Source organism: Schistocerca gregaria, chromosome 4 (genome assembly GCF_023897955.1).
Source record: "Schistocerca gregaria isolate iqSchGreg1 chromosome 4, iqSchGreg1.2, whole genome shotgun sequence".
NCBI classification, from domain to species: Eukaryota; Metazoa; Arthropoda; class Insecta; order Orthoptera; family Acrididae; genus Schistocerca; species Schistocerca gregaria.
The window spans coordinates 780,190,551-780,334,729 of NC_064923.1; the positions used below are offsets into that span (position 1 = coordinate 780,190,551).

A 144,179-nucleotide genomic window follows, 5' to 3' on the forward strand; every position below is an offset into this window, starting at 1 on the left:
TCAAGATGAAATAAAATGTCTGACACACAGTAGTAATAATCTAAAAAATAAATTGAGGTCAAATCTGCTTGACAACTCCTATATCATGGATGAATTCTTGTATAGCAATTAATAAATGTATAGGTATAATAAATACTTTTTGAGCGATTTAAGGAAGGGGGTAGGTAACAAATATTTAAGCTTATAAAAAAAAAGAACCTTGATTGATTTGTGCATTTCTTATGCACTTGACATGTTACACTTCATAAAGGTCACCGTGAGATTAATCAACGAAACACGTAACTAACTAGCTAACTAGTGATTCTAGATAAGAATTCTGAAATATTTACTGTGTGTTCTTTGGTGAATGAATTCTGGAAGGCTGTTTTTAGTAAATCTGCTTTAGAAACGCTGTCTTCGATAGTATTTCCATTGATATCGCTCAGAGAAGGCATTGATTGTGTCTTGTAGCTAACATACTTTACATACGACCAGAATCTCTTTGGATTTATTACCAGGTCTTGGGACGAAGTTTCACTGTGGAAACTACTGTAAACACTTCGCATCATACTGTGGCAGTGTACCATTTTAAGCCGTTCACTTCCGCTCGCCTGTCGGAGATGCAGGCGTGAGGGAGCAAACTACTGCCGCCGGCCCATTTCTCGAGGCTGCCGGCCCCGCTGGTCACTTTATGGAACATTACTCAGAAGGAGCAGTTAGCAGTACGTTTCGGCAAGCGCTCGCTGCTTTCTGGTACAATTTCCTGCCGCTAACGACCTGTTGGCACCCCACTCTGGAGGGGGAGGGGGGGTCGTGGTACCCACTGCGGACCCGTCGCTAGGTCGATCCACTTTAAAACACATGCAGCGCCGGAAATCGAGACGCTGCGCCACGACTATCGACCTCGCGTCCACTGCCCCCTCCAACGGCCGTTCCCCAGAGCCCCTTGTGCACACGAATTCGTCTCCTGGAGTACTTGAATGCCTGAACACAGCAATGACGAATGTTTCGCTTTTTCACTAAAAGTTAAAAAGTCGCTTTTTACGTGCAATATTTTATATCAGTTGCTGTTTGTTTGTTTGTGTGTGTGTGTGTGTGTGTGTGTGTGTGTGTGTGTGTGTGTTCTTGTTTCTTGGGATCAGACGTAGCTGATGCTGTAGCTGTGGAATAATCCAGTATGAGCACCAGAAACCTACAGTTTCAAGTAGTTACATTGACAGAATTCTTTTCGAATTTGTCTCACTATTCTGGTTTTAATTAGATGCTGTTAAATATAATGCATGAACGTGGGTTTTAATTATTAGATACACGTTTATATGAAATCCTAATTCCCTGTACTTCCATTCTGACTTATGCGTAATGCACGTGTATTACACTGAAGAGCCAAAGAAACTGGCGCTCCCGCCTAATATCGTGTAGGGCCTTCACGAGCACTTAGTAGTGCCGCAACACGACGTGGCATAGACTCGACTAATGTCTGAAGTAGTGCTGGAGGCAACTGCCGCCAAGAATACTGCAGCGTTGTCATAAATCCGTAAGAGTACGAGGGGGTGTATCTCTCTTCTGAACAGCACGACGCAAGACATCCCAGATATGCTCAATAATATTCATTTCTAGGGAGTTTGGTAGGTAGTGGAAGCGTTTAAACTCAGAAGAGTGTTCCTGGATCCACTCTGCAGCAATTTTGGACATGTGGGGTTTCGTGTTGTCCTCCTGGAATTGCCCAAATAAGTCGGAATAAAGAATGGACATCAATGGTTGCAGGTGATCAGACAGGATGCTTACGTACGTGTCACATGTCAGAGTCGTATCCAGACGGATCAGCGGCCCCATATCACTCCAACTGCACACGCCCCACGTCATTACAGAGCCTCCACTAGCTTGAACAATGCCCTACTGACATGCATGGATTCATTAGATAGTCTCCATACCCGTGCACGTCCGTCGTCTCCACAGAATTTGAAACGAGACTCGTCCGATCAGGCAACATGTTTTCAGTCATCAACAGCCGAATATCGGTATTGATGGAACCAGGCGAGGCGTAAAGCTTTGTCTCGTGCACTCATCAAGGGTGCATGAGTGGGTCTTCAACTCCGAAAGCCTATATCGATGATGTTTCGTTGAATAGTTCGCACGCTAGTTCTCGATGGCCCAGCACTGAAATTTTCAGCAGTTTCCGGAAGGGTAACACTTCTGTCACGTTGAACGATTCTCTTCAGTCGTCGTTGGTCCCCTTCTTGCAGGGTCTTTTTCCCATCCGTAGCGACGTCGGAGATTTGATGTTTTACCTGATTCCTGGTATTCACGGTACACTCGTGAAATGGTTGTATGGGAAAATCCCCACTTCATCGCTATCTTGGAGACGCTGTGTTCCACGCTTGTGCGCCGACTATAACACAACATTCAAACTCACTTAAATCTTGATAACCGGTCGTTGTAGCAGCAGTAAGCGATCTAACAACTGCGCCAGACACTTGTTGCCTTATATAGGCGATCCCGACCGCAGCGCCTTATCCTGGCTGTTTATATACCTCTGCATTTGAAAACGCAAGCCAATACCAGTTTCTTTGGAGCTTCAGTGTATACTTAGTAAAATATCATGTGTGGAAGTAGTGTGAGCAGCAAGCATGCTTCGAGAGCCTTGATGTTACACCAAGTACAGTGGTGGCGTGCTTAAGGTCTGTACTCTAATTTTAAACTCATGGATCTGATTTCCCGCCACATACAGTTTTTTTCTAATTATTTTTAAACTTGTGGTATTCCTTTAAAAGTAAGATATCTTCCTTCCTTAATGATGCAGTGGATGTTGTCAAGTGATGGGTTCCCGCTCCGGCCCAGACGGACCAGTAAGTACCAATCGCTGCCGCGTCCTCCACTGCGAGTGGCATCATTTGGTTGTGGTACGGAGGGTCCTCTGGTGAACACGCAGCTCTCTCAGCCGGTGTCAGATTCCGCAGCCATTGAGCTTCTAATTCTCATTCAAGTAGCTCGTCAGCTGACCGTGTAGACACCGTCGCAGTCCACCCACTAAGGAAAAAAGAAATCATATTACTGCTGCCGGGAATCAACCACGGCAGTGAAACATACAGGTCGTTTTTCTTTTGTGTCCATCCTCTCCTCGAAGCCCATCCTTCGGCTCGCCATCCGTCGCCTTCCATGACGCGCGAGCCTTATTATTTTCCCCGTCAATGCTGTCGTGCCATCTATTACGTCGTCGTATTTATTTGGTATCGCTAAATATTTAAAAGCACAATGTCTCCCAAAATACTTCAGTACTCTTGGAAAACTCAAGGCTCTGTTTGAAAAGATAATACAACAATGTAAATAAATAGAAGTTCTTGAGTAACTAAGATACTCGAAGTTCACGTTGCAATCTTCACTCGACATCTGCGAGTTGTCGTCACAGGTTCTACCTTTAATCGTCAAAAATAAAAAAATGAACTCAGTGTGGCACCATAAAATGTGGTGAGAGTATTGGTTCTTATCACAGTTAAATTTCAATGTGACGAAGTTTCTCCAACTACGGATGACTTGGCGGAGATATGGGATGCTTTTGGCGGATCAATAAACATTCCACCTTAAAAACCGGCTCGTCGAATTCTGGAAACTCTTGACGCGAAATAGTTTCTTCATCCGAGATAAGAAAAAGTTGATGGGTGGCTCGTCACGTTGATACCGGAGAGGGATGTAAGGGGGAGGGGGGAGTGTTTTAGGCAAAACTTTTTGTAGTACTGTACGTAGTGAGTTCCTCCCCCCATGAACCAAGGACCTTGTCGTTGGTGGGGAGGCTTGCGTGCCTCAGCGATACAGATAGCCGCACCGTCGGTTCAACCAAATCGGAGGGGTATCTGTTGAGAGGTCAGACAAACGTGTGGTTCCTGAAGAGGGGCAGCAGCCTTTTCAGTAGTTGCAGGGGCAACAGTCTGGATGATTGACTGATCTGGCCTTGTAACAATAACCCAAACGGCCTTGCTGTTCTGGTACTGCGAACGGCTGAAAGTAAGGGGAAACTACGGCAGTAATTTCTCCCGAGGGCATGCAGCTTTACTGTATGATTAAATGATGATGGCGTCCTCTTGGGTAAAATATTCCGGAGGTAAAATAGTCCCCCATTCGGATCTCCGGGCGGGGACTACTCAAGAGGATGCCGTTATCAGGAGAAAGAAAACTGGCGTTCTGCGGATCGGAGCGTGGAATGTCAGATGTCTTAATCGGGCAGGTAGGTCAGAAAATTTAAAAAGGGAAATGGATAGGTTAAAGTTAAATATAGTGGGAATTAGTGAAGTTCGGTGGCAGGAGGAACAAGACTTCTGGTCAGGTGACTACAGGGTTATAAACACAAAATCAAATAAGGGTAATGCACGAGTAGGTTTAATAATGAATAGGAAAACAGGAATGCGGGTAGGCTACTACAAACAGCATAGTGAACGCATTACTGTGGCGAAGATAGATACGAAGCCCACACCTACTACAGCAGTACAAGTTTATATGCCAACTAGCTCTGCAGATGACGAAGAAATTGAAGAAATGTATGATGAAATAAAAGAAATTATTCAGATAGTGAAGGGAGACGAAAATTTAATAGTGATGGGTGACTGGAATTCGAGTGTAGGAAAAGGGAGAGAAGGAAACATAGTAGGTGAATATGGATTGGGGCTAAGAAATGCAAGAGGAAGCGCCTGGTAGAATTTTGCACAGAGCACAACTTAATCATAGCTAACACTTGGTTTCAGAATAATGAAAGGAGGTTGTATACATGGAAGAACCCTGGAGATACTAAAAGATATCAGATAGATTATATAATGGTAAGACAGAGATTTAGGAACCAGGTTTTAAATTGTAAGACATTTCCAGGGGCAGATGTGGACTCTGACCACAATTTATTGGTTATGAACTGTAGATTAAAACTGTTTAAACTGCAAAAAGGTGGGAATTTAAGGAGATGGGACCTGGATAAACTGAAAGAACCAGAGGTTGTACAGAGTTTCAGGGAGAGCATAAGGGAACAATTGACAGAAATAGGGGAAAGAAATACAGTAGGAGAAGAATGGGTAGCTTTGAAGGATGAAATAGTGAAGGCAGCAGAGGATCAATTAGCTAAAAAGTCGAGAGCTAGTATAAATCCTTGGGTAACTGAAGAAATATTGAATTTAATTGGTGAAAGCAGAAAATATAAAAAATGCGTTAATGAAGCATGAAAAAGGAATACAAACGTCTCAAAAATGAGGTCGACAGGAAGTGCAAAATGGCTAAGCAGAGATGGCTAGAATGCAGATGTAAGGATCTAGAGGCATATTTCACTAGGGGTAAGATAGATACTGCCTATAGGAAAGTTAAAAAGACTTTTGGGGAAAAGAGTACCACTTGTGCGAATATCAAGAGCTCAGATGGAAACCCAGTTCGAAGCAAAGAAGGGAAAGCAGAAAGGTGGAAAGAGGGTCTATACAAGGACGATGTTCTTGAGGACAAATTATAGAAATGGAAGAGAATGTAGATGAAGATGAAATAGAAGATATGATACTGTGTGAAGAATTTGACAGAGCACAGAAAGACGTAAGTCGAAACACGGCCCCGGGAAAAGACAATATTCTATTAGAACTCCGGACAGCCTTGGGAGAGCCAGCCCTGACAAAACTCTACCACCTAGTGAGCAAGATGTATGAGACAGGCCAAATATCCTCAGACTTCAAGAAGAATGTAATCATTCCAATCCCAAAGGAAGCAGGTGTTGACAGATGTGAAAATTACCGAACAATCAGTTTAATAAGACACCGCTTCAAAATACTAACTCGAATTCTTTACAGACGAATGGAAAAACTAGTAGAAGCCGACCTCGGGGAAGATCAGTTTCGATTCCGTAGAAATAATGGAACACGTGAGGCAATACTGACCTTACGACTTATCTTAGAAGAAAGATTAAGGAAAGGCAAACCTACGTTTCTAGCATTTGTAGTTTTAGAGAAAGCTTTTGACAATGTTGACTGGAATACTCTCTTTCAAATTCTGAAGGTGGCAGGGGTAAAATACAGGGAGCGAAAGGCTATTTACAATTTGTACAGAAACCAGATGGCAGTTATAAGAGTCGAGGGACATGAATTAGAAGCAGTGGTTGGGAAGGGAGTAAGACAGGGTTGTAGCCTCTCCCCGATGTTATTCAATCTGTATATTGAGCAAGCAGTAAAGGAAACAAAAGAAAAATTCGGAGTAGGTAATAAAATCCATGGAGAAGAAATAAAAACTTTAAGGTTCGCCGATGATATTCTAATTCTTTCAGAGACAGCAAAGGACTTGGAAGAGCAGTTGAACGGAATGGACAGTGTCTTGAAAGGAGGATATAAGATGAACATCAACAAAAGCAAAACGAGGATAATGGAATGTAGTCGAATTAAGTCGGGTGATGCTGAGGGAATAAGATTAGGAAATGAGACACTTAAAGTAGTAAAGGAGTTTTGCTATTTGGGGAGCAAAGTAACTGATGATGGTCGAAGTAGAGAGGATATAAAATGTAGACTGGCAATGGCAAAGAAAACGTTTGTGAATAAGAGAAATTTGTTAACATCGAGTATAGATTTAAGTTTCAGGAAGTCATTTCTGAAAGTATTTGTATGGAGTGTAGCCATGTATGGAAGTCAAACATGGACGATAAATAGTTTGGACAAGAAGAGAATAGAAGCTTTCGACATGTGGTGCTACAGAAGAATTCTGAAGATTAGATGGGTAGATCACGTAACTAATGAGGAAGTATTGAATAGGATTGGGGAGAAGAGAAGTTTGTGGCACTACTTGAGTATTGGAGGGCAGCGTGGAGGGTAAAAATCGTAGAGGGAGACCAAGAGATGAATGCACTAGCAGGTTCAGAAGGATGTAGGTTGCAGTAGGTACTGGGAGATGAAGAAGCTTGCACAGGATAGAGTAGCATGGAGAGCTGCATCAAACCAGTCTCAGGACTGAAGACCACAACACAACAACACAGTGAGTTGAGGTCTTGTCGTCGAACAGAAACAGTCTCATGGACAAATTACCACGAGCTTTCGTCTTGAGAAGTCTCCTACAAACTAAACTGTGGAAAATTGACTTGGCACTTGAAGCACTCAAGCGAATGCCGAATCTTGCATTTCATTCAACTCTCTCCATTTTGCAAACTATGCAGTGTACAGGTATGGAAACGCCACAGATGTGTTCTGGAAGGGATCTACCGTGGTTACAGTCTAGATGAGTTTGGAGCAAGAAAGTATTATGACAATATACGGAAAGTCTAGGAAACTTTACTTCCATAAGACGATGCCAAATTTTTGATACTTGAGAAACTTATTCATTAATGAAAATGGGGGGGGGGGGGTGACAAATGATGCGAGCAAAATCTTAAAAATGCAATTCTTCTTATGTGTTCCAAAGTGGTATTCAGATACTGTGAACTAACGTCCTATATCGTATTTAAAATGTCTGAGCGGGTCAAGACGTCTATCCAGTGACTCCTTGACCAGTCTGGTTTGGCACTAGAAGGTAGCAATAGGAAGGCCGAAGTTTTAAATTCCACATTTAAGAAATCGGTTACACAAGAGAACTGCACAAACATACCATCTTCTGACCATCAAACAGGGTAATGTGTGGCCGACATAGTAATAAGCATCCCTGGCCTAGAGAAACAAAGATTTCCCGCAGCTCGTGGCCGTGCGGTAGCGTTCTCGCTTCCCACGCCCGGGTTCCCGAGTTCGGCTCCCGGCGAGGTCAGGGATTTTCTCTGCCTCGTGATGGCTGGGTGTTGTGTGATGTCCTTAGGTTAGTTAGGTTTAAGTAGTTCTAAGTTCTAGGGGACTGATGACCATAGCTGTTAAGTCCCATAGTGCTCAGAGCCATTTGAACCATTTGAAGAAACAAAGAGTTGAAAAAACATAAGTCACTCGGCACGGATGTAATCGCATTTCGGTTTTACGAAGAATACTCTGCCTCCTCTGTCCCCTACTCAGTTTGCATTTATTGCGAATCTCTCGACTAGTGCAAAGTGCCAAGGCACTGGAAAAAATCGCTGGTGAGTCCTGTATATAAGAGGTGTAAAAGAAAGGACCCGCAAAATTAGAGACCAATATTCTTAACATTAGTTTACTGCAAAATTATAGAGCATATTCTGAGTTCGAATATAATAAATTTCCTAGAGACCGAAAAGCTCATGCACACAAATCAGCGCTGCTTTAGAAAACACGCAGCTTGCCTTTTCTCAACTCATATACTGCGAACTTTCGATAAAGGCAAAAGACAATTTCCATGCATCTAGATTTCCGAAAAGCATTCGATACCGTACCCAACTGCAGACTGTTGACGAAGATACGTGCATACGGAATAGGCTCTCAGATATGTGACTGGTTCGAAATCTTAAGTAATAGGACCCAGTATGTTGTCCTCGACGGCGTGTGTTTATGTACATGCATAAATGGTCTGTCAGACCGGCCGGGCAGCGATCTGCGACTGTTCGCTGATGATGATGTGGTGTACAGCAAGGTGTAGGTGTCGATGATATGTGACTGTAGGTTGATACAAGATGATCTAGACTAAATTTTTCGTTGGTGTGACGAATCTCAGCTTGGTCTTAATGTAGAAAAATATAAGTTAATGCGGATGAGTAGGAAAAACAAACCCGTGAAGTTCGGATACAGCATTAGTAGTATCCCGCTTGACACAATCACGTCGTATAAATAACTGGGCGTAACGATTTGAAGCGATATGATATGTAATGAGCATGTGAGGATTGTGGTAGGGATCGCGAATGCTCGACTTCAGTTTACTGGGAGAATCTGAGGAAAGTGTGGGTCATCTGTAGAGGAGATCGCATACTGGACGCTAGCGAGACCTATTCTCGAGTACTGCTCGAGTGTTTGGAATTCGCACAAGGTTGGATTGAAAGAAGACATCGAAGCAATTCAGAGGCGACCTGCTAGATTTGTTACCGGTAGGTTCGATCAGTAGGCAAGTGTTACGGATATGCTCCGGGAGCTCAAGTGGCAATCCCTGGAGGGAGGAAGACATTCATTTCGAAGAACACTACCGAGAAAATTTAGAGAACTGGCATTTGAAGCCGACTGCAGAACGACCCTATTGCCGCCAACATACATTTCACCGGGGATGGCAAAGATAAGATACGAGAAACTAAGGCTCAACGGAGACATATTGAGAGTCGTTTTTCAATCGCTCTACCTAAGAGTGGAACAGGAAAGAAAGCGACTACATGTGATAAAGAGTACCCTCTGTCATGGGGAGTGTGTAAGTGGATGTAGATGTAACGTGACCTACAATGCCCCACTGGCGTGACAAGAGTCAAGCTATTATCGATTATGTTTCATTGCGAAAACAAAATCGTTAGGTTAGGTTGTGCTCCCTGCCGCCGTTGGATAAGCAGCTGCAGCAGCAAGTCGTATAACCCTAGCTTACTTATTTGTTAGGTAGTTTAATTAATTTCTTCGCGTGTTTTTGGGTACTTGCATTGTTTAATTCATATATTTCGGGCGTATTATAGTATTTGACAGTTGTAGCATCGCGCTTTAGTGTTTACTTGGTAGATTCTTATTTAAATTGCGTGTGAGTTTCGTATAGGAGGCGCAATTTCGAGTTTTAGTTACTGTAATCGTAAATTCAGCAGATTGCAGCGCAGTCGTTAGGCATTTGTACAGGTTAGTTGATACATTCTTTGCTTGTTTCGCTTGCGTTATCTAGGTACAGACTCGTGTTTCAGTAACTGTTGTTCAACATCGATTAGAATGGACAGGGACTGCGATTGCTGTGTTCGGAAGAGGGCTGACTTGGCATCCCTTCGCTCACAGCTGCAATCGGCGCTGACTTCGGTCGCGCAGCTTGAGGCTGTTGCCAATGGACACCACTGTGGGGAGCCGGACTTGGGTATCACGGGGATGTCAACCTCGTCCCGTCTGTCCCCAGACCGGTCTGCCGCTGTGGTTGCCCCGGTTGCTGCCCGCAGTGGGGCTGAGCCCTCGCCTGTGGTTGTTTGGGAGGTCGTTCCAAGGCGTGGCAGGCAGCGAAAGGCGTCTCCGGAGGCTGATCAGAAAGCCTCCCCGGTGCGTCTGACAAACCGGTTTCAGGTACTGTCTCAGGCTGAGCCAGATGCAGCTGCCTGCCCTGTTTCAGAGGATCATTCTCAGCCTTCAAGGTCCGGGCAATCGCAGAGGGTGGGCTTACTGGTAGTTGGGAGCTCCAATGTTAGGCGCGTTATGGGGCCCCTTAGGGATACGGCGGCTAAGGAGAAGAAATCCAGTGTGCACTCCGTGTGCATTCCGGAAGGAGTCATTCCTGATGTAGAAAGAGTCCTTCCGGATGCCATGAAGAGCACAGAGTGCAGCCAGCTGCAGGTGGTGGCACATGTCGGCACTAATGACGTGTGTCGCTTTGGATCTGAGGAAATTCTCTCTGGATTCCAGCGGCTATCTGATTTGGTGAAGGCTGCCGGTCTTGCTTACGAGATGAAGGCAGAGCTCACCATCTGCAGCATCGTTCACAGAACCGACTGCGGACCTTGGTGCAGCGCCGGGTGGAGTGTCTGAATCAGAAGCTCAGACGGTTTTGCGACCGTGTTGGCTGCAGATTCCTTGACTTGCGCCATAGGGTGGTGGGGTTTCGGGTTCCGCTGAATAGGTCAGGAGTTCACTACACTCAGCTGGCGGCTACACGGGTAGCGGAGGCTGTGTGGCGTGGACTAGGCGGTTTTTTTAGGTTAGAAGGCCTCGGGAAAGTACGAGGTGGACTGCAATGTCAAAGGGTGCATGGCAATTACACGACGTGCTTGGATCAAGAAACAGTCGGAATTATAGTTGTAAATTGTTGTAGTTGCGCTGGAAAAGTCCATGAGCTTCAAGCGCTAATACACTCCTGGAAATGGAAAAAAGAACACATTGACACCGGTGTGTCAGACCCACCATACTTGCTCCGGACACTGCGAGAGGGCTGTACAAGCAATGATCACACGCACGGCACAGCGGACACACCAGGAACCGCGGTGTTGGCCGTCGAATGGCGCTGGCTGCGCAGCATTTGTGCACCGCCGCCGTCAGTGTCAGCCAGTTTGCCGTGGCATACGGATCTCCATCGCAGTCTTTAACACTGGTAGCATGCCGCGACAGCGTGGGCGTGAACCGTATGTGCAGTTGACGGACTTTGAGCGAGGGCGTATAGTGGGCATGCGGGAGGCCGGGTGGACGTACCGCCGAATTGCTCAACACGTGGGGCGTGAGGTCTCCACAGTACATCGATGTTGTCGCCAGTGGTCAGCGGAAGGTGCACGTGCCCGTCGACCTGGGACCGGACCGCAGCGACGCACGGATGCACGCCAAGGCCGTAGGATCCTACGCAGTGCCGTAGGGGACCGCACCGCCACTTCCCAGCCAATTAGGGACACTGTTGCTCCAGGGGTAACGGCGAGGACTATTCGCAACCGTCTCCGTGAAGCTGGGCTGCGGTCCCGCACACCGTTAGGCCGTCTTCCGCTCACGCCCCAACATCGTGCAGCCCGCCTCCAGTGGTGTCGCGACAGGCGTGAATGGAGGGACGAATGGAGACGTGTCGTCTTCAGCGATGAGAGTCGCTTCTGCCTTGATTGCCAATGATGGTCGTATGCGTGTTTGGCGCCGTGCAGGTGAGCGCCACAATCAGGACTGCATACGACCGAGGCACACAGGGCCAACACCCGGCATCATGGTGTGGGGAGCGATCTCCTACACTGGCCGTACACCTCTGGTGATCGTCGAGGGGACACTGAACAGTGCACTGTACATCCAAACCGTCATCGGACCCATCGTTCTACCTTTCCTAGACCGGCAAGGGAACTTGCTGTTCCAACAGGACAATGCACGTCCGCATGTATCCCGTGCCACCCAACGTGCTCTAGAAGGTGTAAGTCAACTACCTTGGCCCGCAAGATCTCCGGATCTGTCCCCCATTGAACATGTTTGGGACTGGATGAAGCGTCGTCTCACGCGGTCTGCACGTCCAGCACGAACGCTGGTCCAACTGAGGCGCCAGGTGGAAATGGCATGGCAAGCCGTTCCACAGGACTACATCCAGCATCTCTATGATTGTCTCCATGGAAGAACAGCAGCCTGCATTGCTGCGAAAGGTGGATATACACTGTACTAGTGCCGACATTGTGCATGCACTGTTGCCTGTGTCTATGTGCCTGTGGTTCTGTCAGTGTGATCATGTGATGTATCTGACCTCAGGAATGTGTCAATAAAGTTTCCCCTTCCTGGGACAATGAATTCACGGTGTTCTTATTTCAGTTTCCAGGAGTGTAGAAAGCACAGAAGCTGATATCGTTATAGGTACAGAAAGCTGGCTAAAGCCTGAAATAAGTTCTGCAGAAATTTTTACAAAGTCTCAGACGGTGTTCAGGAAAGATAGGTTAGGCAGAATTGGTGGTGGAGTGTTTGTGTCTGTCAGTAGTGGTTTATCTTGTAGGGAAGTCGAAGTAGATACTCCGTGCGAATTGGTGTGGGTGGAGGTTATACTTAACAGCTGAATGAAGTTAATAATTGGCTCCTTATACCGACCCCCAGACTCCGATGATACAGTTGCGGAACAGTTCAGAGAAAGTTTGAGTCTCGTAACAAATAAATACCCCACTCATACGGTTATAGTTGGTGGGGACTTCAACCTACCCTCGGTATGTTGGCAAAAATACTTGTTCAAAACCGGTGGTAGGCAGAAAACGTCTTCCGAGATTGTCCTAAATGCTTTCTCCGAAAATTATTTCGAGCAGTTAGTCCACGAACCCACGCGAATTGTAAATGGTTGCGAAAACACACTTGACCTCTTAGCCGCAAACAATCCAGAGCTGATAGAGAGCATCATGACTGACACAGGGATTAGTGATCACAAGGTCGTTGTAGCTAGGTTCAATACAGTTTCTTCCAAATCCATCAGAAACAAACGCAGAATAATTTTATTTAAAAAAGCGGATAAAGTGTCACTAGAAGCCTTCCTAAAAGACAATTTCCATTCCTTCCGAACTGACTATGCGAATGTAGACGAGATGTGACTCAAATTCAAAGATATAGTAGCAACAGCAATTGAGATATTCATACCTCATAAATTGGTAAGAGATGGAACGCATCCCCCGTGGTACACAAAAAAGGTCCGAACGCTGTTGCAGAGGCAACGGAAAAAGCATGCGAAGTTCAGAAGAACGCGAAATCCCGAACATGGGATAAAATTTACAGACGCGCGAAATTTGGCACGTACTTCGATGCGAGATGCCTTTAATAGGTTCCACAACGAAACATTCTCTCGAAATTTGGTAGAAAATCCGAAGAAATTCTGGCCGTATGTAAAGTACACAAGCGGCAAGACGTAGTCAATACCTTCGCTGCGCAGTGCCGATGGTACTGTTACCGATGACTGTGCCGCTAAAGCGGAGTTATTGAACGCAGTTTTCCGAAATTCCTTCACCAGGGAAGACGAATGGAATATTCCAGAATTTGAAACACGAACATCTGCTAGCATGAGTTTCTTAGAAGTAGATACCTTAGGGGTTGCGAAGCTACTCAAATAGCTCGATACGGGCAAGTCTTCAGGTCCAGATAGTATACGGATTAGGTTCCTTTCAGATTACGCTGATACTATAGCTCCCTACTTAGCACTCATATACAACCGCTCGCTCACCGATAGTGGCCGCTATAGACAGGGGATCTCAAGTTGATTCCGTATTTCTAGATTTCCGGAAAGCTTTTGACACCGTTCCTCACAAGCGACTTCTAATCAAGCTGCGGAGCTATGGGGTATCGTCTCAGTTGTGCGACTGGATTTGTGATTTCCTGTCAGGAAGGTCGCAGTTCGTAGTAATAGACGGCAAATCATCGAGTAAAACTGAAGTGATATCAGGTGTTCCCCAGGAAAGCGTCCTGGGACCTCTGCTGTTCCTGATCTATATAAATGACATGGGTGACAATCTGAGCAGTTCTCTTAGATTGTTCGCAAATGATGCTGTAATTTACCGTCTAGTAAGGTCATCCGAAGACCAGTATCAGTTGCAAAGCGATTTAGAAAATATTGCTGTATGGTGTGTCAGGTGGCAGTTGACGCTAAATAACGAAAAGTGTGAGATGATCCACATGAGTTCCAAAAGAAATCCGTTGGAATTCGATTACTCGATAAATAGTACAATTCTCAAGGCTGTCAATTCAACTAAGTACCTGGGTGTTAAAATTACAAACAACTTCAGTTGGAATGTCCACATAGATAATATTGTCGGGAAGGCGAGCCAAAGGTTGCGTTTCATTGGCAGGACACTTAGAAGATGCAACAAGTCCGCTAAAGAGACAGCTTACGCTACACTTGTTCGTCCTCTGTTAGAATATTGCTGCGCGGTGTGGGATCCTTACCAGGTGGGATTGACGGAGGACATCGAAAGGGTGCAAAAAAGGGCAGCTCGTTTTGTATTATCACGTTATAGGGGAGAGAGTGTGGCAGATATGATACACGAGTTGGGATAGAAGTCATTACAGCATAGACGTTTTTCGTTGCGGCGAGACCTTTTTACGAAATTTCAGTCACCAACTTTCTCTTCCGAATGCGAAATATTTTGTTGAGCCCAACCTACATAGGTAGGAATGATCATCAAAATAAAATAAGAGAAATCAGAGCTCGAACAGAAAGGTTTAGGTGTTCGTTTTTCCCGCTCGCTGTTCGGGAGTGGAATAGTAGAGAGATAGTATGATTGTGGTTCGATGAACCCTCTGCCAAGCACTTAAATGTGAATTGCAGAGTAGTCATGTAGATGTAGATGTAGATGTTTACAGTTAACCTATTATTACGTTTTCTTATTGAGTAACTCTGTATCTCCTGTATCTGTCAATAGATTGTGGCCACACAGCTTTCCATAACTCAATGTATATAGAATCGCTCTCAACAGCCTTGAGATAAACATGAAGACGTTATGTGCTAATTTCCACAAAGTTTCACCCTCAGTTTCCCGCTTCCCATTCTCTCCCGAGTATTTCCTAGCCACTTATTAGAAAACATGTGTTGTTCGTATTCATAGAATTTCATCGTTTACCGCCAAGAGATCGTAATAAAATTTATTTATAGAACAACGGGTTTCGGTCCATGGACCATCATCAGACGCGTTTACAGCATCATACAAAGAGATATAAAACCAGCGGCATCAAATAAGACGAGTAAGACACGTGAGTTCGTTTCTGTTACGTAATAAAACTGAAATATAAATAGAGATCAGTTGTCGGCAGAATGTAGAATGCCTCCATTCGTTCCATTCATGCTAACTGTGGATATAGCATGAATGAGTTCTCTGTTTGTCATATATATGATTGACGATGTAATTTATGTCATCAAGTGCAGCCCGCCTATGTATGTAATCGATAACGTTTTACCCTTTCATTATTTTGTGGGGTTTGTCAGTGAGTATAGTTTGGTAAACATTTAAAATTTTGAGAAAGTTTGTTTCAAGGCCTGAGTCCTGTCACTTTCAAATACTGGATAAACAAATTCTGGTTATTCGCTTGTCGTGGGATGCACTACTTTTTTCCCTCTCCCCTGCTCCTTTGATAGGTATATGGTTTTTGCCCTACGACTTTCCACACAGTAAGTGATATGCGTACCAAGTTTGGTTGAAACTGGTTTAGTGGATTACGAGTGGATGTTGAACATTCATACACGCATTTTCATAGTATGAATGGATGTAACAACATTGAGGAATTAATGGATTTGTTATCCAACGCCACTGATTTTATATCGCCTATTATGAGGTTGTAAATGCCTTAGGGAACCTGATAATGATACGTGAACCGAAGCTAGTCGTTCAGTAAAGAAATTTTATCAGCAGCTCTTGTCGGTAAAATGAGACGATCTCCTTCAAATATTTACGAGCTGTGGGGCACGACTTTCTGAAAGTTATCTTCAAAGCACCTAAGATCCTTTTCAACACCATCAAGTATTTTTTTTTCTCGAAGTAGGCACGCTATGTGGAAACTTTGTCTCTCGACTAAGTTCGTACGCGAATGCCACGATCAAGAGAGCGATGTAGATATTTTCCACTTATAGCATTCCACGAGCATATTTTCTAACGTTCTTCTGTACCACACATAAGCAACTGTAACCAGAAGTAAAATATTATCCGCCTTAGAAATGAAAAAAAACACACGACAGCATGGTGCCTCGAACTTCGGCGTAGTAAAATGCTTCGTAGTGATGGGGGCTGCTACATATACAGGTCTTGTGAGGTTTCTGAACGAGTGCCGTGCCTCCTGTGTGACTCTTACTCCACTACATCCATCGCAGCTCAGTGTCTTAAAGTAATTCTGAATAATCAGTAACATCTTCCTGTGATTGTTCGCCCCTTTGAAAAGTTATCTACGCACGCCACACATTTCTCCACTACCTCGCCTCGCGGTCGCAGTCAGAAACTTATGACTCATTGTCGGTGATAAGACGGCTAAAGGACTAATCTCATCAGGCTTTAGGTGACTGTAGCTTGTCAACTGTTTTCTCAGTTTGGCGGGCACTTTGAATGGGTGTGAGCAGTCACAGACCACAGCTGCTAACGACGTTTGTCATGCTCAAAACGTCGTGCAAGATGTTGGAAACTGATGATTTTCACTTTCTCCAACGTTCTCTCTAGTGCGATTCACCGGTTTTCCAGCCCCAGGGATGACACACCACTTGCGATTCCGAATTATTTACTGAAAGTTTGTCTGCCACGGCCTTAAGAATAGTTGATAAACTTAATGATCCGTATCGTGAAGTTATTTTTGAGGATGATACACAGGAGAATATGTAGATTAGGTGAGGAACAGGTAGTTCCTAATCAGTTTGGGTTTGTTAATGCCGTGGGTACGAGAGAAGCCTTGTTCAGTGTATGAGTATTGTTTTAGAGATGTAAATAAAAGTGTATTTGCTTGCGTAATAGGTTACCAAAAGGCTTTTGATAGAATAAAGCATAACAAACTGATGGAGATTTTGAAAAACATTAGAATGGAGGAAAGATATCAGAGAATCGTGAAGAATCTGTGCTCAAATCCAACAGCGGTGTTGGGCGTTGATGAAGTACCCGCCGAAGCAGTCAAAACTCTCAGGAGAATAAGACAGGGATGTATCCCATACTACTTACTATATACCCTGGACGAAGTAGAAGAAGGAATTCTGATAAATGGAATAAGATTAAACAAAATTTGATTTGTAACTCTTCAGGCTTTCCTGGCGTGATCTTGACATGTGGAATAATTGGGTCTACTGCCGGATGTTTGTGTCGCTCTGGCACAATATTCCGGCCACGTAACTCGTTGCCTTCTTCGGGTGCTACCTGAGACTACCGTATTGGAGAATCTTGTCCAGTATTTATGCCCAGAAGGCGCTGGGCGCTCAGTTTGCCGTACGTGCCCGCCTGGCGCTGTTTTTAAGGTGTTGTCTCTTCCCCCGTGCTTCCTCAGACTTCCGTGTCCGACTTGTTCGCCGTCTGTGGCAGTTCTCTGAGGCCCGTCCTCTGTCGGCCGCGGACAGCGAACGGAACGCCAAACGCGCGTCCGGCCCCAGACAGCTGCCACGACCACAGATGGTGGACGAGCCGGGCACGGACGTCTGTGGGAGCACCAGGGGAGCGCCAAAACCTCAGGAGCACCACCAGGCGGGCGCGGACCGCGAACGGAACGCCCGACACAGGACGGGTCTCAGAGAGCTGTCACAGGTGGTGGCCAAGTCGGGCGCGGACGTCCGAGGGAGCACCGGGGAAGAGGCAACACCTTACAAGCAGCGCCAGGCGGGCGCGGACGGCAAACAGAGCACCCAGCGCCCTCTGGGCATAAATACTGGACAAGATCCTCCAATGCAGCAGACGCACGCACGCATGGGACTACGGGATGTCGTCGCAGACGAACGCGACGAACGACTGCGCGACTGTGGCGGCTGCCCCTGCAGCCTCAGGCGACGATTCCGGGACGGGCGGCCGTCGTTCGATGGGGCAAGCAACATCGACGGCCTCGCTCTCTGCTCCACAGACAACGACCCAGCAAAGTCAACGGACAGAAGCAATGTTCCACGAGACGGATACAGCAAGTGAAGACATCGAACTAGACGATGAAGTGCGCAACGCAGTTCGACGAAAACGCGCTACGCAGCAGACGTCGACAGACGCACAAACAGTCGTCGGAAACTGCCGACGGCGGCTTCCTGAAACCACTGCGCAGGAAGGCCACGGAACTGACAGGCGCCTCCACCTGCGCCAGTGCCGAGGAGCAACGCATATAGCGCTCTAGAAGCAGCACCAGAAATGGATCCTGCACCACAACACCACGACGCCAACACGCCACAACGAGAGAAAATCCCGCCTATTGTTCTCCAGTATCCGGGGAGCTACAAGGAACTAGAGAATTGGTTGAAGACTAACTGCCACTTGCCCTTCACAGTGAAGCAGGCAGGTGGCGATAAATTGAAACTCCAACTATGCGCCATCGTCGACTACACGAAGATTATGAACATGGTTGGAGTATCGGGCATACCATGTTACTTCCCGACAGTACTACCTAAAATGCTCAAGGTCGCCATACATGGAGTACCGGCGTCAGTCACTGATGCGGAGCACAAAGAAGATTTGGAAGATGCTGGTTTGTCACTACTGTTGTGACAAGACACAAACCACCAGGAGCGACCAAACCAATACCGATGGTTGTTGCCATCTTGCAAGATACGGAAGAACACCGAAAAAACTAGCAGATGAAGAGACTAGGGCGGCTAGTCATCACCGCAGAGAAACTTGGAGGCACCACAGGCCCGACGCAGTGTTTCAACTGCCAAGAGTTCTCCCACGTTGCCCGTCACTGCACAATGCCGCCGAAGTGCGTGAAATGCGGCGAGGGTCATGACTACCGGAAATGCCCACATCCAAGGGAGCACACAGCACGCTGCTGCAACCGTGGTGGGCCACACCCTGCCAACTACAGGTCGTGCCCACAGTTCAAGAATGCCAGCAGACGAATGAGAGGCCTACCACCACTGGAGGTAGAGAAGAAGAGGGCAGCTGCGGCAACTCGACGGCGCCCAACAAATACCACCGCGAGGACGGCCTTGGTGACGGCCACCAGAACAGCACAGTAAACTACGACGTACCGAAGCGGCGTCACGGTGGCAGACGTCGTCAGTGGAAGGTACCCAGACGCCATACCGACGGACAACCCCTGCCTTACGCCCATGCAGCAGAGACTACTGCAACAAACTTTCACAGCCAGGGACTCACAGCCAGCGATGGATACCCCGCCACAGCAGCCTCCATCACAGCAAGCACCTGTGGCATCTGCAGACATCATGACGATATGTCAGACAATGATGACGATGATCACCGAGCTCACCCAAGCAATACGATCACTCCTGCAGGCGATCAACGCAGCCGCACAAGCAGCCATTGACTGCCGCCTACAAACCCCAGCCGGACCTACTGCTAAACATGGCCAGGCCTAGACTACTAGAAACAATCAAAATAGCGACGCGGAATGCGGCATCGCTCTACCCCAGCATCCTTGAATTCCGTAACTTTTTAAAGGAGCACGACATAGACGTATGCCTGCTTAACGAAACGCATCTCAAGCCAGTCATCCGAGCCAGTGTGGCCAATTACGCATGCCACAGAAATGACAGACCTACGGCAGGCAGAGGCACGGCAACATACGTGCGATCCACGTTGCAGCACTGTGCAGCTCCCCTACCTCCGCTACGACACATAGAATCCACAGCAGTGGAAGAGACAACTGTGCAGGGTCCCATCACGTTTTACTCAGTCTACAAGATGCTACTACCTGAGGACGCCGACGCACTATTTCGTGGACCAAGACGAATCTTCGCTGCAGGGAATTCTCGAACTGCCAACATCAATGGCAAACGACTTCACCATGCCGCAGAGAGAGCCGGAATGCAAATCACTGCTCCCAATTAGCGGACACACTATCAGCGCAACAATAACCAGCCAGACGTCCTCGACATCGGCTTTGCAAATGGACTCCAAGCCTTCATCACTGCAGAAGTTATCCACGAACTGCCTTCTGACCACCTGCTGGTGATCTTTACGCTGTCCGAGGAGCCGACTCGGCGACCTGGACACACCAACTACCGCAAAACCAACTGGCAACTATACCAGGCTGAAGTAGTGAACACCCTGATGACCAACCACCCTGCCGAAGCTGTAGATGTGGACGCCATGGCTGACCATCTTCACGCATCTATCAAGGATGCCCTCACAACAGCCACACCACCCCCTCGATCTCGCGATCGCCAAATACCCGTCCTACCACAAAACATACTGGACGACAATAAATCGGCTCCTTAAAGACTGGCGCCTTGCCAGAGACCCGGTACTTAAAAGACAGGCCAACCTACTCAGAAGACGGATCCAGGAGGCACTGAAGGAACACCGCAACAGAAGGTGGCAAGACGAAATACTGGCCCTACCACCCGACTTTTCGATGTGGGACATGACCCCTGCTCTCAGGATCTCTCCTCCCACCGCTACAGACGCCGGCGGGCACTGTCTACCGTCTACAAGAAAAGGCCAACGCCCTCGCCGATGTCTCTGAGGGGAACTTCCGTCCTATGGAAGCATCCGCTGCACAAACAACACGAGCAGCTTATGGAAGAACGGCTGGCCACATACCTCGCTGCAGTGACGGAAGAAGAAGAAGCATCAGAAGAAGACATCCCGGAGGTGACAGCTCGTGAAGCCCGAGCCTGCTTTAAGGTGCTGCGTACAACCGAAGCTCTGGTACACAATGTCATCCCAGCCCTGGCGCTCAAAGCACTACCACCTGAAGCTGATAAAGTATTAGCCGACATCTTCAATAAGATCTTCCGCAGCAGGACCTACCCCAAGACATGGAAGCATGCTCTGGTCGTAGCTGTCCCAAAACCAGGCAAAAGTCGGGTGGACCCTAAAAGCTACCGGCCCATAAGCCTTCTGCCGTTTATTAGCAAGATCTTTGAAAGGATAGTCCTCCGCACACTACAAAGGACGATCACCGATGGAGACCTGGTGCCACTGGAACAATTTGGATTCAGGGCAGGCCACCCCACCACACTACAACTACTCCGAATGGTTGAGGAAGCCACAGACGCATCTAACTACAAGGACTTCGGAGCTCTCTTCCCGGACATCAGCAGAGCCTTCGCCAGCGTATGGAACACCGGAATCCTGTACAAACTCTTTGTGCTGGGATTCCAAGGAGCCTACGTTCAGCTGCGCTCAGCGTACCTACAGAACAGAACGTTTGCGGTATGAGCCGAAGACACCACATGCACCATACGACCAGTGCGAGAGGGAGTACCACAGGGGTCGGTTCTCGGACCGGTCCTCTACTCCCTCCACACGTACGACCTCCCCAAGAGGCCGCAGGTCACCAGGGCTATGTACGCAGGCGACACCGCACTCATCACTCACAGCAGATGGCCGCACATCGTACATCGGCGCCTACAGGATGCCTGCAATGACCTACAAGAATGGGCAGCAAAATGGACAATCGGATTCAATGCCACGAAGAGCCAGCCACTACTGCTCACCAAGTGACGAAGGCCAGCGTTACCCCAACTGCAGCTCCTGGGGGAGTTCATCCCCTGGACAGATAAGGCCAAGGAGTAATCCTAGACCCAAAGCTCACATGCGGCAAGCACATTGCTAAGTACGAAAGAAGGCACAGGCCTGTCTTGGTGCTCTGTACCCTCTTATCAACGAGAACTCCTCTCTCCCGATGGACTTGGGACTCACCTTATACAAGTCCGGTGTGAGGCCGATCATGGAATATGCCTGCAAAGTCTGGGGCAATGCAGCCGACTGCCACATCGAAAAGTTGCAGCGACTGCAGAACATCGCCCTACGAAGGATACTCCATGTCCCGAGTTCATTCCCTGCGCAGCACCTACATGAAGCAGCCCAGGTGCCGGCAATGATGCAGCTCATCAAGCAGCTTGCCACGGGGACATACGGGAACCTCAGAGCAGCACCGTCACCACCCGTTCGCCGGCTCGGCCGACGAAATGAAGAGAGAGATCGCTATAAGCGGCCCGTGGCCCTACTGCACAGACACTAGAGCCACCTGCCGATAACCAGCACATTCATACGCACCCAGACGGCACACTACAACGAGACGACTAACCCTCCAACAAGAAGTCAAGAAGAAACAGTCAATGCCCACAAATGCTGCGTTGCACCCATCGCCGGGTACAGAAAATGCGAGCGTGCAATACCGCAGTCTCAGGTAGCACCTGAGGAAGCAAGAGTTACGTGCCAGAGCGACACAAACATCCGGCAGCAGACCCGATTATTCCACACAACATTCGATTTGCTGATTATACTATTACATATGCGTTACAATTATTAATGAACAGAGTTATAGAGTTAGCAATCAGTATGGGTTTGAAATAAACAATACAAAGGTAAATCTCATGGTCGTAAGTACGGAAAATATTACAGAAGTAAACTTAGTCATACACCAGAGAACTGTAGAAAGGGTAAAACAACGTACATACCTGGGAACCATAATAAATGAAAATTGGGATACGTTGCAAGAAATCAAGATTCCCATAACTCTGAGAACAAAAATCAAACTTCAGCATTGCCACGAATATTTTATCATCCTATATGGGGCAGAGACATGGACCTTAAGTAAAAATATGGGGAAGAAGCAGGATGTCTTTGAATAGTGGCCTTATAGACGCACCCTGAGAACACCTGGGACCCACAGAGTGACAAACTTAGATATTATGCGATGAATGAACACGACATCTAAATTAATCAAGATAGTGAAATGTCGATAGTGCAATATGTAGAACGTATCATGCGGGATAAAATAGATACAATTTGCTACAAAAAATACTTCAAGCGAAAATCAACAGCAAAATAGGTCCTGGAAGAAGACGAATATCTGGGTTTGACAACCTTGAGGTCACGGTGTGAAGGAATTCTGCTATCTTGAAAACAAAATAATACCTAAAAGACGAAGGTAGAAGGACTGCTGCTACGAAAATATCGGACATAATTTCAGGAGAAAATCCCCGACGCGGCCGCGAATCGAACCCCCTGTACGGTACAGGATGCATGGACTGCAAATCCGTGGAAAACATTATAAGACGGCTTCGGTTCGATTCGAGTTTTCTTTAACCTGAAAATGATATAATTGTTTGAATCACGTTCCTTTGTTGCACGATTATTAACAGTTTATGTTTATTTTACTACGTTGGGTGTTCATGTCATGCTGGCTTGTTTTCTTCTATGTGTTATTTATTTACTTGTGAAAATTTTACTGAACGAACTGGTGTGGCTGCAGAACAGCGTCGGGGCGCTGTGCCTCCTGCATTTTCTCTGCTTGTGCAGAGCGTCCGGAACGGAAAGTCGCCGACTTGAGAACGTTGGAACTCGTTCCTCACGCAGCGATGTCAACCACACACACCAGGTGGAGGACTCTTCGCGAAAAATACGCAGGCTCTGCTTCAGCCGCAGCAGAAGTTTTATTATTCTGCAGAGGTTTCAAGCGATAAAGAATCGTATCTCTCAGGGCCTCATGGTCGTGAAGTAGCCAAGCTGTCCCAGATCCCTGGTACCGCATCAGCAGAACACACTTCCGCGCTGAACTTACAGACGAGCTGGATAAAGTAACACAAAACGTAAACTACTCGGTGGAGATGAATGAAAGTGCAGAAGAATATGGCAAGAGGTCTTTCTATCGTTCGCTAGGAGTTTGACGTCACATGGCGTGAGGTCCGGGTGAGTGTAGCGCCAAAATGGAACTGCCCACGCAAGGAACGGTAAAAGAGAATGTGTGTCAATCAGGGAAACATCTAGATGACGTCCCAAGGCGAAGAATCATCAGACACCAGAAAAAGGATGAAGTGTGACGAGTGTGACACAGGAGTACGGTATAACTCACAGTATTCTTTCATTTGCACGGGGAGCGTCCTGGACCGCATCCACAAATGCCCAACGGAAAGGACAACGCTTAACTACAACAGCAGATGACCGCTAGATTGTGCAACTATAAAGAATGGACCCAAGTCAAACAGCGGGCGCAGTAGCAACCGTATTTAACAGGAGTGCAAGGCCCACAATCTCACACTCCGCAGTGGCGGGGAGACTGCACTGGGGTGATCTCTTTGCCCGACGACCAGTACGTTGTATTCAGCTGAAAAGCATACGTCCAAACCACCGTTTGCTATGTTTCAAGGAGCATAGGGACTGGACGAACGTGGAGTACGGTACTGAGCTCTACTCCGATAAGAGCAGATTCAGTCTGAGGAATGATTCTGAATGCACTCACATACGTCGAGATGTGGGATCGTATAAATCAAGGAACATTATCGAACGTGATCGTTTAGTTGGTCCATCTGTTACGGTGTGGGAAGGCCTACAGCACTGCCCCCCCCCCCTCCCCAAGGGCGTCTTTTCAGGGGTGCATTCGGCTCTGACTTAATTATTGTGACTAATTGCATCGAGCGGCGCAGGTGGATGAGCTTCTGGAATGAGAGGATATTTGGCTAGAGGACTGGACTGCTATTTCCACCCAACTTAAATACCATAGAGGTCGTGTAGAATACGTTGAGCACCACGTTGCAGAGCATGCGTAGCTATACGTAGTGATCAAAACGATATAAATGTTACCTGACAGTTACATTACATGTGAAAGTTACTTTCGTCCGTAAGTCTTGCACGCCGGTGTACATTAAATTATAAACACGCTTACCTGAAAGGTTTACCAGTCGGTACGTCAGTCTTGTAAATTACAAGAAGCAGGACAGTTGGTGATCTGAAAGGAAACTGATGTTGCGGTAACTACTAGCTGGAAAAACCATATTCCATACTTACTTTAAGAAATACAACAACCAATGATTTATGCAATATAGTTTGTACCAATGAGCGTTCCAGGCATTCAGCACGCTTCTGTTAGCGTAATATATATTAGTTTATGTCTTCATCAATACAAGGTGTTCGTAAATCGACGTTACGAACTTCTGGAACTTCTAAATGGGAGTGCAAACACATTATTTTGACTATATATTGTTCCCATTCTACTGCGATTTCAACTCAGATGTCTAATTCACCCATTTCTGCTTGAGGAATTAAGTTGGATGTGACGTACAATTATTCGGTAACAAACACAACGAAGCATCCATTTACCACTTAAACACATTAATTTGTATTAATACTTAAACGTTACGTTCTATAAGTATTGTATATAGGGTTCTTTTTTATTTTGGAATAATATAAAAACGTAGTACTTAGCTGTTAATACATTGATGTTTCGTTAAAGTTCGTTTCGAATTGTTACGTAATAACTGTATTGTGTAACGGGTAATTCAATCTCTAAGTTCCTCAACCAGAAGAGCATGAGTTAAACATCTGAACTGAAACCGTCGTAGAACGGAAACCGCTTGTTTCCAGACGTGGCTTCTTATTCAGAGTATTATGTACACACTCCCCTCAACAAGCCGTAGAAGTTTGTAACGGCAATTTCTGGCGTGATCGACAAACTCGGAACACAGGTGCACAGGTAAGAAGGTTGGATGTTTCCTTTACAGAAATACTAGGCTGACTTTAACCATAAACGATTTAGAGAAACCACCGAAAAGCTAAATGTGGATATCGAAACTCTTGTTTATTCGCACCATCCGCTGTTGTATAAATGTGAATGCTGGTCGGAACTTTGAACACTGATCAGACGGGTGGGTTGATTTTGGAGAAGGGACTAAATGGCTAGGTCATCGGTCCGAACACCATTCAGAATCATCGTTAATCCTATATGCAAGCCACTGCGTCACTCCCCACTTCACTCAACATTTTGTCTTCATAACGCTTCTTTCGAACCTGCTTTCTTCTCTGCGAATGTTTGTCATGATCTTGCTTTAGCAGCTGCTCGTTCTTGTCCAGTGGATTAAATACAATGACTTTCCTTGTTTTAAAAATCATAAATTGTAAAGGAGAGTAATGTACCTCGGACCACGTTTCAGACGCTGCTATGACAAATCTTTTATAATGTCTGATTTTTGTCCCTGTGCTAACTTTTGTCCACAGCTTGGATTCAATTTAAAATGAATACTTTCTGCAACGAAAAGATTTTTAAGACATGAAGATGACAGCAATGTCTGGCGAAACCGGTTGCTTTAAATAACGAAATATTTTGTGCGATCCAGGCTGCTGAATGTTTTTTAGCAAGTAAACGAGGTCGCTCCCTCAGTATTCTCAAAATGAGAAAATTCAGTCATCGCAGAAGTGAGCCTCGAGCCAGCCTCTGATAAAAGTCTACTATGTTTCGTTATTTCATTTTTAAATGACAGCTTTCAATCATTGTGTGATGCATTCTTTTTCTGAAACAGTAAACATTACACATTTTCTAACTGTGAAAATGTTAAAAGGTACAATATTTTCTTGTACCTAGGAAGACATAGACCAATGAAACTGAAAAGCGCTGCAGTCGAGAAAATCTCTTCAATTTTGCATTTAATGGTCCATCAGAAACACAGTTACTCTACTATACAGCAACAATCATACACCGCGTGGTCTAGGGCGCCTTACCACGGTTCGCGCGGCTCCCGCCGTCGGAGGGTCGAGACCTCCCTCTGGCATGGGTGTGTGCCCTGTCCTTTCCCTAGTTACTTTATGTTAGATTAAGTATTGTGTAAGCCTAGGGACCTATGACCTCAGCAGTGTGGTCCCACAGGAACGTACCACAAATTTCGAAATAAGTGGCCACATATTCAGTACAAAACTTATCAAAAAGCAGTTACAAGTTACGTACATTTTGAAAAAGAAGTTATTTGTAACTGGCACAAATTTTCAGTTGAAAGACAGGTAACAGTGTTAAAAGGTTAAAGAAACTCAGTTCATTTGCAAATATTATTTGTACCATTGTAAAATATCTTATTCCGTTTCAAGGAAAAAGACAGTGAATGACCGACGGAGACTGCTTTACCGTCCTCTGGTAATATAACTAGTAGTAAGAGTATATAGAATTTCAGTTGCCATAAAATTATGTAACTGAAGAATTAACCACCTTCCAAGTAGCTTTGATGTATTATACAGCACTTAAATGTATATAATACAAATATTTATAAATGCTCCACAAAACACAACATCATGTCTTAACGACGACAAAAGCAATGAAAAATGTTAGAAAATGTCAGGGGGTCTGTAATGCATACTCTCTTGTACAACTTGAAACGTCCCCTTAGAAAAATTATACAAAACTGTGCTTAAACTGACACACAATATTTTTAGCGCAACGCAATCTGACTTTCAAAAATCCCTACACAAAAATGGCCCTGACTAACATTAACCTATACGTTTTACAAATCGCTTACCTCACAAAAATCTTCGTTACTCGAACTACTGCAATACAGGGAGCGCCACTACTGCCAGCTAAATAAAAGATTCAAACTACGAAAGGCACTAATAACTAATAGGTATAGTTAGCAAATGAAAGATTGTAATAGAGAACAAACAATGTATTTACCTTAATAGTCATAATATATATAGCAGTTCATGACATCCATTCTTACAAATTTCAAAACTCCACCATCTCTGTCCCCACACCCACCACTGCTGGCGGCTCACCTTCAACTGCGCAACGCTACGCGCTGTTAACAGCCAACTGCCGAACACTACAATAGCGAGTATTACAACAGTGCCAACCAGCCACTGACTGCACACAGCACAGCCAGTGATTTTCATACAGAGCGCTATGTGGTGTTACCAATAAGAAAACCTAAACAGCCTACTTACATAGTCCTTTCCTTTTGTACTATCCCACTATGTGCTTATCTACCCTCGTGTATTTGTTTTCTTCCTGTCTGTGCGTACTCTTTCATAGAATTTTTTATCTTCTAATACTAAGCTACATTCACTATGATGAGGAATACTGTTCTCCTCAAATATAATTTGTATTAATAATATGTTATTTACTTCGTAAAGATGTTTAGCCATTATTAGTTCTGTTTTGTTGCTCATATGTGAAGTTGATGTTTCAAAAGTTATTCTGATTTTTATGTATGTACTTATGTGATATTTCTTGTAACACTGATGTGCATATTTATTTCTATTCTTTTGTAAAGCCTGTTTTACTACAAATGTTATCTGTATTGTTATGTTCTTTAATGATGTATTTTGTGCCTTTGTCATTGTATTGTCATGTTATAAAATTGTAATTGACACCAGTTCATCAAATTAAGTACCTTGTAAATTACATTTCACTTCACACGTTTCTGTTGGTCATAGTATATGGAGAATATGTGAGAAGTAGGGACTGTTAGTGTTTGGACGTGTGTTAATAAATCAGCAAGGGACTGATTAACATCATTGCTGGTTCTAAGGACATTTAAAAAAAATTGGTGGTTTATGGACTTGCTATATTGTCCACAAGACTCTTCGCTGGTGATTGTGCACCTGCACAGTCGCAACAGTTGGCTGCTAGCCATCTCTACAAGGACTGAAGTGGGTCTACACCTTTGATGACTCACCAATACCATTATTTCTACAAGGACTGCAGTGGGTCTGCACCTCTGGTGGCCCATCAATACCATAAGCTTTACTAGGACTACAGTGGGTCTGCTCTGTGATTACCAACCTACCAATATTCTTCAAAACTTCGACTAACTCTGCTATGGGTTTGGTCTGTTGTGGACCATTACCTGTCTACATGTCAAGAGTCAGCACTGTCTTTCCATTGAAAGGACAACACTACTTCAAGACTGCATGGAAATCCACTACTTCCGTGTGCATTTTCTTTTACTGCTCAGGCTTTGAGAAAAAAACTGCAATTTTACTGTGATGAACGAGCAGGACTGTCTTTATGGACTGTGAGAAAATTTTAGCTTTTGACCAACATTGTATCAATAAGTGTGTGCATTTAATTTCTTTGTTATTGTAATTATAATTATGAAAAAAAATTTAAATCTGTTTTGGTCAGTGCCCAAAACAATTTGTAAATTTTTTTGTGGGGAGCATGGGGGGTATGTAAGTAGGCTGTTTAGATTTTCTTATTGGTAACTCCACATAGCGCTCTGTATGAAAATCACTGGCTGTGCTGTGTCCAGTCAGTGGCTGGTTGGCATTGTTGTAATACTCGCCATTATGGTGTTGGGCAGCTGGATGTTAACAGCGCGTAGCGTTGCGCAGTTGGAGGTGAGCCGCCAGCAATGGTGGGTGTGGGGAGAGAGATAGCGGAGTTTTGTAATTTGTAAGAATGGATGTTATGAACTGCTACATATATTATGATTATTAAGGTAAATACATTGTTTGTTCCCTATTACAATCTTTCATTTGCTAACTATACCTATCAGTAGTTAGTGCCTTCAGTAGTTTGAATCTTTTATTTAGCAGTAGTTCGAGTAACGAAGATTTTTGTGAGGTAAGTGATTCATGAAAGGTATAGGTTATTGTTAGTCAGGGCCATTTTTGTGTAGGGATTTTTGAAAGTCAGATTGTCTTGCGCTAAAAATATTGTGTGTCAGTTTAAGCACAGTTTTGTATAATTTTTCTAAGGGGACGTTTCAAACTATAAAATCGGTCAGTTGACTGAAACACCGGCCACGAAATATAGTATTTCGCTAGGTACACTATGTCCTATGTAACAACACTCTCGCTTACTCGTGCGTTATTTGGCGTTATTATGAAAGAGAGACTGGTTCGCAATTCACACATTTGGCTTTATAGTCGCTATATATTCACGTGATATTTAGACTTAAAGCAAGGTACCGGTACCTTCTAGAAGACTTCTGTCTACAATAAAGTGACTCCACAGGAGGATAACTCGATGTTGCTCATTTGACTTGAAATCGATTAAAACTTACCAGACTTTTCTTGTAACGATAATACACTTTTTGTGTCTGACGGCCATTCTCTGCAAGATGTTAGAATCATTACGCTTCTTTTACACACGTATTAGACGAGCTTCCTAGGGCGTGCTGAAGAGTAATGTCTCCGAATTTTTCATGTGAAAACTCTTAAAGCTCTTTAAATAAAACAAACATTATTAACAGTCTACATATCTTTATTCAGGTTCTCATATTTGTAGCCCTCTGCCTTTAGATGTCTCCGAACTGTAGCTTGTAACACGGCGGTGTGTAACGAAACTGTATTGGTGCGTCGAAAGCAGCGCGCTGTAATCGATTTTCGAATTCGTTAGTTAGTCCACACATGGATCACCCTCCACTTCAGCCCGACAATTCCAAACTACGCACGAATGCTCAGACATCTGCAACAGTCCAACGCCTTGGGTTCACAGTTATCCGTCATCCACCATACGGTCCCGACAAGGCCCCTTCGGATTTTCAGCTGTTTCCAAAACTTAAAAAACTCCTTCGAGGACTTCACTTTCATAGTGATGAATCCACAAGCAGGGATGTGCTTGTGGTTCCGTCAAGAACGTTAAACATTGTACTTTGATGGTATCAACAAATTCGTTGGGAGAGTAAAGAATTTTGACATGAAATTTTCGGAGGTATTACTTTTCTGCTTGCCCTCGTGAGTATTCTTCCCGTTCTTTCCCACATGCTGTTCAGAATCATTACACACCTTGAAAGACTAGCAACAAATGTCAAGTCTTATTCCCCGGCAGCCGGAGTGGCCGAGCTGTTCTAGGCGCTACAGTCTGGAACCACGCTACCGCTACGGTCGCAGATTCGAATCCTGCCTCGGGCATGGATGTGTGCGATGTCCTTAAGTTAGTTAGGTTTAAGTAGTTGTAAGTTCTAGGGGACTGATGACCTCAGATGTTAAGTCCCATAGTGCCCAGAGCCATTTGAACCATCTTATTCCCAGCTACACTGTCGAAATACTCTCAACTCAGCAATAATTCACTGTATAATAAATCGAGCTCTTAAATGCACAAGTGCTATTAATAGTGTTGGTGAGCGCGAAGTGAAGTAAACAAGGATAAAGGGCGTGATTAAAAAAAATTGTAAAGATATCTAATCAATTATTACGAAATGGTTTCAGAAAATGGGAGTAGGGTGGACATCAGCTTTATATATTATTAGTGACGCATGAAACTTTGTGCACGCCCTCGACTCGAACCCGAATTTGTCGCTGGTCGGGAGTGGTCGCCTTAACCACTTCAGCAAGCCATACATGTCTTCTGGACCGACCCACACTTCCATATGTCCTATATTGTCCTTATACCCTATGCTCATACTTCGTGATTCCGGCAGAGGAGGCAATTTTTTACCATCGTCGTTTTAGCACGTCGATGCAGCGACATCAATGATTTGCACAGTGCCTGTGTTTATAAAGCGTTTGTGGGTTACATTGAAATACATCCGTGTCTGAAGGAACAGATACCGTTTGACGATTCACAGCTGTTGTAAATATTACAAAATGGTTTCATAAATTGCGAATACGGCTTGCTTTGATCTGTACATGTTATTAGAGAGATATGAAAATTTGTGCCTGACAGAGACTCGACTCTGGATTTCCATTTATGGCGAGAGATCACTTTAAACACTTCGGCTATCTGTGGACACCTCCTGGGCCGAGCCAAGTCTCCATATGCCACACTTGTCCATATCTCCTAATGCTAACATACATCTTAGTATCTAAGAGGGACGTTAAATGTGGCCGTCGTTTTAACCCGTCGAGGCAAGTAATATTTATTTTTTTATTGTACAATGTCTGTGTTTAGACTTCACATTTTAGACACTCAAAATGAAGTCAGCGTCTACATTATTCTTAAAAAGAACAAACAGTCCTTCCCTGTACGGAAATACTTACATAGAATTAATAGAAAGTGTCGTGGGTGTAATTATTTTGATCACTGTATGTTTGGCATGTTACAAATGTAGGTATTGTGTAAGATTACTGTATGTTTGGCATGTTACAAATGTAGGTATTGTGTAAGTTAAAGTTTTGCATTGGTATCTCTTAGTCGTTCGTTTCTTTCTCCGTTAAATTTGTTCTTAGGTAATGGATAGAGCTGACTTTCTAAAAGTCAATAAATCAATAAATTTGTTGCTAACGTACCTATATTCCTAGTGTCATGCTGCACATAATTACTTTCGTAGCCGCAGCGAGCTGTTTCGTCCGACCAGGGTAACATACGCATCTCCTCGTTCGTTAATTTGACTTATCTGAATCTGTTATTAGTTCTTCCTGTTGTCCAGCTGTATCACACCTCTGTCCTACCTACATTTGTGTGCGTGTGCGTGTGCGTGTGTGCGTGTGTGTGTGAGAGAGAGAGGGAGGATATTGGATTTGACTGAGTTACAAATGTGCTCACTCCTATGCCTGTTGTATTTGTGTCTTTGCTTCTTTTTACATTCGAAGTTCAATTCATTTGACTTGACAGAACAAATTCACATTCACAGTGCTTTCTATTTTGCCTGATCTGGGTCGTGTTGTTTTAAATTATTTCCATTTTTCCAGTGATTTGTAACATGCATGATATTCATATACCGCTGCGATAGAATATTCCACTAACAATATTGATGCACATTTCGTCACCGACTCCACACGAGAATCAGAGTGTACCCACTGGCTTCTAATTTCAGACTTTCATTTGAATTTCCATTTCTGTGCCACTGATACGAATCTTATATATATTAATTATTCTCTCCCTGTTCCTCCCCCTATTCTTCTCCTCTCTCTTTCTCTACCCTTAGACGTACTATCTAAGGTTTTGTTTAACTGAGCAGTTAAAATGTTTCCAAATATGTTATCTGGTGATCTTTAACTTTACGTTTTTTGTTACACGTAATTTTTTTGGCAGCCATGATTTAGATTTATAATAGTATCAATTGTTATGTACTTATCAACGGGTTTTTGAATTGTTTAGTGTCATTCTTTTCTTACAATATTTCTCCGAAGGAAATCGGAACATCCGTCCTTACAAAAATACATGTTGCCTATTTCTTCGGCGCAAATCGTTTCTTCTTGAATAAGAGCTCTTTCACCTTGAAGGAAAATATCAGAGTAAATACTAACAAAGAAAGCCATTTTCTGGATTATTTTGGCACCGGTGATAGCTGACGATGTAATGGCAGCCTCGAAGGAGACTCTGCTGGAGAGAACACCCATCATTATAGAGTTCGTAGAAAGGTTTCGGTTCTGAAAATACGTAACTACGTGGCAAATACTGTTAGCTGGTCTTAGCTTTTCACTTTTGTAGTTTAACTGGAATACCGTTAAGAAACTTCATAGACAATGACACCCTAGTAAATGAAGTAATAGGCTAATTTCAAAATCTTCCCCTTTCCTCTCAGATTAGTAGCGAATAGTTGCTTCTTTTTTCGGTTTAAGACATCAGAAGATGGCAATATGTTAACGAACTCTTTGTACCAAAAAACCGTCTGCTGCACTGAAATGTATTACGTCTGAAAATCAGAAAGATAATATAATTTTTTTCTACTATTCGCCACCAAATACAAGCGGTAGATGTGGTATGGTGTTGGAAATACTCCCATGGAAAGCTTACAGCTAAGAATTTCGCAACGTAAATATTTAGAAAGTGAAGAAACAGTAGTATTAAATTCCATGGCATGACGTTTGGAAGCAATGAATTTAATGCTAAAGGATACTGGAACTACATATCACCATAATAGTGTAACCTTTGCTACTTATCACGAGGACCTGCTATTGTAATGAGGCTACATTGAAGTGGACAATGATCCACGGACATTTTTCGGGTTCTCTGAAAAGTCGTCGTTAGCGGCAAACAATTTCACTTTCTCTTTTGACTATATTGTAAATACTAAAGGAACAGAACGCTCCAGCGGTTTAAGGCTTTTAATGGTGTATCATTCCCTCACATGTTGGAGTAAATATGCTCATGTTGAAACGTGCCTCTTTGTTATAGGAAATTACACACAGGAAAAGACCCTGCATCAAAACGACAATGTTAAATTCCGAACAATTTATAAGCTTCTCGCGCATATTTAGCAGCGTGATGAAAGCACATTCCGACAGCGAGGGATTATTTTGCCCATTCTTATATGGTTGTCATTATTTTAAAATATTCACTAACTCTGTGCCATCATAAAAATAAGTATACACCATTAACTTTATGACTGAATGTATTACAAGAAATGTATGATATGAACAAACTAATAGTCGAGTTTCCAATTGTTCACGCATCACACGAAGTCTTCCACCTAGTGATCACTACTTTAATGTGCAATTTATGCATTATATGATAATTATGTTAAGGGTCATGAACCACATACCCGGTAGACATTTAATTGAAATACACAAGGATAGATGCTCAAACAATTGTTTCTATTGTAAGAAGGTTCAATACGTGAATTCTTGCAATAAAATTTTCTCAAATTATTCCTCTTTTCTATTGCCTTTGCTTTATTTTATCACTTTTATTTTGTCAGTTTATTATGAGTTTCCGAATGCAGCTTGTCTCGACAGCTGACGGAAAACAAGAAGACAGAATTTGTGTTCACGCAACAGAAAAATTTTATTTATAATTTAATAATATTATAAAAAGAATGCGTCCTGGAAACAGGTCGCCATTTGACGTGTTTACTTTCGTGCTACTCGTTTATTTTTAACGTATTGGAAAATTTTATAGAATTCATAGAAACAATTCAACTCAACATTGATGGAATAAATTTTCTTACCTTCAACATTTATTTAGCATTCTAAGTTATAATTCCTTTTTTTAAGTAGTCTTGTAAATTATTGTGAATACATTCTTGGTTTCAAAGATAAAATACAGGCCAAAGATCGATACTGGTTGCAGATATGATTGATGAGATGCCACCTTGTAAGTAAGTTAATATTTTCACGCACAAAATTGTATGATAAAGGATTATCAGACTTTGTATTGAAAATAGACTTTTAAGTAATTTTTAAGTAAATGAATACCTCGTGATAGAGCACTAACGGCACTCCATCGTTGCATCATCAAACGAACGATCTCAAACTCAGCTAAAACGATCACAAAAACTATTTCCATCAATCCTTTAAATGAGGGCAAAAATACATCACTCAGCTGCTGAGATAAAAACGGTTTTAAATTGTCACAACATTACATTAAGCTGACACAAGTCATGAGATACCGCCTAATATCGTGCCGGACTTCCTTTTGACCGGCGTAGAGTGCAATACGTAGGTACGGACTGCCCTCAACAATTCGTTGAAACTCCTCTGCAGAAATGTTAAGCCATGCTGCGTCTAAAGCCGCCTGTAATGTCGAAAACATTGCCGGTGCTAGATTTTGTGCTCAAACTGACCTCTACAATACGCCCCATAAATGTCCAACGGAATTAAAGTAGGGTGATGTCTGTGGCCAAGTCATTCGCTCAAATTGTTCAGAATGTTCTTCAAACTAATCGTGAACAATTATGGACCGCTGACATGGCGCATTTTCATCCATAAAAATTCCGTCACCATTTCGGAACATGACGTCCATGAATGACTGCAAATGGTATCCATGTAGCCGAACACAGCCATTTCCCGTCAATGTTTGGTTGGTCGACAAAAACTCAGCCACGTCGACAGCATTCGGTGTCGCCGTTACCAGATGTCAATGATTGTATGTAGCTGGAACTCTGTAGTAGATTGTTTTTAATCTGCACAAAACTACACTTCAAAAAAAAAAAGCACAAGAGACAAAAGGGAAAGACTCTATAGCCAGTTGGTCTCGCACCTCGTAGTACTACTTAAACATGTCCGATGGCAGTCATTAACAGCTACTTCTGGGAGTTGCTTAAAAGGTAAACACTGAACTTGGTACATTGTGAAAGAAACCTAACTGCACAGCTTCGCTTACACGATAAATCACACAACTGTAAAGGCTCTCAATTCAGCCGATTATTTAGGGAACGAGCATAGACATATACTTTGAGGAAAGGCGTCAGAAGACTCTGGCGTTACTTTGGCAGAAAACTTTGGTGATGCAAAAGTCTATTAAAGAGACTAAGACATATTTTGAGAAAAGGGGTCCAAAGACTGTGGTGTTATGTTGGCAGAAAACTCTGGTGATGCAAAAGTCTACTAAAGAGACTACAGACTAGCTGTACTACGTCTAATCGTTCTCTTCTGGAGTACTGCTGCACGATGAGGAATCTGTATCACTTCCGATTGCCGGAGGGCATGGAAAAATTTCAGTAAAGGGCAGCTCGTTTTTTAACATAGCAAAATAGAGGACAGATTGTTACGAATACGATACACAAGCCAAACAAAGGCATCTTTCATTGCGACGAGGACATTCAAACACCAACTTTCTCCACCGAACGCATCATTATTATCGACATACGGAGAGATGATAATGGTAATAAAGTAAGAGATTGAGCTGTTGATCTTCTCAGCCCGCTGATCGAGAGTGGAACTGCAGAGTGTCGATGTAGGTGGACTTGTAGCTGAGGTGAAAAAAAGAGACCTGGTATCGAATGTAAGCATGAAAGTCACGAAAGATCTATGGAATCAACAAGTGGTATTTGTGGACCACTTGCCCCATACTGAAGGGGGCTACAGACATTTCTTCTACTCCCAAGCACTTGTGCCAACCACATGAAACTGCGTGTACACTTTCAACGCTTTGTTATTGACCTCTTCGTCTTCTTCAGCTCTTCCATTATCACCGACAGGGTGAGGTTAGTACGGTAGGAGGAATTTTGTGCCTCGCTGGTTGTATTCAGTTCAAAACATAGTTTATATTATGATTAATTTAGGTGCGTTTCGATAATTCCATTTACATTCGGGATTGCGCCAATCCTGGTCAGTAGAAATGTTAGTTGCTGAAGAAAAATCGTTGGGGTAGTAGTAGTAATAGGATCTTCTTACAATTGTAATAGTTACACTCCTGGAAATGGAAAAAAGAACACATTGACACCGGTGTGTCAGACCCACCATACTTGCTCCGGACACTGCGAGAGGGCTGTACAAGCAATTATCACATCCACGGCACAGCGGACACACCAGGAACCGCGGTGTTGCCCGTCGAATGGCGCTAGCTGCGCAGCATTTGTGCACCGCCGCCGTCAGTGTCAGCCAGTTTGCCGTGGCATACGGAGCTCCATCGCAGTCTTTAACACTGGTAGCATGCCGCGACAGGGTGGACGTGAACCGTATGTGCAGTTGACGGACTTTGAGCGAGGGCGTATAGTGGGCATGCGGGAGGCCGGGTGGACGTACCGCCAAATTGCTCAACACGTGGGGCGTGAAGTCTCCACAGTACATCGATGTTGTCGCCAGTGGTTGGCGGAAGGTGCACGTGCCAGTCGACCTGGGGCCGGGCCGCAGCGACGCACGGATGCACGCCAAGACCGTAGGATCCTACGCACCGCCACTTCCCAGCAAATTAGGGACACTGTTGCTCCTGGGGTATCGGCGAGGACCATTCGCAACCGTCTCCATGAAGCTGGGCTACGGTCCCGCACACCGTTAGGCCGTCTTCCGCTCACGCCCCAACATCGTGCAGCCCGCCTCCAGTGGTGTCGCGACAGGCGTGAATGGAGGGACGACTGGAGACGTGTCGTCTTCAGCGATGAGAGTCGCTTCTGCCTTGCTGCCAATGATGGTCGTATGCGTGTTTGGCGCCGTGCAGGTGAGCGCCACAATCAGGACTGCATACGACCGAGGCACACAGGGCCAACACCCGGCATCATGGTGTGGGGAGCGATCTCCTACACTGGCCGTACACCTCTGGTGATCGTCGAGGGGACACTGAATAGTGCACGGTACATCCAAACCGTCATCGAACCCATCGTTCTACCATTCCTAGACCGGCAAGGGAACTTGCTGTTCTAACAGGACAATGCACGTCCGCATGTATCCCGTGCCACCCAACGTGCTCTAGAAGGTGTAAGTTAACTACCCTGGCCAGCAAGATCTCCGGATCTGTCCCCCATTGAGCATGTTTGGGACTGGATGAAGCGTCGTCTCACGCGGTCTGCACGTCCAGCACGAACGCTGGTCCAACTGAGGCGCCAGGTGGAAATGGCATGGCAAGCCGTTCCACAGGACTACATCCAGCATCTCTACGATCGTCTCCATGGGAGAATAGCAGCCTGCATTGCTGCGAAAGTTGGATATACACTGTACTAGTGCCGACATTGTGCATGCTCTGTTGCCTGTGTCTATGTGCCTGTGGTTCTGTCAGTGTGATCATGTGATGTATCTGACCCCAGGAATGTGTCAATAAAGTTTCCCCTTCCTGGGACAATGAATTCACGGTGTTCTTATTTCAATTTCCAGGAGTGTATATTTCTTGTTACGGTTGTATTAGCAGCAGTTTCTAATGCTCTTGTAACAGTGCTAATAGCAGTAGATGTCCGGATAACTCTAAAATGAGTCAAGATAATTTGGAGTAACGCAAACCTACGGCTTTTTCTTCTGTCACATTAATGGGAGACGCGGCTAAGCCTGGGAAGTGATACCGCAGGCAAACTACCTGTAGAGTAGCGTACATCAGAGCGATCGTAGAAGTAAATAAGAGAGATAAGGACAGAATCCTATTATATACATTGTGTCCCAGTTCCGGCAGGATTCGTCGTGTGAAATTCCAAATTGCGATGCTATCTCGCAGCGAGGTGTTTCTTCATGATCCTTGAAGTTTCAAGAACAGCTGCGAAGAAATTCAAAACGCTATCATTGCAGCAACAGGCATCCCCGCTGCGAATTTTCCTAGTACGCGTCTGACGCTCGTCGGAAATTGGCAGTGGAGCAGTGAGGCAACATCAAGGTTTCTGAGCCCTCCAGCATTTGTGGGCGAGAATTCGTCGAATTCGACCAAAATACTGGGAGACAGGTTGCTGGTAGCTCCTCCATGACGACACCTAATTCCACAGAGCGAAGACTGTCCACAAGTTTTCGCCATCAAATGGATCGCAGTCCTGGATCGCCCACCGTATTTGTCATATTTGGCCCAGACGGCTTCGGGTTGTTCCCCACACCGAAGTTAACAAAGAAGGGACACCACTATGATGCAGGTAAGGATATAAGTGGTACTCAAAATAAAGACTACAGTAACTGTGTCAGTTGTGTTTTGATTGAAGGAGAGATTGTTCTGAATAAACACAGTGATTTAGTAAAGCTAATCCAAAACTTTATCACGGTATAAGTGTATATTTTTTATTTTTATAATTATATATTTTATGATTTTGTTTGGGGTGGCTTTAAATATTGTGGGCTAGCATGAGACTTTTAATTAACTTATACCGCGATAACACTCGCACGGACCTCGGCTGTTCCGAAGTACGTACGATATAATATTTTTTAAACAGAGAGCCTTCTAATAAATAATTTGGGTGAGCGCTGGTATTTAGAAAAGAAAATATGCGTATTCTTTCGCAAACTGTAATTATTAATATGGGTCTCAGGGGCTACTGGTTATTTATGTACCAAATAACATAAATATTAACTGAGATATTGCGTAATGTAGTGATTTTCAATATTTCTTTTTCATGATTTTTAAGGCAAATCTGGAGAGAATCTCGTCTGCTGTTAGGCGGACAAAATGAAACATACTGAACTGACTCAGTATTCTAAATATTAATAAACGAAATGTCGTTTGATTCTTTTTAACTTTGAAATTAATGAAAGATCAAAATTGAGAACTCTCTCGCATTTACATTTAATATTATGACATGAAATTTTTATTAAATAATACAGCTGACTGAATCCTGCTAGGGGAGATGAGTTCCCTGCACTACAAAGTTCTGTAAACATTTTGTTAATTATAATTAATGGTTGCGATCATGAGAGGTGACAGCTAAGTCAATAATACACACTTTCTAATAACTATTACTATTATTTTTTTAAATACAGAACAAATTTACGTTAATTATCAGACAGCACTACAATGGCGGCCTACCGCTAGACGAAACAAAACAGGAGAGCTAGTTCAATCAAAGCTTTGTCTCCGATCTTCATGGCCTATGTTACACAGAGATTGCACAAAGAAAACTGTTTTGTTAGTTACATCAATATTTGTGTTTTGATAATAATAAGTTACTTTCTTTACTATTTGTTATACATCGCGCAAACGTACACAGTCTTGAAATAATTTATAATTCACAGGTGTCATAACAAAAACTTCCTTTCCCTTTCTCCAAATGTCCATTTATGTGACGTACCGTCACAACTTCTATTTTTCATAGCCAAAGTCCTAGAGGAACTGGGACGTATTGTGTAGACACCCTGAATTTATTTCAATGTTCACAATAGAAAAAAGAGGAATAATAGTTAAGAGATTATATTGAGCGTTGACTTTCATGTAATTCTAGATGTAATAGTCCGTTGTAGTCATCCAGAAAGGGGACTATGGTAAGGAAATAAATTAAAGTCCCTTAGTCGTGGAGGAGCAAGCAATATGTAAGAGGAGAAAGCAAGGATCGTGCAATTAGCATAGTAGAACTGACGCAAAGTCCATAAAGGATATTCCTTTTGAGTCCTTTTGATTGAATACAGCTTCCTGCCGACCTGGTGCGTCATCAACGAATGAAAAATCGAACCCGCCAATGAATTCTCGCCTCTCAGCGGCCGGCGGCCGTATGACGCGGAATCACCGCCACCGCCGGGCCCTTTCTGAGTTTTGTTTCCTTTGCGGCTGCAACGTGAATGGCGGGCGCTGCAGCGTGTATAATGACGCGCCTGCGGCGCATAACGAAGTCTGCGCGGGCGAGACACGCGCCCGAGCGACAAGTGTCCCATTCAGAGCTGGCGCGCCAGCCAGTCCGCCACTGGCGCCAGCCCGGCACTCCAGAGGTCGCCCCACTCGAGAGGTCGCGCCATCCGCTCGCTGATGGAGAGCGCCCCCCCCCCCCCCCCCCCCCCACCCTGCCTCCGACTCGCTGCGCTCAATAGCAGCACTCCTTTCGCGTCTTTTATGCGCGCGTTCCTGCTGCGCAAATGCCGCTTTCCGATGTAGCACGACCACCTCTGAAAGGCCCGGCACCTTTGGCCGAATGTTGCAGGAACGGAAGCAAGAGAAGAGGCGATCCACAGACTCTAGCGTCTTTCCTTTCAGAACTGAACACGTCTCACGAAAGGCACGCACACTAAATAAAAGGTGCTCCGTTCGAGAGTATTGTGGGAGTAATTCCGGTATTACATCACGTAAAAACTCATACGATTAAAAGTACCTCCACACCTGTATCTCTTTATTCTGTTACACGACTAGTTTCTGCGGCTCATCAACGCCATCCTCTGGCTCCTGTATGACCACCTTTTTAGAGATGGTTGCAGGAGTCGGCTGTTCGATAGAGGATATCAAATTAAACACCTTTCAGCTGTCCATTTTTTACTTCACTTTATTTGGCAACAAGTTTCAGCGTTTTACTACGCCATATTCAGGCCCCTGACCGACGTGCAGGACTAATCTATCTCGGCTGTGATCAAAACAGGGGCCAGCTATACTGGTATTAATAGATATTTACTACAGTGAACACTTGAACCATCACCTGACTGAGGCAGGTTCACTGTAGCAAATATCTACACTATAGCAAATATCTATTTTTGGCCCATATTCTGACCACAACCGAGGTAGATTCTTCCTGCATGTCTCTGAAGCTGTTTGCCAAATAAAATAAGGTTGAAAATTGACGACTGAGTTTAATTTCAGATCCATCCTCAGGCCCTGTTTACTAAAGAACAATACCACAACGCCAGTATTTGAAAACCAAACAATTATAAAACAATGAATACATAAAAATATGGTACTCTGAGGTATTAGTTGAAGTAACCTTAAGGTAATATTTTATAAAGTACCAATAGAGCACATATGTCAAAACCTCCATTTTTTCCTGGTCTAGTCCAGAAATGCATAATATTATAGAACAGAAATACAGAATAAACCTGAGTCACAGTCACAAAATATGCGGTGGTCGCCATATCTAAAAACAGTTGACTTCTAGACAGCCAACTTCCGCACCTCACGAACCAAATCATTAAAACAACACAATGTACCACGGTAATAAATTTAGCAAGGGGTCCATAATATCATATATGATCCAACTAAAAATGTTCATTAGTGTTTACAGACGAATGCCAAAGGTATAAACGTAATGCAAGAACCTAATGATAGAAGTGGAACTAACAGGATACAGGGTAGCCACAAACCCATTTCAACTGTACATGAACCACATAATTTTGTGACAACGTACCGCCAAGTACTGAAAAGGCCCTTGTAACGTCACATCCTCCTCCAGTATTACTTTTTCTCAATAGTAGTTGCCGATACCAGTCTTATATTTCGAATTTTGGACAGGTCAGTCTTCTCTCAGTTGCTTTTTTGAAAACTTTCGTATATAATTTTATACACAGTATGTTAAATTTCAAGCTAAAGTGTATGAAAAGGAATTAATTAGCAAAATGCTTTAGTTTCGATGTTATAATCGATAAATACTAGTTTTGAACCTGCAGCTCAATTATCTTTTTATCTTTTTTTCTTTTGAAAAATTTGATATTATGAATTTTTTATACTTAAAATTTCTATTATTAATTGGCCAATCCTGGACTGTTTGCTATATCTATTTCTGGACTCACCTATAAAACAATAATCGAAATTAATAATGTAACGAAAACTAATAGCAGTTCATTTGTTAAGAAAAACTGTAAACCCTTTGGAACATTGTTATTTTCTCAGATGTGTCCGGACCTATTTTTGTACATAGCTGCGGCAATGTAACTTCGGCTTCGTTAATGTGAAAAATCAAAATTATGTATGATATACTAAAATGTGAGAAAGTAGGTGCAAAAATATTTACGTAAAAATTTCTGCACCAACAATCTTCCAATTTATTTAGTTCAAACCAACCGTGAGGACCTAATTTTAGATTATGAGCTTCAAGAATCAGACCCGAAGACAAGAAGAACTGGATCCATCTGAGCATGACAACCTAATTAAACTTGAAACTTTATTGTTATCTTCGTTTCTCTCAAATTTTCATAAAATATTTTGCTTATTAATTACTTTGTTTAACGAGTTTGTTTGCATTGTTTAACGAGTGCAATAGATATAAGAAGGAAAGAGGGGTAGATTACACCCCTCTCTAGAAACCCTTGATACCTGTGTACCTTTAAATAACCAGATACACAAGGCCTCAAATGTTACGTTCACTATTACACCCTTGTGTGATAGCCACAAACATCGTCGAAAATAATCGTGTAATAGAATAAAGGCATTCTCAAGATACAGCTGTGGTAATACTTTTTCTCATACATATATTATCAGCTGAAGTCCCTCATCCATGCAGTAAGATGGACATCCATAGATATAAACTTGTTTCAGCGACTCCATAGTGGTTTCACTGTATAACTACATAAAACAAAAAATAAGGAAAATGTGTGGTACTATATTATTTCTTAAGTATTTTGCTTCATGGGAGACAGTAGATATATTGTCTAGTGGAATCAGTTTCCTATATGAAGCATAAAACTGTTTTATGTATAACTATCAATGACGAAGTTTTACAGAAGCTGGAAATTTAGCACGGACTTTAACACGAGATTCTGTTAATAGTTTCCACAACAATACCCTCTCTCTAAATCTGGCAGAAAACTCAATGACAATCTGTACGTATGTAAAGTACACCAGTGGTAAGACGTAATCATTACCTTTGCTGCACGATACCAATGATGATGATATTAATGACAGGGACACTAAAGCAGAGTTAATAAAAACCTTTTTCGAAATTCCTTCACAAACGAAGACAAAGTAAATGTTTTAGAACTCGAATCGGGAACAACTGCTAACATGGGTGACTTGATGTCCTCGGTGTAGCGAAGCTCCTTAAAACGCTTGGCAAGGGCAGGGCTTCAGGTCGAGACTGGATAGCAGTCAGGTTACTTTCAAAGTATGCTGATACAATAGCCCCATATTTATCTCTCATATAAAATCATTCGTTCGTAAAAAGATCCGTAACTAGAGACTGGAAAGTTGCACAAATCAGAAGAATACTCAAGAAAGGAAATAGGAGTAATCCGCTGAATTGGAGATACGTATCACTAACATCGATTTGCAGTAGGATTTTGGATCGTATACTGTGTTCGAAGATTATGAATCACCTAGAAGGAAATTATTTATTGACCAAGAGGCAACGGGGATTGAGAGAATTTCCTTCTTGTGAAAGACAACTAGCTTTCTATTCTCACGCAGTAACGACTTCTAATGACGGGAGACTGATTTCCAATTGAATTTCGTGCCTATGGAATATGTTCTCAGTTGAGCAACTGGATTCGTGATTACCTGACCTCTTGGTGACAGTTCGTAATAACTGACGGAAAACCATCGAGTAAAACAGAAGTAATAGCTGACGTTCCACAAGGAAGTGTTATAGGCCCTCTGCTGTTCCAAATCCATGTAAACGATTTAGCAGACAATCTGAGCAGCCCTCTTACAATATCATGGTTAGCCATCATATCAGAGAAACAAACTACATATTATTTTGACAAGACGTGGCAATTAACTCTGAACTATGAAAAGTATGAAGTTGTGGACGTGAGCACTAAAAAGAATCCTCTAAATTTCAGTTGCACTATAAATCACACAAATCTAAAGGCTGTAAACTCAACTGTATACATAGGGATTGCAGTTACGAGTAACCTAAATTGGAATAGTCACGTAGATAACGTAGTGGTGGAAACAAATCAAAGACTGCGATTTATTGGGAGAACGACTAAAATATGTAGCAAGTCTACTAAGGGCACTGCTTACACTACGCTTGTCCTTTCTCTTCTGGAGTACTGATGTCAGTGTGGAATTTGCATCAGATTGGATTGACGGAGGACATAGAAAAAGTTCAAAGAAGAAGAGCTCGTTTTGTATCATTGCGGTGTAAGGGGACATTGCCACGAATATGATACACGAATTCGGGTGGTAACCACAAAAACGAAGGCGTTTTGTCGCTGCAGCAGGACTTTCTCGTGAAATTTCAATCACCAACTACCTTTTCAAAGTGTGAAAATATTTTATTGGCTCCAAACTACATAGGGAGAAATGATCAGAAAAATTAAATAAGAAGAATCAGAACTCACACTGGAAGACAGAAGTGTTCGTTTCTCCCTTGCTCTGTGCGGGAGTGGAACGGTAGAGAAATAACTTAAAGGTGATTCGATGAATCCTCTGGCAGGCACTCAACTGAGAATTGAAGTGTAATCAGGTACATGTAGATGTCTGTATATCGGTGTGAAAATATTATTAAAGTCTGAATACTACTAAAGGTTTTCATATTTTTTCTCACATGGCATTAGGAAAGTCATTGTCTTTTGTGCGTAGCAGCTCCATTCCAAACTAAAGTTAGAGCAACCTCGGCTCATGGGATTGTTCGCTAATTGTCAGTGAAGTCAACCAAAGGTTTCTTCAACGATAGCTTCCACATGAACCATGGACCTTGCCTTTTAGTGCAACCAAAATGGAGGGTTGTATGTTGAGAGACCAGACCAGCAACATCAGTTTCAATTGCCTTCAGCGACTTATACACAGGAACACTGCGCCGCCATCGGCGACGAGAAACACGTCCCACGGGCATTGCAGAGGTGGTGGTGTGGTTGTTGGGATGTTTAAGAGGGACTAAACAGCTAAGGTTATCAGTCCCCCCATTGCAGAGGTACGTGTGGTTTCTGAACAGGGTCAGAAGCCTTTTTAGTAGTTGCATGGGCAACAGTATGGACGATTCTGCCCTTGGAACATCAACCTAAAGGGCCTTTGTGCTGGTACTGCGAATGGCGAAAATCAAGGTGAAACATAGCCATAATTTTTCCCGAGGCAATACCCTCTACGATATGGTTAAGTGCAATAAATGAAACAGGAAAAAGAAGAACAAACGTCAAAATTGAAATTTACAGGAAGAGCCAGATGACTGAACAGGACCAGCCAGAGGACAAATGTAAAGACTTAGAAGCATGTTTCTCTAGGGGAAAGATAGATAAGGCGTACAGGAAGATTAAAGAGGCCTTCGGGGAAAAGAGAAGCGGCTGTATAGGTATCAAGAGCTAAGATGGAAGATCAATCCTAAGCTAAGAAGGGAAATCTGAAAGGTAGGAGTATATAGAGGGTGTATACAAAGGAGATGAACGTGAAGGGAATATTACAGAAAGGAAAGTGGAATTAGATGAAGATAAGATGGGAGATATGATACTGCGAGAAGAATTTGACAGAGTTCTCCAAGAGCTAAGTCGAAAAAATACCCCGGGAGTATACGGTATTCCGTCATAACTACTGGCCGGCCGCGGTGGCCGTGCGGTTCTGGCGCTGCAGTCTAGGGGACTTATGACCTAAGATGTTGAGTCCCATAGTGCTCAGAGCCATTTGAACCATCATAACTACTGATAGCCTCGGGAGAGCCAGACTGGACAACACTTCTCCATCTGCTGTGCAGGTCGTATGAGACAAGCGAAATAACCTCAGAGTTCAAGAAGAATGTAATAATTTAAATTCTAAAGAAAGCAACTGCGACAGGCGAAAAAATTACCGAGATACCTGTTTACTAAGTCATGGTTGCAAAATACAAACACCAATTCTTCACAGAAGAACGAAAAACTGGGAGAAGCCGACCTTGGGGAAGATCAGTATGGACTCCGGAGAAATATAGGAATACGTAAGGCAATACTGATCCTTGGGCTTATCTTAGAAGATACTTTAAGGGAGGCAAGCCTACATTTATAGCATTTGTAGACTTAGCGAAAGGGTTCGACAATTTTCAGTGGAATACTCACTTTGAAATTCTGAAGGTAATGGGGATAAAATGTTGGAGTCTAAAAGGATATTTGCAACTTGTACAGAAAACAGACGGTAGTTATAAAAGATCGAGATACATGAAAGAAATGCAGTGCTTCAAAAGACAGTGAGACAGAGTTTCAGCATATCCCCGATGCTATTGAATTTGTACACTCAAAGTTCAGCGAGAAGAAATAAAACGCCGATGTTTGTCGACGATATTGTAATTCTGTCAGTGGCACCCAAAGACTTGGAACTGCAGTTTATCGGAATGGACAGTGTCTCGAATGGAGAATATAAGATCAACATCAACAAAAGTAAAATAAGAGTAATGTAATATAATCGAATTAAATCAGGTGATGTTTAGGGAATCTGATAAGGAAATGACACAATTAAAGAAGTAGACGAGTTTTGCTATTTGGGCAGCAAAATAATTGATAATGGCCGAAGTACGCTACAAAATGTAGACTGGAAATGTCAAGAAAAGCAGTCTGGAGAGGAAAAATTTATTAACATCGAATATAGATTTAAGTGTTAGTACGTCTTTTCTGAAAGTATTTGTCTGGAGTGTAGGCACGTATGGAAGTTAAACATGGAAAATAAACAGTTTAGATAAGAAGACAATAAAAGCTTTCAATCTGTGGTGCTACAGCAGAATCCTGAAAATTAGATGGGCAGACCATACTAAATAGAATGGGAGACCAAAAAACCTTTGGCACAAACTGCCTTGCAGAACGAATCAGGCATAGGACAGATTCTGTGACATCAAGGGATCACCGACGTAGTACTGAAGAGAAGTGTGGGGTGTAAATATCGTAGACGGAGTCCAAGAGGCGAATACAGTAAGCAGATTAAAATGGCTGTAGATGGCAGTAATTAGTCGGCGAATAGAGTACCGAGGTGAGCACCATCAAACCAGTCTCTGGACTGAAGACCACAACAGCAACAGCTTGAGTTATTAGGGCGCTGAAGGCTACTTTCACTAATTATTTGAAAGTGGAACATTGCTCAAGAGCTCAGAGTAACGCACATTTCTTTATGTAATACTTGTCTTTGAAATCATGTTTTCAACTATAATACACTTACGTGAATCAACAACGAACAATAAGAGTAGCACTCTAAATAGGAATCGCTAGCGGAGAAGTGGGTGATTTTGTATTGTTTCGCCACACTGATGCTTTTACAAAACAAACCATTTAAGCACATTATGACGTATTGTGCGTCATGTCTCTGGTTACATTAAAGTTCTTTTGTCCGGTATTTTGTTATGTTACGCACAATGTGTCTTTATTATTTATAATGGATTATTCTTAAGAAAAGAAACATAAATAGAAATACCAAAAATAGTCTAAATCTAGAAAAGAGGCGCCACATATGGCAACGGAAGATACAGGGCAGAGTGTTGTACGCTGGAACACTACTCACACTTTCTGTTCCAGTCAGCCCTATAATTGAAGTTTAATATATTTTCGTCGCCATTTCTAAATCATGGCATGTTTTTGCTTGTGCTGCAGTCTCTCTCTAAAAATAAGGAAATTACTCCGGAAAGTTAAAGCTTTTTCAATCTCGAAAAACTGTTCAAAGGTTAAACGTTCTCATGTCCCTAGGAACTAATATTCTATTCAGCCTTAAACTCGTTGCAGTTAAGAAAATCTGTCAATACTGTACTTAGCATTTTATCCGTTACATTATTTCACCACGGTTACATTATAGCTCTGTTACACGTTAATAATCGGTACGATAAAGTTTGGCAGCATCCCGGTTCCCAGAACTCCTGACTGTGGGTATTGTCCCTCTGATTGTTCAGAGAAGTCACTAAACCCGACCAAAGATGTAAACAACCATGCATGACCAGCGCCTATTAGACGGAGGGGGTCCGACAGCCGATCAGTTCCAGTTATTCCATAAGGAAAGAGGTACAAAGCTCGTGTTATTTGTAATTGAAACATGCCTAGACGGTCAATACCGCGGTTCGATCGCGTCCGGATTGTTGCTTTGTGGGGGGAAGGGCTCTCAACAAGGTAAGTGTGCGGGCGTCTCGGAGTGAGCCGAAGCGATGTTGTTCGGACATGGAGGAGATACGACAGGAACCGTCGATGACATGCCTCGCTCAGGCCGCCCAAGGGCTATTACTGCAGTTGGATGACCGCTACCTAAGAATTATGTCTCGGAGGAACCCTAACAGCAAAGCCACCATGTTGAATTTGCTTTTCGTGCAGCCACAGGACGTCGTGTTACGACCCAAACTGTGCACTGTAGGATACATGATGCGCAACTTCACTACCAACGCCCATGGCGAGATTCATCTTTGCAACCACGACCCCATGCAGCGCGGTGCAGATCGGCCCAACAACATGCCGAATGGACGGCTTAGGATTGGCATAACGTTGTCTTCACCGATGAGTGTCGGATATGCCTTCAACAAGTCAATCGCGGGAGATGTGTTTGGAGGCAACCCGGCCAGGCTGAACGACTTAGACACACTGTCCAGCGAGTGTAGCAAGACGGAGGTTGTGGGATGGCATTATGTGGGGCCGAAATACGCCGCTGGCGGTCATGGAAGGCGCCGTAACTTCTGTAAGTGAATGTCATCCTCCGTCCGATAGTGCAACAACCATTGAGCATTATGTAAGGTGTCAGGCAAATCCAACACCTTCAATGAAAACCCTGACATGATAAGCAAATCCAGTAGTATGTCACATAGCTCCTAATAAATCGTGACATTAAATTAACCAAAGTAATACGAGTAACGAGTGAGCAAATGGAATACCACAGACTAACACAAGAATGCCTAAATGCATGTCGTACCTTCCCAACCGCACGTTTTAGCGTGAGGCTTTTTCGCGTCTCTGTTACGTCAAGGACCACCCCCAGCCCTTGTTAAAAGCTAGAGCCCTCCAGAAAAACAGTATAGATCTTACGATAACACAAAAAGGGCCACTACCACCCGCAAGTTTTAGCGTGAGACTTTTTCGCGTCTCAGGTACGTCAAGGACCACCCCCAGCCCATGTTAAAAGATAGAGCCCTCCAGAAGAACAGTAAAGATCTTACGATAACGCTAAAAGGACCACACCAGCTGCAGGTTTTAGCTTGAGACTTTTTAGCGTCTCTGTTACGTTGCAAACTTTAAAAACGTTGCCCCACCGCGAAAAGTTTAACGTTTCTCATTGGATAGACAGAATTTTTGTAGGCGGAGCTTAAGGTTAACATTGAGACCCTGATTGGTCAGATGAAAACACAGGCAGATAGGTTTTTTTTTAAACCAACTTCGGTGAATTGTAGTAAGGAGAAGTTAAGAGGGTTAGTTCCGAGACGGCGAGCTGGATGGCTGCTGCGCCGGCCGCTGTCGCCCTGACGCTGCCTAAACCCCGACAAGGTAATGAACGCACGCGATGCCGCATTTTTGAGCGCATAAGGCTTCACTCAGAACTGCAGAAGTCTCATCTGTTCCACCCCTTCTTGCGTAATACTAGTGTCGATCGTTAATTAAAACTCATGGTGTTCACATTTGCCACTTGAAGAACAGATCTGAAACGCGATGATTTTTCTTTTATATAGTTATTGAGAAGCCACATCAGCCACTGTAATTTACGACAAGTTAGATAAGTTATTAAAGATAATTGAGGGTCACTGTAGACCATTTTGATAGTTTTCTCTTTTGTGAAATTTAAATTAGACCTAGATTATAGATGTGATATGGCATAGGCCATCGATCCATTGTAGAACTTGGAAACCCATTCAGGGAACATTCGTTCACATTTTTGTTGAACGCAGTTGGTTTTTACCATCCTGTATTAAAACATTTCCTTTTATCAATAGTGCAATTTATAAACGATGTTTTGTGAGTAGAATAAAACTTCCAATGGTAAACTTAACTGCTTTTTCGACGTTATTTTACCAGCTAACTAAAAATAGGAAAGCCTTGAACCCTTTCCACTAACTTTAGTTAGTATTAAGATTCTTTTACAGGGAGTGCAGTGGAGCTGACGCTGAGATCATTAAGTATTTGGTTATATCATCGCTAGTCTCACTGAACTCTTCTGAATTCTACATGTCATGTGTGGTCTGGCGTCTCCTTACCAGCAACAGGTCCCAGGTTCAAACTAGTTAATTCCCTAAAAAACACGCTCAGAGCGTCGTTGCGCGAAAGTGATAGGGAGACACGATATAGTACAAACAGACACCACCATGAATGTTTAGAATTATACTGGCGAGGAATTCGACTTCGTGGAAGAGAATTAGAGCTATCACGGTGCACTTCTTGTGAATGACTTCCTTCAGGATAACGACATCGCTCGACTAGAGCGACCAGCACATTCCCCAGACATGAACAATGTCGAACATGCCTGGGATAGATTGAAAAGGGATGTTTATGGACTACGTGACCCACCAACCACTCTGAGGGACCTACAGCGAATCACCGTTGAGGAATGGATCAATCTGGACCAACAGTGCCTTCATGAACCTGTGGATAGTATAGCATGACGAATACATGCATGCATAAATGCAAGAGGACGTCCTACTCGGTATTAGAGGTCTTGGTGTGTACAGCAATCCGGGCCACCACCTCTGAAGGTCTCGCTCTATGGTGGTACAACGTGTAATGAGTGGTTTTCATGAGCAATAAAAAGGGCGGAAATGATGGTTATGTTGATCTCTATTCCAGTTTTCTGCACAGGTTCCGGAACTCTCGGAGACGAGTTGGTGCAAACATTTTTGATGCCCATATAACAAAGTCTGGCAAAATAAGATACGTATGTTTCTTGTTACTGCCACGAAAGGAAGCATTTTATGGTACAAGGTTACGTTAATGTGTTGGCGACGCTGCTTCGCCAGAAATGGGGAGACAGTTTGCATAGACGATAACATGTTATGCGAAAAAATAGAGCACACTGGGTTTCAGATGTTCTGACAATCCTTCTTCTGTAGCATACTTAGTCCCTATCACTTGATTTGTAACTTCCTGTACACAGAAGGTGAGTAAACACTCCCTTTGGCAAACGGGAGAATATGACCACTGTTTATACTGTTTGTGGAAGTGTAACATGTACAATGAGTTGCCATAAGTCATGGGATAGCGATATGCACATATGTGAAAAGGTTTCAGGCATGATCGTGGCATCACGACGGGAATTAAAAGACTTAAAACGCTGACTGGTAGTTGGAGATAGACGCATGAAACATTTTATTTCGGAATTCGTTAGGGAATCCTTCATTCGGAGATCCACTGTGTCAAGAGTGTCGAGAATACGAAATTTCGGGCACTACGGTGCACCAGGGAGAAAGCAGCTGCCGATGGCCTTCACTTAACGACAGAGGGCAGTGGCGTTTGCTTAGAGTGTTCAGTGTCAACAAACAACCAACAGTGCGCTCCATAACGAAGAAATCAACATGAGACGTGCGACGAACGTATACGTTAGGACAGTGTGGCGAAATTTGCCGTTAATGTGCTATGGCAGCAGACGACCGATGCGAATGCCTTAGCTAACAGCACGATATCAGCTGCAGTGCTTCTGCTGGGTTCGTGGCCACATCCGTTGGACCCTACACGACTGGAAAACCGCGGCCTGCTCAGACGAGTCCCGATTTCAGTTGAAAAAAGAGCCGGGCGGTAGACTGCCATCGTGGTGCAGACCCCACAAAGCCATGGACCCCACTTTTCAAGGGCCTGTGCAACCAGTGGTGGCTCCATTATGGCGAGGACTGTGTTTACGACCACCTCTGGCCCAACTGAATCAAACATCGACTGAAAATGGCTGTCTTCGGCTGCTAGGAGACCATTTGCAATCATTCCTCCACCTCACGTTCCCAAACGACGATGGAATCTATAGATAATAGAGCGCAGCAATCAGTCATCCTTTTTTTTTGATGTTTTGTGAAGCAAATCCAGATTTCGGTTAGTGCTTAGCCATTATCAATGCACAGTGACAATTGAGACAGACGCAGAACAACAGGGAACTAACATGCATCGAGATTAAAAAATAGTGCATTGATAATGACTAGGCATTAGGAGAAATCTGGTTTTGCCTAATAAAACCTTCAAAAAAAGAAAGGACGACTGATTGCTGCGATCAGTCATTTATAAATTACACAACAGTCGCTGAGTGTACCCACTTTCCTAATGGAAAATAACCTGACGACGATGGAACTTTTATGGATGACAGTGCCCGGCGTTCTCGCTTCCCACGCCCGGATTTCCGGGTTCGATTCCCGGCGAGGTCAGGGATTTTCTCTGCCTCGTGATGACTGGGTGTTGTGTGATGTCCTTAGGTTAGTTAGGTATAAGTAGTTCTAAGTTCTAGGGGACCATAGCTGTTAAGTCCCATAGTGCTCAGAGCCAACTGAACCAACTGAACAGTGCCAGGTGTCAACGGGACATGTCCCGATTTCAGTTGTTAAGAGCCGATCGTAGGGGTCTAAGTCTAGTACAGACACCATGAAGCCATGGAGCCAAGTCGTCAACAAGGCACTGCTTATGCTGATGGTGGCTCCATGATGGTGTGGGATGTGTTCAGATAGAATGGACCAAGCTCTCTTGTCCAACTGAACCGACCAGTCACTGGGTCCAGGTTATGCTCGGCTACATGGATATTATTTACTGCCATTCATGCACATCATGTTCCTATACAACGATAGAATTTTTATGGTTGATAGTGCATCATGCCACGGGATCACAGTTGTTTCGCGATTGCTTTGAAGAACATTCTGGACAATTTAAGCGAATACTTGTCCACCCATACCGCCCTTCATGCGTCCCATAGAACATTTATGTTACATAATGGAGGGGTCAGTTCATGCACAAAATTCTACACCGGCAGCACTTTCGTAGCTGTGGACGGCTATCAGTGCAGCCCGGCTCAGTGTTTCTGCAGAAGACTCCCAAAGACTTTTTGACTCCTTGCTACGTCGAACTGCCGCGTTACTCCGGGCGTGAGGAAGCCTTACACGACATCGGGAGGCGTCCCAAGACTTTTGACACCTCAGTGTAGCTCATTGTTATTATCGTAATTATTATTTCAGTAATAATGGTTGGGAATTATAAGGGAATCAGTAATCGGCATTTACGGGATTCAGAAAGCGTATAGAAGGCTAAGAGTGCAGATGCTATTAGTTGTTGTTGTTTTCAGTCCTGAGACTGGTTTGATGCAGCTCTCCATTCTACTCTATCCTGCGGAAGCTTCTTAATCTCCCAGTACCTACTGCAACCTACATCCTTCTGAATCTGCTTAGTGTATTCATCTCTTGGTCTCCCTGTACGATTTTTACCCTCCACGCTGCCCTCCAATACTAAATTGGTGATCCCTTGATGCCTCAGAACATGTCCTACCAACCGATCCCTCCTTCTGCTCAAGTTATGCCACAAACTTCTCTTCTCCCCAATCCTACTAAATACTTCCTCATTAGTTATGTGATCTACCCATCTAATCTTCAGCATTCTTCTGTAGCACCACATTTCGAAAGCTTCTATACTGTTCTTGTCCAAACTATTTATCGTCCATGTTTCACTTCCATACATGGCTACACTCCATACAAATACTTTCAGAAATGACTTCCTGACACTTACATCTATACTCGATGTTAACAAATTTCTCTTCTTCATAAACGCTTTCCTTGACATTGCCAGTCGACATTTTATATCCTCTCTACTTCGATCACCATCAGTTATTTTGCTCCGCAAATAGCAAAACTCATTTACAACTTTAAGCGTCTCATTTCCTAATGTAATTCCCTCGGCCTCACCTGAGTTAATTCGACTACATTTCATTAGCCTTGTTTCGTTTTTGTTGACGTTCATCTTATATCCTCCTTTCAAGACACTGTCCATTCCGTTCAACTACTCTTCCAAGTCCTTTGCTGTCTCTGACAGAATTACAATGTCATCGGCGAACCTCAACGTTTTTATTCCTTCTCCATTGACTTTAATACCTACTCCTAATTTTTCTTTTCTTTCATTTACTGCTTGCTCAATATACAGATTGAATAACATCGGGGAGAGGCTACAACCCTGTCTTACTCCCTTCCCAACCACTGCTTCCCTTTCATGTCCCTTGACTCTTACAACTGCCATCTGGCTTCTGTACAAATTGCAAGCAGCCCTTCGCTCCCTGTATTTTACCCCTGCCACCTTTAGAATTTGAAAGAGAGTATTCCAGTCAACATTGTCAAAACCTTTCTCTAAGTCTACAAGCTATTAGTAACAAGTACAATTTGCTGCAGCGTGCCTCAAAACTTTCAACTATACTAAGAAGGAGGGTAGAAGTCAATAATAAGTAAGTTGTAGGAGGTGAAGAAAGGTTAAATCGATTGCAGCAAACTCTTCAGACGGAACCAGAAACTGAGCTAAAACAGCACATTACGCTCAAAAATGCCTCTGAGCATTATGGGAATTAACATCTGAGGTCATCAGTCGCCTAGAACTGAGAACTAATTAAACCTAACTAACCTAAGGACATCACACGCATACATTCCCGAGGCAGGATTCGAACCTGCGACCGTAGCGGTCGCGCGGTTCCGGACTGAAGCGCCTAGAACCGCGCATTAAGTATCTTGAATCCAGGCTATTTGACCTTTCACTAAATGATCTCAGGAAACGGGCATCTAAGTTATCCGAGAACAAAGAAACAGGCCATCAATTCAGAATGTAAACGCTGATGGCCAACGAATACCTATTTAATTTTACCAAACAAACAACGAGCATTTATTAACTTACCTATAATTTGATAAACACCGTTTCCTGATGTTTACATGTGGTGTTTGCAAATAACAGTCAATACCAAAAGAAGACATAGGAGAATGCCAATTTTCCTAAAGATACACAAGACACGACATGGTGCAAGCTTTCTAATAATACTTTGTAATAATTATATAAGGAATAACACAGACGTAACGAAAGTAGAATTCATCTCTTTCGATACGTAATCGAATTAGGAAAAAGTGTGGTTAAAGACCAGTAGAGTTTTTAAACATTTTGTAAAAGACGCTACAGGCCACTGACACATATTTTCATTTTCAAGAAAGAAAAAAACTGTTAAGTCATGAAAGAAACTCGGTTCATTTGCAAAAATCACATTCTGTTACGAGAGCCTGAAAAATATTTTTGTGGTCGTCGAGACAGCGATGGAGAACATACTGACCACAATTTCCAGCCTCGAAGACCTCATTCTTCTTTCGCTTACTGAAATAAATGATTCTGCTCTCTTTTTACTCAGCCGGATCACGTACTATGATTATAAATGAATGATTTGATGGCTCAAATGGCTCAGAGCACTCCGCGACTTAAACTCTGAGGTCATCAGTTCCCTAGAACTTAGAACTACTTAAACCTAACAAACCTAAGGACATCTCACACATCCATGCCCGAGGGAAGATTCGAAGCTGCGACCGTAGCGGTCGCTCGGTTCCAGACTGTAGCCCCTAGAACCACTCGGCCACACCGGCCGGCACAAAAGAACAACCAGGGTTTAAGGCCAGATATTGTAGGAAGCAAACTGAAGAGCGTATGAGGCTGAAAGATTTGAGTTCTAACTGATTTATATCAAGTAAAGTTTCACATGCACAAACACAGTTATATTTTTGATAATAGTAATAATAATAATAATAGTGGTGTCTATCGTAAGCCCGCATCTCATAGTCGTGCGGTAGCGTTCTCGCTTCCCCCGCCCTGGTTCCCGGGTTCGATTCCCGGCGAGGTCAGGGATTTTGTCTGCCTCGTGATGGCTGGGTGTTGTGTGATGTCCTTAGGTTAGTTAGGTTTAAGTAGTTCTAAGTGACCATAGGTGTTAAGTCCCAGAGTGCTCAGAGCCATTTGAACCTTTTTATCTGATCTCTATCGTAAACAGCAGTACAAGCAGTTCAGAGCGCACCTCTACAGTAAGTTCCCATTAAATGATCTTTCACCCTGACCTCTAATAATCAATGTTAATTGCCCGCCACGGAAGTGGAAAATAATATCACAACTTGCCACGCCGTTTTGTTAACAATATGGACGGCGCACATACAGTTACTTTCGCGAAATGTAAGCGATCCAGGACGGTGTACAATGCTATCGAGTTCACTGCCTATTTGTGTCGAAAACATGTCTCATGTGTGTGATATCCTTACGTTACTTGGGTTTAAGTAGTTCTAAGTTATAGGGGCTGATGACCTCCGATGTTAAGTCCCATAGTGCACAGAACTATTTGAACCACTTTTTCGAACTAGCATAGGCATACGTATTCAAAAATACAGAGATATGTAAATAGGCAGAAAACGGCCCTGCGACGCTTGTGTAAGACAACATGTGTCTGGCACAGTTGTTAGATGCTACAATGGCAGGTTATCAAGATGTGAGTTTGAACTTGGTGTTGTACTCGTCGCACAAGCAATGGGACATGGCATCTCGAGGTAGCGATGAAGTGGTGATTTTCCTACACAACCATTTCATGAGTGTACCGTGAATATCAGGAATCCGGTAAAACATCAAATCTCCGGTATCGCTGCGGCCAGAAAAAGATCCTGCAAGAAAGCGTCCAACGGCGACTGAAGAGAGTCGTCCAATGTGACAGAAGTGCAACCCTTCCGGAAATTGCTGAAAATTGCAGTACTGTAGATTTCAATGCTGGGTCATCAATAGTGTTGGCGTGCGAAGCATTCAACGAAATATCATCAATATGTGCTCTCGGCCCACTCTTGTGTCCTTGATGACTGCACGAAACAGAGCTATACGCATCGCCCGGGACCGTCCGCACCGACAATGGACTGTTAATGACTGGAAACATCTTGCCTGGTAGTACGAGTCTCGTTTTAATTGCATCTAGCGGATGGACGTGTAAGGTTATGGGGACAACCTCATGAATCCATGGACCCTGCATGTTAGCAGGGGACTGTTCAAGCTGGTGGAGGCTCTGTAATGGTGTGGGGCGTGTACAATTGAAGTGATATGGAGCCCCTCATAAGTCTAGATACGATTCTGACAGGCAACACGTACGTAAACATCCTGTCTGATCACCTGAAACCATTCGTGTCCATTACGCATTCCGGCGGACTTGGGCAATTACAGCAGGACAATGCGACACCAGACACGTCCAGAACTGCTACAGAGCTACTCCAGGTACACTCGTCTCACTTTATACTTTTCCGCTGGCCGCAAGACTCCACAGAAATGAACATTATTGATATGGGATGTCTCGCAACTTGCTGTTCAGAAAAGATCTCCACTCCTTTACTCTTACGGATTTATGGACGGCCCTACAGGATGCGTGATGTCATTTCCCTCCAGCACTACTTCAGAAATTAGTCCAGTCCATGCCACGTCGCGCTGCGGGGGCCGTGCACGATATTAGGCAGTTGTACCAGTTTCTTTGGCTCTTTAGTGTGTATGGGCGCAGCGGACGGCCGGAGATAACACCTGCCGTCATCCGCTCTATGCCTCTGTAGCAGTCTCTAAATGGCCGCTTTCTCGTACGCATGTTATGTTATAACACTCTCATGAATCAATTTAGAATCTTCGTAATTCTTGTATGAAATGAGTTATGTTGGTTTTACTCACAGAGAGCATTTTAGCTAGACTGCATTTAAACCTTGCCGGCTAGAATTTTTAGAACGGAACCGAAAGTAGAATATGATCTTTTAACTTCATATGTTAAGAGATCTTATATTGATAGTTATTTACATCAAACTCTTGAACTTTGGTGTATCTTCATTATTTAATGGATGTTATTAACGGCTGTATTCAGAATTTTCTGTCATTAATATAAATGTTTTTTAATCTATTACAAATAAGGACGCTTTTGTTACAAATTTATTTTTAAGTAAATTATTCGAAAACTATTAGAGGTAGCTTATTGTGGTCACATAGTTAAGGTTTTCATATCAAACTGATGATCCATACCAATGTTCATATTTCTAAGTTAAATATTTAGCGCCTTCAATTTTTCATAAAAACACGGATTTTGACCAAATTATTGCTCCAATCAAGGTGAGAATTGTAAGAGTTGGTTTTGATATACATTTGAACTATATGAACAATTTTTCGATTTCCAGGTTTAGTATTTAGCGCCACCTACTGTTTTCCTTAAAACAATGTATTTAGTGAAACATATTCATCTGATCATTCTGAGATTTTACAATTTTAATATTAATATACTGAAGCATACGTTGACAGAGTTTGGAAAAAGCAACTTTAATTTATTATTTCAGTTTCAGATTCTGGCGCGTTATGACGACGTGCCGTTGACAGCAGTGAACTGATGCAAGTCCCGGCGCACTCGCTCGCCTCTGTGTCTCTCAAATGACACAGAGCTTGTTTCGCCACATGTTCCATGGTAGATGGCATTAATCCCTTCAAGGAAACAAGATGGCGTGCAACCGACGATGTATAGCTTAACCACCCACACGTTATGCAAGTAGTTTTAAAAATGCACAAATTTTCACTGACCACTAAGCTCCACAACTGAAGAATTAGCTCTGTCCTCCAAAGAGGTTTGATATATTGTATAACAGATTTATTCGTAATATTTTCAAATGCAGCACCAAACAATCTCATGTCTCACAACAAAAACAATGATAAATGCAGGACACTGCTTATGGTCGTGTCTAGTACGCGCAGCTTCGTGGGATTCTAAATCTACTAACTAGATTAGAACTACTACAAATAGAATCACATGAAGCTATGCGTACTAGAGACGACTAAATTTAGTAACTAGATTACAACAAACCCCCATGAACCATGGACCTTGCCGTTGATTGGGAGGCTGGTGTGCCTCAACGATACGTACCGTATGTGCAACCATAACGGAGGGGTATCTGTTGAGAAGCCCGACCAACGAGTGGTTCCTGAAGAGGGGCAGCAGCCTTTTCAGTCTGGATGATTGACTGATCTGGCCTTGTAACATTAACCAAAACGGCCTTGCTGTGCTGGTACTGCGAACGGCTGAAAGCAAGGGGAAACTACAGCCGTAATCTTTCCCGAGGGCATGCAGCTTTACTGTATGATTAAATGATTATGTCGTCCTCTTGGGTAAAATATTCCGGAGGTAAAATAGTCCCCCATTCGGATCTCCGGGCGGGGCCTACTCAAGAGGACGTCATTATCACGAGAAAGAAAACTACGGTTCTACGCATCGGAGTGTGGAATGTTAGATCCCTTCATCGGGTAGGTAGATTAGAAAATTTAAAAACGGAAATTGATAGGTTAAATTTAGATATAGTGGGAATTTGTGAAGTTCGGTGGCAGGAGGAACAAGACTTTTGGTCAGGTGGATACAGGGTTATAAATACAAAATCAAATAGGGGTAATGCAGCAATAGGTTCAATAATGAATAAAAAAATAGGAGTGCGAGTAAGCTACTACCAACAGTATAATGAACGCATTATTGTGGCCAAGATACACACGAAGCCCATGCCTACTACAGTAGTACAAGTTTTTTTCCCAACTAGCTCTGCAGATGATGAAGAAATTGATGAAATGTATGATGAGATAAAAGAAATTATTCAGGTCGTGAAGGGAGACGAAAATTTAATAGTCATGGGTGACTGGAATTCGAGAGTAAGGACAGGGAGAGAAGGAAACATAGTGATTGAATATGGATTGTGGGAGAGAAATGAAAGAGGAAGCCATCTGGTAGAATTTTGCACAGAGCATAACTTAATCATAGCTAACACTTGGTTCAAGAATAATAAAAGAAGGTTGTATACATGGAAGAATTCTGAAGATACTAGAAGGTATCAGATAGATTATATATGGTAAGGCACAGATTTAGGAACGAGGTTTTAAATTGTGAGACATTTCCAGGGACAGATGTGGACTCTGACCACAATATATTGGGTATGAACTGTGGATTAAAACTGAAGAAACAGCATAAAGGTGGGAATTTAAGGAGATGGGACCTGGATAAACTGACTAAACCAGAGTTTGTCCAGAGATTCAGGCAGAGCATAAGGGAACAATTGACATGAATGGGGGATGAGTGAGGGATGAAGTAGTGAAGGCAGCAAGAGGATGAAGTAGGTAAAAAGACGAGAGCTAGTAGAAATCCTTGGGTAACAGAAGAAAAATTAGATTTAATTGATGAAAGGAGAAAATATAAAAACGCAGTAAATGAAGCAGCCAAAAGGGAATACAAACGTCTCAAAAATGAGATCGACAGGAAGTGCAAAATGGCTAAGCAGGGATGGCTAGAGGAAAAATGTAAGTATGTAGAGGCTTATCTCACTAGGGGTAAGATAGATACTGCCTACAGGAAAATTAAAGAGACCTTTGGAAAAAAGGGAACCACTTGTATGAATATCAAGAGCTCAGATGGGAATCCAGTTCCAAGCAACGAAGGGAAAGCAGAAAGGTGGAAGGGGATATGGAGGGTCTATACAAGGGTGATGTACTTGAGGACAAGAGTCTGGAAATGGAAGAGAATGTAGATGAAGACGAAGTGGGAGATACAATACTGCATGAAGAGTTTGACAGAGCACTGAAAGACCTGAGTCGAAACAAGGCCCCAGGAGTAGACAACATTTCATTAGAACTACTGACGACCTTGGGAGTGCCAGTCCTGACAAAACTCTACCATCTGGTGAGCAAGATGTATGAGACAGGCGAAATACCCTCAGACTTCAAGAAGAATATAATAATTCCAATCCTAAAGAAAGCAGGTTGACAGATGTGAAAATTACCGAACTATCAGTTTAATAAGTCACAGCAGCAAAATATTAATGCGTATTCTTTACAGAAGAATGGAAAAAACTAGTAGAAGCCGACCTCGGGGAAGATCAGTTTGGATTCCGCAGAAATGTTGGAACACGTGAGGCTACACTGACCCTACCACTTATCTTAGAAAATATATTAAGGAAAGGCAAACCTACGTTTCTAGCATTTGTAAACTTAGAGAAAGCTTTTGACAATGTTGATTGGAATACTCTCTTTCAAATTCTGAAGGTGGCACGGGTAAAATAGTGGGAGTGAAAGGCTATTTACAATTTGTACAGAAACTAGATGTTAGTTATAAGAGTCGAGGGGCCTGAAAGGGAAGCAGCGGTTGGGCGGTAGTGAGACAGGGCTGTAGCCTGTCCCCGATGAAAGAAAAGAAAAATTTGGAGTAGGTATTAAAGTCAATGGACAAGAAATAAAAACGTTGAGGTTCACCGATGACATTGTAATTCTGTCAGAGACAGCAAAGGACTTGGAAGAGCAGTTGAACGGAATGGACAGTGTCTTCAAAGGAGGATGTAAGATTAACATGAAGAAAAGCAAAACGAGGATAATGGAGAGTAGTCGAATCAAGTCGGGTGATGCTGAGGGAATTAGATTAGGAAATGAGACACTTAAAGTAGTAAAGAAGTTTTGCTATATGGGGAGCAAAATAACTGATGATGATCGAAGTAGAGAGGATATAAAACGTCGACTGGCAATGTCAAGGAAAGCGTTTCGGAAGAAAATAAATTTGTTAACATCGAGTATAGATGTAAGTGTCAGGAAGTCATTTCTGAAAGTGTTTGTATGGAATGTAGCCATGTATGGAAGTAAAACATGGACAATAAATAGTTTGGACAAGAAGAGAATAGAAGCTTACGACATGTGGTGCTACAGAAGAATGCTGAAGATTAGATCGGTAGATCACATAACTAATGAGGAGGTATTGAATAGAATCGGGGAGAAGAGGAGTCTGTCGCACAACTTGACAAGAAGAAGGAACCGATTGGTAGGACATGTTCTGAGGCATCAAGGGATGACAAAGTTAGAATTGGAGGGCAGCGTGGAGCGTAAAATTCGTAAAGGGAGACCAAGAGATAAATACACTAAGCGGATTCAGAAGAAAGTAGGTTGCAGTAAGTACTGGGAGATGAAGAAACTTGCACAGGATAGAGTATAATGGAGAGCTGCATCAAACCAGTCTCAGGACTGAAGACAACAACAACAACAACAACAGATTAGAACACTGAACAGGAAGCTTCATGTGTTCTTAGGTACACTGTTCTCTCTGTACTACATTCTCTCATATGTTTTACAAATAATGCTCGTCGACTTCTTTCATATTATTTATTAGATCTTTTTACACAGTAAGTATTGCCAAGCATCACGACTATCAAGAGAGTTTTCAACATTTACTGAGCGTTTCCGTCTCGGACGTGTGAAGCAGTTGCAGTTGCATGTTGTGAGAAACTAGATCAAACCCACCCATGGCGAAATCCTCGAGAAATCATTTGTACAAAATTCGTTACAAACGTAGGAAGCAAACAATAACACTAAACTACACTATCCTATCACAATGGTGTTATCATCTGTTATCGAAGTCAACGTGCAGTAACCACTCAGACACATCAGGTGACAGCACTAGCTGTGGAGTGTATATAACGCTTTTGGTGTTGGGGCGGGGGGGGGGGGGGGGAGGGGGGAGGTCGCGTAAAACAGTGCATTCTGCCATTCCACTGTCACCACACGGAAACTGAACGATTTGTCTTACGTCCGAAAGGGCATGATAAGTTTATTTCGGGCGCCTTCCCCCTTAACCTATTGTAATACTCTCATGATATGAGATGGAATCAATGTCAATAATATATCCATGTATATTCTTTATTTAACCAGTTCGAGGGACACAGGGCTCACCCACCTAGGTAGAGTTCAAGGCTGTACCTCCACCCTCACTTCCCATGATGTGATACATCTACATCTACATGGTCACTCTGGAGTTCACACTTAAGTGCCTGACAGAGGGTTCATCGAACCATTTTCATACTACTTCTCTACCATTCCACTCTTGAATGCCGCGTGGGCAAAGAAAACCGCCTTTGTTTCACTGACTTCCATCCCAACTCGCGTATCATATCAGTGACACTCTCGCCATTATTGCCCGATAGCATGAAACGAGCTGCCCTTCTTTGCACTTTTTCGAAGCACTCCGTCAATCCTGCCTGGTAAGGATCCCATACCGCGCAGCAATATTCCAGCAGAGGACGGACAAGAGTAATGTAGGACAACCTACTTTAGTGGGTTTGTCGCATCTTCTAAATGTTCTGCCAAAAAGAGCAGTCTTTGTTTCGCCTTCCCCACACTATTACCTATGTGGTCTTTCCAATTTAAGTTGCTCCTAGTTGTAATTCCTTGGTATTTAGTCGAATTGACAGCCCTTAGATCTGTGCAATTTATCGTATACCCAATATTTATCAGATTTTTCTTAGTACCAATATGGATGACCTCGCACAGTCCTTTGTTTGGTGCTAATCGCCACTTTTCACTCCATACAGAAATTGTCTCTAGATTAGTTTGTAATTGGAATTGATTGTCTGATGATTTTACTAGACGGTAAGTTACAGCGTCATCTGCAAACAATCTAAGGGGGGCTGCGAAGATTATCGCCTACATCATTTATATAATTGAAGAACAGCAAAGGGCCTATGACACTACCTTGCGGAACACCAGATATCACTTCTGTTCTATTCGATGATTTACCGTCAGTTACTACGAACTGTGACCTCTCTGAGAGGAGATCACGAATCCATTCACACAACTGAGACGGTAATCCGTATGTACGCAATTTGATTAATAGTCGCTTGTGAGGAACGGTATCAGAAGCCTACTGGAAATCTAAAGGTAAGCGCCAAAAAATGGAATGAAGTGTGATGTAGTATGCGCCGCTTGGGGTCGCGAACGAGCGCGTGTGCTAGACGGGGCGCCGCCACAGAGGTCAAAAACCGCCCACTACCCTAATTACAGATCGCGACACTACATACCGCGAACTACAGACCGGATGACGGCGCCCTTTTATCTCGCAGCCCCGAACAAAGCATCAGGTGGCGGCATTCTGTTGACCGGGAAATTGCAGACTTTCTCCCTGTCTCAGTCCCCTTCTTCTCTCCTCAGGATGCTATATTCCTGTTAGCTAGTGCTGGGGACAAATGGAAAGCTAATGCAATTTCTACATTAAAAAAATAAAGAGAAATAATCCATTTGCACTAACCTATCAGATCAATTATTTAACAATATACAGCAGGCAATTCGATCACTTAAGACACGCACACGCATCGGCGAATTGGCAAATTTCAAAATCGAGTTACTTACTAATGCTTGCGCGACCATTGCTGCCTGATGATTTGGCATAGCCACCATCTCCATAAACCTCTAAAAATGGTCTATTATTGTCAGAACGAATCTGTTCTTCCAGGCGCTTAGAGGTCAGAGGGACTGTCACCAAACGGTTTACGCGGGAGGTGGGGGGGGGGGGGGTATCATCATTCTGAATCTTCTTACGCAACACACACACCCGCTTTTCTACCGCTGCCCACCCAGCATACTGGTTATTTCCAAAGTCAGTCATCTGGTCCAGGTCTTGAGCCCACAGCTGCGGGCAAGAGCTACAGGTTACAGCATTCGTTGTAACTAATGTCCATCGTAGGCTAATTCGACCAAAACCTAGTGTCCATTCATGCCGCCGACCGCAGTACATTGCGAGACAACCACGCACAGCCTGGATATGTAGTGACAACTGCAATTTTACCTTGACGCACACTTTCCCCCATTTGAAAAATTCACTTTACCCAGTCCGAGGCAGCGATGGTGCTGATCATGCACTTCAAACTTGTCAAGCGAAATGTAGGTTTCTCAATGTTACACGAGTTATTTTAGAAGACAAAAGAAATTGGTACATACACACACTTTCTCTGCACTAAAGTATCGTCACTTGTTAAAAACCTGTCAGAGGAAGGCATAGGTTATATTTTCTCTAAGTATTCTCTGGTTATATTTTCTCTAAGTATTCCCTCAGTATGTAATACATCCCGCGTCACAGGACTTTCACTTTTCGACCATGACAGAGTACTTAGAGCAACTTCTACCTCTTCCACAGAATGCTTCCTCACTGTCCAACTCTCCTAACGTAAACAAATACTTCCTCAAATGCAAAGGCTCTTAAGACAACAGCTGAGTAAAGTTGTAAACATCTATTTTATAGTATGTAACATTTTATATATTGGGTAATACAGCTGATTTTATTACGACGGTCATCTCTGTCTCTGTAGGTAGGAGACTGAAATTGCGTCGAAAATATTTCGCCACAGCGAAAAAAACACGTGATTACCACTCCATCTCCGGAAACTCTTAGTTTGTCTCTAGCCCTCGCTTCCACCCTCCCGGCAGCACAATACAAAACTGCATGTGCAGCAAGTGGGTGTTTCACAGGACTCAACCGATAGAGCAAGGACAGTATGGACCATCACTTGTCAGGTGCACCAGTGCACGAATGGAATGATATTCACATACCCAGGCGACCATGTGAGTACACTCATCTATCCATATTTTTGTCTAATTTTCCTCCATTTTGCGATATTTTATATCACTGATAGTAATTTAACCAGGTTCCCCGTAATTTAGGCCAGTGTGCTGTTTTTCTCAATGTGTTAGCTCTCTACCCAGTCAGTGATGGGTGGATGACTAGACAGCTTTCAACTAATGGAGCAGTGCTGTCAGAAAGTGATGGGATGTCGAGAGAATTAGCGTGGGTCTGTGACTTGACGAAGGACATCTCTTACTCGTAGAAATCATGTAGGTTCAAATGCTGAAAACAGGAAGATTCGGATGAATACGGCAGGTAAGCGGTACTCTGACGAAAGAGGAGTTGAGAGGTGAGCTCTGTATCGATTCTTCTGTTGTGGACGAACGTATTACAAGCTCTCACATTCGTCTTGAAAATCGAGTGCAGTGAGAAAATTAGGAGCTAATATGAAGATTTTTATCGAGAGATAATTAAGAGCGTAAGTTCCGTTTGTCGTTTTCTCGATACGTAAGAGAGAAAAGTCTTCCGCGAGTTCTGTGTGATTACAAATGGATGGAGTGACATCTTAACAGGTAGACTAAATCTACATTTACATCTATGCGTTTACTTCTCAACCCATGTTACGTTTAGTGGCGGAGAATTCCCTATACCAATGTTAGTCACTTTCTTTCCTACTCCACTCGCCAACACAGCGAGGGAAAACGACTGCCTATATGCCTCCTTAAGAGCGCTAATTTCTCATATCTTTTTTCGTGGTCCTTATGCGAAATGTATGTTTATGGTGGTAGAATCCTTCTGCCGTCAGCTTCAAACGTTGTTTCTCCAAATTTTATCAATAGGTTTTCTTGAAAGGAACGTCATCTTCCCCCCAGGGACTCCCGTTTGAGCTTCTTGGCGAGCGCAATTCGATAGTTGGGAAAAAACTTCCCCCCGTGGAAAGTGACTCTCATGAGCAGTTTAATTAATGAACGTATTAATTTGATATTTAATCAAGTTTCGGTCTTCCACCTGCACAGAGAGAGAGATGACCACGGTAATCAACTATATTACCGAATTAATATAGTGATACATAGTATAAACCTGATACTTATAACCTCTCTGTGATGTTTCCTTTAGAGACTTCGTGTGTGGCTAAGGATTTGGTTACTTGAAGAGAGTTTAAAACCTAGGTAGCATCCTGTGACAGAAGTAGATCATGCTCTTACCAGTCTGTCATGAGCCAAAAATGAGTTAAATATTCTAGTCCTGTGATGCAGGATGTAACAGATATTAAGCTCATCAGAACAAACTTTTTACCTGATCAGAGAATATTTACAGTGAAGAGCCAAAGAAACGGATACACCTGTGTAATACCTTGTAGCGCGCCGCAACACGACTCAGCATGGACTCGCCTATTGTCTGAAATAGTGCTGGAGCGAATTGACACCCTGAATACTGCAGGACTATCCATAAATCCATAAGAGTGTGAAGGGTGGGGACCTCTTCTGAACAACACGTTGCAAGGCACCACAGATGTGTTCAACAATGTTCATGACTGGGAAGTTTGGTTGCCAGCGGAAGTGTTTAAACTCAGAAGAGAGCTCCTGGAACCACTCTGTAGCAATTCTGGGCGTGTGGGTTATCGCATTGTTCTGTTGGAATTACCCAAGTATGTCGGAATTCACAAGGGACATGAATGGACGCAGGTGATCAGGCAGGATGCTTAGGTACGTGTGACTTGTCAGAGTCGTATCTGGAAGTATCAGGTGCCCAAATTCGCTCCACACCATTACAGAGGCTCCATCAGCTTGAACAGTCCCCAGGTGACCTTCAGGGTCCATGGATTCATGAGGTGGTGTCCATACCCCTACAAGTCCATCCACTCGATACAATTTGATACGAGACCCGTTCGACCAGGCAACATGTTTCCAGTCATCAACTGTCCAACGTCGTTGTCGACGGGCCCAGGTGAAGCATAAAGCTGTGTCGCGCAGTTATCAAGGGTACAGGAGTGGGCCTTCGGTTCCGAAAGCCCATATCAATGGTGTTTCGCTGAATGGTTCTCACGCTGACACTTGCTGATGGCCCAGCACTGAAATCTGTAGCGCCGTGTTCTGCTTGAAATGTAGTACATGCCAGACTGTTGCAAGATTTTCACAATAAGTAAAGATTCCTTATCGGTGTGAAAAGATATGTGTGTCTTCACTTCTTCTGTCTTCGTAAATTACTCGTATACATTTCGTTTGTGAAATTCAAGGTGTGTGGTCAGCAACATCCCATCTCCGTTTGGGTGAAGCAGAGCCTATTAGATTGGTGAGAGTCTATGTCAGGATAGAACCGCAATTACAACTATACGTCCAATCTGGATCTGCTTGTCTTGCACTGCGGCACGAGTAGGCACCAGAAGCTGTTTCTTAGCGTGTAATGGGCGCTTAGTTGCAAATAATGCCAAGATGCGGCGCCTTCTGGATGACTGATTAGCGAAGTAACCAGAATGCAGGGTGAGGGGGCGATGGAAGCAGGCGAGCGTATTTTGTGAGACAATCTAATATAATGGATGGATGTGCTGGACTCTTATTCCATCCCCACCCCCTTCCCCCCGTGTGCGTGGATGATGCATGTCGGGTCTCTTACGACGCGAAGTGCCGGCTGGGGACGAGAGACGTGGCCACAGCCCACGGCAGTTGGCGAGTGTGTGAAATGGAAGGATTTCTTTACCAAATGTGATAAATGGAAGTGTTGTGATGGAAGAGGCTGCTCGTGTTATCAAACGTCGGTGCGTACAAGACCTCACATATATTTAGTGCTACAACCTATTTGCGGAGGAAGGTTAATTACATACACTACTGGCCATTAAAATTGCTACACCAAGAAGAAAATGCTGATGATAAACGGGTATTCATTGGAGAAATATATTATACTAGAACTGACATGTCATTACATTTTCACGCAGGTTGGGTGCATAGATCCTGAGAAATCAGTACCCAGAACAACCACCTGTGGCCGTAATAACGGCCTCGATACGCCTGGGCATTGAATGAAAGGCGTGTGCAGGTACAGCTGCCCATACAGCTTCAACACGATACCACACTTCATCAAGAGTAGTGACTGGCGTATTGTGACGAGCCAGTTCCTCGGCCACCATTGACGAGACCCTTTCAATTGGTGAGACATCTGGAGAACGTGCTGGCCAGGGCAGGAGTAGAACATTTTCTGTATCCAGAAAGGCCCGCACAGGACCTGAAACATGCGATCGTGCATTATCCTGCTAAAATGTAGTGTTTCGCAGGGATCGAATGAAGGTTAAAGCCACGGGTAGTAACACATCTGAAATGTAACGTCCACAGTTCAAAGTGCCGTCAATGCGAACAAGAGGTGATCGAGACATGTAAACAATGGCACCCCATACCATCACGCCAGGTGATACGCCAGTATGGCGATGACGAATACACGTTTCCAATGTGCGTTCACCACGATGTAGGTACAGAGTGGCACCGGAAACACTCTTCTGAGGTTAAACACTTCCGCTGGCTACCAAACTCCCTAGACACGGACATTATTGAGTAGCTACAGAGTGGCACCGGAAACACTCTTCTGAGGTTAAACACTTCCGCTGGCTACCAAACTCCCTAGACACGGACATTATTGAGTAGCTACAGAGTGGCACCGGAAACACTCTTCTGAGGTTAAACACTTCCGCTGGCTACCAAACTCCCTAGACACGGACATTATTGAATAGCTATAGAGTGACACCGGAAACACTCTTCTGAGGTTAAACACTTCTGCTGGCTACCAAACTCCCCAAACACGGACATTATTGAGTAGCTACAGAGTGGCACCAGAAACACTCTTCTGAGGTTAAACACTTCCGCTGGCTACCAAACTCCCTAGACACGGACATTATTGAGTAGCTACAGAGTGGCACCGGAAACACTCTTCTGAGGTTAAACACTTCCGCTGGCTACCAAACTCCCCAGACACGGACATTATTGAGTAGCTACAGAGTGGCACCGGAAACACTCTTCTGAGGTTAAACACTTCCGCTGGCTACCAAACTCCCCAGACACGGAAATTATTGAGTATATCTAGGATGGTGCTGTTTATGGATGGCCCTGCAGGATTCATGGTGTCAGTTCCCTCCAGCACTACTTCAGACATTAGTCGAGTCCAAGTCTTGTCGTGTTGCGAAGCTTCTGCGTGCTCGCGGGGGACCCTACACGGTATTAGGAGGGGCCCCACTTTCTTCGGTTCTTCAGCGTAGTAGTATTTACGGTCTATGGTTCTCTGGAGTCGTGAAAAATTTAAGCTTCTGAGTCAATGTAATCAAAAGATACGACCGTTTATGCAATATATTTCAATACTTAAGACCTATAGGGTACTTCCCGTTGGTCTAGAGTCGGTACTTCCCGTTGGTCTAGAGTCATAAAATTTGGCAATAAGCAAAGATTCACAGTGCAAGCAACGACAAAATCCGAAAACTGTTAATTCATAATTAATTAAATGACATAACAAGTACGTGTATACCATTTGTTGCCTGTCTTCTGTCTGTCTTTCTATCCTGGAACGTGGTGAGTTGAAAGTTATGTCAAACGCTAAGGTCTATGGCCCTCTGGCAGTGTAAAAGCTTTCAGGTCCTACGTCAATGGAACCAAAACGTACCCCCATCAATGTAATTAAAAAGTATCCCCTTCTTGTCAGGAATAGGTAGCGTAAATAATTTAAGCATCTGTGTTAATGTGGTAAAAAGATACGTCAAGATATGTCACATATTTTGATGTTCGAAAACCCATAATATCAGAACCTATTGATAAAGAACCTAAAAGAGTCTCGGGCATCGTCGTTTAGTGGTAAGGCGCTTGCTAGGAAATAGAGGTCTGCGGATCGAATCTAGGCCAAAAAACATATATATCAGTCTCCTTTTTAACGCAGAATTCACTTCTCAACGATGGGCGCAATCGTTAGAAACAGCACACTGTCCTGTTTCCGTCTTAAACTGAAAGTCCAACTTATTCGGTTAGATAACTGAGGTAGCTTAAGGACACGCAAATCGCCAAGTTGGCATCCAATAGAAAGCCGTGCTTGAGTCCGTAGAGCCACAGAAAATTATTATTGTTATCTACGTACGTAACGATGTTTCTTACGAAGCCCTCAGTGAGCGAATAATACTTGCGCTTGCTCCTTTTCTTTTATGGATGACAACGCGCGCCCACATCGAACGTCGCAGGTGAAGAAGAACTTGGAAAGACAGGACACTGGATGAATAGACTAGTGTTCCTTCTCCCCTGACCTAAATGCCATCCTACATTTATTGGCTGCATTGGGAAGACGTACCGAAGCATATCCGCAATAACCAGTGATCATCCAGGAGCTGTGAGTTACTCTGGTGGGGGACTTGAATGTAGTAGCACAATAACTCCTTACCAACCTAGTGGCCACCATGGGAGCATGTTTCAGACCATGGATTGCCATCCATGGTGGTCTCGCTCCCTAGTAACAACCATGTCATGTCTTTGTTTTAACGTCCAGGGAGTCATCACGAATCGCGGTGCCGTTAGTGTAATCCTCTTTGAATAAAACTGCCATCCCCATTTGTCTCACTGCAAATTTCTCTCAGCTACCTTTAAACTGCATGGCTGCAGTTTTTTCTATGTATCGTCCCAGTTCCATCGAGCTGGGAATGGTTTATTAATAACGGGTTGGACCCACATTTTCCCGTAATACACCTGCGATTTTTCTGGGAATACTGTCACATTATGACTGTATCGTCTCCAGGGGAATGTTATGCCACGTTTCAATCAGAACCTCTTCGGACTCTTGTAGATACGAGGGAGGCGGAAATCTGCTCCGGAGTCTGCGCTCCAATACAGCCCACAAGGGTTGGGTAATATTGAAGTCCTGGAACTGTGCTGCCCAGGGAAAACGCTGCATGCCCCTCATACCACGATTGTTCGTTCCAGGCTGTGTGAATAGGTGTATTATAGTCCAGAAATATGACATCATCATTGGGCAACAACATTTGAATCATGGTGTCCACCTGATCACCTAAAACGTTAACATAACTGTTTGGCTGTAATACGGCCTTTGAAAGTAATGGTGGGACAAGCAGAATGATGGTTGCCAACACTATCAAATCCATGCTTAACCGTTGGAATCAAGCAATCAGGATTGTATATTTCTTTTGCCGTTCTCCTGACGAAAACCCGAACCGTTGTTGGCAATAACGAAGACGTTGAGTCGTCGGACCATATGAAGTGTTCAAATGGCTCTGAGCACTATGGGACTTAAGATCTGAGGTCATCAGTCCCCTTGACTTAACTAACCTCGGGACAGCACACACACCCATGACCGAGGCAGGATTCAAACCTGCGACCGTAGCGGTCACGTGGTTCCAGACTGAAGCGCCTAGAACCGCACGGCTACATCGGCCAGCCATATGAAGTGTTTCTGCTGATCAGCCGTCCAGGATTTATGCTCCTTTATGGAGTTCTCGGGGTTCCGAAGGCGGCTGATGAGCTCTGCAGTCACTTTAGTTGCCGTAGTTTTGTGTTGTTTTGAGACAGGTCGCGTTAGCGGACGACAATCTCTGACATTCAGTATTGATTTGCGCCACTATTACGCTTACACGATGACGTCTTTCCATGTTTTTTGTAGGGTGTCATGACTGTTGAAACAGTTGCTCTTGAAACATTCAGTAAGGTTGCTGTCTCAGTTACTGATGCTGCAGGTAATCGGGCCCGAACAATCTGCCCTCTTTGGAACTGTGTTGGGTTTCTCATTACACATCGACCTCAGCCTCTGAATGCAAACACGAAGTGTGCGCCACTCGTAAACAACCTGCGCTGATGCCCAGTCCGTACTGAACACACAGAGTCCAGCGTGACACGTGCCTTACCTGCGTTCTTGACCGTCACACACAACCGTCCCATTACTATCACTATTTTGCCTACCGCACTAGGTTATTTGGCAGCGACACATTATGCGAAAATTACCGCTGCCACAGTATCACGCAACAAATGTGAGGTAATCAAGTAAAATACTCGCAGCACCACGAACTGGTGGCGAATTAAAATACCAGCATCACTGCGGAATGTATGTACCCACAGAGACTGGTGGACACAACCGGCTAGTCCCTACATGACTTCGAACTTCCTTTCATTGGGCCCGTCGAACAAAGCTGTTAAACGGGCTCTTACATCCCCGGCCACGCAACGTCATTTGTGTCAGACGGCTGCTGTGAGAGGGTCGGCAGCAGGGGTCGGCCATTACGCAGCTGTTCGGCAGGTCAGCGGGAGGCCGTTTCCTCCAGCGGCCGCCGAGCGGCGCTGAGGTGGGGCCCCGCGGGGAGCGGCAAACTGACGGCGATGAGGCTTTTCCGATAAAGTGGCCATCGACATTTCTCATCTTCCCCCGTGTCTGGGGGCGGCCAAAGCGGCTGTGGATCGGCCGACGGCCGCCCGAGAGAGCCCTGGAGGATGTAACTGACACCACGTACACCTCGTACAGCAGGAAGCCAGCACAGCGCGGAGAAATTTAGAGACTGCCTTCACCAGTACACTGTTTGCAGACTGGTCACCCTTTCGTAACCTCACCTTCTTATTAATCAGCTAAGGTGATAATATCACCTTCATCGCGCGATGAATTTGATGTTGGACAAGGTTATCGTCTCCGAAGACAATTTGACTGGTTTGGGGACACCAGTGTGAAAGTTTCTTGGACCATATAGAGAACACAGTATTCAATAACATTGTAAAACAAGGAGGGTACAAAATAATCTACTGGGACCGATATGTGGATGACATCATCTCTCTTGTAGATGAAACACATAACAGCATAGAAGAGCTACACACTAACATCAACACAGTACATCCAAAAATCCATTTCACAGCGGAAATATAAAACAACAAGAAACTAAATTTCTTGGATCAACAACCAACATCTACAGAAAACCTACATCCACAAGCACTGTTATCCACAGCTCATCCAGCCACCCGACAGTGCATATACACTCCTGGAAATGGAAAAAAGAACACATTGACACCGGTGTGTCAAACTCACCATATTTGCTCCGGACACTGCGAGAGGGCTACACAACCAATGATCACACGCAAGGCACAGCGGACACACCAGGAACCGCGGTGTTGGCCGTCGAATGCCGCTAGCTGCGCAGCATTTGTTCACCGCCGCCGTCAGTGTCAGCCAGTTTGCCGTGGCATAAGGAGCTCCACCGCAGTCCTTAACACTGGTAGCATGCCGCGACAGCGTGGACGTGAACCGTATGTGCAGTTGACGGACTTTGAGCGAGGGCGTATAGAGGGCATGCGGGAGGCCGGGTGGACGTACCGCCGAATTGTTCAACACGTGGGGCGTGAGGTCTCCACAGTGGTCGGCGGAAGGTGCACGTGCCCGTCGACCTGGGACCGGACCGCAGTGACGCACGGATGGACGCCAAGACCGTAGGATCCCACGCAGTGCCGTAGGGGACCGCACCGCCACTTCCCACCAAATTAGGGACACTGTTGCTCCTGGGGTATTGGCGTGGACCATTCGCAACCGTCTCCATGAAGCTGGGCTACGGTCCCGCACACCGTTATGCCGTCTTCCGCTCACGCTCCAACATCGTGCAGCCCGCCTCCAGTGGTGTCGCGACAGGCGTGAATGGAGGGACGAATGGAGACGTGTCGTCTTCAGCGATGAGAGTCGCTTCTGCCTTGGTGCCAATGATGGTCGTATGCGTGTTTGGCGCCGTGCAGGTGAGCGCCACAATCAGGACTGCATACGACCGAGGCACACAGGGCCAACACCCGGCATCATGGTGTGGGGAGCGATCTCCTACACTGGCCGTACACCTCTGGTGATCGTCGAGGGGACACTGAATAGTGCACGGTACATCCAAACAGTCATCGAACCCATCGTTCTACCATTCCTAGACCGGCAAGGGAACTTGCTGTTCCAACAGGACAATGCACGTCCGCATGTATCCTTTGCCACCCAACGTGCTCTAGAAGGTGTAAGTCAACTACCCTGGCCAGCAAGATCTCCGGATCTGTCCCCCATTGAGCATGTTTGGGACTGGATGAAGCGTCGTCTCACGCGGTCTGCACGTCTAGCACGAACGCTGGTCCAACTGAGGCGCCAGGTGGAAATGGCATGGGAAGCCGTTCCACAGGACTACATCCAGCATCTCTACGATCGTCTCCATAGGAGAATAGCAGCCTGCATTGCTGCGAAAGGTGGATATACACTGTACTAGTGCCGACATTGTGCATGCTCTGTTGCCTGTGTCTATGTGCCTGTGGTTCTGTCAGTGTGATCATGTGATGTTTATGACCTCAGGAATGGGTCAATAAAGTTTCCCCTTCCTGGGACAATGAATTCACGGTGTTCTTATTTCAATTTCCAGGAGTGTATATGCCAGTTGCACGCACATGCTTCACAGGATAAACAGAACGCCTCTTAAACCAGAAACCTACACGCTGGAACTAAATACAATTAAACAAATTGCTGTTGAAAACGACTGCAAAACGGACATCATAAACAAATTCAATAACAAGGTAAAACGGAAACATGCAGTGAGAGAGAGATGGTACACACTAACACACAATAAAAAAATATCATATAGAATAAGAAACATCTTGGAAATGCAAGGGATCCCAATAACATTCAGAACAAATCATACAGTTCAGTAAAGACTAAGACCAGTCAGAAAAACCTCAGACAAACTCAGCAACGCTGGAATATATCAACTCACTTGCAACTCTCGTCAGGCCCACTACATAGGACAAACAAGCAGATATTTCCGAAGGAGGTAGCACAGAGTACATGAGAGAGCTAAAAAGTGACAGCACACTTTCAGCTTTTGGGGAACATCTAATGAACAGAAACCAAAACCCCACTATTATCGAAAACGATCTACACATTCTGAGGAAAAGCAATATTCTTTACCGACAACTAACAATAGAAGAAAATTTCTACATACAAAAGTCTATATTCGAAGGGAAAATCTAATAAATGAAAACAAAACACTCTGCAACGACACACTCTTTACCGGTCTGGGAGAACTGACAAAGGACAAAGAACAGAGAGCACACACACGCCAAAGAACCACTTCTCCATCACACAGAGAGACATAAATAATGAACAGAAGTCGTCGTAATTCGCGCCACAGTTTTTCATAGCCTTTCTCGCCATATTCGTTACACCTCTCTCGATACACGCGAACAGCAAGATGGAGTAATATTCTGGATGAGAAATAAAGTGCAAAACTTTTGTTTTTCTGTGTATGAAAGCAGCCACACACCATGCTACGAACGTGAGTACACGAATAGCTAAATAACAGCTCAGTACACACCAAATAACTGCTTTCCACAACACTCTCACCATCCCCAGTATATGTTGCTGACATACGAAGTTCACCTTTTAGTATTTGAGCTGCTCGGGGGAACAAAATGGTAAGCGCCAAAATCATAGTTTCGAGATACAGCGCATCTAAAGTTTCAATTGATCTGCAAATCTGAATAATTTTTTTTTAGAACAGTCCTTTTATTTGGTAGTGATTCTAACATCTATCCCCTACTATACAGATATAAATGAAAATCAGAACTGACTAAAACAAATTAAATATACAAAAATTATTACATTACCATATACCATTAACAACACATAGTGATAGAACATTGCATATTAAATTTTCCATTAAGTCTTCAACACTTTACTGAAACTGCAAAATCATTCATCACTCACATTACTAATGACATTTTAATCCAAAACTGTTGGCTTCAGTGACAGGAAAAATCCATTGTGGGCAGGAGGTATGTAATTTAGGAGCGACAGGACGTCAGCAACTTTCTTCTTTTCAATGTGCCTTGGCCCATTGTATTTAAGTCGAAGTGTAGGAACTGGTCCTTGCCTTCCACGTTTCCTGAAGTTTATTTCATGCCAAATGTCATGACAAAATGTCTCGCTGATGAATAAAGATGATGGATATTCGGAGGTCACCTTCCATCTACATACTTTCCTTAGATTGACATCTCGATCATCGACTGTCTTCTTTCTGAAGACAAATGCTTCTTTAGAGTATTTGAAAGAAATCCTCTATTTTCATATTATATACAAGCCGATTTCTTGATGATCTTGCACCACTGATCTGGACTGTAAACATCTTGTACTTGTCGGCGAACGTAATTTTCAATTGTACTTCAGGAACATAATGGTATGTAAATGCACTTGCCATTATGTTCGTGAAACGTACTAAAGACAGTATATTTACAAATAACATACCTGTGAGCCATGTGAATCGTTAGGAACGTATTATGGACCCCCTCGAAGATATTAGTATCATTGGAAGTATATTACTCGTCTTCTGCCATGTTCACTGTTGCCATTATCTCGGAGATGTTTTTACTTGCCACCATTCTCTCTGTCACTTACCATTATGTTTCCGCAACAGACGGACAGTGGCGCTTACCATTAAGCTCCACCCTGACATCTGTTGAGTGAATTTGTAACTACTAGTAAGTTTACTACATTGTGCATCCCACAGGGGGTGTCATTAGCCATCTACCGCAAAATACACGGCGATGGCGCTTACCATTGTGTTCCCTCCAGCAGCTCATTTGTTTACTAACAGCCGCTCACATGGTTGCAGATGACATGATGTTCACTAAGTAAAATGACGGTAACATAAAAAGAGCACAGAAAATATGTCGCAAACAGCGCCAATAATTGCTTAAAATATGCTGTAACATGCAATAAATAAGGCAGTATGAAAGCATAAATAGAAAACTATATTTCAAAAGACGAATTGTAAAGATGTAATGATGTTTTACTGTGTTTGTATAACCATGCTATTTTCTGCATGTCTTAGATTAAAAAACCCCATTGATGATGGTGATATTTGTCGCCGAAACTAGTTTGGGATAGTAAAGAAATAAACGATAACAAGATGTTTTGCACCAAGGCGGACTCATTTTCTGATATTACTGTTTTTCTATGCAAACATGGACCAAATGGAAGAGTTCCAAGATAATATCAGACTATACAAGTTGTTCCAATGAACAACCTATTCTACTGCTGTACTTTGTACTTATTTCGACTCGGTTTAATACGTAAGACAGTGCCACCACTAGCACGGAATACGAAACGAAAACGGGCACCACATGACTCAAGGAGTCCCCAACAAATGTAACTCAAACAATAGAGAAGTTAATTAATACACTTGCCAGGCCAATTCGGAATCGTCTGTTCACTGTCTGATCAATAATGCGAACAGCTATGCCTACTTAACCGTTTGACACTACAAGTGACAACAGAAGAGGGACTCACGTTTCTGTCAACAAAATACGTTACGAAACAATAATAAATAAATAAAACTATTACCTTATCTCTACATTACGTAACTATGTTAGTTTAAAAAAGGTATTTGAACTCGTTACTGAAAAGTAAATGATTGACTGGAGGAAGTTATTTAAACTCTTTACTGAAAATTAATGATTGGTTTGAAGCAGCTCTTTTGTCATGACAGTAATATATGTTATCATAGATTAACATTTACTTACGCGCACTAAAGTCCTGGACATCGGAAGCTACATACATTGAATAGATTGTAATTACCATGGAAATTTAATGGATCAAATAAGCAACTGTTGGCTTTCAACGTACTGACAAATTACGAACCGAGCCACGAAACAACAGCATTGCTAAAATGGACATAGGTGCGAAATGTGTGAACTTAATTTATTGTTGTATTTGAACTGATGGCTCAAATGGTTCTGAGCACTATGCTACTTCACTTCTGAGGTTATCAGTCGCCTAGAACTTAGAACTAATTAAACCTAACTGACCTAAGGACATCACACACATCCATGCCCGAGGCAGGATTCGAACCTGTGACCTTAGCGGTCACTCAGATCTGAACTGAAATTGCCACAATTACATTTATTATAAGTTACTTTACTTTGCCTTTACTCAGTTATCAAGAATGACTTTTCTACTAAATGTTACTGAACAACACCGTTAACGTACTGAGGCCTCATTATTAATTACCTTCCATTGTCTTTTTAGCAAACAAACAAGACTGAAAATAACTGCCGTTTAATCTTTTTCTTTTAGCAATTTGAACAACGACACTCGGGTACTCAGTAACTAGGAAGGATTGGAATCATAATTAGGTGACACTGACTGCAGATAACGACAACAGCAGGTACCTACAGTATTTACGTACAGCACTTATTATTGAAACAAAATTCATTGAAAATGTCAGTTGCTAATGCCTCACAAAGTTTCGAACATGAACGAAAACAAAACAACCGTACAGTTCGTTGCAGATGTTAAGCCGTCATCTTCGTGGTCGTCAACCGTGCTCCCGTTGTCCCATGTAATACTGCTGGCACACTTTGATTTACAATGACCAATTATGGGGCTTTACCTTGATATTGTTGGAGTCTCTCGCATCGGCGCACACTCGTCATGCTCTTGGTGCCTTACTAGTAACAGCTGCGCCTGACATAGGCCCGACAGTACATACCACTTGTGTACGTTCACTCCCAACGTGTCGTAACCCTGTAAGTCTCCTGCGTTTTCTGCTCTGACGTCACACTCGAGTCCAGAGATACAACTCATACACAACTCCTTACTCTCTGCCAACGATATTAGTTTTCCTGTTTCCCTAACGGCATTAACCTACGATAAATACACCATGGTACAGAATAATTTATACAGATTACAGCACATATCGTAATTATAATTAACAACAGAATCTAAGGATTCTTAGAATAAAATAAGTACATCGCATTTACAACAAACATTATCAGCAACAAATATTAGCTAGCCCATCTGTACTATAGTGTCAACTATTCCAAAGAGCTACATTGAAAGCGAATACTTTTACTGTTACCAATAATTCAAAAGTTGTGGAATCTTCTGTTTGCTGATTTACATAGAATCTAAAGATTTGTAATATATATTAAGTACATCGCATTTAAATTAAACATTATAAGCAACAAATACTAAATACTACATCTGTATTATAGTGACACACTATTCCAGAAAGCTACAATGAAAATGAATACTTTAACATCTTTGCCAAATGGTTGAAACACATCTGAGCGTACACATCTGAGCGTGCTTGTAGAAACTGCTTCTTCAGAGTTCTTGTCCTTACTGCGAGAAGGCATGTGACGTTCTGGGACCGTACCGCTTACCCTTGAAGGGAAAATCTTGTAGTGGACGTAGGAAACGAATGAGAGTGACTTTGCTACGAAGACTCAACCAGTACGGACGCATATATTGATTAGCATCAATTTGTACTGTTGTTGGCTGCCATTATGTCCTGTATTCATTCAAAGCCAATTTTTCGACACAAACACTATCCGATTACTATTATCTCGATTTAGACAAGTGCAATATCTACAGGGAAATAGAGCACCAAAAATTCAAAGTACACAGCATTTTTTACTTATCCAAAATTTTCGGACGTTGATTTCTGAGTGTTTCCCGCCGAGTCTGCAAACAGGGTCACTTCATCTGGAGAATTTATAGCCCGTTGCTATTTTGTGGAAATCTACGTATCCGAATGGGTAATCCATGAGTCAGCCGAGAACGGTAATTGCACTGCTAAGTTTCCGAAGATTCTATGGGTGAGAGTAAATACAATATCCAGTTTCAGGCGATCGTATATTATTTACGAGAGTAACAGCTAATTGGCAAGATCTCCGCAGAGAAACGGCTTCTGGAAATTCTCTGATTTTTTTGTAGCTATTCAAAATCCCCTGAACTCATGGCATTACCAATTAATCAAATAAAAACAACTAAAAAACAGAAGGACTAAATAAACTAGTACTCGTATGTGACGAACTAAAAATAATAATTGTAATAATATTAACTAAACAAAAACATAACAGCACAAGCCAACGTCATTAGTAGCTGAAACGTCAGTTTCATATATTGACAAGAAGAAATTTATTGGAAGCAACAATGGCCCCGGAAGTCTACACTTACATTACACAAGAAGTTTTTAACAATCCACTTAAAATCAATTTCTTACGGTGACATGACGCAATTCTTTTAGTATTGTTGTGTGTCATCGTGGCTAGTACGGCTCGATCTGCGGCAAAACCCACATTCTTATTCCTCACCATTTTGTGGTCAATTATCTTTCGGAACGAAAGCGTCATTTTACTTAGAAACGTAGGGTACTGAATTACTTGCTTCTTCTTTCTCTCAGCTTCCTATTTTAGGCTACTTGCTGGGTGTCACGGGTAACTTAACAGCCTGACTAGTTCCGAACGTTATTATCTAGGTCTGCACCATAGTAAAGAGGATTATTTGTGCTATAGATGTGCACAATGAAAAGAACGCCTTCAACAGACGTGTCTCCCATCTCGAGAAGAAAACTGTTAGTTCTTCGTTAACATTTTTCTTTGGTATTTTAGACATACGATTTTATGAATGCTGATGTATTTGGCTCGTCTTCGCTGCGGGGATCGTCTTACCGTGCCTGACCCGTCTTTAATAAAAAATCGCAAAAACTAACTGATAGGCTGTTGATAGGTATTTTTGTTCTGCCGTTGCAACTACAAAATGCATGTTTCTTTCACCAGACGCATTTCTCCTTATTGAGGTAATGCATCATCAGTGGTCTATAATTAAGCTACCTACATTTTGATTTGCTTTAAAATCGAAAAAAAATCCGATAACAATATGTTTCTTTGTACACACAGTAAAAACTACTATAAACTTATGTCCACTCATCAGGGTGTCTCCCTGCCCCATCCATAAAAAACCTCCATCACTATTCATTCCCTACTCTTACACATTATATAAATGCACACCAACATAATTAAAGGTTTGTAACCCTGCAAAACCCAAAACATAACACACAAAAGTATAAAAACAAACAGTCAGTGGTGTGTGAAAAAGTGTGGTTTGAAAAACATAACAGTTGCATAGTGCTATAGAACAACTAAAAATTAGACCACAAATACTAGTGTCTAAAGAGGAAAAAACTGAAACTATACGCTAGCAGACGACATTTCCCGATGTAAGCGAGAAATCAAGCGAAATTCACCGTAAGTACGAACCAACATATTATTAAAATAACCTCTAGAATTGTAAAGCAACTGCAGAGAACATGGTAACCCAAATGAAGAATTTGTTGAAAGGTAGTGCATGCAAAATAACTTTCGAAAACTACTGGTTTAAAGTTCAAAATTATCAATTTATTATACTTTTTTTGAACTAAATCGCAGATTTCCGTTATCTTTTTAATGTTGCTAATCGGATATTAAATACAGGGGTGTAGATATAGGGGGAGGGAGGGGTGAAGGCAAGGGACACAGCCACCCCCCGCTTCCTCACCCCCCCCCCCTCCCCTCTCCACTCCTCTCAAAGTCTTGAAAACATTATTTTTATTTTCCTGACATATTTCACTGAAGTTTCAGAATCATCACTGGGTTTTTACTATCTTTCTGTAAAACTGGATAAATGTTCTTTAATACTTGTACACATATAAATTTAAGTTTTTTCGACAGTATTTACTTATACATTATTTACATACACAAAACTATGTTTTTCAAATATGTAAATACTGTGTTAAATTTGTGAGTTTGCAGGTAGTATAGAGTCTTTTCCTGTTTTATAGAAAGATAGTAAGCCCTCAGATGATGCTGAAACTTCAGCGAAACATGTCTGGGAAATGAAAACAAAAATAAAAGTATTATTTACTTCAAGGTGGATCCCCTCAAAAGCAAATCAATCATGGGCAGAAGAGCTTCAATCTCAAGATGATTTTTTTATTTCTTTACGTGTGTTTAAAGTCTCTCGCGTCAAAATACGCCAATAGTTATTTTTAATGAATATGAGACTAATTATTGGCTGTTGAGTACTTAACAATAACTGATCGATTTCAAAATTTGGCAGCTGGGTGAATGATGTCTGTAAGTTTATGAGTCGCGACGCTAAGTTGAGCTTTAGCTGTCGACTTGTTATTGGTACATGTCAGTACACTTTTTATGGGGTGCTTTGTGTGTACCACTGAAGCGCACTGTAACGATCTACCATCTGTAGCACTATAGTAGCGTGGCGTACTCATGTCGTGCGTCAGCTGAAAAATAAAGACAGCAACGAGTATGTTTGAAAAGAAACAACTCCATGATACGCTTTCATATGCCCTCATTACTTTAGTGTGTGATTCTTACAGTAGCCTCTGATTATCTGCGCACACGACAATAAATGTAACTTTCGTATCTTCCATTCAATATTAAGGTTAAGAGGTACCACTTGAATAATGTTAAATTGTCCACTTCTAGTAGCCTTTCAGCTGCATTGAATATACGGGTAATTTTCCGGAAGACACACCCCCTGGGGAAAAAATACTTTTAAGAATGGATATGTGAATTTATATGTAGTGTAATGTTTTTAAGAGAACGGGAAATGCTTAATAACTCACTTAACTGCCATGCACACGGGGCCTCCTATATAAAGAAAAGAGCAGGCCACAGAGAAGCCAACCTATGGTTCGGTGTACCTAAATATTTTACTTTCAATTACCATATCATTTGTATAATAGTTCTACAGGCCAACTGAATCTTTCCCTGATATGACACGCTTGCAATGTATGACTTAAAACACACATTTCTGTGAGTTTTTCCAAATTATGTTACTGCTGACAACAACAAAAACTGATAACATGGTGAAGGAAACTGAAAACTGTTGCATTCCGTGAAATCACGTAAATCCAGTATGGCAGACCCATTTTGTGCCATAATTCAATAGCAGTATAGGTTTTTCAGTTGAATATCACCCAGTGCTCACTACAAGTGCAGCTCGCATTACGAATCAATCAGATGCCGTGATGGAAAGGACGCTGGAAAGTAACAAGGCATCGTGAAAGGGCATTACAGTGACGTTCTTGTTCGCATGCAATACTTATTCGTAGCTATGAATATGAAATGAAACTAAATTAATACCACAACACAGGATCAAGCAGTCCACTGTGTACTGGCTAGTCCAGTGCCACTTAATGTCAGTTCGTGTAGACGGGCAAGCGTCATGTAAACTTCCGAACTCTATCGACGAATTCTGAGCAGTACTAGGCACTGGATGAAGAAAAGTTTGACAAGACAAATGGCACGGTCACGTCACGCGAATGTAGTGGGCCTTAGCTTAGAAAGTAAGAAACCACAAGCCCACGTTACACATAAGAAACCACAAGGTTACCTGACACAAACAACGTGTAATAGGGGTAAACTGTTTGGATTGCCGATACATGAGTGGAAAGCAAATTGTACAATACACGTACATTACTTTCACTTAGATGGGAAAGCTTTTTCACATCAAATTTAAAAAAAAAACTATTTTTAATGAACTGTAATACAGCATCACTACATTTTAATTTAAACTCAAAAAACTTCAAAATAGTCATATAAGCCTTACGAACATTCCCCGCCACATAACAATTGCACTCATAAATTTACCTGACGGAACTAATCAATTACTGAAAAAAGTAATCAATTGACTGCCACACTACTTTCTTCGGAGTTAATACTTCTCTTGTTGTAAAGGTTAAAAACTTTCTGTGATGTGCCTCTATTGAATGGGTCAACAATTGGAGTGTTATCAATGTCATTCTGTAGAATTTTAAACATTTCCGTCTATGTAATAACTCACACTTCAGATTACGCATTAGATAACACGTATTCTATAAAATCACCTTACTTAGAATACTATCACTCCTTTACCTTAACTCACGGTGTTTATTACTTTAGCCCTACAATGTGAAACCATTTCAACACCGAATATTCCACATGTTTAGTACCGGTGTTTTGGAACTGTCGTGGAGCCAACAGCTCAAAATAGACCCCCTGAAGCAATAGTAAAATCATTTTCTTCAACCTAAAGCAGCAAAACTAGAATCACTCAATGAATACATTAACGAAAGTGGTTGAACAGGTGTAGAAATACAAAAAGCTAGCTCTGGTTTCATGTGTTGTTCTCAGTCTGATGTAGTCAGTTCAGAAGATAGAAAGATTCTGGTAACGTTTTGTCACTTCCGAACCCACTAATAGAGAATTAAATTTCTTCGTCTGTTTACAGACACTAAATACACGCTGGGCTGCATCATGGTCAGACAGAGATTGTCAAATCAGATCTTCGGTTGTGAGACGTGCCCAGGAGCAGAAAGAAAATCAGATCACAACTGAGTAATGATGGAGAGCAGAATGAAGTTTAAGATACTCATACGGAACAATCAGTATGGAAGGAAGAGCGATAGTGAAGAACTGATGAAGGATGTTGTAGCAAGTTATTACGAGCTGACATTCGTTGCATTAAGGCATGCAGCCTTTTTGGCACAGTGGCTGCAGGATGGCTACGTTCTTTATCGCTTTGCTCACAGCGCAGCTGACGCTCCCTGCCTTGAGAATTGCATAGAGTAACATTAGGTCGGTACGAAAATTCATACCCTCTACGAATCAAATAATCCACATTACTTATCATTCGACTTTGCTTAAATTACGTGCACAGTCTTATGTTGTTAACGCAATGTTGCTGTCCAAATTCCAGATTGTTATTTATCACGGGTACAGAGATAATGAAAATTACCTAAAAGTAATAAAACCAACGCTTATATTTTAAAACTCAGTTAGGAACAATAACAAATTAACTTTCACTATCATTTGAAGCCATTACAAAGTTATAAGTGCATAAAATCAATTCATTAGAATTTTCTTTTCAATACTTTAGTTACTTTATATTACGTAATTAAAAAGAAAGCTCGAAATTATTATTTTCCTATAATTTTTCTGTGTGAGTGCATGAGAATGATTGAGAGACTGTACGTGGGACATATGTTAAAACTTAATATGTCATTTTATGTAAAACATTTTACAAACTAACCGTGGGAAAGTTATGTTGCAACAACGCTTCAGATGACGTATGTTGGTCTGAGCTTGCTTTTGTATAAAAGCAGCCAGAATGAAAGTTAGTGGCGGTAAAAGTTTATTCATCAGTTTGGAGAATACTTTCCACTTCGCTTATTTTGATTAAACAATATACTAGAAATTGAAGTTTTAATGACGTTAATTACTATCAAATTAGTGATTCGAAAAGGCAAGTTTTGTCGCGAAACTGATGTGGAAGGAACATTCTGATTGGTCATTTAGATCAACAGCCAATCAGAATGCAGCTGTTACCGCGCGAATATTGTGAGGTGGGCAGAGAGTAGAGGAACTCGAAATGTCGCTTGCTAACCGGCCTACAGTTGACACTATATTTGATCCCTCCATAAAATAGTGTGTAAGTTAAAGAACTAGTTGGTTTATTTCGGTTAGAACGTGTCGTGATTGAAGCGACTGGAGTTGCGTATGTAACTTTGGTGTTTCTAAATTAAATAGCTGGAGATTTATGAACGTGTGAACTTTCTGGTTGTAGTAACAATTCTGCGTGGTATATTTCGTGCCCTGCACGAATACTTTGACGAGGACTTCCTACTAATAAGACCACTGAAACAACCGAATGTTTAACTCCCGAAGAGTGGTAGATCTGTGACTGTTAGGTAGTGAAAATTAGTCTGGCCGTATTAGTAAAATTCTCACTGCTTTTAAAATGAAAATGTGTTGTACAAATAGTCAATTTTGAAGGATAAAGTTTGCCATATTTAATACGGATTTGATAGCCATTTCATGTTTTTCTGTATGAATAAAAAAAGTAGATTCAATCTAAATTTTAAATGATTTCTGCTAGTAGAATGCATCCTCTACACACCCGATTGTTCAGATATGAACTTTCAGGAACTCACTTTCAACTCGAGTTATGCGGCCTCTGTGTGGTAGGTATTAGGTAATGGTTTCATCAACGCTGCTTTCCACTGGCTAGCACGTATCTGCTACTACAGAGTGAAGGGACGTCAGAAGGAAGGCATATCTATGTAGGTGGACTTCCGAGAATTCAGAGACAGAACGAAGACGACCGACCCCGCCACGCCGCAATGTGACGCCATTGAAGTTCGCCAAACATGTGGATAGTATGTTAAGGAATACCACAGTAGGCATGTCAACTGAAGTCTTTTTAACCGACAGCTTTAAGAAGAGCAGATGCAGATGTTAGAAAGACAAACATACATAACAGGAAGTTAACTGCGAAGAAACATAAAGAAGAAAGTACAAGAAATATTCAAGGAAAGAAAGGAATGCAGAAATACAGTCACTCAAGAATGAAATATGAGTAAATAGAAAGTGCAGGGCAGATCATGTGAAATGGGTGCAGGAAAGATGTGAAAAAGTCGAAAAGATATTGGTAGTATTGAGGACTGACTCAATATACAGAAACGTCAAAACAACCTTCGGTGAAATTAAAAACAAGGTGGTAACATAAAGAATGCAATAGGAATTCGTCTGCTAAACGAAGTGGGAGAGAGGATATGTGGAAAGAGTGAATTGAAGAATTCTTAACACACTGTTCAACCACGTTCTGACTAAAAATGTTCGAAAACATACACGTAGATTACCAGAGTGTCTTCAATTAAATGAAGTAATTGGAGTGTTTACTTATCTTATAGGTTTCAACGACTTTTCTCCTCTGATTCGGTGATACTTGCTTTAACGCAAGAAGTCAATGTGAAAAGCCAATGAAATTAAATAATAGACGACAACACATAGTTTCTATTTTGTGTTTATGTATATAGTGTTACAAAGTATTCGTACATCGCACAGCTCAAAGAAACTGCTTTTACAGGTCATGTACTCGAACTAACTGAAAACAACTGCCACTTAACTGCCACACTCGATACCTTACCCTCACTTCTTATATAATTTACTAACAATAGAAGTTCTTAGGAAGTAGTGTAGAACAAAGCCACAGTATTTTGAGTCATAATTAAAAGCGGTTGTTTCGTTAGAAATTACAGTTGCAGTTTTGAAGATGATAAATGACTGAGAATAACAAACGTGATTTCTAAAACTGCTTTTCAAATTTAATATCAAAATTCTGACTGAGAAATGTGACTAACAGTACTTGAAATAAAATAATTAATAATCGTTAGTTACAATAGGAATTTTGTTGCTACCTATTTTGGAGTACTTTACATAATGCGGAAATGGATTCTGAGCTTCAAATTTTACACAATAATCTCGTTTTGACCAAATTATCGATATAATACTTTGTTCGTGACAGAAAATTCTAGAATTCGTAACTACAGAATTAACAACAATGCATCGAATATCAGTTTTTGTACAAATATAATCTCTAGAGAGTACATGTAACTTTCAGTGTAACACTTAGAAGGAAATGAAATAATTGAATTTTGGAAATTAATTTCCCATTTAATGACTGAACACACTTCTACGTGATGATTATCTGATACTTGTTGTTGGTGTGGTCATGTCCGGATGCAGCTCTCCTTGCTACTCTATTCTGTGCGAACCCCTTCATCTCCGAATAACTATTGCAAGCCACATCTTCCTCATTCTGCTTCTTGTACTCATCTCTTGGTCTCCCTCTAAGATTTTTAGCCCCCATACGTCCCGCAAATACTGAAGTGCTGATCCCTTGATGCCTCAGAATATATTCTAGGAATTGATTTCATCTTCTAGTCAAGTTGTGCAACAAATTCCTCTTTCACCCAGTTCTGCTCCTTAGTTCCTCATAAATTACATGATAAATCCATTTAATCTTCAGTATTCGTCTGTGGCACCGCATTTCAAAAGCTTCTGCACTCTTTATATGGAAACTGTTTATCGTCCGTGTTTATAACTTTCATACGTGCCTACACTCCAGACAAATACATTCAAAAACTTTACCTGAAACATAAAGCTACATTTGTTCAGAAATGCTTTTCTTGCTATTGATAGTCTACATTTTATATGCTCTGTACATCGGTCACCATTAATTATTTTGCTGCACATATAGCAAAACTCGTCTACTATTTTAAGTGTCTCATGATAGATTTTGACTACATTTCATTATCTTTGTTTTGTTTTTGTGGAATGTTCATCTTACACTGTCCATTCCATTCAACTGGCCTCCAAAATTTTTGCTGTCTCTGACAGAATTATATAGGGAAAGTTTTTATTTCTTCTCCACGGATTTTAGTTTCTGCTCCAAACTTCTTTTTGTTTTCCCTTACTGCTTCTTCAATGTACAGATTGAATAACTTTGGGGATAGGCTACAACTTTATCTCGCTCCCTTCTCAACCATTGCTTCCCTTTCATGTCTGTCAACTCTTATTTCCGCCGTTTCCTTTGTGTACAAGTTTTAAAGATTATTAACAACTGTATTTTACCTTTGTTACCTTCAGTATTTGGAAGATAACATTTCAGCCAACATTATCGAAAGCTTTCTCTAAGTCTACAAATGATTCAAATGTAGTTTTGTCTTCCATTAATCTATCTTCTAAGATAAGTCGTGGGGTCAGTATTGACTCACGTGTTCCTACAAACTGATCTTCCCCGAGGAATACTTTAATCAGCTTTTTCATTCTTCTGCAAAGAATTCGTGTTAGTATTTTGTAACCATGACTGATACTTCGATAATTAAGTGCTTTCTTTGGAATTCGAATTACCGCATTTTTATTGATGTCTGAGGGTATTTCACCTGTCTCACACATCTTGAAACCAGTTTTGTTGTGGTTGGCTCTCTCAAGGCTGTCAGTAATTCTGACGGAATGTCGTGTACTCCCGGGCCATGTTTAGACATAGGTATTTGAGAGATTTAAGAAAAATTCTTCTCGCTGTATCATATCACTCATTTCACCTTCATCTATGTCCACTTTCCTTTCTATAATACTACTTTCAAGTTCATTTGCCTTGTATAGACTCTCTATACACTCCTTCCTCGTTTCAGCTTTCCCTTCTATGGTTAGCACTGGTTTACCATCTAAGCTCTTGATATTCTTACCATCTAAGCTCTTGATATTCATACAGCTTTCAACTTTCCACCAAAGGGCTCTTTAATTTTTCTGTAGGCAGTATATATCTTGCCCCTAGTGAAATATGCTTCTAAAACCTTACATTTGTCGTCTAACCATTCCTGCTTAACAATTTTGGACTTCCTGTCAGTCTCATTTTTTAAATGTTTATATTCCCTTTCGTCAGTTTCACTTACTGCATTTTGAAATTTTCTAAGTCGAATTCAATATCTCTCGTGTTGTTTAAAGATTCCTAGTAGATCTTGTCTTTTTACCTATTTGATCCTCTGTTGCCTTCACTATTTCTTCTCTTAACGCTATTCATTCGTCCTTGATTTACTCCTTTAAGCTGTTCTAGTTTACCGATACGTAATGCTGTCTCTCAAATTCTCAGGAATTATAATGAAAAGAAATATATATATATAGGAGAAATAATTTGTCTAATGGCTTAAATGCCGAGTTGTCGCAGTTAACACTGGCTGCCACAAATGAAACAAGAGATCACGTTTTTAGAGCAGAGCATTTTCTTTCTCGCAGTCGGTTTTAATAGAAACCGTGTAGGATGTTTGGTGGTAGAGCACTGTTTAAAATTTGAAGAAAATCGTGCGGCGTTGTGGAGTTTGCTATTTCTGTGCAGGCTGCAATTTAAAAATTCACCTACCTCAGAACGGCATATGCTCGATCTCCATTCACCCGGCAACGTAGATACTTACAAGGGGATGTAAAAGGAGGGTTGATTAAAAAGTACTATCTAATATCTACAATTACTGATGTCGCGCAACTCTAGTAATAAAATAAATTTATGTAGAAAAACTGTCAATAAAAAAAATATCTGGCCGTACGATAATGGATTGGCTTCTAGAAAATAAAATTGTTCATATAACCAAAGAAATGGTACTATTCAGTCCACATTTGAACTACTGATTATTTTCGTCAAGTTCATAATTCATACACTCATTTTGCACGCACAGCAGCCAGAAATCTGTCCAATCCGACGTTTCCACAGTCATTAATTCCACCACTAACATTAATTACATTGGGTCGTTCTGGTGGATTTCAAAAAAGTAATTTCTCGCCAAAAATGCTCAGTGGTTGAATACTGAAACATGCCACGTGGATACTATGAAGTCCAAATTTTCACACGGGATTATCGTTCAACAAAACAGTACTAAAACTTCCAAACTTCACAAAACTGACCATAACTACATCAGCATTAGTCACGACACTTATCAAACACGAGTAACTCAATTTCCTTCATTTTACACATAATTTTGAGTCGCACTAGTAACATGACCAACCGTGTTGAAAGCTAACGAGAGAGTCCCTTCTTTGGCTCACTCCTAGTATAACTATCAGGTAACGAACGGGAACCGTCTGATTTCTGATTAGTTATCCGTACTCGCTGCCAATGAGAATGCTCACCCATAATCATACTCGCGTCAGAACTGGCCTGCAACATTCCTTATACATAGAAGCATCTACGTCAACCTGACATGTAAATATTAAAGTAATGTTTAATAAACGAAAACGAAAAGATAATAAATCTGGAACTATCATTTAGATACAAGTAATACTCCAGCTGACTTTCCGGCTGCTCTGTTACAATAGAAATCACACCTCGACATACGGCATCAGCAAAGTGTGTAAATTCTCTATGAAATTTTTCCCACGGCAGGCTTGCGTTACTCTTGCAGAATACTTAAGACGGTATAAAACGCAACATTAAAATTGGACGAATGTCCCACGTACACATTCCCATTCACTCACACACACTCCCACAACAATCCTAGACACCAATAATAATTTTGTCTGATTTTCATATTACGAAAGCGAAAAATAATTAAAATTTAAAATGAAAATCTCAATTAATTAATTCTGCACACTGAAAGTTCTGTTTATGTTTTTAGATAATTCCAAAGGATAAACAATTATATTTCCTAATGGAATTTAGTTTCCAAAGTGTCGGTTTTTTACTTTTTCAGCAGTTTCTTTCTATCTCTGAAACTATGATATTTATAAAGCTGAAACTGGAGACAATCTTCTCCGGAATGTCAAAAGGTACTGTACTGATTTCGAAAATGTTTGAATAATATTTACTATAGCTTATTTAGGTTTATAGATGGGATGAATATAGAGTCGCCCGAAGTGACACGCTAGGACGTCCACACGCTGTAGTAGCAGCAGGTGTGCATCACTCATTGATGGGACACAACTAGCGGTTTCTTTCAGAGACATAGGTTCCAATACTGCACGCTGTACAGCAGCGAGTGCTGCCGTGCATTAACTCGCGACGTTACAATCAGTCAAGAACACTTCGAAGATGTTGGTACAACGTTACATCTTCATATATCACATATATATTTATATATGAATTATTGTAAAATGTACACTGGGGTCAAAAATATAAAGCAAAGGATCGAAATTTGGCAAGGCTGAGTTCATTTTGCCACAAAACAGTAGAAGCAGAAACAATGTAAAGAATATAGGGCGTAAACAACTGCAACATGCGTAGTGGTAGACAAAAATGTTCTTCGTTGTTTTCAACTATCGGAGTTACACGCACGTTCTGACAACTGGTTAATTTGCTCCGAATGGGGTGTGAACACCTCTGGCAGCAATACAGGCCTGACGAACGACGGGACATACTGCGAATGACACCATCAACATCACGTTGAAGCAATAATGCTCATTCTTCATGCAGCGCTGCTCGCAAGTCTTGGAGAGTAGTGAGTGGATGTTGACGCCATACAACTCGTGTCCCTAGTGCATCCCAGATATGCTCTATGCGATTCAAATCGAGACAGCGAGCAGGCCACGCCATGCGTCCAATATCTTCCATTTCCAGAAAATATCAACCATCTGTACTCCATGGGATCGAGCACTGTCGATCAGCAATAAGAAGGCTGGAACCGCAGCACCTCGCAACAGCTGCAAATGAGGTCCCAAGATCTCGTCACGATACCTGACAGCAGTTAAACATTGCCGACTTAGCCGTACAGTTTCATGAAGAACATTTCAAGTGGTCCACACCAATTGTAATCACCCTCGATATCAGTCTCTTTCCACAATGGTTGAGTCCCTATATCGTGTTTTACGTTCTCTCCAAATGAGAATCCGTTGATAATGACTTTTCTGGAAGAGACAGTGATCTACGCAATGGAACGGAATCCAGTCTCCCCTTCTGTTCCCGGCCCTTGTGCGGTATCTTCGTGGGGTCACAAGGGTTTGGCACTATAGGACGTGTACGGGTGGCCGAATGTCATTCCTATCACCTCACCATCCACTCCCTCCTCCAGCACGATGTGGAAACACCTGCTTATGTTTATATCAACGTAAAAGTGTGGGACGTTTTCGAAGAATTTACGAATCGTGTACTGAGACGGGAAGTGGTAACTAGCCGGGTATTCAGTCACTTACATGTGGAAAAACGCCTAAAAACCTCATCCAAGGTGGCTGGCATATCGTCCACTTTCGTTAACACGCCGGGGGGATTCGGTTCACCGCCTGCGCATCGCCCATAGCCCAAAGCGGCGATATAACACGGACGGCTTTTCAGGTGGGCGGTATCAGTATCAAAACAACTTAGCGTGCTTGGGGCCCACTGAAATTGCGAGGCAGTCATCGCAGTAACTCGCCTCCTCCACTGCGTGACGTCAAGAGGACCACCTGCGAAGAGCGCAGCGCGTGGTACAAGTTGGACCCGTAGCATCCACATCGCCTTGTGGACAAATCCAGGGAGAGACCAGGCGTGATACGAAGCAAGGGGTGAATCAACAGACTATTCAATGTGACACAGCAGTAAATTTTGATTTCAACGAAGTGTAAGGACGTGGACTTTCGAAAACGCTGTCTTTATTTCAACTGTTACCTTGACTTGATGTCATCGTGAAACTAGTTTTACTTTCAGAAAGCTTGTTCCCTCCCTATGCTTCACATTCGTAAACAAAGGGTGACCCAGAAACCCAGCGGAAACATTTCAGAGGTTGTTCAGGGGTATTTTCTGAATAATTTGAAATATGATACACGTGTCTCCGGTGGCTCTTTACAGAGTAATGATACACTCATGATTTATTCAATAAAGAATTTATTGCACGGATCAATTCACCATTCACGTTGTTAACGTGTCCCAAAAAACTTAACATAAAATAGAACCGTCATTGATTGTCCACGCCGAGAAATGTTCAGCTTTCTGTAGTATATCTCAGCAGCTAGTAAAATTATGAAGTTATACTGGGTGTTATTTCAGTAGAACGTAAAATCTCCTAGGCTGCTTGATCCCATCACGTTCATGTTCAGGTTTCTTCTTCACAGCTGATGTTTCGAATGCTGTCTAGATGTCTTCCTCACGATCTATTGGTATGCCCAGTTAGCTGAACACCACTAAAGACCACTGTTAGTTTCACATGTAGATGGGAGTTTTCAAGCTCTGGCTCTGAGGAAAGTAGGATTAACGGCTGAAATTTTCCGATCTCCTGTTGTTGTACCATGAGCGCTGGATAATCCACGGTACTAGGCAGAGGAAAGGCGAACTTCTACCAGGATATTACTGTCGTGCTGCAGAAGTGGCTTCCTGGTAGCGATTTGCACAGCTCGCGCACAGTGGCTGGATATTTACCTCTTAGTGGCGGCCAGTTTGGATGCAAACTGATCGCCAACATCTTTCTTGAGTCGGAAGAGGTAGTGATGAATTTAGTTGTTTTACCTTGCATAACATGAACCGTAAAAGCTTCCAAACGTCCCTCACACGCAAACGAATCTACGTCTAAGTCCATTATTGATTAAGAACTCTAAAGGTCCATTTCCTGGTTACTATGCGCTATAGATGTATTTTGTTGGCCAGGTACGATTGTTTTATATTTATTTTTAGTTTTATTTATTACACGTCTAGTTACATACAAACTGAGGAATAAATTTCCATGACCGTGGATGCTCATGGAACGAGTCAGTACATGAAATTAACTAAAGAAAAGTAATAAAATCCCAAATAAAATGCATATCTGGTGACATAATAAAAAATGGTTCATCTGCCCCTACAGCTGCCGTTTTATCCTGCACGCAATGCTGTAGCTAGCTATCATAAACCATGTGTGTAACTATCATACTCTCTCGCTGTCTACATACAGACCGTTACGCTCACAGAAAAAAGAACAATACCTTTTAGTATGAAATTTCATTTCGTTAAATTTTTTACAGGGATACGTTTTTTCTAGAGACCGTAGTTTTCGAGTTACTTAAGAAAAACGTACAAAAGTGACATTCAGACTAACCTACACTCCCACACTCAGCCACCACCGGTCAGGATTTCTAGTATGTTGCTCACAGCAGTCCTTTCTACTAGTGAATTTTAATGCTGCTCAAATTCACAAAATGTTTAGGTAAAATATGCACAGACGTCAGTTTTACAATTTGCAAGTGACTGACTAATCCGGTGACGTAATAAGGCCGGTCAATGACGACCAAAACATGCCTTATAAGGCAAATAACCCGTGCAGTCGGAAGTATTTGTTCACTTGTAGAAAGGAGTGCTATGAACAACATACTAAAAATAAACAATTTCATCGGTCTTTTCGTCAGGTCCTCTGATTACAAAACTACAGCGTCGGTGAGGGTGAAGTTTGGACCGAACTGTGAACGTAATTAGGTTTAGCGTAATGTTTACAAAAGTTGCTTTTCGTTCATTACCTTCACGGGAACGCTTAAATGAATGACGTTAACGAAGTACTGGAATGTGGTGATGGCGTAATAGCCCAATCAATAGAAAGAAAAGAAGATCGAACATGGGAACAGCGCTACCAGACGGAAAATTTTATACAGGGGTAGGAGGGAGCGCCGAAAACAACAAACTAGAAATCTAGACTGTGGGGTGGAGGTGCATTTGAAGTTTACTTTTGTATTGATTTCTTGAATAACTCGCAAACCGTGACCCCTAGTGAAAACGAATCACAGGACAAAATTTAACTAACAAAAGGTCCTGATAATTTTTCCTGTTGGACTAATAATTTGGGTGGAGCGAGAGAGAATATGAAAATGTAGCTCATGGTTTATAAAGGCCAGATAAAACATTGCGGGCTGCATACACTGACAGCTGTAGGATCAGATGAATCACTCTATATATTTGCGCAAACAACAGTATAACGCAGGAATAATTTTTTTCCAGTAACTTTTCAAGATAATAAGGGACGAGGTATTTGTACAGTTCTGGCTTAATGTTCAAAATTTTCTAATGTGTGTGAAATCTTATGGGACTTAACTACTAAGGTCATCAGTCCCTAAGCTTACACACTACTTAACCTGAATTATCCTAAGGACAAACACAAACACCCATGCCCGATGGAGGATTCGAGCCTCCGCCGGGGTCAGGCGGACAGTCCATGACTGCAGCGCCTTAGACTGCTCGGCTAATACTACGCGGCTGTGGCTTAATAGTGCGAGGATTACCGCGAAGATTTTTTTTTAAATTACTGTGGTAGCTTACTGAAAATGGATGCGGCAGAACAGTGCTTGACGTTCTGGGAAAGAGTCTAGGAGGTGCGACCAAAGTCCAGTTGGAAATTCGCACAATATTGACTGAATAAAAGCAGCTACTTCTCGGGAATACTCTCATATAACGGCGTTAAAGAAAGTACGTTTTGGGAGCCCAATTTCCATCAGTTTTTTATCTGAAGCCCGAAGCTGCTGTTCCTACTACCTGAAGAGGGATCTATGACGCCGAGCATCTTCACCAGATTCTCCAGATGCACTGTTCGAGGGAATCTGTACACGCGCTCCAGGAGCCTAAAGTAATTACGGCCACCGCATCAAGCGATGGTTCTACTGGATACCTTTAGCCAAAGTAGCCAGCTGCTACTGTGAGCGGCCGCTTTGGTGGCGCTCGCTCTCGCGTCGGCGACCTTTGACATTCGGGGCGGAAGGCGGCCATCCGGGCGTGCGCAACGCGCCCTCTGTCTGTCCGTGCGCCGCCCTCATCTCGCTGATGGACGTCCACGGAGCTCCGCCAGGGGAGCCGCCCGTTCTGGCGGCCGGGGCAGCGGCGAACAGCGGGCAGCCGCCGTAACTCAGCTCGCAGGGACAAAGATGGCCAGCGGCGGCCGGCGCATTCACTTAATCCGTAAGTAGTCAGCAGCGCAGCCGCGCCAAACTTTGTTCCGACTGTGTCCAGGGTGGAGGCATCGAGCGCCAAACTTGTTCCCTCAGTCCTCGTGAATACAAACTCATTACCGATAAGTAAGGTCATCGGGTAAAATATTAGCTACCCCATTACAGGAGCATTGAAGAGCTGTAGAAGCAGTGGAACTGAACGAGACGATCATGTGACAGTCCACTGGAAACGCAAGTAACGGCAGTTAAGAGGCTACATGTGCCAGTCTTAAGATCAAGCAAGGAAGGAGGGATAGATGACATATAACATGAAGTTAAAATCTGGAAGTAGAGAGGATATAAAATGTAGACTGGCAATGGCAAGAAAAGCGTTTCTGAAGAAGGGAAATTTGTTAACATCGAGCATAGATTTATGTATCAAGAAGTCGTTTCTGAAAGTATTTGTATGGAGTGTAGCCATGTATGGAAGTGAAACATGGACGATAACTAGTTTGGACAAGAAGAGAATAGAAGCTTTCGAAATGTGGTGTTACAGAAGAATGCTGAAGATAAGGTGGATAGATCACGTAACTAATGAGGAGGTATTGAATAGGATTCGAGAGAAGAGAAGTTTGTGGCACAACTTGACTAGAAGAAGGGATCGGTTGGTAGGACATGTTTTAAGGCATCAAGGGATCACAAATTTATCATTGGAGGGCAGTGTGGAGGGTAAAAATCGTAGAGGGAGACCAAGAGATGAATACACTAAGCAGATTCAGAAGGATGTAGGTTGCAGTAGGTACTGGAAGATGAAGAAGCTTGCACAGGACAGAGTAGCATGGAGAGCTGCATCAAACCATTCTCAGGACTGAAGACCACAACAACAACAACAACAACAACAACATGTTTCTTCTAAAATGTTCGACGTTTCGACCCCTCTGCTGGGATCTTCCTCGGCACCTTTGGATGTCCACTACTGTTAGAACACTGTCTGAGACGAGTGTCGCGTCCACTTAGGGGAGTTTTCTGGCGTTCGTGCTGGAGAAGTGATGGCATTGGTTAAAATGGTAGCCATGTGAATTTTAACCAATGCTATCACTTCTCCAGCACGAACGCCAGAAAACTGCCGCTTTATAAGTGGAAGCAACATTCGTCTCAGACAGTCTTTCAGCAGTAGTAGACATCAAAAGGTCCTGAGGAAGATCCCAGCAGAGGGGTTGTTAGAGGGAACATGACGCGGCCTAATAACCAAGAAGATTTTAACTTCAGTGACAACGGCCACGAAAGCCTGCAAACTTACAACGTATAACATCCCATCGGAATTTCTGAAGTCGTTCACGGAAGTAGCAATGAAACGACTATTCACCTTGGTGGGTATAATGTATGAGACTGGCGCTACACCATCAGACCAAGATTTAAAGAGCACAAGAATTATCCCACAGTCAGCTTAACAGCTCACGCGTCCAAGATGCTGACAAGACTAATACACGGACGAATGGAAAAGGAAACTGAGGATCTGTTAGATGACGATCGGTTTGGCTCTAGGAAAGGTAACAGCGCCAGAGAGGCAGTTCTGACATTACGGTTGAAAACAGAAGGAAGACTGAAGAAAAGTCAGGAGATCTTCATAGGATCTGGCGACCTGGAACAAAAAAGAAATAGACAATGCAAAACGCTGCAAGACGTTCGAAATAGGGGTAAGATATAGGGAAAGATGGGTAACATACAATATACACAAGAGCCGAGAGGGAATAAAAGTATAGACTACCAAGAACGAAGTTCTCACATTAAAAATGGTGTAAGAAAGAGATGTACTCTTTCACCCCCATTGTTGTACACATCGAAGAAGCAAAGACGGAAATAAAAGAAAACTTCAAGAACCAGATTACAATTCAAAGTCAAAGGAATTGCGGCGGTGCGGTTCCTTCCGTCCCTTTACGACGAACCTGCACCTACCTGTGAACATTGTCTCAGCAGATCATCAGTAGGGAAGCCGAGTGAACCCTACTGTACTTCGACGTGAACCAGGCTGCAATTAAAGTCACTAATCTACGTTTCGGGAGAAAGGTTTCTCACGAAATCAAAGGTTGGAAATATTGTCCTTAATTAATATATTCTGAAACTTAGGTGAACAAGTATCACAGCCAAGCCCGTGCTGGTCTTAACACAGTCACTCACAATTCTTTCACTAACGTTAGCAAGTTTATGGTGTTGCATTTCCCGAAAACGTAATATCTACAGATATACGGATTGTTTTTTATTCAGAATGCTCGCCAAATATTGTCTGTCGTTACCTAATGCAGTCACAGTTTTTAGCCACCGACCTTCTCAATACGACACTCCAAATTTTATCGTCACAAAATTCACTTAAAAACTCCGAAATTCCTACACACCCATCCTAATAATTATGCCGTCACTTTACAACACTTTTTATGTATGAAACACTGCTAGATCCGGCAACTTCTCATTTCCATCGGAACTACTACTACACACGTCCGAACTGTTTCATGGCTGGGGTCAACTCTTCTCTAGAATACTCTAAGTATTCTGTGGTAGTCGAATTAAATCAGGTGATGCTGAGGGAATTAGGTTAGGAAATGAGACGCTTAAAGTAGAAAAGGAGTTTTGGTATTTGGGGAGCAAAATAACTAATGATGGTCGAAGTAGAGAGGATATAAAATGTAGACTGGCGATGGCAAGGAAAGCGTTTCTGAAGAAGAGAAATTTGTTAACATCGAGTTTAGATTTAAATGTCAGGAAGTCGTTCCTGAAAGTATTTGTATGGAGTGTAGCTATGTGTGGAAGTGAAACGTGTACGATAAATAGTTTAGACAAGAAGAGAATAGAAGCTTTGGAAATGTGGTGCTACAGAATAATGCTGAAGATTGGATGGTTAGATCTCATAACTAATGAGGAGGTATTGAACAGAGTTGGGGAGAAGAGGAGCTTGTGGCACAACTTGACTAGAAGAAGGGATCGGTTGGTAGGACATGTTCTGAGACATAGAGGGATCACCAATTTAGTATTGGAGGGCAGTGTGGAGGGTAAAAATAGTAGAGGGAGACCAAGAGATGAATACACTAAGCAGTTTCAGAAGGATGTAGATTGCAGTAGGTATTGGAGATGAAGAAGCTTGCACAGGATGGAGTAGCATGGAGAGCTGCATCAAACCAGTCTCAGGACTGACGACCACAGCAACATTCTCTACCAGCAGAGAATGGCGCTTCAAGGATATTGCTTTATCAGTGGTCACTTTACTCAACAGCCAATAGCTAAACCACATTCTCCCGCGTCAGTTCGCGCTTTTCATCGATAACCAACCGCAAAATATTAAACCTAACGACTGCACTTTTTAGCGACGTAATTATCGAATATGCTGAAGTTTCGTTTATGCATAAAGTTATTTACTATTGTTATTTGTGCCTGAATTAACTTTCCCCTTTACTGTCAACTTACTTCATAATTCTATTCTACAAAAATCCCCTTTGTCCACATCCATACTTCTTCGAAATGTTCCCACACTAAAACCCACTATATAAATCGTTAAACAATTATCTTCATATTAACCATAAACCCCACTCATGCATCATTCATACTGCTAAAACACATTTATAACATTTTACATACACAAAAAGACATAATAACACTTTATGAAAATAACAGAACAGTTTGTGAAAAACATTTCATTACTTTAGTGCACTCTAGTTGGCCCAATCGAAACTAAATCACAATCCCCTATCCAATACTGTCCTCTATAGGCTGAAACATAAACTACGTGCGCGTCCAGTCTCGCGACACCATCTGTCACTATCCAGCTTTCAGACACATCTCCCACTTTACCGCCTCCAAGGCAGGATTGGTATACGGCGCTAGGCCTCAATATCAGTGATAAGATCCGCTGGTAGCATTGCTATCCTCGATGAAAGAGAAGAAGAATTAGAGGGTGTAATGAACTGTACAGAATATGCATTGAGAGTAAACCGAAGAAAGCAGAGAGTAATGAAAAGTAGTAGAAATGACAAAAGTGACTTAAAATCAGGACTGATGCTACCTAGGCAGCAAAATAACAAATGATGGACAGAGCAAGGGGTGTTCCTCACCAAGATAAATCTGCAAGTATCACACGTCGACCTCAATTTGAGGAAGAGCTTTCTGAGATTTTAAGTTTTGGGCACAGCATTGTATGGCAGTGAAACATAGATTGTGGGAGAACTGGAGCTGAACAGAATCGAGCTATTTGATATGTGGTGCTATAGAAAAATGCTGGAACTTTGGTTGACTATTAACGTAAGGAGTGAGGGGGTTCTGCATAGAATTTGCGAGGAAAGGAATATATATGGGAGAAACTGACAAGAAAGGACGGGATAGTTTGACGTCTGTCAAGGCATCAGGGAATAATTTGCATGGTGCACGAGGAAGTTCTAGAGGGGCAGGCCACGTCGGCAGGCCACGTCAAACCAGTCAGAAGACTGATCACTCAAAAGAAAAGTCAGTCATTGGTACGCAGTCAGACCAGATGCAACAATATGGCAAAAAGGAATCACCGTGTTTGGACATGCCTGCGACCAAACCATAAAATAAGTTGCCCAACGTCTTATATATTCACGTGGCCTGTCGAAGGTGAATGTTGTACCACTTACAGCCATGAGCAGTCATGAGATACAATGTAAGGAGTGTAGTCCTACAAGCCCAATCGATAGGGACAAGAAGTGAGTGTCATGCATTATCAATGAATATTGGTTTTAATTCCGACAGGAACCGCTGTTGTCACTCGGCCAGTCACCCAGCCAACGAAGCTACATGTAACAGACACTTTCTGTGGGGTTAAAGCAGTTCCGTACAGCACTGCGTACAGCTGCTCGTCTTCAATGGGCCAAACGTCACCGAAAGTGGACATTATGTGGCTGTATGTGGCATTTCTGGTCTCCATTGACCCCTTCCCAAATGATGCGAGGCATCGAGTAGCTTCAACCCCCGGTGTCTGGATGCTGTAGCGCAGTCGCCGGTGTTTCTGAGAGTTTTTAGGTGTTGCCATACTACATTGTGGACCTAGTCAGTTAGTCTACCGTGTACATCAACCAGGACGTGTTTCAACATCCTCTATGAAGACGTGTTGCTTCTCCTTCTACATCTTTCTCACGAGTTTGTTGAACCAGTTTCGTCTTCCAAGAAAACAGCAGTAACGTTCACGCAGCTGCACGCGTATGTTGAAACGTCCCCTTTAGTAAATTACAATTGATTGCGCTGGTAAACTTCTACGTTATTTGATTTATAAACACCTCAGCCAATCTCAACGTACTCAAACAGTTTTCTCTTTACTTGTTCTGATCATCACTAAACTGACACAATGAGTCCAACCAGCCACAGATTTTCAGACAGAGCGCTACGTGGCGTTACCAACATAAAAACCTAAACAGCCTACTTACAACGTTCCTGGTTTGATGTACATCAATGGACCGTATCACAAGTCGAATCTCTCTCTAAATAAACTTAGAATCATCTCATGGCTGTGGAACAGAAGGCAAAAGCTAGCAATCAACAACCCCACACATTCGGAAGGTCTGCGGGATATGATCGTCAATATGGAAATTGGGAAATTCGTAGTAAGTTCCTATTGGATCAAACTGCTGAGGTTATCGGTCCCTAGACTTACATTCTACTTATCTGACTTTAACTTACACTAAGGAAACACACTAATCCATGCCCGAGGGAGGACTCCAACCTCCGACGGGAGGAGCTGCGCGAACCGTGGCAAGCAGCCCCTGACCACGCGGCTACCCGCTCGGCTCTGAGCGTCAATGAATGGCTTCTGCTGTACGTGACACACCAGAAAAAGCTGATGAACTCTCGTCGCCGCCGAACTGACGCTATTAGCAGGGACAGGGGAGTGTTCTCTCCGACGGAGTCCCAGTATTTTGTCCAGTGCGGTTTTGCCTTTTACCGCAGTAGTATATTAAACAAGTGATTGGATGGTAGCTATCGTGATAAAGACTCAAATATTTAAAAATTCGGCCCCCTACCCTATTGAAATGGGATTACTTCGGGTGGAGACAGGTAGGAAGGGGGTAAGAATTAGATGAAACCGAGTCCTGCCTTTCGACGTCACTAACAGGGTAGTACTATATAGGCAGCCTGCTCCCTAATGATATGCTATTCTATTGTGGATAAGCAATTTCGAATGACCTAGAGCAAGGCCTACAAGAAATTAAGCGAGAGTATAAGAATTGTTCCAACCACGTCCATCTGAATCAATAATTATAGCCGCTAGTACTTGGATGGCGAAACTGTGGTGTCACCGCCAGACACCACACTTGCTAGGTGGTAGCATTTAAATCGGCCGCGGTCCGGTAGTATACGTCGGACCCGCGTGTCGCCACTATCAGTGATTGCAGACCGAGCGCCGCCACACGGCAGGTCTAGAGAGATTTCCTAGCACTCGCTCCAGTTGTACAGCCGACTTTGCTAGCGATGGCTCACTGACAAAATACTCTCTCATTTGCCGAGACGATAGTTAGTTTAGCTTTGCGCTACGTTATTTACTACGACCTAGCAAGGCGCTATTATGAGTTTCTATTGATATTGTGAATCATGTACCGTCAAGACCGACGTTCGTCATTAATGTATTAAAGTTAAGTATTCCACCAGCTACTTCCGTTGTTTCTAAATTTAACTTTCCTTGTCCTGTTCCAGACCTCACGCCAGCCTGCGTGAGCTAAATCGCGTGCCTTTCGGCCTCCCCTAGTAACACGGTGTTGGCTCTCCTGCCAACCACAGCAGAAACACCTTGTTGACTTCATGAAAGATGTCTTCATTGTCACAAAGTGAGGGTATGGTGCTCAATATCAGCGTATGACATGACTGGGCCTCTTAATTTCTCGAGAACATGCATGCTAATGCAACAGCTGTTAATTGTTAGGGATACAATGAAATATAGAGGAGTGCAAAAATTAAGAAGGAAAGTAACTACCGTATGATGTTTTACTGCCAGGTAATATAACTCGATTAAACCTGGCATGTACACTGTAAGAACAGCTACTATGTAACAGAGTAGGTAACTGCAATAAATACCCAATACAACGAACAGAAATACCAGTTTCATTGACGGGTCACAATTACACTGAAGTCAACGCGATTCTTGATGATCTCTTTTACATTAAAAAAAGCTATCAGTTGCTTCTTAGTACAGTGTATGCTTACCACGGACAGCAATACTTTGCAACGTGTTCCCATATTGGCTACCAGGTTGGTAAGAAGTGTATGTGTTAGGGCATTCCAGTCCTCCACCAACACCGTAGTCATCTGCTAGATGGTAACTGATGCATGTGTGTAGTGGGGCGACAAGGACATCAACACATATCACAGATAGCCTACAGCAGGCGGAAGCATACATTCAGGGGCAAACCTGTTGTTCTTCTTTCACTGACAGGTCCTTAACCTATTCTGCCCCACCTATCCCCCCCCCCCTCCTCCTCCTCCACCTCCTACTTCCCCATCGCCTTGGGAACTGCCCTTGCCAGTACAAGCACACTTTTCATAACAGTTTCATTGAGTAATTAATTAAATCGATCCATTAATTAATGTCTCCCCATGTGGGAAATCCCACATCCCTCCCCCTCCCGTCACCCTCCCTGAAATTTTTCTGCTTTGCACTGTAACTATGCAAAAGTTGCATATGGATTAGAGTAAATAGGAGACCATTTATCGAATTTTGGCAGGATAACATGTTGTTGCAAAGCAGTGGGTAGTTGGATGACCTTGTAATGTAGCTGAAACTAGCTAGTTGAAAGCATAGCGACCTCGTTTTTTTAGATATAGCAGTTAGCGGGGGTTTTGTCGTTCATAGTTTTTCTGTGTTGGAGGATACAAAATAATGATGACAGAGTGTTTGGGTGACGTACAGAAACACACCCTGAGGGATGCAGATCTCCTAAGGACTGTAGTAGCTATATGTAGTTAGGAAGCTTATAGCAATGCAGTAGCAAAATCCTCGTCCTTCTTCCAGTTCCTGCATGCCGTATAGTCTTCCGAATTTTCCCGATAAGAAATACAACCATAACTGTTCATACTGTGTTTGATACTACCTCGTATTGCAGGAGAAAGCATCATTATGGCAGTGACCTTACACATCGTACACCTTTGGCGAAGATACAACAAAATGTTCCCATTTCTATCGAGCGGTCAAAACACGATCCTTTCGCATTGACTCAGCTCAGTCTGCTTCTACATGGGTTGCAGAAGGTGGTGGATACAGTGCTCTCCAACTTCCATTCAGATCCGACTCACATTGGGACGATAACATGGATGAAGCTGTACAGAACGCAGAGGAAATGCATAAAACCACATTGGAGTTTTGGTGTATTAGATAGTTTCGAAAAAGGTGACTCGTCTCGAGAAATGAGAGTGGCAAAAACATTATTCATCTGTGGCTGTAATCATTAAAAGACGTCTACATAGGATCCAACACATGTATGTGGCTGAATGGAGAGACTTGATTCCAAATCGCTGACAGCATTTAGTTCAGAAAGCGTTACACTATCAGTGACTCTTGTGTATACGTGTAGAACCAAGACCGTTTATTATGCAGGGTGACGGTAACATAGTCATGATGATCATGTTTTTAATAGAGCAGTCCTTATATGTCGTGTATGTTGCTAGCAGTAGAATCCTTCTGTGGTCAGCTTCAAATGTCGGTGCTTAACAGTGTTCGTCGTAAAGAACACCATCCTCCATCCAGGGGTCCCCATTTCAACTACCTGGCGAGTATAATCGAACTACTGAAAAAGAAAAATTGCTCGCCATGTGATGTGACTCTCATGATCAGTTTAATTAATTAACCTACCATTTTCATAACAGTGACATGCCGCCTGGTGAATGTAGGCATTGGCTAGGGCACCACGTATATCATTCTTCACTTCTTATTTCTTTTTCGTTTCTTCATTTCTTTTTAAAGATATTTCAAACGTCCACCTATACTGGGAGAGACAACCCTCGTAATGAAAACAGATATGTTGCCGAATTTATTAAGTGATATGTAGTACGAACTTATATTTCCAATGTCTCAGTCATATTACCTTAAGATACTGTATGTGGCGAGATATTTTGTTACCATAAGAGAGAGCTCAAAAGTGAGGAGCCACACTGTGCCAGAGTTAGATCTTAGCACTGTGTGATGAGCCAAAAACGAATTAAATATTCTAGCCTTGTGTATCATTTTTCTATCTGATAAAAGAATACATAGAGGCAATGTAGCACATACCACACTTCTGTACAGGATTTTCATAACACGTAACTGTACTTTACCGATGTGAAAACATGTTTATTGTCTAATTTCTTGTGTCTTCAAAAATAACTCGTACTAACGGGAGGAATCTACATTTCACATATGAAATTCAAGGTTTATGGTCAACAACATTGTTGCTATGGATTGGGAAAAAGTAGATTTTTTTAAACTTGTGGGTTCATGCCGGGGCAGTACTGTTTAGAACTGCTGTATACATCCAAGCTGCAGCTGCTTGTTTAGCAGTGCACCATGGCTGCGTGCAAGGTTGCTCACAAGGCGTCGGCAACCACATGTAATGGATCAGCTCAGCCTCTGACGTGTGCAAAGAATGCTCCTACTGGCCTCATCTTGCTCGCGGCAGTGAAGGCTGGTGAACTGACCAGTGCCGTGGGTGAGCGCGACAGAAGCGGATGTGTGTGTGTCGCGTGAGAGAACACTCAAAATGATGGATATTTGCACTGGACGCATTTGCAACATCTGAATTGCAACCACGGCAGTCATCCACAGATGCCCTCCATTGCCAGGGGTGGTGCACTCTGGCGTACACATGCGTCCACAACTGCGGGTATGGCCATGGCAGAAATTTTTACTGACCTCTTTACACTGTGCTGGCGGTGCACATGGGAACGAGGGTACTGTGTGTGGACTTGAGGACTGGAGTGCATGGGATGTGCAACTGATTTCAGCTGTCTCCAAGATCCAGCCATGACTGCTTATTCCCAAGGGATGGATCATGGCTCAAATGGTTCAAATGGCTCTCAGAACAATGGGACTTAACTTCGAAGGTCATCAGTCCCCTAGAACTGAGAACTACTTAAACCTAACTAACCTAAGGACATCACACACATCCATAACCGAGGCAGGATTCGAACCTGCGACCGTAGCGGTCACGCGGTTCCAGACTGAAGCGCCTAGAACCACTTGGCCTCTTCGTCCGGGATGGATCATGGTTTAAGTGTGTCGTGTTTAGTGTTTCTCAATATATCACAGTGGACTCTGTTTTGCAGTGCTATTTGCTGTTGTCTCTATTATGTCACACAGTAGTACCTTCCTTCCTCCTTCCGAATGTAACGGAGAGAATCAGTTTAGGAGGTCTACAGTACTTTTAAAAACCCAGTGGCCACACTATATTCCCCATTGATCAATTTATTGTTTCTGATAGTTGTATTGCGTGCGTGTACACGTTCGGTACGGGCGCGCATGGATAGCGCGCTGCAGTGAACGAGAGTGGAGCACGGCAGCAAGTGGTGTGTGCTTCGTGATCGAGAGCTTGAGTGACCGCCAGGACTTGTTTTTTTTCACCAGATACGTTCAGTGGGAACTTTGTGGTGGAGGATGGCGCATACAAGACCTTGGATGTATTTTGCGCTACGGTCTATTTGTAACGGAAATTTCATCCCTTGATTCGCATAATGTTTTTGCTTGAGACTCAAACGTTGAAAAGATGTTTCATTATGAAGTAGGATCGTTGTAAGGTGGAAGTGAGTGTTTTAAGTGATCTATTTGACTATTGTAAATTGCTAAACAATTAATTTGACAGGGTAGTGCAAATGTATTATTTCACTCTATTTTTGATATCGAAATTTCGTCAGCTTTCCCTTCATCTTCGTGTTTGGAGACGATGGTTCACACAGACAAGCAGGGAGTGGCTTCTTGAGAGCGACAGAGACAAGAAGCGAGTCTGGAATTTACTGATCAACAGAACGCTGCTGCCACTTGATGCTTTGTTTGGGGGCTGCAATATTAAAGGAGGGTGATATATGGTCTGTGGTCGGTGGTATTTAATAACATGATATGTAATTAGAACAGTGAGCTACTTTGACTTTTGTGGCTAGGCCCTGAGGTTAGACGCACATGTGGGAGGCCCCAATGCTGGCTACTATATCGCATTTCATTCCATCCCCCCCCCCCCCTGATTACAGTTATTATGTCATGGGGAGCAAGCATAGGAACTGCAGTCATGATGTCTACCGAAACGGGGGAACCTCATCTCCCACAAACTGATTAAATAAGGAATATGTATCAATATATTATTGACTTTAATTTGAATTTCGTGCCGTGAGATCCTTCTCCTCGAGCACAGAGTGAGTCTTTTTCCTATCTTTTGTTTGGGGGTGGGGGGAAGAGTGGGGACGGAGGGGCGAGTGGTAGGGGGATCCAAAATCCTCTGGTGGTGGCACTGTTCACTAGTTCAGTTGATTTCTGCATGTGAAGTTGAGTACTTACAGGAAATTATTCCACCTCCAATCTGCAAAGCGTAATTACGTAATTGCGACGTTTAGTTGCTGGATGGGAGCTTTTCCCACCAAATAAAAGTGAAATCTAACCCCCGGAAATAAAATTTTATACATAAACAATGTATTCTATGCTGTGTAATTGAATTTCTTGTCGGAAGATCGTTTCTCTCCAGAACAGACAGCAGTTTAGAGCCCATGGTGGAATCCATTCTCAGACTGGAATATGCCTTGGAAAGTGTTCTCACATGTGTCAGCATTCCACAGGGGCATGTGTATCGAAGGAATTTCTCGGGTGCCTTTGTTTGAGGATCAGCGAGACATCCTGCCTGTCAGTCACTGGGCCCAAGAGGCCACTCCTGGACAGGTGTGTGGAAAAGTGGCACTTTGCAGCGCCGTCAGCGAGCACTATGTGTAGTGGTATGAGCTGGTATTGAGTGCAATCCAGTTTTCAGGGGATGGTGGATGGAGCGTGCTACACGATAGAAAGATTTTTAACAGTGTAATTACATGTTATGGGTGTTTCATGACAGTATTCCTTGCATGATCCGAATGAAAAAGCATCGCATTTGTTTAAATATTTCATATATCACATTCTGTACCATAAATTGTTGAAACAGACAATATTCCGCACATTGTCTAAACTGTTTATTAATGTTCCATACACTGCAATCAATTTCCCTCCAAATGGCCTATCAGCTGAGTCTCTTCACAGCCAGTTCCTGTGATGAGGGAGAGGGGGGGACCGGGGGGGGGGGCTCCCAGAAGGGGATGGGTTATTTAATTGACTGATTTAATTAATTAGTCAATCTAACTGATATCAAAACTGTGCTTGTATCAGCGAGGGGAATTCCTACAGGGATAGGGGAGCAGGAGGTGGAGAGAAAGAGGAGGAGAAGAGGGATGGTTTGTGGAAGAATGAGTTGAGGACCTGTCAATCAAAAGCAAGGATTGCCCCAGGGAGTCATAACCTGCCAATCAAAAAGATGATTTATCCCTGGAGGTCTGAATCCTCTAAGCGGAACAATAGAATAAGAAACTGTCAGTCAAAGGTGAACAATATATTTGTACCTGAATTAATACTTTTCCGTGACGTGGGTAACCCATAATGTTTGCTGATGTCTGTGTTGCCCGGCTACTCGTGTGGACATGCTGCATTATGTCCGCCCTATGCACCCCACAAGTGCTCCGTGGGCGTTAAGCAGGAGGAACGGGAGGCCAGGATATTCACCGAGTGTCATCTATTTGTGTCGATCGATGCGGACACGCATTGTCATCCATATAAACTAAGTCAAGGCCGAATGCACTCATGTAAGGACACAAATGAAGAAGAGGTACAGTTTGACAACAGCGTTGACCTTTGAGCATAAAGTGTTACGGGATTTGGGTGCTAGTAAAGCCATTCATTACAATGTCTCCCTACACCACGATACCTGTAAGATCAAAACAATCATATTTCTCATTGTTCCTGTGGGCATTTCTCTCGATTTATGAGAGTAAGTGCAGCTGTGTCGCATATGGTAGTTTAGGTGATACAGGTGTTACGGTGTGTTGTGGCATAAAGTTGTGGTAAGTTCCTATGGGATCAAACTGCTAAGGTCAATGGCTGTGGCATAAAGGTGTAGGGATGTACTGTTCTCTGAATCTGTGAGCATGATACTCTCACTGGTCAGCGTCTGTATTACGCTGCAGTGCTTCCCCATGTGCGTCTTTTCAGGGGTGCTGACTTCATTCATGTGGATGCCAAAGCGTGGCCACATCGAACATCGCAGGTAAAAGAACTGTTGGAATGAGAGGACATTCGGCGGACGGACGTACGTACCCGTTTCCCCGACTCGAACCCTCCCGAGCGGTTGTGGGATGCATTGGGCACACATAATGTAAAACGTCGACTTACCATGGACGTCTACATACGATGCACCAACGACCATGCAGTAGCTATCAATCGCAGTGGTGGAGGGAAGTCTTTACCAACTTTGTAATATGTGTGGGTGCATGTTGCAGAGGCCATCCTTGGTGATCACACGTCTTTCAAGATTTATGTCTAGCCGTTTTAACGTCCAGGCGACCGTCATGAATCATGGTGTTTCAGCATAATTATTGTCTTTGAATCATTTCTGTTCGTCTCATTGCGTTATATCTGTCAGTTTCATTCTGTGATATACAGTAGCAGATCTTATTTATGTCTGGTCCCTGCTTGACAAAGCTATTACCTAGCAGTTCAAACATCATGCGAAACTTGAAACTTACTTTCGGCCTGAAGATCCTCACATCGATGAATCTACGGAAAATGTTTTTTTTTTTAGCTGTTAACAATGTGAACGACAGAACTTACTGTTGAATATCACTGAAGCATAATGCAAATGTTACTTTCTTTCGTACGTTTGTACACTAGACTAGTTCATAATTTTTTTCGAATTATCACACTTTCCCAACAAGGTTGGACTTTAAGCCAATCGTAAGAATATGAACCACCACCGTGCATGCTTTGTTCCCGCTTCCTGTGATTTTTGTCTAAAGTGGTATCGCTTGGTCCCCCCATCCGCTCGTGTTAGCTGCCTGTGACTTTTCTGTGCTGGTACCTAAATCATCTACGACAATCCGAGCCTTCATGCAACCTACTATGAACGAGACTGTGGCAATGCCTGTCAACACATCAGAGGGTGGTCGCACTAAACAACAGTTTTCTTTGTCCTATAGCCCCCACTACTCATTCTAAAGACTATTTCATAACCAACCAACTACTCTTTGAAACACCCCGTTTCATCGACAGATCATGTATGTCACTACCTGTAGTCGACTACATGACTAAAAATTGTCCAGTTACTGCTGAATCACATTTAACTTCGACAGCAAAATGTGCTGCAATATCATTCCATCACCCTAATCGAGTTGATGTAGCTACGACCACGGACTGGTGTAGAGGACTTTTAAAAACAAAAGTGAGAGAAGCAGTAAAAAAGAAAACTTAGTGCAGCAGTAAATAAGTGATTTTGCTGTTAGGTCTAGAATGTGGCTGATGACAGATGCGGATACGACCGACCTAAGACCATTCTTATCATTAACTATCCGAAAGACACAAATGGTTGGTACCGCCCATGAACTACAGCAGGTAATAGGAGATGGAGAGCTAGTTAAATCTGTGAAATAGCAGAGAATACTGGTTAAAACAAATGGAAGACATAGTAGGTGACAAGATCCCCAAAAAAGTACAGAAGGAAAGATTATATTCTGCGAGAAGAAAGGGTCTAGCAAGAGCTACGTGGATGGACAAGAAATTGGATAAACTTGCTAAATGGAGGTTCAAAACAGTAAACAGAGATCAGAATGAGATTTTCAATCTGCAGGGGAGTGTGCGCCGATATGAAACTTCCTGGTAGATTAAAACTGTGTGCCGGACCGAGACTCGAACTCGGGACCTTTGTCTTTCGCGGACAAGTGCTCTACCACCTTCTTTGTGCTTTTTTTTGTTAGTTGTTGATCGTTGGATTTAATCGTTGCGAACGTCACATTACATCCATTAAAGTTCATTTTTGATTTATTTTTCCACTCAGTTTTTGTTACCACCACTCACCAACCGTCCTCACAGCTTTACTTCGCCTCCTACCTCCCAAACTTAACAGAAGCGCTCCTGCGAACCTTGCATTGATAGCACTCCTGGAAGAAAGGATATTGCGGAGACATGGCGTAGCCACAGCCTGGGGGATGTTTCCAGAAAGAGATTTTCACTCTGTTTACTAAACAAAGATTTGTGGAGGCAGTTGGCTTATGAGCTCCATCAACGGCTGCAGTGACAAAGAATAAGAAGCAGTAAATCGATGATTTGTATGTTCATTAAGTACTTTAAATGGCAATCGTTTACAATGCGTCTAAGATTGCAAAACATTACAGCAAAAAGTGGTGCGTCTTTACGAAGTATCACCTGTTAAATAATATAGATACTTTGAGGTTTGGAAAAGGACCATAGAGGAATATCGACGAATACAGTTATCGTTTGATCAGCAGCTCATATTTTTTTGCACCTCTTTTGCCCAAAGATTTCGCTTTATATATGTAACCAGTTGCTTTACGACACGTATAGTTACTATTAAGAAGCCCGAGTGACTAAGGTAAATGAATGTATCGTTTGTGTTACCTGCCAACCAATGTTTCGAAACTTTATATTATCTTAGTGGCGTTCATTTACTACTTAGGAAAATATATGTTACTGCCAATTAACGAAACACTTATCTGGGTACTGTCAAGGTGAATGTGAAAAGAGAACTTGTCAGTGTGGTTTTAGAATATAATTTCAATTTATTGTGATGTAACTCTGATCCGTGTGCATTTTTCTCGCGTTCAGAAGTGCGAGAAATATGTTGTCCCGTACACCTATTCAGAATAAACAGCTGTAAAGTGTGTGAAAATAATTAACCGCTGAGTATAATATATAGGGTGTTCGGAAATTCGCGTTATGATCTTCTAGGTCTTGGCAAAGAGTACATAATATTTCGAATAGGATCCCAGGGCCGGAAACGTCATCCAGCGGGCTACAGAGCATCAAAGAGAGAGGCACCGGTGCCTGCAAGTGTATGCACACGTGATGGTGTTAAAAACTTTCATTGATGATGGAGACGGATAAACACATCAATTTGAGCTAAGGGTCTCAGGTTCGAAAACGAACTATTCGAAAGTTACAAGGGATAATCGTTCTGATACCTCTGACAGTGGAATACGTGTACTGGCACTGTTGTTGCTAAGAACGTTGGCATGCAATTTTCACAGGTGATAGTAAGGACCAAAAGAAGAGTAACTATCTTGTAAACATAGGGTCTAGAGTGCATACGCCAGAATCTATGATCACATGTTCACCTTCCCCAGTGTGAAACACATAACTCTATGCACATTAGAGCTCAGGTTTACTGGACAGTTTTTCGTTTTTTGTCAACTTTACAACCTCTGAAAATTGCATGCCCTACGATCTCAGAAACAACATTACCGGTAGCTGTATTCCACTGTCAGAGGTACGAGAAAGCTTTTCGTTTATAACTTTCGATTCGTACGTTTCCTGTTCAGGAATTATTCGCTCTAATTGATGCATTTATCCTTCTCCACCCTCCCGGAAATTTTGTAACATCATCACGAAATAACGCCGCATACTAGTATACATACATTTACAGGCGCCGGAACCTGTAACTTCCGAGCTCTGTTGCGTCGTTGGATGACATTTCCGGACATGGGTTCCTTTCCAAAATATTATGTACTCACTTGCCTCTAAAGGTCCTGGAAGTTTCTAACGGAAATTTCCGAACAACCTGGACAGGTAGTACCGAAACTACTGGAACAGCAGAACGGTTTATGCACATGGTACTCTTTAAAATTGTAGAGTCAAATTTCTGTTAAGTGGATTGAAAAAGAACGGGTACGGTGTGAATAAATGACAAGTTCAAGAGGAAAAATACTTACCAAAAGTAACTTGTGAAGCAGTGTATGCCTTTTTCTAGAAGGCCATTATTGCACGTTATCAAGGTTAAATATTATAGAAGTCTGTTTCATTGTATTGGATCACAATGAAATTCTGTCAGTAGTTAAGACTTTATGACTTTAAAAGATATGTGAAACAGGTACCATTCACATCAATGAGAGTCTTCTGTGATCGAGTAGTCGTAGCTTTTGTGACAAAATGCACGCGACACAACACATCACAGGATTTGCTTTATCACACTTTTGTCACAGCGTCCACCACCACCGGCGCCTGGAGGAGTCAACCAACTTATCAAGCCTAATCTGCGTAATTTCGTACAAAGCCATTGAGGCTAATTTTCAGTACATGAGCAGCATCTCACTTAATCCAGTGCTTATAATTACGATGTGTATTTATGACCGACATAATACTAGTTCTCCTCAAGTAACACTTCATGTGTCAGCTGCATCTCATACCTCCTCAATTCTTTACATTTTATGGTAATGTTATTTGAGTAACACATATGCTGCTTAGGAATACAGTTGATGATGATTTACACAGACAGTAGTACATTGAAACACATGTTTTGCATATCATTCAATTACAGTAAACGCAGTATATCAGAAATAAGCGATGACTATACAGACGGTAATGCTGTACTTTTCCTTAGCCCAAAAATGAAAAATCAATGGGCTACTTCACATATTGGTATTCACAATAGGAATTTATAGTTAGCATATTGTTAATTAACGCAAGATGCAATGCACTCACGAAATCAATACAGCTAAACCAGTTCTGTACTATTCACATCATCTCCATATATCTGATAACATTAGCACGCTACTACATAAGTCTGCTCTTTAAACTATCTCTTCACAAAGTAAAAATTGTTATGACATAAAGTTCTCATCAATTCTGAAGTAAATATTTCGTTGTCTGTATACGATTTTCACATACCTAAATCTGACATGTATGGCGTTGAGAAGTTTGCCCTTCAGTCCTAATTGTAAAACGTTATATGTATTTTTTTAAGTGAATTTTCTACGGGATTAACCGCCTCACGCGACAAGAGTTATGACTTTCATGCTGCAACGTTCGGTAACGCTTTGGATATTTAAATCCCAACTTACCAGGAAGGAAGAGATGATTGTTACAAAAGCATCCTTTCCCTACTCGACGAAACCATTTATCATCTCTCACGTTTGATTTTAGTTTTTATACTGAGTTAAATTCATGTCATAACCTGTGCATGGCCAGAGCAAATATTATTGATGGCAGAAGAGTGCGTTCTATTTACGAAAACTAAAAGTCTATTATCAGTTTCTCTACTGAGATGTTAAGAAAAAAGTTGTAACTTACATTCCAGTATGAAGCTACAATAGTGACGGGGTTAATCAAGCGAACGTTATGTGAGGAAGATAAATCTTTTGTTTGGAGTTATACTTGACGCAGCTGCAAGCAGGCGGAAACTTCTCCCTTGGGATGTCTTCACAGCACTGACTTCGGAGGCTGACAGCAGGTAGTTTCGTACTTCCTCTGAAAACACTGGCCGCCAAGTTTTCCAGAGAAACGTTTGCACTGGGAAGAGAATCAGTAAGCTACAGTGACTATGGGAGACTATAAATCACTGGTTCAAACACCTTTTACGAAATATGTGTCCCCGAGACATGTGGTAGCTCATGTAAGTGCAATTAAGAATCATCGATACAGAGTCAAGATCCGTTCGTGAAGTGTCCTTCGAGAAAGCTTTTGAAGCTACAGTGGTCAACTTGTAAGATGGTTTTGGTCCATGATGAAAGAAGTATCCGTCATTTAGTTGACGTGGGCACGGAGCGAACTCAACGGCGACAGATGAAGATTCGTTCCGTACGGGAATCGAACTCGGTTTTCTTGCGTTGCCCGAGAGGCGGCATTACTGCCTCGGCCATACAAGCACATCCCACGGGTGAAATTAATCTCCATATGTCACACGCTAATGTCTCTCCATTGATCCTCATGCTCGCAGCCTAAGTGTATTCCCGCGAGGGTTCACATACTGTTGTGCATCCGCACTGAAATCTCTTAACGCCATCTGGAGTTTGTTGCCCATCCCTATGTAATGGTGTCGCTCGTTTGCTTTATGTGGTAGAGAAAGTGACAGTCACCTTTACTTTCCAGAGTAATGCCATTCGAGTCCTTTGGCTTCCGTGACGATACTTCTTGTTACGAAGACAATTTTTGGAGGACGTAGACTGAAAGCAATATGTGCTGATAGTAAACAACAATAAAGATTTTTGGTACTGGGTTGTTGCCCATCTGCGTAACTGAAAGCACACGATGCATGTGATGAGGGTTTGTTTAACTTAACTTGTTCTTCCCCGTTGTATGTATTACACTTATTTAAAAAAAGAAAAGAAAATATTGCTGACTTGCATTCGGTGAACTTGTGTTGGATTCCTGGCAGTGGTACGGATGTTTCCTTGGTGGGAGGAGTGTAGCTGAGTGCACTCAGCCTGGTGAAGCCAACTGAGGAGATAGACGACAGATTGTTAGAGACTCCAGGGACAAGAAACGCCGTTATTGTAACGTTTCGAAAATTAATATCTTTTGGAAAGGTTTCTATTCCACAAAAAAAGGTCATTTCTCTGAATCGATTAAGGCAATGGCTCCCATAGCCGGGTCCCCCCCCCCCCCCCCCCCCCCCGCTCCCGCTTTCCAGCTGTCATGGAAAGGAAAAATATTTAGTGAAGTCAGGCGTTTTTCTTTCAAGACAGTGATGGAGAAATCTGTATTACGTATGTTTTATGGCTACTTACAAGCAGCCATTCGTCTTCCGAACTACTAAAAATACTTCATATTCCACTAGCTCTCCCCCCTCCCTCCCCCGCCCCACTTTGCCCCTCCCTGCACGCTCCCATATAAACTATGGGGAGAGCGTCCTGGATTAAAGTAAATGGCAGGAGTAAAACGATAATCACTATAAGGGCAGTACTCAGCAAATTATTTAATACTAATTTCGTGCTGTATGCACCACTCGACAATTTTGAAAAACACAGTGGATTTTAGTATACATTCAGAAAGAAATTGCTGTAACTTGTGAACAAATGGAATTGAAACTAGAAGTCTAAGTATATGAAGATAGTAACTGATCTCGAAAGAAGAGATACCATTCATGACCGTGCAGCTTCTCTAGAGTAAATGATGATTAATTGAAAGCCTCCAATACCGAAAGAGTGTTGTTGATAGCTGAAAATATGTGCCCCAACGGAGACTCGAACTCGGGATCTTTTGCTTACATGGCTCTACCCACTTTCTTTTTTCTTTTTTTTCCTGAGTTACGTTTTAAAAAATGTAGCTGCGAATTTAACAGAACTCGAGACGCCTTATCTACGGTGCGCGACGCTAACTATTTTTTTTCTGGACATGGTATTTTTTAAAAAATTTTTGGCGGCGGAGTGAGGGGTTTTTATGTATTTATTTATTTTATATGAAGGAAGGTAGGAGAAACAGAAACCTTTATTATTCAAAAAATAAACATAGTACGTGCTGACACATGATAACTGTCCTGGAAGGAACCTCGCTGCCGTCCTACCATGCAGCATGGAATGACAACAAGGTCAGAGTGGGGCCACCTCCGGCACCCTGAAGAAAAGTATTTATGGATATGAAAACAAAATGTGAAGTACATCCATTTGCTAACTGTGCAAGCGCGAGTTTTTCGTAGGTCGCATACCCGCATAGTGTTGTTAGTCGATAACATTACTTGGCCGGTTTCACAACGAAAGCACCGCCGCTCATCTTTGCGCACCCGGCACACCGCAAGTATATGGCGGGTCCGCAAAAACCGTTACTAGGAAATTGGCATACCAATCCTTGTACTTTCGTAGCCGTAATAGTTTTGTGTGTCCATCTTGCAAGTATTGCCAGTAATCCAGGACGTGTGTCTCTGTAGATGTAATGGACCGTCATACCTGTGATCCACGCCACAGCGTTCGTCTTATGAAGCGGAAAATACGTTTCCTCTGGAAAAATACTATGTCAGAACGGACTGCTGTATAGATAGAGCGCCGCATTAACGCTATGATCTTTCTTGCGAGAGTCCAGACAGCCAATGCCTCGCCGCAGACCAGCCGATGGTCGTCCGTATCCAGCACACCGCATTGCTGGCACAAGGGCGAATCCGCCAAATGTATGGCGTACTTTTTATCATTTGTAGGGTATTTTCGGTTGACGACAGTGTACCATGTTGATCTGACTGATGTAGGTAGGTGGGGGTGGTGGACCGTGCGCCACACCACGTGCCAACTAACAGGTGGTTGTTTGCGTTCCACCCTATTCCGGGCGATCTGTCGAAGAAGCAGATGGTACACGTCCTTCGATGTCGACTGTCGGGTCGTCTGTAAACGCTCTCGATCGTAACTGTGTTACACGATGAACGTGCGCATATACGTTAACGGGGGCGATATATGGCCGACACTGACTGGAGGAAGATGCGATGTTGGTACGAGTTCTTCGATGATCGTCCTCGTAAGCGAGTGATTCCTGTTGCGCCATCGTTTGAGCATAGTATTAATATACATGGCACGCGCCTTCTCGTGCGCGTTCACTAAACCAACGCCCCCCTCTCGCACTGGGAGGGTAAGCGTTTTGTACTGTACTTTAAAGAGTTGTCTCAGGCACACATAGTACCCAAAAGCCGCCTGAATCCTCACAGCCATCGTGCGCGTCAAGGGGAGCAGGTGTGTCAGGTGGCACATCATGGGTGCCAGATAAAGGTAGACGAGTAACACTCGCTGCAGCATATCCGTCGACCGTAGGGCGTTCAGTCGTACTGCCGTGCGGACTCTGAGTAACAGTCTTCGGGAGTTGTCCGCAGCCCTTCCCGCTGTCTCCTTATGAAAGGTGATACCCAAACAGCGGAGGGTTTCCACCGCAGGTAAGGGTCCTTCCGTTCCTGGTTCTAGTCCACGCCCCACATGCATGAATTGTGATTTTCGGTAGTTGACCACACTTCTAGCTGCCATCCCATACGTCTGTAGCCAATCCAGTGCTGTTTGAGTCTCCCTCTCATTCCGCACGAGGAACACAATATCATCCGCGTATGCTCTGCATTTGAATGAGAAATGCCGTAGGAAGACCCCGGTAAGACGGCGGCAAAGGCCTCCTAGGAACGGTTCTAAGGCGGTCGCATATAGGAGGATCGACGAGGGGCAACCCTGTCTCACTGACCTTAAGATCTTAAAATACTCAGTTCTCCCTCCGTTAACCACAATCGCTGATCTGGCGCCGTGCAACAGCCGCATCACAGCATTGGTCAATAATGGGGAGACACCCATCCTGTTCATCACCGCCCCGAGGTACACATGATCCACGCGATCAAGAGCATGATCGAAATCTACTGCAACCATCGCCCCCCGGAGGCGGCATGCAGCTGGGAGGGCCACGACGTCACGGTAGTCTCCCAAGGCTGTGTGGATATTACTGATGCCGCCAAGACAAGTCTGATCGGGATGTATTCGATTCTCCAGCGACTTTTTGATACGACTTCCCAGGATGCGCATGAAGATCTTGTAGTCACTATTAAGGAGGCTCAAGGGGTGATAATCACAAGGCCGTTTGCCACCACAGGGCTTCGGTATCGGTATCATGAGCCCTTCCATGAATTGAATGTGAACCGGTACTTCTTGCCGCAGAAGCTCATTAAACATACATAGCCACATCTGTGTCATAATGGTCACAAGGGCACGGTAAAATTCCAACGGGAATCCGTCTGGACCTGGGGACTTGTTGCAAGCACCTCGTGTAACCGCTTGCTCCAACTCTTCACACGTAATTTCAGGTAACCCGTCCGCTTCCCCGTTCACGCTCGTCGCTTGTGGGATCTCTTCCAGGACGTTCCCCAGCTCCCTCTGACCCTCCCCGTTGCTAGCATAGAATCTGCTAAAATGATCCGTGAACGCCTGTTCTATGCCCCTTTGTGTTGTAAAACGACGGCCATCACCGAGATCGATCTCATGTGTTAAATTCCTGCGTCTTCTTCGTCATTTCTTTATCACATAATGCATCACGGGGACCTCGTTGGGCAGGAAATCCTGCGACCTCGCGCGTATCATCGTCCCTGCCATCCTCTGCGTCGCAAGTTGCGCCAGCTTCGCCTTAACTCAGTGGACGGCCGGCTGGCGTTCTGGTGTAGGTGGTTGAGCTAACAGTTCCCGGAGAGCCGTAAAGTAAAACTCAGTGGTCGTGCGCTGCCATCGAGAAACCTCCTTCCCGTAACCTATTAACGTCCTCCGTAAAGCTGGCTTCGCGCGCTCGATCCACCTCTGCAGGACAGAACCGAAAGAATTTCGTCGACGGAGGCAGCCATGCCACGCGTCCTCCTCCATGCGTCGGCATTCAGCATCTCGCAGGTGGGAGACGTTCATCTTCCAATAACCCCTCCGTCTCCATAACTGTTGCCTATCAAGATTAACCGTACAAATATATGCCTCGTGGTCTGTAAACGCTGTCGGCCATATTTCAGCGTCCACCGTCGACATTGCTAACGCCCTTGAAACGTAGATCCGATCCAAACGGCCCGCGGAGTAGCTAGTAAAAAATGTATATCCTGGTTGGTTGCGATACTCCAGGTCCATGTATCGACTAATTCCATCCCGTTGACCAGCTCCCTAAGTTCTTGGCTAGTAGTATAGTTAGGTTGTTGGTCCTTTCTGTCGAGCACACAATTAAAATCTCCGCCGAGTATGCAACCATCGTATCGTCCCTGGAACAACAGTGTAACCACATGGGCGTAAAGGTCTGCTCTGTCCCTTCTCTTATCCGAGCCTGACGGTGCGTATATGTTGATCAAACGTATTCCACCTATGCTCACGGCCGTATCACGGGCAGAAGGCAAATACTCCACTTCGTCTGCACGTATCCCTTCCTTTAATAGTCTAGGTGTGCCAGCGCCTCTCTCGTCACACGGGGAACAGTAAATGTCGTAACCGTAAAAGTCCGAGGCGGGAAGTACCCGAACTTCTTGTAATAGTGCTATGTCTAAATCCGCAGCCTTTGTCATGTCACTGAGCATCTTGATTTTTAACGGCGTCCCAATGCTATTGATGTTAACAGACCCTAACCGATAAGCTTGTTGCATGGCGGTCAACGTAGATAAGGTACCGTACGGTCGCTAATTTTGCCGTACATAGGCTGCTGTTGGACTAACGCCCCCCGCCGTCCCCTCACATGGTCTGTCATTACTCCGTGCACTCTGCCGGTCTTACACCGGGAGAGTGCGTGGCAGCAGCTCCTCCGGCATCGTCTGTTCCCCACGGGGGTGGCTCTTCTGACCAGTCCCCTGGTGTCCCATCGCCGTCGTGCGGTGCAGGCGCCGTGGCCTCCTCAGTAGCCTGTGGCCGTCTACCGAGCTCCTTCGCTGTGTCTGGAGCATCGTCAGCGGCAGGTCGTACCGCCGTCACGCTGGCCACCGTTGCATCTACGCTAGGCAGTTCTTCTGTATCCATGGTCGTCTGTTCTGTACCCGTAAACTGCTCAGAATTGTCTGCTAGATCAGAGTGGTCGTTCTCCACCGTGAGGCGGCGCTTCTTCCGGCGTTTTGGTGATCGCTGTTTACGTTGCCAGACCTCGGAATCAGAGGTTATCATGGTCTCCAGTTGTTCGTGGGGGACGTCGGAATCGTGTGCCATCGTATTTTCGACGTCTCCAAGTGCCGTATCTGAAGGGGCCGGAAGTCTAAAGGCAGAGAGGGCGTCCTGTGCCTGCTGCAGGCGGTCCAGCGCAACGTCGTCTTTCTGTGGCTCGCCACGATCCGCCGCCGTCTGTGTGTTCTGGTACGCGTCGGTCTCGCGGCCCACGTCATCGCGTAATGCGGCGACGTAAGTCATGGGGAGCACAGTCGGATGCGGCGTGAGGGGTGGATCATCCCGTGGCAGCTGTAATAACCTGCACACTCAGAACGTATAATATATTAGACCTTCTGGTGACAAACAGACCCGAACTATTTGAATCAGTTAATGCAGAACAGGGAATCAGCGATCATAAAGCGGTTACTGCGTCGATGATTTCAGCCGTAAATAGAAATATTAAAAAAGGTAGGAAGATTTTTCTGTTTAGCAAAAGTGACAAAAAGCAGATTACAGAGTACCTGACGGCTCAACACAAAAGTTTTGTCTCAAGTGCAGATAGTGTTGAGGATCAGTGGACAAAGTTCAAAACCATGGTACAATATGCGTTAGATGAGTATGTGCCAAGCAAGATCGTAAGAGATGGAAATGAGCCACCGTGGTACAACAACCGAGTTAGAAAACTGCTGCGGAAGCAAAGGGAACTTCACAGCAAACATAAACATAGCCAAAGCCTTGCACACAAACAAAAATTACGCGAAGCGTAATGTAGTGTGAGGAGGGCTATGCGAGAGGCTTTCAATGAATTCGAAAGTAAAGTTCTATGTACTGACATGGCAGAAAATCCTAAGAAATTTTGGTCCTATGTCAAAGCGGTAGGTGGATCAAAACAAAACGTCCAGACACTCTGTGACCAAAATGGTACTGAAACAGAGGATGACAGACTAAAGGCCGAATTACTAAATGTCTTCTTCCAAAGGTGTTTCACAGAGGAACACTGCACTGTGCTTCCTTCTCTAGATTGTCGCACAGTTGACAAAATGGTAGATATCGAAGTAGACGACAGAGGGATAGAGAAACAATTAAAATCGCTCAAAAGAGGAAAGGCCGCTGGTCCTGATGGGATACCAGTTCGATTTTACACAGAGTACGCGAAGGAACCTGCCCCCCTTCTTGCTGCGGTGTACCGTAGGTCTCTAGAAGAGCGAAGCGTTCCAAAGGATTGGAAAAGGGCACAGGTCATCCCCGTTCTCAAGAAGGGACGTCGAACAGATGTGCAGAACTATAGACCTATATCTCTAACGTCGATCAGTTGTAGAATTTTGGAACACGTATTATGTTCGAGTATGATGTCTTTTCTGGAGACTAGAAATCTACTCTGTAGGAATCAGCATGGGTTTCGAAAAAGACGATCGTGTGAAACCCAGCTCGCGCTATTCGTCCACGAGACTCAGAGGGCCTTAGACACGGGTTCACAGGTAGATGCCGTGTTTCTTGACTTCCGCAAGGCGTTTGACACAGTTCCCCACAGTCGTTTAATGAACAAAGTAAGAGCATACGGACTATCAGATCAATTGTGTGATTGGATTGAGGAGTTCCTAGATAACAGAACGCAGCACGTCATTCTCAATGGAGAGAAGTGTTCCGAAGTAAGAGTGATTTCAGGTGTGCCGCAGGGGAGTGTCATAGGACCGTCGCTATTCACAATATACATAAATGACCTGGTGGATGACATCGGAAGTTCACTGAGGCTTTTTGCAGATGATGCTGTGGTGTATCGAGAGGTTGCAACAATGGAAATTGTACTGAAATGCAGGCGGATCTGCAGCGAATTGACGCATGTTGCACGGAATGGCAATTGAATCTCAATGTAGACAAGTGTAATGTGATGCGAATACATAGAAAGATAGGTCCCTTATCATTTAGCTACAAAATAGCAGGTCAGCAACTGGAAGCAGTTAATTCCATAAATTATCTGGGAGTACGCATTAGGAGTGATTTAAAATGGAATGATCATATAAAGTTGATCGTGGGTAAAGCAGATGCCAGACTGAGATTCATTGGAAGAATCCTAAGGAAATGCAATCCGACAACAAAGGAAGTAGGTTACAGTACGCTTGTTCGCCCAATGCTTGAATACTGCTCAGCAGTGTGGGATCCGCACCAGGTTGGGTTGATAGAAGAGATAGAGAAGATCCAACGGAGAGCAGCGCGCTTCGTTACAGGATCATTTAGTAATTGCGAAAGCGTTACGGAGATGATAGATAAACTCCAGTGGAAGACTCTGCAGGAGAGACGCTCAGTAGCTCGGTACGGGCTTTTGTTGAAGTTTCGAGAACATACCTTCACCGAAGAGTCAAGCAGTATATTGCTCCCTCCTACGTATATCTCGCGAAGAGACCATGAGGATAAAATCAGAGAGATTAGAGCCCACACAGAAGCATACCGACAATCCTTTTTTCCACGTACAATACGAGACTGGAATAGAAGGGAGAACCGATAGAGGTACTCAGGGTACCCTCCGCCACACACCGTCAGGTGGCTTGCGGAGTACGGATGTAGATGTAGATGTAGATGTAGAACGTATGTGTCCCTCCTTCCCACATCCAGAGCACGTCCTTGCTTGCCCGTCGTAAATGACAATCGCCCTACACCCGGCGATGTACAAGTATGACGGGACGTGTTTTCGGAGTTCGATGCGTATTTGTCTGACGCCATTGAGGACAGGATACGTCTTGAAACTCGCCCATTTTCCAGCCACGTGGGATAGGACCTTTCCGTAAGGACTCAGGGCGTCTGTCACCAATTCTTCTGGCACTTCGAATGGAAGCTCAAAGACGCGGATCGCTCGGAGGCCCATGCCGACGTGTTCAGCTGTTACCGCTCCAACATTCCCGTCCGAATGACAGAAACGAAGTCCTTGTCGGTGTCGGAGTAGTAGTTCGTCACATGCCGCTTCACACTATAGGCAGGTGTATTCCAACTAGAACGTCAGGTTCGATTTTCACCTCGTCCCGTAAATAACGTTCGATCTCGTAAGCCTTCGGTCGAGCATATTCGTTATTAAAACTAAATTTCAGTGTCGATTTGCGGAATGACAAGGCCATGATTCGTTCTATGTACACCGCGACACACCGCTACACACGTAACGTAAACACCTCTCGGGCAGACGTGCGGCAGGGACGTAAACACCGTCCGAACCGCTGCGCCGCCGACGGCTGACTGCCTGAGCCACCGAGGACACAGGTAAACAGCTAGACTGCAGAGACCTATCCCGATCACGCTTCCCGTGAGACCCACACTCACAATTGCCCACTATCTACATAGGTAAAGTACCTAATAGTTATTTTCCCAACCACTCATTACTTGGGCACACTAAGGTGACGATTCCCGTAAGAGTTAGGGCAACCTGTGCGCATTCGCACACACGAAGGTGAATGGAGGGGTAGCCTTTAACTATGGATTCACATGAAGATATTAAATGTTGTCGAAATAACAGATACCATTGATGACTGTGCAGCTTCTCTAGAGTAAATGAGATTACTTGAAACCCTCAGCTGCCGACAGGTGTTGTTGATATACCCCGATGGGGGCACCTGTAGATCCCGGCTTCGAGTCCCGGTGGGGGCACACATTTTCAGCTGTCCTCATCGAGGTATATCAACAACACCTGTCGGCAGCTGAGGGTTTCAATTCAAAAAAGTCAAAGCGTTACACATAACTGTAAATCCTCGAAAAGAATACTTGACTGTACGCTAATTAGGAGTAGCGTAAATTGCTCAGAGTCAGTTACGTTGCACATATGTCGGAAGAAAGCCTTACATGTAAGAATTATTTCGGCCTCTTGCAACAGTGACAGAAATAGTTCTACACATAAAAAAACAAGGTACGTTACTGAACTTGACTATTGTGAGGTACAGTGTATTTCACATTACTGTTTGCTCTCTTCAGAGACTACGTGACATTAACAAACGTGCACAGCGGAAAAACGCATCTTGAGTATTGCATTCAGTGGACGTATTTGGAGATGCCGCGTGCGTTGAGTTACTAACCACATTAAGTACCGGGTGATCAAAACGTCAGTATAAATTTGAAAACTCAATAAATAACGGAATAGTGTAAATGGAGAGGTACAAATTGACACATATGCTTGGGATGACATGGGGTTTTATTAGAACCAAAAAAATACAAACGTTCAAATAATGTACGACAGATGGCGCTTCATCTGATCAGAATAGCAATAATTAGCGTAACAAAGTAAGACAAGGCAAAGATGATGTTATTTACAGGAAATGCTCCATATGTCCACCATCATTCCTCAACAATAGCTGTAGTTGAGGAATAATGTTGTGAACAGCACTGTAAAGCATGTCCGGAGTTATGGTGAGGCAATGCCGTCGGATGTTGTCTTTCAGCATCCCGGGATATGTCGCTCCATCACGATACACTTGCGACTTCAGGTAACCCCAAAGCCAATAATCGCACAGACTGAGGTCTGCGGACCTGGGAGGCCAAGCTTGACGAAAGTGGCGGCTGAGCATACGATCACCACCAAACGGCCGGCCGCTGTGGCCGGACGGTTCTAGGCGCTTCAGTCCGGAACCGGGCGACTGCTGCTGACGCAGGTTCGAATCCTGCCTCGGGCATGGATGTGTGTGATGTCCTTAGGTTACCTAGGTTTAAGTAGTTCTAAGTTATAGGTGACTGATGACCTCAGACGTTAAGTAGCATAGTGCTCTGAGACATTTGAACCATTTATATTACGTTTTCAAATTTATACTGACTTTTGATCAGCCGGTACATTCGTGAAGTGTATTGAAATGATGTTGCAGACATGAGTTTTAAAATAGCAGTTTCTAGAATCACAGTTACATGCTAAATCGTACGATCATTTTCTCATGGTGTACAGAAGAAGCGATATGCGAGCTTCGCTCGGTTTTTCAGAATTTTCAAGAGAACAGAAGCGACAACGTGTGGAAGGCCACACTCTCCACTAGGCCGTCGCTGAAGCACCCGGGAAGTGGCAGCGGAGTCCGTCGTCACCGCCGCAGCCCGCTGCTGCGCCCCTACCAGGCTCCTACTCATCATGTCGGCCTCACCACGCGCCAGCAGGCCGTGCTGGCAGAGCCCCGACTTCCCTCCTCCCACGTCCGCAAACAGCTCCATGGGACGGACCGCTGCTCCGCCGGCTGGCCGATAAAGTCAGCGACGGCGATCGATGGGTTCCTGGGGCCAAGACAGGAGGCCTCTCCCGTGCCTTCGACCCACCCCCACCCCCTCCCCCACCCACCCCGTCTTCTGAACGCGGGCAGCAGGAAAGGGACACGTCGGCGATAAGGGAGTCCCTCGCTTCTCTATCTACAGGAAACGATTTTAGAACATAAAGTTTATTGGAAAACAAAACGTTCGTCGCTAATAAAGTGTTTCATGAATTCGCAGCTCTGTATCATGTTACCGATTTCAGCTCTAGCCTTCTTCAGATGTACAGGGTGTCTGAAAAATCTTTCCTTGACTACATAAATTGATAACTCAGGCTAGAAGTAAGATACAAATATGAAACTTGTGTCTAATTGTTTACAAACTATCAAAGTTCTTTTCACACTTCAGTAAACTTCCACATGAGCACCGTTGGTAGCACGTAGCACATCTAGGCGATATTCAATTTCCGTTCACATATTAGCCAACATCACCGGAGGGATCGATTCAACGACAGTGGTTAGCCGTTGCCGCAGGGTTTCAAGATCTAGTGCACGCGTTCGGTAGATCTCGTCCTTGACATAACCCTATAAAAATAAGTGCAATGGGGTTATGTCATGAGAGCGTGGAGGCCAAACTGTTGGTCAATCACGACTAATCCATCGCCCAGGAAAGGTCATACCGAGGTAGGCACGGACGTCCAAACCCCAATGAGGCGGTGCACCGTCTTGCTGCAACAAGACGTCGGGGTGACACTGAAGCAGCTGAGGAACAGCATACAGTTGCTACTTGTCCAGATACACTGCTGATGTGATGGTAGCCTCAGTGAAGAAGAATGGCCCGGTAATTCGATCGTGCAATACCTCGCACTAAACCTTCACTTTTGGACTGCCCCTGGTGCAGTCCATGACCTCGCCAGGGGGTTGTGAACCCCAAATGCGCACGATATAGCGATTCACTACTCCACTGACAAAAGAGGTCGCTTCGTCGGAAAAGGCAGTTCGTCTGAGATAACCATCATCGACCTCAATACGTGATAGTATTCGACCGCAAAGTCATATCGACGTGTACTGTCTTTGGGCACCAATGGAAGTGGATGTTTGCTGATGTGTGAAAAAACTTTGATAGTTTGTATACAATTAGACACCAGTTTCATATTTGTATCTAACCTGAGTTATCAATGTATGTAATCAGAGAAAGACTTTTCGGACACCCTGTATTTAATTTACAACGACGAAAAATGTCACGTAACGCTATTCATATTGTCAGCTGGACTTACTGTTTATCTCTCTAACCGAATAGTCTCTATTGCAATTTACAAAAAAATATCCTAAATTCTATTTTGGCATTGTTTCAAAATTCTGTTGTCGGTTAACAGAGATGTTGCTTAGTTGCTGGAAAGCCAACATACCTCTTATCTTAGACAAGTTGTGACAATGCAGCGTAAACTATTATAGGAACAAATACGATGCATGATATGCATCATTAAAGTAAATGTTTGGGCAACATTATTGTGGAGTAACAGCGATTGACATAAAATTAACTTATTATTAAGAAAACACTGGTCGGCACTAAAAAAGTAAAAAAAAAAACACGATTAAGACTGTTTTCTTAATAGTAAGTTATAATTAATATATACATGGTCGTAGTGCCCTGTCACCTTACAAAATTCATGAAATGCTAAACTACTAAAACAACCGACATTGCGGGTGTGGTGATACGGGTTTCCTCAAGAACACGAGGGAGACCATTACAGCACCGATAACACGTCGCTTACGTAAATATTTCAGTACTTTCGTAAGCTTTTGGGCCAATATGCCCAGACGCATTGTAATGAGACTGTCACCGGCCTCTGCGGCCCAATTTTTGACACTGGTATCAGAATATGAAAACGATTTGTACCGCGTAGTTATAATTCAATTTTCCGTTATTTAACAAGTTAAAACACTGAAACCAATTACCGTAAGAATGCCAAACGTGGTGGCATTTATGTCCAGGGTATGGGGTGCATGATTTCCATGCGTAACAGCGCCTCCGTCCAGTTTCAAATATGGCCACCAGGTGTCGTCATCAGTCACCGTGATTCAGAGTCTCACAAATCCGACCAGCCGCAGTGCACTTTTTGACGTGTCAACATGAGCTTGGACGAAAGGACAGGGCATCACTGTTGGAGCTCTGTTATGAAAACGGCAGTAATGGCGCAGCTGCACTTCGAGAACATCGCCGTCTGAAAGGATTACGGAAGACTCCTCTTTCTCCACCTGCTGTGCGCAGCATGATGAAGAAGTTCGAATCAGCTGGAGAACCGGGCGTCGCTCCGGGAAGAGGCCGGCGACCGGTTGTACCACAGGTGGCTGACGAAGTCGCTGTAGCTGTGGCTAACAAAGCTGCGCTCAATTCCCGATCGTTAGGCAATGCGAATGCTGTGTCACGACAGTTGAACATCCCACGTAGTCCACTATACGGAAAGGTGCTTCAAACCATTCTCACTTCATTCCGGAACCACGCTGTTCCTACGGTCGCAGGTTCAAATCCTGCCTCTGGCATGGATGTGTGTGATGTCCTTAGGTTAGTTAGGTTTAAGTAGGTGTAAATTCTAGGGGACTGATGACCTCAGATGTTCAGTCCCATAGTGCTCAGAGCCATTTGAATCATTCTCAAGTGGTATCCGTACAAGATCCATATCGTACAGCTGCTTACACCATAGGACGAACAACGATGAGGTGACTTCTCTCTCCACTTTCTCGCAAGGACTGGAGTTGACGAGGGCTGGCCCCGGACCGTCCTATGGACAGATGAAGCTCATTTTTCTCTGACGGGTGAGGTGAACACACAGAATTGCAGAATGTGGGGGTCCTCACCTCCAGTCATTGTCCATTAATTTCCTCTTTATAGTAAACGTGTCAGCGTATGCTGTGGCTTCACTGCTACGTTCATCTTTGGCCCATTCTTTTTTGAACAGGTTGGCGCTCAAGTAAAAAAAGACCTGCTGTGTGACCGGCCAGAGTTACTGCGATATGGTTCGCCAGCATGCCATATCCGCCCTACAGGAAAGAGACCCATTGATTACAACAGATTTAATGCAAGAGGGGCTCCACCGCACATGGATCGTGAAGTTCACCTGCTTCTCCGAAACACGTTTGGAAACGATCGAAGTATCAGCCGATCGTTTCTAAATGCTTGCCCATCACGGTCACCTGATCTCAATTCCAATGACTTCTGGTTGTGGGGCCACCTGAACAACAGGGTTTACCAGGGGCACATTCACGCATGTGCTGATATGAAGTGCAGCATATCAAGAGAGCCAGCTAGCATACCTACGGACACGCATCGTTCTACAGTGCAGAATGCAATCCTGCGCTTTCAGAGACTCTTCTGGACACTGATGGGAGCCATATTGTGTCCCTTTTGTAGTACTAATGGTACAAGTATGTAATGGTAAGATGTACCGTAGCAGTAAACTAAAGGTATTTCCGTTGGACCTATTCTGCACTGTTTCTCTTCCCCATGTAGTTGACATTACTGCTGCCATGTTTGGACCTCGTATGGTAATTAGTTTCCGTGTTATAACGTGTTAAATAGGTAAAGTTTACTTATAACCATCCAGTATTTCGTTGACAGCTTAAGCATTAGACACGAAGTGTAATCACTGCCCGCACAAGGATGGAGAAGACGTCCTTGGAAAGCGCCTATGCTGGTACTTGCCTGCAGCGAGTTACGGAAAATGTATAAAATCTAAAGCCGGATGACCAGGTGGAGATTTGAACTCTGCTCTGATCCTCGAATCCAATGCGTTAAATAATGTGCACCTGAGCTTGGTAACAATAAAAGACTAATGGTTTAATAAAACATATAGAAATGTCATTTTGTAGTAAGAAGACGAACACATAAGTTGTAGTGTTATCTCCTGCTATTCCTTGTACAAGACTGGTGCCTTTCATAGCAACGGAAAAGATATTTTTGCATAGAACATTATTTTCAAAATAGTTGTATATCAGGTTACTGCAACACAACCAGTTTCGATCTGACAGCAGATATAGTGACTAACCGATACTGGTTACATACATCTATTGCCCAAATCATTATTTTTCAAAAATGTCCTACAAATATCGTTTTGCAATCTTTATCTGTTAATGAAACCTTGCAGTAGCAAAATAGACCTTGTCAGTACTAAGGAAAGCCTGTGTCTAGCAGAAATACAGAGTCTAACATTGTTCGGTACGTTTAAAATCTGAGGGCTGTGTCAGTTTAAATCTACATCTACATCATTCTCTGCCAGCCGCTTGAAGATGTGGGGCGGAGGGTATTTCTGGCACCATTAACTGATATTCTGTACCCTGTTTCACTCGCGAATGCCGCGCGGAGAGAATGATTTTCGGTAAGCCTCTGTATGAGATTTAACCTTTCGAATTTTCTCTCCGTAGGCGCTAAGAGAATGTGTGTGGGAGGAAATAATATATTGTCTGGCTCTTTCCGGAAACGGCTCTCTACAAATTTCAACATCAAATCTCTCCGTGATGCGATCCCTGACGATAAGCTCCGCTCTTCATCTGTTCTATCTCATCTGTCAGTCCTACCTGGTAAGGATCCCATATTGATGGACAATGCCGAAGAATCGACAAACAAGCACCTTAAGCCACTTCCTTCGTGGATTAGTTACATTTCCCTAAGATTCTGCCTTTGAATCTCACCTTGACATCTTCTTTTCATACTACATCTTTCATGTGGTCATCACGCTGAACATCGTTCTGGATAATTTTACGTTAGTCACTGCTTTCAGTAGTTTCTCATACATAATGGAGCTGTACAGTAGTAGCTTCTTTTCCCATGTATGCGCAATATCTTACATTTATTTGCCAGTGTCTGTAGCATTCATGAATCTTCTGCAGGTCATTATAATATTACTGATATTTAAAAGAAATAGCATTATTATAAAACTTTTTAATCACTTCTGCTGTGGGCTAAGTTTGATTTGCATTCCGTCATCCAGCATCAGATTCCGTTCAGACCAAAGAGAACGTTGACTGACGCCATTATTCAGAAGCCAGTGACCGATCTCAAAATTGGGCAGTTTGCGTAATTACATTGCAATTATACTGATAGAAAAGATCGGTAAAAGATGTCTCAGGGAAGCTGAAATGCAAGTTTTAAAATGTAAATACCGATTAAACACTTGTAGCCATCGCGAACAAACGAGAGAGAGAGAGAGAGAGAGAGAGAGAGAGAGAGAGAGAGAGAGAGAGAGAGGGATCACAGCTCCTGCTTTTATATACTGCAAAACAAATTAGGCAGCTGCCTTCTGCGTCCTTTACAGTGCGTCTTTATCAAGTTTTGATATATGACCATTTCTCTGGAACATGCTTTACCGGAAAGCACCAAAATTCATCCTCTGTATTGAATCATGACGTTCTCTCCTTGCTGTACAGCTTTATTTACACACAGACAATTTATACTTAATGTCTTTTAGCATTAAATAAATGTTTCGGGCATATTCTATTAATTATTCAAAAAGCAACATTTCGTCATTCCACAAGTTGATGCTGTCTTCTGGCGTTGCTACTTTCGTACAAACAATAGCATCACCTGCGAAAGGTCTTAAAAAGCATCTACTGCTTTCTACTACATCATTTATTATATATTGTAGACAGTAACAGTTCTGTCATAATTCCTGTGGTCCTGGGAAGACCGAATTTAGGATTGCGACCTTCTGTCTGTTATCTTCTGCTTCGGTGCCGTCATGGTCCCTGAGAGAACCAATAGATGATCTCAAACCGCTTACTGAATTTACACAATAACATAACCTCTTACGGCTTTTACTCAGGTCGGTTGACAAAGTTCTACTTTCCAAGTAATTGAACGATTCTCTCATTGCTCTCCTTACGCTCATTTCCGCTTCGTTCAGCTTTTGTCTGTCAGCTAGGTTTTGATTTCCCTTGAGTCTCATATGAACCTTTGTTTGTTAACGGGCAATAGTGTAACAGGGCCTCAAGGCCTTACTCGGGACGTAACTGTCAAAGACGCATTGAACCATGCTTCTGAATTTTTTTCAATCTCTGCTCCACACCAACGTCCTCATCACCGAATAACTCATGGTGACTACTCAGACACTCTACATTTTGTATCGTATTACTCTTGCTAACAAAGAATATCTCCCTGCCTCTCTCAGCAGTCTTTGTAAAATCTGTAGTCGTATTCACTGTCTATGTCCAGTCACCAACGTTGTAACTACTTACACTGATTCATTTATTATTTCTGTAAACATTCAGGTACTTCTGTCTGGAATGTACAATCAGCCCTGTCATTCAAAATACAGTATGTCATCAAAACTATCTGGACACCTAGCTGAAAATGACTTACAAGTTCGTGGCGCCCTCCATCGGTAATGTTGGAATTCAGTACAGTGTTGGCCCACCCTTCGCCTTGATGACAGCTTCCACTCTCGCAGGTATACGTTCAATCAGGTGCTGGAAGGTTTCATGGTGAATGACAGTCCATTCTTCACGGTGTGTTGCACTGAGGAGAGGTATCGATGTCGTTTGGTGAGGCCTGACACAAAGTCGGCGTTCCAAAACATCCCAAAGACGTTCCTACAGGATTTAGGTCAGGGAACCGTACAGGCCAGTCCATTACAGAGATGTTATTGTTGTGTAATCACTCCGCTACAGGCCGCGCATTATGAACAGGTGCTCGATCGTGTTGAAAGATGCAATCGCCATCCCCGAATTTCTCTTCAACAATGGGATGCAAGTAGGTACTTGAAACATCAATGTAGGCAAGTGCCACGCAAAACAACAAGCGGTGCAAGCCATGAAAAACACGACGACACCATAACACGACCGCCTCCCAACTTTACTGTTGGCGCTACACACGTTGGCAGATGACGTTTACCGCGCATTCGCCACTCCCGCACCCTGCCATCGGATGGCCACATTGTGTACCGTGATTCGTCACCCCACACATTTTTTTTCCATTGTTTATTCGTCCAATGTTTACGCTTCTTACACCAAGCGAGGCGTCGATTGGCATTTATCGGAGTGATGTATGGCTTTTGAGCAGCCGCTCGACCATGAAATACGTTTTCTCACCTCCCACCTAACTGTCATAGTACTTGCAGTGGAGCGTGATGCGTTTGGTATCCCTGTGAGATGGTGTCGATAGATGTGTGCTTATTAGACATTAAGACCCTCTTCATCAGTCGGCGGTCTCCGTCAGTCAACAGACTAGATCGGCCTGTACGCTTTTGTGCTGTACCTTCCCTTCACGTTTTCACTTCACTATCACATCGGAAACAGTGGATCTAGGGATTTTTTGGGGTGTATAAATCTCGCATACGGACGTATGTCACAAGTGACATCCAGTCACCTAACCACGTTCGAAGGCCGGACGTTGTGGCCGAACGGTTTTAGGCGCTTCACTCTACGGTCGTAGGCTCGAATCCTGCCTCGGGCATGTATGTGTGTAATGTTCTATTTAAAGTTGTAGGGGACTGATGATGTAGGGGACTGATGATGTAAAGTCACATAGTGCTCAGAGCCATTTGAACCACGTTCGACGTCCGTGTGTTCCGCTGAGCGCCACATTCTGCTCTCTCACGATGTGTAATGACTGCTGAGGTTGCTGATACGGAGTACCTGGCAGTAGGTGGCATGAGAATGCACCTAATATGAAAAACTTATGTTTTTTTTGGGGGGGGGGGGGTGTCACGATAATTTTTGATCACCTACTGTAGGTAATTTGTATTAAAATTTAATATGATACTCTGATAGTCCTCAGTGGGACACAATCTTAGACAATTCTATTTCTAAAATCGCTTGTGGCGTTAAGGCGATGTTAATTTTCAAAAAAAAATGTTCAGATGTTTGTGAAACCTTAAGGGACTTATGTGCTACGGTCATCAGTCCCTAAGCTTACACACTACGTAACCTGAACGTAACGAACACACACAGACCCATGCCCAAGGGAGGACTCGAACCTCCGCTGGGACCAGCCGCACAGTCCACGACTGCAGCACCTCAGACCGCTTGGAAAATCTCGCGTGTGTGTTAATTTTCAAAATTCATTCTATACTTGACAGTTTAAAATGAAATAACTTAAAAACTGCTCTTCGTATCGAAGGCGCATTTTCACCCACGCACTCGTCAGATATTTGTTTTCGTAACCATGTAATTGGCTTGTATGTAACTTGTTGGGTTCAGCCTTTAGTAGATTTAGTCTTATTTGGTATTTATTCTGGAGACTCAGTCTAGCTGTGGCGGTTACCCTTTCAAGTCTCACGCCAACGTCTCGACTCGCGTTTCTCCAACCACGCGGCATGCGTTTACCCCACTGGTGGTCTTCGTAATTCTCATGTTCAAAGTATCCGTCTGTGACAGAGGTTCAAAGGGTGCCGCCATCTGTTGATGACATCACGACACCCGCGCGGCCGCTGAGTTCTGCCTGACTGGTCTCCACGGGTCCTCAGCTGTCAAAACACTCGCGAACGTCTCTCGTCACAAACAAAATGCGCGCTCTGCCCCATCTGTATTATGGTTTATAGTCTTCATTACCAGGGTGTACCGCCTCAGGTTCCTACTTGCCGTTTCCGCTTCACAATTACGTCACCATCAACTCGTCAGCTTTAGAGGAGTTCAACTGTTCTGTATGAATTTGTTACTCAGATGGCATCCAATGAGTGCTCCACTTTCGAAGTCACTGAGCTATCATGACAGTCCCATCCTTCTGTTATTGCTCTCTGCTGACAACGCAATACTCCATGGCTCCTTTTATACTTGCGGGTCCACTTCTGACGTCTTCTGGTCAATTCCTTTTTACGTAGGGGTGTGCAATTCTATCCTTCCGATGGTCTACTAACAACCACTTTGTGACTTCTAATTCCCTTAAATTTCCCTCAGTACATTCAGCCATACTATGACACGTAATATAATTGTTAATGCAGCTCATAAACAGCCCAGTAACTTCATTGTGGGTATCTGTCAATAGCCTGAATAAACACCTTTCGCAGTGCGAGACCCGCAGGAAGAGAATTAGTGAGGTTCTGTACGGTGCCGAAAGAGCTGCTGGAGCCATGGCGACTCCAGTGCCGTGGCCAGCTGCTCTAGGTTTCTCGGTTGAGGATCCATTGAGGGAGTGGCCGAGCGGTTTTAGGCGCTACCGTCTTGAGCCGCGTCACCGCTACGGTCGCAGATTCGAATCCTGCCTCTGGCATGCATGTGTATCATATCCTTATTTTGTTTGTTGTTGTTGTCGTATTCTGTCCTAAGACTGGTTCGATGCAGCTCTCCATGCTAATCTATCCTGTGCAAGCTCCTTCATCTCCCAGTACCTACTGCAACCTACATCCTTCTGAATCCGCTTAGTGTATTCATCTCTTGGTCTCCCTCTACGATTTTTACCCTCCACACTGCCCTCCAATTCTAAATTTGTGATTCCTTGAAGGCTCAACACATGTCCTACCAACCGATCCCTTCTTCTAGTCAAGTTGTGACACATACTTATCTTCTCCCTAATCCTATTCAATACCTCCTCACTAGTTACGTGATCTACCCACCTAAGCTTCAACATACTTCTGTAGCACCACATTTAGAAGCTTCTATTCTCTTCTTGTCCAAGCTATTTATTGTCCATGTTTCACTTCCGTACATGGCTACACTCTATACAAATTCTTTCAGAACTGACTTCCTGACACTTAAATCTATACTCGATGTTATCAATTTTCTCTTCTTCAGAAACGCTTTCCTTGCCATTGCCAGCCTACATTTTATTTCCTCTCTACTTCGACCATCATCAGTTACTTTGCTCCCCAAGTAGCAAAACGCCTTTACTACTTTAAGTGACTCATTTCCTAATCTAATTCCCTCAGCTTCACCCAACTTAATTCGACTACATTCCATTATCCTCGTTTTGCTTTTGTAGATGTTCATCTCATATCCTCCTTTCAAGACACTGTCCATTCCGTTCAACTGCTCTTCCTAGTCCTTTGCTGTCTCTGACAGAATTACAATGTTATCGGCGAACCTCAAACTTTTTACTTCTACTCCATGAATTTTAATACCTACTCCAAATTTTTCTTTTGTTTCCTTTACTGCTTCCTCAATATACAGATTGAATAACATCGGGGAGAGACTACAACCCTGTCTCACTCCCTTCCCAACCACTGCTTCCCTTTCATGTCCCTCGACTCTTATAACTGGCATCTGCTCTCTGTACAAATTGTAAATAGCCTTTCGCTCCCTGTATTTTACCCCTGCCACCTTTAGAATTTGAAAGAGAGTATTCCAGTCAACATTGTCAAAAGCTTTCTCTAAGTCTACAAATGCTAGAAACGTAGGTTTGCCTTGCCTTAATCTTCCTTCTAAGATAAGTCGTAAGGTCAGTATTGCCTCACGTGTTCCAACATTTCTACGGAATGCAAACTGATTTTCCCCGAGGTCGGCTTCTACCAGTTTTTCCATTCGTCTGTAAATATTTCGCCTTAGTATTTTGCAGCTGTGACTGATAGTTCCATAATTTTCACATTTGTCAACACCTGCTTCCTTTGGGATTGGAATTATTATATTCTTCTTGAAGTCTGAGGGTATTTCGCCTGTCTCATACATCTTGCTCACCAGATGGTAGAGTTTTGTCAGGACTGGGTCTCCCAAGGCCGTTAGTAGTTCTAGTGGAATGCTGTCTACTCCGGTTGCCTTGTTTCGACTCATGTCTTTCAGTGCTCTGTCAAACACTTCTCGCAGTATCGTATGTCCCATTTCATCTTCATCTACATCCTCTTCCATTTCCATAATATTGTCTTCAAGTACATCGCCCTTGTATAGACCCTCTATAAACTCCTTCCACCTTTCTGCTTCCCCCTCTTTGCTTAGAACTGGGTTTCCATCTGAGCTCTTGGTATTCATACAAGTGGCTCTCTTTTCTCCAAAGGTAGGCTGTATCTATCTTACCCCTAGTGAGATAAGCCTCTACATCCTTACATTTGTCCTCTAGCCATGCCTGCTTAGCCATTTTGCACTTCCTGTCGATCTCATTTTTGAGACGTTTGTATCGCTTTTTGCCTGCTTCATTTACTGCATTTTTATATTTTCTCCTTTCATCAATTAAATTCAATACTTTTTCTGTTACCCAAGGATTTCTACTACCCCTCCTCTTTTTACCTACTTGATCCTTTGCTGCCTTCGCTACTTCATCCCTCAGAGCTACCCATTCTTCTTCTAATGTATCTCTTTCTCCGATGTGTGACTAACGTTTCCTTATGCTCTCCCTGAAACTCGGTACAGCCTCTGGTTCTTTCAGTTTATCCAGGTCCCATCTCCTTAAATTCCCACCTTATTACAATTTCTTCAGTTTTTATCTACAGGTCATAACCAATATATTGTGGTCAGAGTCCACATCTGCCCCTGTAAAGTCTAACAATTTAAAACCTGGTTCCTAGATCTCTTTCTTACCGTTATATAGTCTATCTGATACCATTTAGTATCTCCAGGATTCTTCCATGCATACAACCTTCTTTTATGATTCTTAAACCAAGTGTTAGCTATGATTAAGTTATGCTCTGTGCAAAATTCTAACAGAGAGCTTCCTCTTTCATTTCTTTCCCGCAATCCATATTCACCCACTATGTTTCCTTCTCTCCCTTTTCCTACTGTCGAATTTCAGTCACCTATGTCTATTACATTTTCGTCTCCCTTCACTACCTGAATAATTTCTTTTATGTCATTATATATTTTATCGACTTCTTCATCATCTGCAGAGCTAGTTGGCAAAAAAAACTTGTACTACTGTAGTAGGCATGGGCTTGGTGTCTACCTTGGCCACAATAATGCTGTTTGTAGTAACTTACCCACAGTGCTATTTTTTATTCATTATTAAACATACTCCTGCATTACCCCTATTTGATTTTGTATTTATAACCCTCGAACTTCACTAATTCCCACTATATGTAACTTTTACCTATCCATTTCCCTTTTTAAATTTCCTAACCTACCTGCCCGATTAAGGGATCAGACATTGCACGCTCCGATCCGTAGAATGCCAGTTTTCGTTTTCCTGATAACGAAGTCCTCCTGAGTAGTCCCCGCCCGGAGATTTTACCCAAGAGGACGCCATCATCATTTAACCATACAGTAAAGCTGCATGCCCTCGGAAAAAATTACGGCTGTAGTTTCCCCTTGCTTTCAGCCGTTCGCACTACCACAACAGCAAGGCCAGATCAGTCAATCATCCAGACTGTTGCCCCTGCAACTTTTGAAAAGGCTGCTGCCCCTCTTCAGGAACCACACGTTTGTCTGGCCTCTCAACAGATACCCCTCCGTTGTGGTTGCACCTACGGTACGGCTGTCTGTATCCTTGAGGCACGCAAGCCTCCCCACCAACGGCAATGTCCATGGTTCGTGGGAGATCGTTAGGTTAATTACGTTTAAGTGCCGGCCTGGGTGGCCGAGCGGTTCTAGTCGCTACAGTCTGGAACCGCATGACCGCTACGGTCGCAGGTTCGAATCCTGCGTCGGGCATGGATATGTGTGATGTCGTTAGGACACTTAGGTTTAAGTAGTTCTAAGATCTAGGGCACTGATGACCTCAGAAGTTAAGTCCCATAGTGCCAGAGCCATCTGAACCATTTTTTTAGGATTAAGTAGTTCTACGTTCTAGGGGACTGATGACTTCAGCAGTTAAGTCCCATAGTGCTCAGAGGCATTTGAACCATTTTGATCCATTGAGCGAACGGCTAGACCGAGGTGGCGCCACAAATTCAAGTTTGCGTTTAAATCGGGGGAGTTCGGAGGCCAGGAGATTACGACAAACTTATCCGGGGTTCTTAGAACCACACGTGTACACCACGAGCTGTGTGACGTACTGCATCGTCCTTGTGGTAGATGACATCACGCCGAGGGAAAATTAACTGCTTGTAGGACTGGAAATGGTCCACGAGGATAGATATACAGTTGTGTTGATCCACTGTGCCTATCAAGCTGACGATATCGCCCAGGGGAAGGCTGCCAGCCTGGACCATTCCGAAGATGGGTGCACGGTGTTCGCTTACAGACCCTTCACGCCGTGCACGTGAGTCACCATGTGTGCAGTGGAACATCAGACGTCATCCACCAGAAAAGCTCACCTCTCAGCGTACGTCCAGTAGTAGTACTGGCGAGCCGACGAGCAGCAGCCAGAGGGTGCACGGTCCAGCCGCCTGGAGACACTGTGGGCAGGCCACTGGATCTTCAGGTCCTCAGCAGCTGCACGCCTGCTCCCCTGCACACACGTCCGCAGCCGCCGCCCACCCTGCCTCTCATCTGTGGCCCGTGGTGCACCGCGGTTACCTCGGCGACAGTTTTGGACAGACAGCAGCGTTTTGCTACATTCAGTATACTTTAACTGCGGTGACAAGCAAACAGTTGAAAAACTTCGCCGCTTCGGAAATGTCTCCACGCACGGAAAAGCAGAGTATGCTGCTAAAATAGCTCCGTATTTAGCAATTACATACAACCACTCGCTCACAGAAAGATCCGTACATAAAAGACTGGAAAATTGCTCAAGTCACACCAATACCCAGATAGGGAAGTAGGAGTAATCCGCTGAATTAGAGGCCTGTACCACTAACGTCGATTTCCAGTAGGGTTTTGCAACATATACTGTATTCGGACATTATGAAGTACCTCGAAGAAAACGATTTATTGACATCTAGTCAGCACGGATTCAGAGAATATCGTTATTGTGAAACACAACTAGCTCTTTATACTCATGAAGTAATAACGGATATCGACAGGGGAGGACAAATTGATTCCATGTACTTACATTTCCAGAAGGCTTTTGACACCGTTCCTCTCAAGTGTCCTCTAACCAAATTGCGTCTCTCTGGTATATCGCTTCAGTTGTGCACCTGGATTCATTATTTCCTGTGAGAAATGTCACAGTTCTCAGTAATAGACGGAAAGTCATCGAGTAAAACGGAAGTATTATCCGCTGTTCCTCAAGAAAGCGTATAGGCCCTGTGTTGTTCCTGATCTATATTAACGACATAAGACACAATCTGAAGAGCCGTCTTAGATTGTTTGCAGATGATGCTGTCGTTTACCGTCTTCTAAAGTCATCAGATGATCAAAAAGACTTGGAAAATGATTTAGATAATATGGCTCTATGGTGCGAAAAGTGGCAATTGACGCTAAATAAAGTAAGTGCGAAGTTTTTCACATGAGTGCTAAAGGAATTCAGCTTAATTTCGATTACGCGATCAGTCACACAAATCTGAGGGCTGTAAATTCAACTAAATATTTGCGAATTACAATTACAAATAACCTAAATTAGAACGATCATATAGATAATATCGTAGGTAGAGCAAACCAAAGACTGCGATTCATTGCCAGAATACTTAGAAGGTGCAACAGGTCTACCAATGAGATTGCTTACACTACGCTTGTCCGCCCTATTCTGGAGTACTGCTGTGCGGTGTGGGATGCGCATCACGTGGGACTGACGGATGACATTGAAAAAGTACAATGAAGGGCAGCTCGTTTCGTATCATCGCGAAATAGGGGAGACACTGTCACAGACATGATGCGTGAATTGTAGTAGCAATCATTAAAACAAAGGCGTTTTCCGTTGCGGCGGGGTCTTCTCATGAAATTTCAATCGCCAGTTTTCTCCTGCGATTGCGAAAACATTCTGTTGATACACACCTACTTATGGAGAAATGATCATCACGATAAAATAAGAGAATTCAGGGCTCTCACAGAAAAATTTAAGTTTTAAGTTTCCTTTAATTTACGTCTATGGTCACAGTGTTTTTGTTTACCCGATTTCCGGTTTCTGTCTTTAATGACCATCATCAGATACGCAGCAAAAATGGGGAAAATATAAATTCACTCGCAAACTATATACAACTAAAGAGCAATACATAGACCATACTGAAAGGTAGTACTGGCCAAATTTACATTTGTGCGCTTTAAATATAAAGAGGCATACGTGTTTCATAAGGACAAAGTCATAACGTGCTGCAGCCATAGTGGTATCGTCAATTGTTAAATAAGGAAGCAGCACCAGCATCGTCAAATACATATGAATAACATCACACGCACGAGTCATGTTGTCAGTAATACTACTGTTTAAAACAAGCTGTCGTACAGTAGCCACAAGATGTTTGTGTTGTAAGTACACCAGATGTCACTAATGTCTGCATACACTAGTTTTCGATAATTGATTGAAATAGCGAAAATAAAGGGGGATACAATAGTTGAAGTCTGTAATAAGCTTATAAAGTATAAAACGCATTACAGTAATAAAATAATTTTGCTGCAGATCTGTTGATGGTCGTTAAAGACCGAAAACCGGTAATCTGTTAAACAAATAGATTGTTATCATAGACGTATATTAAAGGAGCCTTATTTCATATACGGGTCACTGTGATTTTTAGCGACGATGTCGCACCTTGTGAATTTAAGTTCTTATTTTTCCCGCGTGCCGTTCGAGAGTGGAAGGGCAGAGAGACAGGTTAAAGGTACTTCATTGAACCCTCTGCCAGGCATATTATTGTGAAAAGCAGTGTAACCACGTAGATGTAGACGTAGATGAGCATGGCCTTTTGGACGTCAGATAAATCGCCCCGTTTCCGCATTGCGACTGTGATTGCAGTGTTTCCCGAGGTTTATCTACGGTGCATTGCTAGTGCCGCCACCTGCGGTCAGCGTGTGGTTACTCCACGTTGACATCGAACATAGGTCGTGGTCATATTAATGTGACTGAACGGCGTACATGTCTCTATGTGGCGTTCGTTTCGATTTGCTACCACTCAGAAAGCAGTCTGAAGTTATCTCAAATTAGTGGTCTTCTAAATCAGATGAGTGGCCAAACAGCAGACCAAAGTTTTCGCTTTACAGAAGAACGTCGGTTCCATATGCTCATAATGACAGGCCGATGGAAGTCGCGCAACACGGAACACGACTTCACTGCTGCTTGTTCGTGAATCACTGGATAAGTGCTAATGTTAGCTGATGCCCGCGGGACCGGCGGCGCGATTTCACCAGCGGCCGCCGTGCACCGCTTTGTGGAGCTCCCCTCACATTTCGCTCCACGCACCACACAGGAAGTAATCAGCTTTGCAGCCAGAGGCGGCTTATACGCAGCCCCTGTCACGCGAGTGCTGTGTGCGACGCGGAAGTGATCGATCCCGCGCGTATTGTGCGCGGCGCTCGCAAAGAAAGCGTTTGTCGCGCAGTTGACGTCTGACTGACTACGCTCTGACGCGCCAGGTCTCGAGTTCCTTGCCTCTGGTTCACGGCATGTTCGGTGAATCACCATCAGGGCGCAGTGTATCGCCGCAGAGACGGAAACTACAAAAACAGGTGTCCTGTACACAGTCCATCACAAATTTCGCAACTGTGGCACTTTTCTGTTCAGTTTGGCTGACAGCTCTCTCGTTAATAGGAATTCTAGAAAGTATGTATAAGAGGAGGGAATTTAAGGCGTACCTTGTCAGAAATCATCAGAGTAGTTCATCTATGATAACACTTTAGCAGCATGAGTATATAAGTAACTGAAACTTTCGTGAGATGTCGCTGTTGTTAGAAGCTACGAAAACGTCGAAGATTACTGAACTCGTTCTCCGGAGATTAAATAGTGATATCTGATGTAGCAAACTGGAGAGTTTGAAGAAGATGGAATGGTTTGTTGTGACGTCAAGCAAACACCAAATAATTTGTTTGAACATTGATAACTTTTGATTTCCGAATGTTGTATATTCACACACGTATATCAGATGTCTGGGACAAACAGACATACTCTAAGTGTAAAAGTAGGCTTCTGCGGCCATTGTCACAGTCAATAATTTTTTTTTTTTTTGGTTTGTGACCAGATTGTCAATATGTAAAACTACCGACGTTTCGGCCAGCGTTGAAACTCCCTGAAGAATCTCACTTGCAACAGTGACCGAAACGTCATTAGTTTTACATATTGACAATGCCGGCACGAACACAGAAAATTTTTGTTGATACTGTGTGTTTTCCGGGTGTATAGAGCTGCCTCCAATAGTGAATGGTTGTTAAGTTACCTACGAGAACAAGGAAGATGTGTTGTACAACACACGCTACGTAGCGGCAGTAATAAGTAAAAGGTTTTATAACGTACGTGTACTCTACCTGTATGTAGATTTTATTGCGTCACGTGTAGTGCAAAGGAGGCGGCAAATACGAAGAATGTCGACAGAATATAGACAGTTCCAACCTAACTGTTATCGCACAAGTGTTGTTACCACGTAAAACTACGATCTAAATGTAAAAAGTGGCAATAAAAATAAAATCTCACTGTAGTTAGCCGTAATTTTCAATGTCAGAATTTACTTTAAATGAATTTAGATTGCAGTACGAGAGGGCCATTAGTTCCAAATTCGAGCAATAGTTACTTTCCGTAAATGACTATAATGACTTTGATATAAAGTAAATATCGTCTGATAAAGCCAAAACAGTAACTTAATGACTTGCTCATCCGCTGGCATATACGTAATATAAAACTGCACCGTGAACACAAAATACGTTAACCTGGGATGCAGTATTATTCGTTACTATAATAATTGATGATAATAAGCAATGAATAGCAACACTTTATGGAAAATGTACTTAGCTCAAGATAATGTTATCGG

General features: G+C 43.3%; 1 non-coding gene across 1 annotated transcript; it reads right to left on the bottom strand.

Annotated features, from left to right (window-relative positions):
* Nucleotides 1-66,982: 66,982 nt before the first annotated feature.
* Nucleotides 66,983-67,175, bottom strand: LOC126268488 (U2 spliceosomal RNA). The gene has a single exon (XR_007549120.1). It is a non-coding gene; the product is annotated as a U2 spliceosomal RNA (small nuclear RNA).
* Nucleotides 67,176-144,179: the final 77,004 nt, after the last annotated feature.